This window comes from Diabrotica virgifera, chromosome 5 (genome assembly GCF_917563875.1).
Source record: "Diabrotica virgifera virgifera chromosome 5, PGI_DIABVI_V3a".
Taxonomy (NCBI): domain Eukaryota; kingdom Metazoa; phylum Arthropoda; class Insecta; order Coleoptera; family Chrysomelidae; genus Diabrotica; species Diabrotica virgifera.
The window spans coordinates 6,092,554-6,236,732 of NC_065447.1; the positions used below are offsets into that span (position 1 = coordinate 6,092,554).

Genomic DNA, 144,179 nt, shown 5'->3' on the forward strand with positions numbered 1-144,179 from the left:
TTCGCCCGAGAAAATCACGTGACCTGGCGATATCCATGCTGTTGTGCCTCGAAACGTTAGAGTAATTATTATATGTATATATCATAGTTTTTTTAAGTAATTTTTCTTAATTAAAGGAAAATAATAGGTACTATACAATAGATTTTGCAAATATGATAGAAAAAGACCAATTAATTATTATAAATATATAGGTAGAAAATATAAAACTATAAACTAAACTAATTCGGTGTCCGAATCTTGTACTTCTTCTTCACACTCCTCATCTGAGCTTAAATGTTCATTCTGTTCTTCTTCGTCAGACTCCTCTCGAGACTCGGATTCCTCTTCTACATGATCTGTAAATAGTTGTAATATGGATTTAGAATTAATTAAAAATTAATCAGTGATTAATTAATTGAGTTGCTACGTATTCTCTGTCATTTTATACAGGGTCGAAGCCTGGACAATCACGGGCGCATCTGAAGAAAGACTTACTATTGTTGAGATGTGGTGTTATCGAATAATGTAAAAAATATCATGGACACAACACTTAACAAACACGGAAACATTAAGAAAGCTGAAAAAGGCAAAAGAAATACTCAACACTATGAAGGAAAGAAAAATGAGCTAAAATAAATATTCATTCTCTTCTCCTTCGTCAGACTCCCCTCGAGACTCAGATTCTTCTACCTGATCTGTAAATAGTTGTAATATGTATTTAGAATTAATAAAAAATTACCAATGCTTAATACTTTTCCTTATATAACCAATCACATCACGTTTTTTATTTCTTAGTGTAGGTATGACCAAAGTAGCTCATGTTTCTTTCCTTCATAGTGTTGAGTATTTTTTTGCATTTTTCATCTTTATTAATGTTTCCGTGTTTGTTACGTGTGTCCATGACATATTTAACATTATTCGATAACTCCACATCTCAACAACTCTGTCTTTCTTCAGATGCGCTCGTGATTGTCCAGGCTTCGACTCCTTATAAAAGGACGGAGAATACGTAGCAACCCAACTAGTTAATCACTATTTAATTTTTAATTAATTCTAAATACATATTAAAACTATTTACAGATCATGTAGGAGAGGAATCTGAGTCTCGAGGGGAGTCTGACGAGGAAGAAGAGAATGAATATTTAAGCTCAGCTGAGGAGTTTGAAGAAGAATTACAAGATTCGGACACAGAATTAATTTAGTTTATAGTTTTATACTTTTCTACCTCTATATTTATAATAATAAATTTGACTTTTTCTATCATATTTGCAAAATCTATTGTATAGTACGTATTATTTTTCTTTAATTAAGAAAAAGTTACTTAAAAAACTATAATATATTATAATAAATACTCTAACGTTTCGAGGAACAACAACATGGATATCGCCAGGTCACGTGATTTTTCTCGAGGGAACGGACTCGCTCAGCTACAACAGAGGACGCAAACAGCTATCGGTATACGCTCTTTCTCACACTGCTGCTTACCTATAGCGCTTTTCATTTATATGCACTCGTAATTTGTTTGATCACCTGGCAGTTGGAAAATTTCACCAAAAAAACTGTCTTTTTTAGAATGTTTATTTTTAATATTAAAAATACCCTGTCAAAATAACAATTGCACCTCTCTGCCCGGAAGGAATGTACATAGTGTTATGCATGTATAGTTGTGTATTTTATACTCGGTAATAGTATGTACAGATTCAGATGAAATCTTCTGAAGTTCAGATGCATCCCCTGAAAATAATCCTGGGGCGCCCATGCAAGTATCTTGCAGAGTTAAAATCGCCCTCAAATCGCTTGGCCTGTTTATTTTCTTTATATTTGAATATTTAAATTTACTTTAAAGTTACGTCAATGATATTTTTTGTAATATCAATTTTTACCCTTTTGTTTAACTTTGGGAGGGATTTTTCGGGAAAATAACCGCTGCCCTCCAGCCAGACCGGCATTTCTGTATTAGGCTATCATAAAAGAGTCACCTGAAAAATTTTCAGGTTGCCTAAAATACCTACTCAAAAATGTCTCACAGCTCTTGGACCAATACGACTAACTTCACGCGTAACTTCGATACGAGAATTAAAAAAAAATATGCATTGAAATTCAGATCCCGTAATTTTTTGAGCGTTATAAAGTGAGTACAAAGACATATAGTATTTTTACTACAAAAGCAAGATTACGCAGGTCAAAATTTTTTGACGTATGAGCACTGCCAAAACATTAGAATGTGACTTTTCATCATGGCCACGTTTATGTCATTACTTGTCAGAGATATTTTTCTTTGTTTTTGTTTACTATAAAAATAATATCTATAATTATTTATTCTAATTAATGATGTCAATTGGTTTTCATTACTTGCCGAAATATATTAATTAGCAACAATATTATCATAGTGTAGGTATAATTATTATTAAAATAGATTATTTCACAGCTCACAGCATAATTGACCGCAACCAGCAACATGAACTGTCATTTGCGTTTGAATGTATGAGTAGTGTACGAATGTCTAAAATATTTAACTGAAATTATTATTTTTTGGAATATTGAATTTAATAATTGTTTTAGAAAATTTATATTATTGATAATAATAAATGTTTTTGGTTATTTAATTAATATAATTCTAAAATTCTAAATGTAATCGCGATTACGTTTTTCTTATTAATATACCATGTAGACGCTTATTCGCGGTGTGCAAGTACTTGGAAGGGAATTGAGAAACGATCGTGCGCGAATAGCGGATAAACTTTGGATTTATTTTTTTGTTTGAAACGAAAAACTAAAAAATTAAGTTAATATTTGAAAGTTAATCATTAATAATAGCATTTTTTCTTCAATCTCAGCATCTGTTAAAATGTTGATGAACGAGATAGTGAAAATAGTAAATTAAGAAACATTTAGTGTTCACTTAGGGTACAGAAAACTGGCCTCAATATGAAAACTTAACTAAAAAATAAACCACAAAGAAGAAATAAGAGATTTGTTTCGTAAAATAAGATTTCTGAAGAGCTAGAATTGCAAAGACACATTTAACGCAATCCGGTAACACTGGCATGTACAGTTTGTCAAATATAGGAAAAAGTTTTAAAAGTTCTGTTATGCGCAGTAAAGGGCAGTGACTCAAGTCTTCACTTTCGACTTTCACGCAGTAGATGTCGGGTCGCCCACGTTTTTTCAACTGTCATCAATACGACTAACTTCACGCGTAACTTCGATACGAGAATTAAAAAAAAATATGCATTGAAATTCAGATCCCGTAATTTTTTGAGCGTTATAAAGTGAGTACAAAGACATATAGTATTTTTACTACAAAAGCAAGATTACGTAGGTCAAAATTTTTTGACGTATGAGCACTGCCAAAACATTAGAATGTGACTTTTCATCATGGCCACGTTTATGTCATTACTTGTCAGAGATATTTTTCTTTGTTTTTGTTTACTATAAAAATAATATCTATAATTATTTATTCTAATTAATGATGTCAATTGGTTTTCATTACTTGCCGAAATATATTAATTAGCAACAATATTATCATAGTGTAGGTATAATTATTATTAAAATAGATTATTTCACAGCTCACAGCATAATTGACCGCAACCAGCAACATGAACTGTCATTTGCGTTTGAATGTATGAGTAGTGTACGAATGTCTAAAATATTTAACTGAAATTATTATTTTTTGGAATATTGAATTTAATAATTGTTTTAGAAAATTTATATTATTGATAATAATAAATGTTTTTGGTTATTTAATTAATATAATTCTAAAATTCTAAATGTAATCGCGATTACGTTTTTCTTATTAATATACCATGTAGACGCTTATTCGCGGTGTGCAAGTACTTGGAAGGGAATTGAGAAACGATCGTGCGCGAATAGCGGATAAACTTTGGATTTATTTTTTTGTTTGAAACGAAAAACTAAAAAATTAAGTTAATATTTGAAAGTTAATAATTAATAATAGCATTTTTTCTTCAATCTCAGCATCTGTTAAAATGTTGATGAACGAGATAGTGAAAATAGTAAATTAAGAAACATTTAGTGTTCACTTAGGGTACAGAAAACTGGCCTCAATATGAAAACTTAACTAAAAAATAAACCACAAAGAAGAAATAAGAGATTTGTTTCGTAAAATAAGATTTCTGAAGAGCTAGAATTGCAAAGACACATTTAACGCAATCCGGTAACACTGGCATGTACAGTTTGTCAAATATAGGAAAAAGTTTTAAAAGTTCTGTTATGCGCAGTAAAGGGCAGTGACTCAAGTCTTCACTTTCGACTTTCACGCAGTAGATGTCGAATCGCCCACGTTTTTTCAACTGTCATCAATACGACTAACTTCACGCGTAACTTCGATACGAGAATTAAAAAAAATATGCATTGAAATTCAGATCCCGTAATTTTTTGAGCGTTATAAAGTGAGTACAAAGACATATACAAATTTCTTTTTTTGTAATTACACCTTCAATTTACCGAACACTTCTCGTCGACTCTGCCCATAAGGTAGAGTCGTGTTGAGAAAATCTAGCGTGCCCGTAGATGTCATGTACAGCACAGTTGTGGGTAGACGGGTACGGAAAATGGGTAAATCCCCCAACGAGGTAAAACATTACAGAAAAAAATTGTTGCAACCAAAACATGTTAGCTGATATGAAATTTAAACCCCACACAGACAAATTCAACCCAATAAACCCGCTAATTAGGAGAATTATGTGAACATGCATAACATAGAAGCTTGGACGTTAATAGTCAGCTCGTTACGACGTTTGGAGAACTTTGAGATGTGGGTATTTCGTCGCATGTTGAAAATTTCATGGATCGACCGTGTCAGAAATGAAGAAGTTTTAAGGCGTATCAATAGAGAACGTGAACACAGAAATTGTCAAGAAACGTAAAACATCTTATCTTGGACACATATTTAGACACGACAGGTATAACTTCCTTCAATAGAACGCAGACGCGGCCCGGGTAGACGACAAATGACGTGGCTGCGGATCATCAAAGAATGGACAGGATTAGACTTTGAAAGTTTAATAAGAAAAGTCCAAAATAGAGAAGACTTTGCAGAAGTCCTCGCCAACCTTCGCTAAGAAGACTTTCACACTTTAACACCTAAAGCAGAAGAATGCATAATAATAATAATTTATTCGTTTATATAAGTTATTATTTATGTCTTTTAACCTTCCGATGACCAACCTTTTTTTGTTACACGGATGACCAACGGGGGTAAAAAATGAACCCAGGTCAAAAATGACCTGGAATGAATGTTTTCAGCATTTAAATCTTCATCTAACAATACATCCTCGTTTTCTGATACTATTTCATCTTCTATATTCTATATCATCATAAAAATCGCTAGCAGTAACAATTTCCTGTAACTCAGGCTCAGTAAGATATTTGCGGGCCATATCTTATATGTACACAAAATACTAAGAAACTATATTATACGCCAGGAATGTTATGATTCGTACATAACAGGCACCACAGTCTAAAAATAGATTTTGATAACGCGCAGTGTAAAACTACTTGGAATTCCACATAATAGACGGTATTTTACTAAACATCAACTTAAGAATATATTTTTTATTCGTAAAATATAGGGAGTTTTTTTATTTCAAAATATGAGGATATCTAGAACGATAATAAAGTCAAATAGAGTTAAAAATTGAAAATACTTTTGAATTTATTAAAGAAAAACATACGCTGGGGTCCAAATTTACCCCCCTTGGTCATCCGAATTTTAAGTAGTTTTGGTTTATCTTTTTTATGTCTTTTCCGTTGATTTTCAGTTGGAAGTTTCCTCCACTCCAAAGGCAAATGTCTACTACTGGTTTACAGTACGTGTATAAAATAACGAATATATAACGTGTATAATAACATCCTTGTTCCTCCAATTGTCTTGTGCACAGATTGCAAAATCAGCCTTTTCCTAGATTTGACAAACTGTAAGTTGAATTGCGTTCAACAATTATACCCCAGGCTGTGGGTGAAAAAACGTGATATAATTCAGGAATTTTTGAAACCTATCAGATGTTGTAAAGGACGATGCCAGGAATAACTTCTACTAAAATGTAACCAAAAATATTGTGCGCTTTTTTTTTAATTGCGATTTTCATTTGTTAAATTTGCAATTTTTATTGATTTTTAATTTTGTAGCTTAGGATATTGATTTTAGAGAAAAACTTTTTAATAGAAAGTTGTAGTAAATTAAAAAACCTACAATTTGAGCTATGGTAAGTTTAATTTTGTTAATTGGTTATTGCAAAACAGCCTGCGAAAAGTCCAAAATGGCCGTTTTTTACAATTGCATTATTTATTGTACAAATAATTTTTTTTTTATTTTTTAAAGCTTTAAAATGAAGATCTTTCAATTCCAAACATAAAAAATAATTGTAAGGCCAGATTAACGAATTTGTTGCTTAGATATTATCAATTGTTTATCCCAAGAGGTCAAATGTCGAAGGCTATAACTTTTTGAAAAAAAATCGTAGAAAGTTGGTGAAACATCCAATCTCCTTCTAAAGAGTTATATTTTCATATTCTGATGTAAATAAATGCGTAAAACATTTTTAAACCTCTTAATTTTTGGATTTGAAAATAAGGGGGGCAAATTTTGTTATAAACATTTAGAGCTGAAGCGGCCCTGTACATCCTATAAGTTTTTAACTTACATATTATTGTTGCTGAAGATGAAACGAAGATTTATAAAAAAATAAAAAATTTCTACAACCAACTGAAGCCGAGATATTTTTTGGGTTTGAAAATAAGGGGGCAAATTTCGTTTCATCTTTAAATTGCAAATTTAACAAATGAAAATATGAAAATCGCAATTAAAAAAAGCGCACAATATTTTTGGTTACATTTTAGTAGAAGTTATTCCTGGCATCGCCCTTTACAACACCTGATAGGTTTCAAAAATTCCTGAATTATATCCTGAAATCGACCTATTTTTCACCCACAGCCTGGGGTATTAGTTTTTTGTCATGTTAGAACAACAAAAACGGGTGAAAATATGTAGGTACTTCAAAAACGAATCTAGATTGACGATTATGACCAAAAACCTTTGAATTCAGATGAAAACGAATTACAAGAAAAGTAGGGGAGTGCGCAGTGTTTAAATGATAATCTTCAATGTTAGTATCAATGCATGTGGCAAGACCTTAACAAAATATTGGCAATATCACAAAGTGAGTGCAAGGTAGGCCTAAAAATGGTGCCTAATATATCACAACCGGAAACGTCTAACCAATCCCTTCAATACTAAGCAGGAATGATAATAGTCCACAGTACATCATTCTTTTTGGAAGATGATTACAAAAGTCTTAAAAATGGTCTTAACTGCTTCGTTTGAGCGAGTCTACCACCTTCTGAAAAATTTCAGAGTGCAGATTGGACGCGTTTTCGCGTCATTAACCTGTTTACGTTGTCGGACTAACGAAACGCGGCTGTGAATTTGTCGGATAAGAGATCGACAAACTTTATTAATTAATTATAAGTACTTTAAATTGAAAATTAAGAGTTTTGTAATAATAAAATCGTCGAGTCCGATACCCGCAAGATATCACTCTAGCGCGGTAGTTTTGTTATTACAAAACTCTTAATTTTCAATTTAAAGTACCTATATTTAATTAATAAAGATTGTCGATCTCTTCTCCGACAAATTTACAGCCGCGTTTCGTTAGTCCGACAACGTAAATATATTAAAAATCCACGAGGAAAAAGTTTTCCTGTTGTTGGCTGTATAGCATATATTACAAAAACGAATAAAATCCTTTATAAAAGGTATATTTGTTAAAATCCCTAAAAAGGGCTACATCACAGAACTAGTTTTCGATCGGATGACCGATCATCATCAGTGTTTACGTGATTCTAACATGCTAACCACAAAATACAAAAATACAGTCGGAAAAATGAAAGAATAAGGCTTTTCATCGATTGTCATTTGTTTCGAGTTTCTGTCATGTGTCACATAATATTAATACATCTACGTCATACGTCTTTGGTTTGTATCATTGGTTATACCAATAACGTATGACGTAGATATTTTAATATTATGTGACACATGACAGAAGCTCGAAACAAATGACTGTGAATGAAAAGCCCTATACCAATGAACAATCACATCAATCACATAAAAAAAAAGCAAATACAAAATATGTGATTGATGTGATCGTTCATGGGTATTCTTTCATTTTTCCGACTGTATGTAGGTAAAAACCCTTTACAATTGATCCGTCATGGAAACATAGATAAAATATGTGAACTTAAACATGGATGTCTAAAATATCCAATGTATTATGCTCCAGGTACCATTTGAGCTCAAAATTCACATGTTGACTACTTGCTACCATATAGTCAACATGTGAACAAGTCAATTTTGAGCTCAAATGGTACCTGGAGTTGGATATTTTAGACATTCATGTTGAAGTTCACATATTTTGTAATAATAAAAAAAAAATAACAATAAAATATGTTACAAAACAATGTATTTCATAATAGTCAACATGCATATCTAAAGGGCAAAGGGACACATACAGCAATATATCAATTCACTCAAAATGTCTTACAATCACTAGAACAGAATGAGGTTGTACTAGGGTTATTTCTAGATTTAACAAAAGCATATGATTGTGTGAATCACGAATTATTACTGAAAAAACTAAACTTATATGGTGTAAAAGGGGTAGCTCATAATTGGTTTAAATCGTTCTTATCAGGAAGATCACAAAGAGTAATTTTAACAAAAGATAATAAGAATGTTAAATCCGAAATTAGACCTATACAATTAGGCATTCCTCAGGGAAACATAATTGGACCGATAATTTTCATTTTGTATATAAATGATATGTCGCATTGTATTACTAGTAACAACTGTAGTCTAATTAATTATGCTGACGATACGAATGTTCTGGTAACGGGAGATCATTTGGAAATTCTACTAAATGAATCTGTTGATATTTATGAAGAAATGTCTAAGTGGTTCTCCAGTGAGGGATTAATTATTAATAAACAAAAAACGAATTGTTTAATTTTTAGAACAACTAGATCAAATGTGGAATGTCCAAATAATTTTCTGTTAGATAATACAAACGTTGAATTTGGCACTAAAACTACATTTTTAGGCATGACAATTGATATAACATTGTCATGGGAAAGTCACATACAGCAACTTAATAAAAGGTTGAATTTAGTATGCTATACTTTTAGAGTATTATCGCAATATTTAAGTGAAGATGACCTAAAAACAATTTATTTTTCAAATTTTGAATCTTTAGTCCGTTATGGAGCAATTTTTTATGGTGGAAGCAATGAACTTGATAAAATATTTATTTGTCAGAAACGAGTGCTAAGAATTATTAAAAAAATGAGATTCGGAGCGTCTTGCAGAGGAGTTTTCAAATCTAATAATATTTTAACAGTACCTGCAATATATATCGAGGAATGTCTACTATTCCTCTTTAGAAATAAATATCTGTTTGAAATGAATCTACCTACACATTGTTACAATAGGGAGATTAAATATATTTATCCTATTCACAGATTAACTGTGACAGAGAAGGGGGCCAAATATTCTTGCATGAGATTATTTAATAAATTGCCCCACGACATTAGAAAAATAACACAATTAACTCAATATAAAAAAGCTGTGCGTAAATTACTATTGCAGATTGAACCATATCAGGTAATAGATTTTATGAATTCTAATATTTAACAGCATTTCTGTAATTTTAATTTTGTTTTTTTATGTTGACGAATATTTCGCTCTGCGTATATGTATGTGTCTCTGTATATATGTATGTACAATTTTCGAAATAAATATTATTATTATTATTATTATTTTATCTATGTTTCCATGACGGATCAATTGCAAAGGGTTTTTACCCACATATTTTTGTATTTTGGTGATTAGCATGTTAGAATCAGGTAAGCACTGATGATGATCGGTCATCAGATCGAAAACTAGTTCTGTGATGTAGTCCTTTTTAGGGATTTTAACAAATATACCTTTTATAAAGGATTTTATTCGTTTTTGTAAATATGTTAATAACGCGGGACGCGTAAACGCGTCCAAACTGCACTTTAAAATTGTTCAGAAAGTGGTAGACTCGCTCAAACGAAGCAGTTAAGACTTTTGTAATCATCTTCCAAAAGGACGATTTACTGTGGACTATAATACTCTGGGCTAATTAACAAAATACAAGGAAAAGTTATTTACTAGCTATTTTATTGGTGGAATCGAATCTTATGATTGTATATATTAATAATAGAGGTATGCAAAGTCCGCAGATAGTGTGCTACTTTTTTTATAAACAAAATGGCGCCCGAAAATCGTGTTTTTTTCAATTTTTGCTCTATAACTCCAAAGATTTTAACTTTACACCAAAAACACCCAAATAAAAATTCACCGTAATTAAATTCTGCATAGAGACGTATTTTTCCCGATTTACTTCGATGAAAATTTTCCCCGGAAAATGCGGGGTTTCCCAACAAAATCTTTAATTTTCAACTAAAATTTTAGATAAGTCAATTTTTAATTAACAATTCAATTGTTGCTAAACTGTTCATTCAATTTTCATCGGCTTCTGGAATTATAATCTATACGAAAAAAACTTTATATTACCAAGTTATTTAATTATTGATAAACAATTACTTATCTAAAATTTTAGTTGAAAATTAAAGATTTTGTTGGAAAAACCCGCATTTTCCGGGGAAAATTTTCGTCGAAGTAAATCGGAAAAAACACGTCTCTATGCAGAATTTAGTTTCGGTGAATTTTTATTTGGGTGTTTTTGCTGTAAAGTTAAAAGTTTTGGAGTTATAGAGCAAAAATTGAAAAAAAAACACGATTTTTGGGCGCCATTTTATTTATAAAAAAGTAGCACACCATCTGCGGACTTTACATACCTATATTATTAATATATACAATATACAATCATAAGATTCGATTCCAGCAATGAAATTGCTGGTAAATAACTTTTCTCAAAAATGGCCTATTCTCCGATAATCTGCCCAGACTATAAGGGAATTTTTGAGTTCCATTCTCCATGACGTCTATGCTACAATAAAATTTCGATAAAACTTAAAAGTCTATAAAAACGGTATCTGTACCGAGTTCTGGTTAACATAAAAACAAAAAACATAATCAAACCGTCGGCCTTTTATGTCTCAAGACCGGATCATAAATCTTCTTGATAATCCATTTGATATGAAACAGATCATTGTGCTCTACCTGCTTGGTCAAGTAACCAATGATCGTCTCGTTCAAATACGTCCTAAATTCATCTATAAAATTTGTATTTATTTCGTAGCGCTCTAAAAATTTAACAGTCGACTTTAAAGCACATATCACAGACACTTTGGTTTTGTACAACATCATCGGAGACGAATGCTTCACCAGCGCATCGAGAAGCATCGTGGTGACGAGCAGAGTATGCTCCTCGATAAATATGGATTTGTCTTCGTAGCTCAATCCGTCTTCGAGGGTCCATAGGAGCTTGTGCAGAACTTCCGCGCACAGATCCATGAATGGAATGTTTTCGGCGTAAGAATTTAGTTCACCCCGTTCAAATACCTTAAAAAAAGAGATTTAAGTATTATTGTATAGTGCCCTACTAAACGTTGTACATAAATTACTTGCAGTACATATAAAAGACAAGATAACACAAAAGATAGATAATGACATAGGAGAATATCAATGTGGATTTAGAAGAGAACGCAGCACGGTGGATCAAATTTTCCTGCTGCGTGAGATACAAGCGGAAAGCTACGAATACGGGAAATCTACAATGGCCCTATTCATCGACTTGAAACAAGCTTTTGACAGAGTTGAACGGAAAGAAATATACAAAGCACTATGTGAAATTGGAATTAGTGAAAAATTAATAAAGATGGTAAAAGTTACACTCAGAGAAACAGAGAACAGAGTTAAAATAAATGGAAAGGAAACAGATAAGTTTAAGGTCGGTGAAGGGGTACGACAAGGAGACCCACTGTCATCATTGTTGTTCAGTATCCTTCTTGAAATGGTCATCAGAGAAGCCGAAATTAACAGGACAGGACTTGTATACCAACGAAAACACCAATGCTTGGCATTCGCTGATAACAAAGTACTGATAGCCAGAAGAAAACAAGAATTAAAAGAAATACTAAAAAGACTAGAGGCGATAGGAAGAAAGAAAGGGATATACATAAACGAAGAAAAGACTAAATATATGGAATGGATAGAACGAGAATACACACAAGGACAATATCTGACAACAAACACAGAGGCAAAAATATATCAATTCGAAGAATTAGAGAGATTCCAATATCTAGGAGCGACATTCACTAGGAGACCAAATATAAAAGAAGAAATCCAAGCGAGAATTATGGCTGATAATCGTTGTATCTTTGCTCTAAACAACTTATTAAGAAATAAGAACATATCTAGAGAGACTAAGATAAGAATATACAAGACCGCGATAAGACCTATAGTATTGTATGCCAGTGAAACATGGACGATGAACAAATCCGAGCAAGTTATGCTTAAAGTGTGGGAAAGAAAAGTCCTAAGAAAGATATTTGGCGGAAAGATACGGAATGGAATGTGGATAAGAAGACCAAATGTAGAACTGGAGAGGATGTATGGTGAACCAAACATAGTATTGTTCTGAAGCTATTTTCTTGTGGCATCTTTATAATCAAGTATATTCAAATGGGAAATAAGCCACAATTTTACCTAAAAATGATTTTATTAACGTTTCGACGTAGTAAATTTATTTTAAAAATATTTCGAAAACCAAACATAGTAGGGATCATAAAATCACAAACACTGAGATGGTTGGGACATATCCAAAGGATGCCAAACACGAGACTTCCCAAAAGAATACTAATGGGAGGAATAGAAGCAAAGAAGAAGAAAGGTAGACCGAAAACCAGATGGAAGAAAGATGTTGAAAAAGCCATAGAAGAACTGAAAATCATAAATTGGCAAAATAAAGCAGCAAATAGGAGAGATTGGAAAGGAATAGTAAACCAAGCCATGGGCCTTCTAGGAATGGAGAGCTAAACTAGAGAGCTTACCTTAGTACAAATGTGCACATAAAAAAAGTTACAGCCCTTTGAAGTTAGAAAATGAAAATCGATTTTTTCCAATATATCGAAAACTATTAGATTTTTTATTGAAAATAGACATGTGGCATTTCTAAGGCAGTAGTATCTTAAGAAAAAATTATAGTGAAATTTGGACACCCCATAAAAATTTTATGGGGGTTTTGTTCCTTTAAACCTTCCCAAACTTTTGTGTACGTTCCAATTTAATTATTTTTGTAGCATCATTAGTTAAACACGGTATTTTAAAAACTTTTTGCCTCTTAGTGCTTTTTCGAAAAGTCAGTTTTTATCGAGATATTTTGAATATTGTACCGCAGTAATAGTTTAATTGGAACGTACACAAACATTTGGGGGGTTTAAAGGAACAAAACCCCCATAAAATTTTTATGTAAGCATATTAAAAATGAAGCCGATAAAAATTGCCTTATCGAAAAAATACTAAGAGGCAAAAAACTTTTAAAAATATTTAATTGAACCAATGGTACCACAATAACAATTTAATTGGAGCGTACACAAAAATTTGGGGGGTTTAAGGGAACAAAACCCCATAAAAATTTTATGGGGTGCACAAATTTTTCTATAATTTTCTTTAAGATTTTCTTGCCAAAAGAATGCCACACGTCCATTTTCAATAAAAAATCTCTAATAGTTTTCGATATATTGGAAAAAATCGATTTTCATTTTGTGACTTCAAAGGGCTGTAACTTTTTTTATGTGCATATTCGTACTAAGGTAAGTTAGGTTCATTCGAACTATTTTTGGTACAACTAAATACTTGTACTGTACTCTGTGCTTGTATCTTTATTCTTCTAAATGCAATTTGATCAATAAAACAAATAATTTTTGTAAAAAAAATTAAAAATTGGCATAAAAATGCTGAAAGTAAGAAACAACACTAGAAGTAAACTTAACTATAATAGTTATAGACTATTAATATCTATCATAGACTATTTATATTAATAGTCATCTTCGCTTTCGAAGCAGTTGTCTGGTTTGTCGGGATCTTCCTAAATATTATCCAGAGTGCCTTAATATGTGATTTGTTGTCTTTCCCGTTGTTGGTAAGACACATTTTTGTAGAAGTTAAGCCACTGCATGGTTCATATTCCCGGTACAGTACCTTTATGTCGAATCGGCCGAAGTGTATCTAAATTAACAAAACCCTGGTCTTTCATCCTAACAACCATAAATTTTGAACTGGTCTTCATCTCTACCCTGTGTTCTGGTACAAACATTTCTCTTTCAGTTTTTCTTTCTTTTTCCAAGTACACTTGGATCGTGTCAACTCGCATTAACTAAAATATGATGAAATGATTCGCGACATTCTTAAAATTCTATATTACGTCAAAATTAATGACGCACTGAAAGAAGGGTTTGGTATGAACTTTAACACTAATTTGACACTTTGCACAGTGGTTCCAAACGCCGAAAACGTGGTCATGAACATTTAAAAGCGTATATTGTTTATATATTTTGGAATTACTTTCGTTCTTAAGGGTTTTTGGCATCGCTGATTACGAATCTGGCATTATTTTTTTCTGAAAAACAAAATGGCGGCTTCAACAGGGCGGAAAGAAATTGAAAATATCAATCAAAAAGGAAATTTTTTGCCAAATTTGGTAGGTTAAAGTCGCTGATTACAAATCTAATTTTACTTTTTTTTTAAACAAAATGGCGGATCCAATATGGACGAAAGAAATTCGAATATTTTATTTTAGCCGCATTTTTGTTTAAAATTTTATATTATAAGGGACTTTTGAAACTGCTGATTACCAATACATACTCAACAATCGCCAGAACTATGTAATATGCGTCATTTCCCACTTTTGTATTCAAACAACTGCCAGCAATGCATAGGCAGTTATAGGCAGTTAAACAAAAGTGATTCTGTATCTCCGTACTATATACTTTAAGATTAATAAACATTAGTCGCAGATAATTGATGGATTCGACCGTTACATTATGCAGAATTTTGTACTTTTTGAATGCATCTTTACAAAATTTTAATTATTTGAAGTATATTTTCACTATTTATGCATTAACAAATTTAAGGCATTTATTGTTAATAAATGTTGATTTAAGTTACATCTTACATTACTACATACTTAAAAAAGAAGAATTTGATTCACAACGATAAAATTGATAAACCACAAAACGTTTTACAGCGTTTTCAATAAAGCGTTTTTTTCACTTTCTCTGCCGACCAAAATAACCCCGGACATGACCCACTTGTTCCTGAGTTGTGAACCAGAATACATCTAGTCTAATCGTCATACCTGCATATTAGGACTCTACGATAGTATGAGAAAACAACTGTAAACATGAAAATCCCTAAATAGGGACTCCTTTTTTTGCCTCATGACCACATTTTCAGCATTTGGAACCACTCTGTGCTTTGGTATGATGGTATGGTATGTTAAACAATAAATGGTTTAGTTCAATTAGTTACCACTATAAACAGCCCGGATTAACCGATAATAGTATAAAAGGCCCGGTTTCAGGTAAAATTTATTTTAGGCTTTATTATGGGAGTACCGTCTAGTCAGTGTTAATTGCAAAAGACCAACTCTGTCTACCTCGGTGGCTTATCGCTCCGGGTGGGTCTTAACAATGGGCCAGGTCAGATAAATTTAATAATATTTACGACCGCACTAATTGAACTCAAACCATTTACTGTTGAACAAACCATACCACTAATCTAACAAGTATTAACGAGTTGGCTGCCAAACGATATAACTATTACTCGTTTGGAGACCAAGGTATATAAGCGTACTTATACTCAATGGCTGCCAAATGATAAACAAACTATTTTCAGGAGTTAAGTGAAATGCCCATATATGTCACTATTGGTTATAAATTAGCTTGTGTCCTTTAGCCACAACATTAAAATGGGTATTAACTATCTATTACTGTACTTAACTCCAACTTGAACGGAGTGGCCATGAGAGCCAGAGTGGCCTAACTGATTTTAACATTACTTTACATAATCAAAGAAAATGAACAGAAGCAAACAATGCCCGATTGTTTCAGTAGTTTTATGTTGACCAAGAATCATTATTGGTCAACATAAAACTACTAAAACAATTGGACATTGTTAGCTTCTGATCATTTTCTTTGATTATGTAAAGTAATGTTAAAATCAGTTAGGCCACTCTGGCTCTCATGGTCTCAATTATTACATTGACAGTACATATTATTATCAATGATATTACATGTCGATGTTCATTTCACCTAATGTTTTGATTTAACTTGTTTGCATATGAATCATGACGTTTGTGCAAAGATATAATGAAACAACTATACTACAGTAGATTATTTAAAAAGAATAGGAAACAATCAAAAGGAACTCACGAATGCCAGATGCTTGTACTTATAAATTCTGTGGCAGTTTACCGATTGTTTCTTTTTCTGTGTAAAAATCATCAATATGTTCATTTTTGACTGCATGATAAAAACTTAACTCATCTAAAAAAAAGTAAAGAAATTTACCTCGGAGACGTCATTACTGGATGAATCCGGAAAATGGCGACAGCACCACGAAAATAAAAAGCAAATGGCACCATCTTTCGGAAGAATTATGGAACTCAAGTTTAATAGATCCTCTCTGGCTTTTTCTGCTATCACTGGCCATTTCTTTCCGGATCTACAACAAAATATGTAGTTTAATATTGGGAGGTAATGCCTGTTTAAAAATCGGTTTTATAAATTTATACACTCAGTTCTACGTTTTTACAATTTGATGCTATAGAAATAGTAAAACTAGTATATAATCCTTACAAATTATCTTATCTTTCTAAACTTTTAGTCAAATTTTCATAATGTTCATCAAAAAGTCTCCTTCTAACCTGATACACTGATTAGAACGCAGTTCTAGCGATCAGATGCATTTTTTGAATATAGTTCTCGAAGAACGATTTGTTTTTGGTTGCAAAGTATCTATCAGATTCTGCCATAATCATAACTTCTTCATTTGAACTAAACCTCTCCCTTTTTCGGCCTGCAAATATTCAGTAGTCACTGGGGATCAAATCTGAAGAATAAGGCGGATGTGGAAGCAATTCCGAGGTAAAAATTCACGTTCTTTCATCATCATTAGATCATCTGGTTACTCGGTGTATTGTCTTGGTTGATGAGTCTTTTCTTCTTCATCAATTGTGCCAATTCTGTCCTCCAAATGCATCCATACTACTTTTGATGGATTTTTATTTCATAAGTTTATCAATGAACAAAATGACAATTTTGACATTATAAATAAGGTTCTTTCCTGCTAACTGTATGCTAATCCTATCCTGCTAACTGTAAAAATGAGCAAGCTCGTGGCCAGTATTTTCTTGATAAATATACAAAATAAACACTTACATGGTTTGTTGTTTATTGGCGCAACTTCCCAGGAATACTTTCACTTTCAGAACCGTCGCAAACTCACTCATAGCGTTCCTCACTATCAACTCGTCATCTTCTAACAAAACCAGTATTATATGTAATACCATATGGAGATCATGTGCTACAAAATAATTTACTTCAGTTAGCTACACTGCGCGTCAGAGAAAACGGGCCACCCACAAAATGGGTCATTTTTGATGTCTCGAATTTCCTAAACCAGTTGTCTGATTTAAGTGATTTTTTTTCGAATATGTTGTAGCCTTATTCTTTAACAATATCGCTGTAATAACATTGTTGCTAGACAGGTAAATTGTCATTGTATACCGCGTGTACCAATCAAACTGTGTTTTTTCTCAAAGTTCACCACACACTGTGGAATATTCTAGCATTTATAAAACACTGAAATTAAAACCTAACTATGAACTCATGTTTTCTTAAGGGCATAGGCGCAAAATGTCGCCTGTCAAAATGTTCAATGTGTTTTAAATGTATTCATAAAACCCAACTATAGCCTCAGGTTTTCTTATAGCCTCTGTTTTTTGATTCGTTCGCTTATGTTGGATAATCAAAAAGTTAGGTAGGTACCTACTTTAACAACTATCCATGTACTTCATCAATACAGGGTGTTTCTAAATACGTGCGAAGGGAGTGTTACATTCTTTCTTACAAACTGACGACTTATTTATTGCTCTAAAACCCCGTATCTAGGAAATGAAGCATTTACGAACATATGTTCATAAAGCAAACGGTCATTATTTTTTCATTACCCCTTAAAGTTTCTCGAACTCATTTAGAAACACACTGTATTGATGAAGAACATAGTTAGTTGTTAAAGTACCTAACTTTTTGATTATCCAACATAAGCGAATGAATCAAAAAACAGAATGTTAAGAAAATCTGAGGCTATAGTTGGGTTTTAATTTCAGTATTTTATAAATGCTAGAATATTCCACAGGGTGTGGTGAACATTGAGAAAAAAAAAACAGATTGATTGGTACACCCGGTATACAATGACAATTTACCTGTCTAGAAACGATATTGTTAAAGAATAAGGCTATAACATATTAAAAAAATCACTTACATTGGAAAACAGGTTTAGGAAATTCGAGACATCAAAAATGGCCCATTTTGTAGGTGGCCCGTTTTCCCTGACGCACAGTGTATCAATCAGTACATGGACAGAAAATATACAAATATTAAATATAAACTGCTTCACCAAGCTTACTTCTATTCACCAACTTTCATACAGTTAATATACTTGCACCTTTGGAGATAAAAAGTGTGAAAATACTGTGAAAAAAACTGTGAAAATACCAGCAGATTTTACTTCATTTTTTTAATTAACGAAAAATATAAAAATTGGAGAAGAAAATCTAGGCACAAATTAGCTGTGAGAAGTATTGAAGGAAAATATTTTCTATATACGTCTAAAGCTAGTTTATATTAATAAATTCCCGTAAAAAATAATATTTTCGCACAATTAGAGATGATGACCCGCGGGAGGAAGATGAAATGCTACAAAAAAATTGGATAGTAACGTACGCTGTAGAGAAAACGAACCGCATTACCACAGAGATACATGGATTAAGGAAATATTTAAAGAAGGCAACAATAATCAGAAAATAGTACTATCAAAAATAACACATAAAGGCAAAACAAACAAACCAGAATACATTGTTCATTTCATGTTCGTTTATCATTGGTAAGTTGACCACATAACAATAAGGTATACCCTATTCCACGAACATACGACTGTTGTGGATTATCTCGACAACGAATATTTTATTGTGCAAATTATGAAGAACGAAAGTAAATTGCAAAATATATTGTTGTTTATTTAAAAAATTTTAGAGCCATTTACTTTCGCACTTATGTTGCACACTAAAATATTCGTTGTCGCGATAATTTAAGACAGTCGTATATTCGTGGAATAGCCCATAGCAGAATATGGGTGGCTGTATATGGAATTTTTTTCAGATTGTGGGAAAAGCGGCATCCTTTGATGATGGCCGCCAGCAGTGGCATGTCTGCAGGTGAGTTTTAAGCCACGCCCTCTTCCAAGATGGCCGCCGCTTTCCTATGGGTCAATTTATGTCATGTTGCCAATCCAACATGAAGGCTGGCAGCTGTCAATACGTGGCCAATCTAACATGGTGGCTGTCAGGTGTCAACGCAGGGTCAATCCAATATGACGGCTATAAATCATCTTTTTTTCGTCTGTTACATCGCCTGAAGAACATTTTGACGTAACGGATAACCGTTGTAGGTAAACTAATAGGTTTGTTCTAGCATCAGTTTTAAAAGGTTTGAAACCATCAGCGAATAGTGGACCAGCGCGAGTGGAGGGGATAGCACTGGTGACTGTATTAATTTTTCTCACTGACCAACTGTTTGCTGACGGTTTTTGACTAGTTTGACTGTTTGATAGAACAAACCTATTATCAACCAGTCATCCAACAATTTTATAATATCAAAAGATGTTTTTACAAGAAAAAATTATTCATATAAACAGAGTATAGATTCATAAGTTATATTATGTAATGTAAAAATGCACTTACTAATTAAAATACTGTCTTCATTACAATATAAAATATAATTTTTAGCCAAAAAATCACAAACTGCCAGTCTCCTAAAATCACTTGCTGCCGGCGAAGCGCTATCCGCCAGTACTGCCACCAAAACCTCGTACTTCAGCACGTTGTAGTCCAGGTGCAGCAAAAACGTGCTGATACAACTAATCACAGCACTGATCACGTCTTCGGTATTATCACAACTACACAATTCGAGCAACATGTCCAACGTTTCTTGTTTGTTCGTGTTCAAACACTTAATGGCGCACGGATAATAGTTCAGCAGCAAGAACAACAAGACTTGATCCTCCTCCCTTACGTATTGATGGTGTTTGATTTCTTCTACTAGGAACTTTTTGAGATATTGGTGGGTGCTGGTGAGGATTTTTGCGATTGACTTTCTGTCGAAGGTGTTACCCAAGAATCTGACTTCTGGTGGTATTTGGATTTCTTCGGTTTGGTATAAACTGTGCTTGTATCCTAAAACATCAAATACAACAATAAACTAAGACGTATCAAGTTACAGAAAAAAAAATACACAAAACAGTCGCTGGCCAAAGGCTATATCTTGGCAACTACAAGTTGAGAATTTTATAAACTTGACATGCTGCCTTAAGTTTTTTCAAAAAATTTAATGAAAAATCCTTTATAAAAGGTATAAAATTTATTAGAATCCCTTTAAAGGCTATATCACAAAACGTTTTCGATATTTAAAATATCATCATCAGTGTTTAGAACCTAATAGTAAGTATAACCGTTTCAAATGGAGAAATTATAAAGGACCCCGCAGAAACCTCATGGGAAATGGCTCTCTGTCAAATGCTCTGAAACTTTGGGTTATGGTAGTCCTTGATGTGTAGAACAAAAGACTCAATGGGCGCGTAGCTACAAAAAATCATGGTTTCAAGCTTTCAAGATATAAGCCTCTGAAGTTATAGGTACAGTGAAGACGTTTGAGTTGGAATAAATTCATTTTCTCGAGAATGGGCGACTCTGGAGATAAATTACGAATCAGGTCGATTTTCATTTTTAAATTATAATTTTTTGGCATATATATCAAACTAGTGACGTCATCCATCTGGGCGTGATGACGCAATCGATGATTTTTTTAAATAAGGATAGGGGTCGTGTGACAGCTCATTTGAAAGGTTATTGAATTCTCTATTCACTGTTATAAATATTAACATAATTATTTATACAGGGTGCCCAGAAATTTTTTTGAATGAAATTAGTCGAGACAAAAAGAAGAATGTATATAAATTATTTCATTCGAAATACATTTTACTGCTGTTAGAAAACAGAAAAAAATGTTGATTTGAAAAATAAACATTGCTTTTCGCTTAAATTAAATGTTCAAACTGCTAAGAGGCAGGTGGGTGGCAGCTTTAATATTGAATTTAAGCGAAAAACAATATTTATTTATAAAATAAACATTTTTCCTGTTTTCGGACAACAGTAAAATGTATTTCGAATTAAATAAATCATATACATTCTTCTTTTTGTCTCAATTAATTTAATTTAAAAAATTGTTTGGGCACCCTGTATAAATAAATATGTTAGAGTTTATATTAATGAATAGAGAGTTGAATAACCTTTCAAATGAACTATCACACGACCCCTATTCATATTTAAAAAAATCATCGATTGCGTCATCACGCCCGATGGGTGACGTCACTAGTATGATATACAGTCCGTCTAATTTACTTACTGTTGCATGTCATTATCTACGTTAGAGATATAAGTTGACATTGTTGCCCAATTACAAAAAATTCTTGAATTCATTTTAAAACAAATACATCACACAATTTTTGCGGAAGTGGATTATACAGCAAAACAAATTAATATTTAATGTAAATAAATAAAAACTTTAGAAATAGAAAACAAGAATTAAGTTATAATCTTACGTTAAAGTACATAATAAAAATAGTAAATTATTATTTATTCTAGAATATATAATCTATTATAGAATATATAATGAAACAAATAATTATAGTCAAGAATATAAACAAATATGAAGTGTCATCACCGCAACTGTCAAATAAATGTTACCAATTTATGCCAAAATATCACCTTCGTTCATGATAGTTACAGTGTATTCCGAACAAATGTGCTTCATAAAAACGTTTTAATCCATTTATACAAATTAAATGAAACATATTATTGTGTATTTCTTTAAGTTAACATTAATAGAAATCTTTAAATATTATTTCTACGCGTATATAATAAAATATGTCTAGTGGCTGTAATGCCAGTGTCAGTGTACTCGGCAAAGTGATTCTAAAAAAGAACACACCTACCGCCTAAATATTTCGGGTTGGTATCATGTGACGTCACGGGCTATGACGCAAATGACGTGCAACGGTAAGTAAATTAGATGGAGTATATATGCCAAAAAATTATAATTTAAAAATAAAAATCGACCTGATTCGTAATTTATCTCCAGAGTCACCCGTTCTCGAGAAAATGAATTTATTCCAACTCAAACGTCCTCACTGTACCTATAACTTCAGAGGGTTATATCTTAAAACCATGATTTTTTGGAGCAACGCGCCCATTGAGTCTTTTGTTCTACACATCAAGGACTACCAGAACCCAAAGTTTCAGAGCATTTGACAGAGAGCCATTTCCCATAAGGTTTCTGCGGGGTCCTTTATATCAAGGGATGAAAATGAGAAAAAGAGCTATCAAAGAAAACCTGTACACTACAAAAGCAACCATAGAAGGATTGTGATTGTGAACCATAGAAGCAATGTGGATTCAGAAGAGAATGCAGCGCAGTAGATCAAATTTTCCTGCTGCGCTAAACACTAGCAGGTGATCGTATTCATCGACTTTAAACAAGCTTTTGACAGACTACGGAACGGAATGAAATATACAAGGTACTACGTGAAATGGGAATTAATGAAAAATTAGTAAGAATGATAAAAATGACAGTAATATATTAAAAAACACTTACCTGTATGCACCTGATTCAAATATATTAGCAAATTAAGACAAAACTTCCTCATCTCGAGATCATGTCCGTAGAGTTGACATATAATTTGATTCGTCACCGTCGAATACGTCAAATCTGTTTCTTCGAATTTGTTTATTACTATATAAAAAAGTAACGAGAGTCGAACTTGGCAATATTTACTTAACGAAGTTACTGGCTCTATGTTGGAAGTTATTTGTCTCGATAGAATTTTTACGAGGTTTCTCAGCATGTCTAAGTCTTGATAATTTGGATATCTAAAAAGACGATGAAATAAAATTAAAAAAAAAAAATGGTAGTAGCTGGTACTCTAGACTAACGCGAAGCTTCGTGCTATGCTTGCCGTATTTTCAAAATTTAAATATGTAATATTTTTAGAATTGAATAAAGTAATTTTATTATTTATTTATTATTTGTGCTTTAACAAATTATACAGCTACATTATTCCATATATTTTACGTGTCGCTATAGGTTGTCTCGATTATTCTACGGTTTTACTATAGAGAAACATTAATACAACATCACTATAAAAGCTTCGCTTCAAAAAGACTCAAGTCATAAATAAAAATTTACTCAAGATCAGACTTTGTTAACATCTTAAAGCGGCTATTTTTATGACTGTTTATCGAGTAAGGTTCGTAAGCATATTAAACAAAAAAATATGTTATAATAAATAAATGACTTACTTGGTAAGTATGAGCATAACCAATTGCAGGTAAAGGGACGCTGTCATGTGACTAAACTTTTTGCCAGCGAATTGTAATATCTTAACAGTCTTTTCAAGGTAATCACTAATTGGAATCTCAGGCACAGTAGAATTTGATCTTATAATATATAACACCTAAAATAGAGACAAAATTTTTATTATTCTGGAATTTAAAATTTTGGTTAGACCTATCTCCTTCCGCGACGGAGGTCGGCAATCATCATAGCTATTCGGACTTAGAGACGGATGCTCTGAAAAGTTCATTTGATGTACATTCATACCATTCTCTCAAGATTGCACAGCCATTATATTCTATGTCTACCAATGCTTCTTTTTTTTCCTTGGATCTTTCCCTGCATAATAAGCTGGAACAAGTTGTATCTCTCTCCATGTGTAATATGTCCGAGATATTCCAATTTTCTGGTTTTAATCTTTCGCAGAACCTCTTTGTTTGTACGTGTTCTATCCATGATATTTTAACAATTCTTCTATACACCCACAACTCGAATGATTCCAGTTTTTTCAGTGATGCCGCATTCACGGTCCAATCTTCAATTATTACATTAGACTTATACTCAGTCGTATTATTTCTCGATTTATTATATCGTTAACTGTCGTGTTTAGTATCGTTGGTGGTTGGAAAAATTTGTATACTTTTGCTCGATAGGCACTTCTCTTTCTAGTATATAGACAATTTTATTGCTATATGTCCATACTACGCACTGTCAAATCTCGTCAAATTCGTGGCCAGCCACTCGCGGGAGTGCATTTAGATTTTCACTTCGGAAAAAATCAAACAAGATAAAACTTTTTGTAATTTCATTAAGAAATGTTTAATAAACAACATATCAAAAAGTTCTACTCGAGAAGTGGGTGCTTCATTTTTTATTAAACAAATGAACAGCGAAGTTAGATGTTTTTCTAAATAACTCCGAAAATATAATTTAAAAAAAAACTGACTTGACCATTGAAAAATTCAGAAAATTTTACAAAAAAAAAACCTTATATAAAGATTTTTCTAAAAGTAAATCTCTAGCTTCTGTAATTTTTTATTTATAACGCTAAAGTCACCCTTCTCACACACATTGGCGCACTGTAAACTAGCGTTGGAAGAATTGCACGGTTGAGTTTTTTTAATGTAATTCTTTAACTAATGGATCAAAAGAAATTTTACAAATTGGACATGAAAGAAGATGAAACAAGCTATCTTATGGTTGTAATATAAAGAAATAAAATATATGGACATAAGTACGGTGTGGGCGGAAAGTGAGCCTTACATGAATTTTGTTTAAAAATGATTTAAAAATGTGGAACTAATACAATTTTACTTATAAAACTCTCAAATTTGCACAACTTACCTCACAATCATCTTGCTAAACGATATTTCTTTCAAAAAAATCTCAAAAATTTAATTCGAATAATACGATGTGTCAAAAAATGTAATTTTTGAAAACTTCGTAGTTTTACAGAATTCCCACCACTTTAAGACGGTATTACTCAAGTTTGAATAAATCTAATACAATCTTTTTGCTATTTTTTTAAAGCTTGGGATGTAATCTTTAAAAATCACTTAATTGTTTTAGTTTAAAAATGAAATAAACAGTTTCTTTTTGAGAAAACTAAGAAAAATAACAAAAATGGAATACAAAAACCGAAAATTACCAGCTGAAAAAATGTATATACAGAGTGATCAAAACTTTTTTCTGTAAAACTTACCTAAAATACATTTAATAATAAGCTTCAACAATAATAAATGTTGAACAAAAAAAATTTTTTAGCTCTTATACAGTATGTCTGCGTAACTTGGAACCTATTGATAACTGTTTAATATCAGTTTTACGAAAAAAAGTTATTCTTTATAAAATACTCTGCATCGTATATAACATAAGATGCAATCATCAAATATCAAATTTAATTAATGTTATACGAGGTATGTCAAAAAATATGAATTTCACTCAAGAGTAAAGTACCTTTACATTTCACAATATCGAAAATGTTTATAAAGAAAAGTTGTTTGGAATTAAAAACTATGTTCCAATATGTATTTATATCCTTCTAATCGAAAATTTGTTTTTTTTTTTTAATATTCTTTCTAATACATTTTAATTTTTAATAATATTGTGAAAATTATTTGTTTACCTTTTTTTTTAAGAATAAAATTCCATATTTGTTTGATTGAATTCTACTTGTTTTTCATTTAAATATGCGCCATTTTAGATCCGATATTTTGAAATTTAAATTTTTAATCTTTAATTCAGATTCAACAACCTGTTAAAAATAAAGACAATAAAAAATATTTTAGAAAAATGTTCTTTTATGTTCTTTTTAGAAAATCCGCATTTTGGATCCGCCATTTAGGTCATAAAGTTAGGTTTATCAAAGCTCTCAAAAATAAATATATTATGTAGAAATAAATACATTTTGTAAAGAAATTATGATTTTACAACTATTGTTAGTTGGCGGATAAGTTATCCGCCATTTTGGATCTGCCATTTTATAATTTAAATTATCAAAATTTGATTCAGGTTCAGCAACCTCTCAAAAATATCCACATATATGTAAACAAACACGTTTTATAAAAAAAATTCGAATTTTACAACTACTTTTTAAGGATTTTTAGAAAAAAATCCGCCATTTTGAATCCGCCATTTTGAATTTGCAAATTGTAATGTCAGATTCGGGTTCAGCATAATCAAAACTATAATAAAACATTTTTTATCAAAATAAAATGTTGAATTCACCCATATTCTTAACATTATACAAAATAATTGTTATTGTTTAAACAATTAATAAACAATTAGCGGCGAAATTTGTGAGTAGAACTTTTTACTTTAATATATTTATAAACTAACAAAAAAAGTTTTAGAAAAATATAACCTTGTTTGATATTTTCTGAAACATTGTATCTTTTCGTTCTAATTGCACTCCCCTATTAATGTCATCAGTCCATCTTCTTTAAGGTCTGCCTCTATCTACTTCTTTTGCTTGCACTTGGTCGCCATTCGAGAATTCGCTTTGTCCAACGGTTGTCTTCCATTCTTCCTGTGTGTCCTGCCCAGTTCCATTTTAACATGACAATCTTCTGGATCACATCTGTTACCTTTGATCATCGTCTTCTTATCTCTGTACTGAACTTGCGATCAGTACGTGTTGCCAGTTCTGACATACGGAACTGAAACTTGGACTTTTAATAACAGCGTAGTCAACAAACTTCAAGTGACTCAGAGAGCTATGGAACGGAGAATACTCAACATTAAGCTCAGTGATCGCAAGTCCAATAATTAAAAATGCCTGGGTTTAATTATGTCGTGCATGAAACCATTGCAGTTGCAATCCTTTTTTTAAGTACACCTTAGGAATGTTCATCTTCTTCTTTTGTCCTTTTAATTCGTCCAATTTTGAACATAGGCTTCCCCCAGTTTCCTCCATTCACTTCTGTTTAGTGCTTTCTGTTTCCAGTGCGTTCCTCCTATCTTTCTAATACCATCTCCCCATCTCATCGGGGGGTCGTCATCTTGCTCTCTTTCCTGTTCATGGTCTCCCTTATTGTATCGTGATATTCCACCTATTTTTAAACTCCCTTTTAGCCTGGCTATATGTTGTCCTGCGTCTTTGACTTTGGTTTTATTTCTTATCCAGTTGTTTTGCTTTTTGTCTTTTAATTTTACTCCTAACATTGCTCTCCATGGCTCTTTGTGTCTTCATTATTTTATCCGTTTGCTTTGGTGAAGGTCCATGTTTGGCATGCGTATGTGAGAATTGGGAGTATACACTGGTCAAACACTCTTAAGTATTGTATTTTTTTATTTTTCAAGACCCATTTTAATTTCCCAAACCCTGCACAGGCTAATCTGACTCCTCTTTTTACCTCCGCTGTTTGGTTTTCCTTATTTATTTTTATTATCTGTCCCAAATATATAGTGATGGTACACGACAACCATCACGGAATTTTCCTAATTTCTTTGTTATAAAAATTAGGTCATAATATTATAATTGCAATTTGTATAATTTATTACGACAGTAGCAAAGTTCAAAGTATTGAACTCATTTGAAAAACTGCAAAGAAAGCACACGTCATTCTTACTACATTTATAGTACCTCACCATATATGGTAATACATATTGGCACTGTTGTTACACTCTCACGCGCGTAATCAGGGGATCTAGTTACCAGGGCAATGGGTTATCCCCGACCTATCTCAATTGCTACGTAATTTAATTGTACATTTAATTATTTAAAAATAAAGTTTCTGGAAAAAGTTTAAGTTTGTTTGCTCGGGGGTCTTGCAACCCACAACGTCACAATATTATAGAATCATTAACCGCTTCTATTGTGGTTTCGATTAGTGTTATGTTTCTATTATCTTGTGTGTTTGTAATTGTTTTTGTTTTGGTAAAATTCATTTTTCGTCCTATTTGTTCGGATTCCTTTGCTAGTTCGGTTAGCATGGTTTATAGTTCTTCAAAACTGGATGCCATTATTACTACATCGTCTGCAGGAATGTTCATATTGCTCTTCTATTACTAATCAGTCTAGCTAAAGCTATAAAGAATATGGGCCATTCCACGAACATACGCCTGTTTTGGATTACTTCGACAACGAATATTTTACTGTGCAACATAAGATGTACGAGAGTAAGTGGCGCTAATAATTATTCCAATAAACAACAATGTAATTTGCAATTTACTTTCGTTCTTCTTATTTTGCACAGTAAAATATTCGTTGTCGAAGTAATCCAAAACAGGCGTATGTTCGTGGAATAGGGTATACGCATTTGGTGTCCAATGTGGACACTTGTTGATGAATCTTATAAATTATTTTAGTTTTATCACATTGACGTATCATATTTAAAAAAAATATAATTTCGGATGTAAGTACCCTTTCAGACTAAGACACTGGTGTCTGACACCGGTGTACGCCATCGGCAGCAAAGCACTGTTTTAAATAAACGACTACAGCCTAGCCACTTTGAGTGTCTGGCTGATTTTAGTGGTTCAACAATGCTTTGCTGCAATTGAACACCGGTGGCGGACATCGGTGTCAGACACCAGTGTCTTAGTCTGAATGGGTACTAAATTAGTTATTTATATTTACCTACCAGTAGTAAACAGCCATGTGTTTCGTTATCTTTAACATCCGATTGACTTAATCTATCAAATATACTATTTAAATGACTAGAAATTTGATCGCTGCGAATAAAAGGAACTGTGGCCCAGGCGGCTAAATCTCTCGTCCTATATACGGAATTAGACAGACAAGTCGTCAAGTGTGGCACGTATTTATCCATCTGAAAGCAAACAGTTAACTTTTTATATGATAATATAATAAAGAAGGCTTTTTTGGTTATCGTTGACAATTAAAGTTGATATAACGAAGTCAGACCTGTTAGCGGCATCCAGAGAAGACGACCATACGTCATCGAACACTTGCGATACGTCACCACTTCAATCAAAGTGATCTAGAACGTCTTATGTGAAACTATAACCCAGTTGTAGGAATGATGTCTTCTCTGGTAGACGCTACAGGTCCAGATTGATATAAGATATAAATATATACTACTACTATCGATTTACAGCGCAGCGTTGTCTGACGCCTTCCGAGTCCTAACCGCCAGTTTTCTCTGTTTAACCATAGACCTGGAGAGATTTCTCTTTCCTCTAGTTCTTTTTCAATTCTCTCCCTCCAGTTTCTTCTCGGCCTTCCTCTTTTCCTTCTCCCTTGTGGTGTCCATGCCAAACCCTGTTAAGGGATCCTGTCATCTGCCATTTTCTGTACATGGCTGTACCATACTAGTTGTTTTGTTTTATGTTATCAATTATTGTATGTGTGACTTCCATCATTTCTCGTATTCTCTCATTTGGTATCCGATCTCTTCTTGATTTGCCTGCTGCTCTTCTCCAGAAGTCCATTTCTGTTACTACTAACATTTTCTCTATTCTTTGTTTCAGTGGCCAAACTTCACTGCTTTTTGTGATTATACTTTGTGATTATACTTTTAAGAATGGTATTGTATATGAACTGTTTGTTCTCTTTAGATATTGTTTGGTCTCACAGAATGCCGTTCATCATGGATATGGCTTTTCTACCCTGTATTTTTCTGTCTTTTATAACAGCATCGAGTGTTCCATCTTGAGTTATCTTCATGCCCAGGTACTTGTATTCATCACAGTGTTTAATTTCTACCCCATCGTTTAATATGAACTGGTTTGTCCCTCCAATACAAATGGCTTTAATTTTCTTGATATTGAAAATCCACAAGGAAAAGAAAATTTTTCCTGTAGTTGGCTGTATACCATCAATCACAAAAATTGGAAAAAATCCTTTGTAAAAGGTATACAATTTTATTAAAATCCCTTTAAAGGGCTACATGACAACAAAACGTTTTCGATTTTATAAAAAAAATTATCATCAGTGTTGGACCTAAAAGTAAGTACAGTAAAACCTCGAGATAACGGACCTCTATATAACGGACTTCGGATATAACGGACGAAAAATCCGGTCAAATGTAAAAAAATTAAAAACGTCCTGTTGATATGATACATGCTTAACCTGTCACATACCAAGATACATTGAATACCAACGGGTCCCCGTGGACCCCAAATTCTACACCTACCTAGAAACTTTAGTTGTATGTTTTTGCCAAAAATACAACATCGCATATTCAACCCATGGATCAGGGAATAATTTTGGAAACCAAACGAATATCTAGTAAAAAAAATTGTCTGTTGGCCAAGATGCAGACATAAGATCAGAAGGGTTGGAAATTCCTGACTTCTGTAAGACAATACATATCTAATAATGCCGGAGAAGAAGTAGGTAGCTGAGATGTTTTATTTTACAATGGCTAGAAGTAGATGAAGGTGTCCCTGGGTATAATATCACGACTGAAAGTGAAATAGCAGATGAACTTATGAACCTAAAACACGAGGATGGAAGGGAAGATAGGAAAGAAGGCAAAATAACACTGCAAAAAATGAAGTTCTCAGAGGTAAGATCGCATCTTAACGATCTAATAACATTTATTGATTATTCAGACAACGAAGTTCAACTGTATTATAAAAAATTTCGTAATTTTAGAGAGTTGAAAAAACAGCAAACTTCAAAAGTGCAAACGAAACTTGATTCCTTTTTCAAAGCAGGATTACCGAAAGCAAGCGTGTCGATATCAAACAACGTCACTTCACGACGAATTTCTGAAGATAAATAGAATTTTGTTTGTGTTTTTTATTTATATTTAAATACAGTGTACATATTTTCAAAAAAGAAGTTTTTTTTATTTATTTTAAACCTATTTTTATATAACGGACTTTCGGCTTTAATGGACACCCCACCCCGTCCCCCCAATTAGTCCGTTATATCGAGGTTTTACTGTATAACCGATTTAATGAATGTAAAGTTGATATTTAAATTTCGACTAAGGTTAGAGCAAGTTGGTTATACTTACAGATTAGATGCTAGCTGAGCCACCAAAGAAAAATATTCGGGTAAAAACCCTTTAAATATAACATGGATGGATTACATGTGCATACTTAAATAAAATGCCTTATGATGGATACATGGCAACAAGGATAATGCCCTTAGGTAATGTATTGAATTTCCCAACACGTGGGATGCCAATTGAGTTGTTTACATTCCAATGATTTAATGGCAACTAAATGCAAAATGATTAGATGTTTCTGAAAGGTGTCAAAAATCAAACAGGATAACTTCTACGTCACATTGTCGGTTTGATTTTTGACACCTTTCAGAAACATCACTCATTTTGCATTTAGTTGCCGTTAAGTCATTGGAATGTAAACAACTCAATTTGCATCCCACGTGTTGGGAAATTCAATACATTATCTAAGGGCATTATCCTTGTTGCTATGTATCCATCATAAGGCATTTTACTTAAGTATGCACCTTTAATGCATCCATGTTACATTTAAAGGGTTTTTATCTGAATATTTTTCTTTGGTGGCTCAGCTAGCATCCAATCTGTAAGTATAACCAACTTGGCCTAACATTAGTCAAAATTTAAATATTAACTTTACATTCATTAAATCGGTTATACTTACTTTTAGGTCTAACACTGATGATGATTTTTTATAAAATCGAAAACGTTTTGTTGTGATGTATCCCTTTAAAGGGATTTTAATAAAATTTTATAACTTTTACAAAGGATTTTTTCCAATTTTTATTGATGTTGACTTCGAAACCCCATTTGCTACATTCTTCTATTAGCTTCCGCGTCATGTAACTCAAGTCGTCATGATCCTGCGCAATCAGAATTTGGTCATCATTTGGTCAAATAAAGTGTATTGTGTATAGTGTTGTCTCGTCATTCCCATGCCACTACATTTTCTTTTCCACAGCTTGAGTACTTTTGATATAAATATATAAAGATATAAATAGATATACAGTCGGAAAAATGAAAGAATACCCATGAACGATCACTTCAATCACTGATTTTGTATTTGCTGTCTTTTTCTATAACAAACGTTTGTTATTTATAGAAAAGGACAGCAAATACAAAATAAGTGAGTGATGTGATCGTTCATGGGTATTCTTTCCCTTTCATTTGTCCGACTGTATATTGACTTCAATCAGTATAAAAGTTGACTGTATTAAAACAACACAAGTGATTTATATTTGCAGGAGATATCATCTCGAAATTAGACGAATTCACTCTTAAATAACTCTACGTAAACTACATCGTACTATGTATCAAATGATCACTTACCTGTGTATTATACTCTTCAAAATGCGATGGATACAACCTAGCTAAAATCATTAATACTGGATGTAATAGAAGACTATCGCTTTTACTACTCTCATTCGTCAACGTTTCTAACAAAAACTGAAACAATTCGGGATATCTCAAAAAGAATACTCGAACTGTTAGCCTATTTTTTAGAGACAGATCGTCAGAGTCTTGCGTTCTTTGTACACCGAACATCCTCGTTATCAGTGCGGCATACAACAGAGTAGCTGAGTTCCTAACCTGAAAACAAAATATATGGTTATTAGAAAAAAAATTGTCCATTATGTGTATGTGGCAATGAGAGCAGTAGGAAAGCTTCATTTTGAGGTTGTCACGTTAGAGAATTAATGACATAATTCTTTTGGGTTGGATGAAGGCTGCCAGACGTGGTTGCCTAGGGTTCTAAAGCCCATCAAGCCTATTATGTGTGTGACAGCTTCACTCTCCCTTATCTTTCGTAACCTACGTTTTGGTCTCCTGTTTTTAATTCATTCTATGTTGCAGTATGCCTTTTTAAAAGTTCTCCCTGTTTTTCCGGATACATTTTTGGATAGTTTCCTTAATCTTGTGTTAAAATTCCGATACATTACATCTTGTCCAAATTTCACTATTTCATTATTTTTAAATCACCCCCGTACATCATTTTAAATTTCAGTAAACATCTGCACTTATCGCCTAATCAGGTTCATCTACATTTATCCATAATAAAAACGTCTTCAAAAATACCGCCTACTGTAAAAATATTCTTTTATTATCCATTGGAGGTTCTACCATTCTACCACATTCTAAACGGTCTATGTTTATAATTGTATTGTGAATCCCTCTGTACAACAATCGTTAGATATGGTAAGCTTTTTAAACCCTGTTATAGATCATCCTTAGTGAGTGCGCAGACTGCAGACTTTTTAGTCGGCTTCTTAATCAGTACAGAGAGATATGCATCGGTGAATCGGTGTAATGTGCGCATCTGCAAACCTCTCTGTACTGATTAAGAAGCCGACTAAAAAGTCTGCATTCTGCGCACTCACTAAGTGAGTGCGCAGACTGCAGACTAGTTCCGTCTAATTTTTTACCACACACCAAAGTAACGGTTTCCTTCTAAATATTTTTCTATAAAAAGGCATATCTTTTGAATTTAAATTCAACAGTGAAAGTTCTCCTCTTACGTCTTCAAGATTCCTGACAGTCCTGACAAAGGGTATAAGCTATTTTTTTTATACCTTTCGTATTTCCTTATATGTTTTTCTTTTGTTATTCCACCTATTTGACATTGTTATTTCCAAGTTATTTCATTAGGAATCCATTTTTTTGGGAGTTCAGGTCTTTCCGTATCTAAATATGAAGCCCTAAGTGTGTTCAGGAGTTGTCTACATGGAGGTTGACGTTCAGTTAATCTGCTTTCCAGTTCAAGAGTATCAGTTCTCTTTCTTTATAGGCATTCGTCAGCCGATTCAAGTGGTGCAACTTTCAATTTAGAAAGTTCCACAAAATACGAAGGAGTGGATAAATACATTTTTTTCAACTGCCTGTAATATGTGTTGATAGTTACATAATAATTTTTTATTACATATTTAATTTTAATTAATCGAAATAGATTAACGAATCAGTCATTTTTGATAATTTTTACGTATCTACCATTTAATAGTATGTCTTGTTTTATTTGTACAGTTAATCAATTGCAAAGAGGACGTAGTTAGTCCTCACGCTTCATAATAAATTTATTGATATGTGTTATAATTGAATATTTCATTTGATTATTTATTTTGTTTCATTTATTTGGAAATGTATTCCTAATACATTTCCAGTGAAAAAAATAACTCTTTGATAAGTGTTGGCGATACAATTGTTTTTATATGCGTGTCCGCGAAGATGATAACTCCCAAAATATTTATAACGAAAAGATTTAGTTCATAATAGATGCCGACGAAAACAATTATTTCCCTTTCTGTTTCTGTTTCTGCCGACGAAAACAATTATTTCTGAGAACTTTTTAGTAATTATAATTTTCGTGGACCCATAAACAGAAATGATGTTTTTTGTTGATTCTCCTCAAAAAATAAATTTTTTCGCTAACACTTTATTAGGGATTATAATGTTCACAATCATATAATCGAAAATAATATTTTTCGCGGCGTTCATTGAAAGTTCTACTCTTAACGGCATTTTTCGGAGTTATACTTTTCGTAGGCGGCGGCGAATTAACTACTTCATTTTCGATTCATTTTCTATGATAATATCTACTCTTCTTGGTATATTTGATATGATATTTGATTATTATATCTGAATATTTGATTATTTTGTCATATGTATAATATAGGGCTTTTCATCGATTGTCATTTGTTTCGAGCTTCTGTCATGTGTCACATAATATTAATATATCTACGTCATACGTCTCTGGTTTGTACCATTGTTATATACCAATAACGTATGACGTAGAAATATTAATATTATGTGACACATGACAGAAGCTCGAAACAAGTGACTGTGAATGAAAAGCCCTATGTGCGTGTGTTTTTGAATATAGTTTGAATATAGTGTGTTTCCGTTTCTTGTTGTTTTTTATTCATTATTTCTTGATTCTCCCCTTTATAAACGACCCCGGCCATAATCTACCAGTACTGGGGTCGTATTTTCGAATTCAATCGGTTTTTTTCGCATACGAGTTAACTTGAATGAAAAATTTCGTATACGAATCTGAATGTGTTTTTGAACGTCCTTCGAAATACGTATACGAGAATACATATATGTATACGATATGTATGATATGAGATATGATATGAGATATGTATACGATATGAGAATATGTATACGAGAATAAATAGGTATACGTATATTGAACGTATACGAGAAGAATTTGCACCGGCAACAAATTCGAACAACATTGGACTTAACCTTGACTGAAGAGTCACAGTGTTGCCATACTTTTTTGTTTATTTCATGTATAATTTCAATCAATGGTATAATCACAGTATTAAAAACAAATAGCTAAAATATTATCTGTAATCGATTTTTAAGCTTGCATAATATTAGTAATATCGGTTTGCAAAATCCACTATTTTGTTTATTATTATTTTTGTATCCAGTATTTACACTAATATTTTACTACTTTTTTGGTGTTTCAAAACGATTTTTTAAATGCACGTTTATGTAGGTAATGTGAAAGTATGAAAAAATTGAGGATATGGCAACGGTGTCATATATCAAGCTTAGAGCTTAGACCCAATGCTAAAATACGCACATAAGGTTAGGTTAGGTTATATTGAACGCATTATCGTACAGTATGTCCTTTCTTTCTATTAAAAAATTATTTTAAACCAGCCATTGAAAAGAAAGTTCAAGGTAAAAATATTGTATACAACAACGATTACAACTATCAATGACAACTGAAATGGCAACAATTCGTATACGAGCATCTAAATTCGAATGGTTCATACCCATTCGAGTCATCGTATACGAAAAAATTCGTACACGAAGTATTCGAAAATACAAGAAACTGAATTTCGAGCGAAATTCTTCTAATTTCGTATGCGAAATATGCTCGAATGAATTCGAAAATAGGACCCCTGAGCAACGGTGCCTTCAAGTCTATTGTGTACAGCTCCCGGACCGAACCATGGCCGGCGAGAGAAACTCTGTCTGTGTAGAGATTAGGTGGGTGTACTACCGAGTTCATGATGTAGATGTAGATCATTAGGTATGGCACAATCTAACCTATTGACACAGCTTTGTGAAGATTCGTTAGTTTTTGAAGTTATACTTATTTAGGCGCGATTGAGATTGAGGGTGAATTTATATTGATCTGCGCGCATGCGTACACCGACAGTTCGGTATTAGTCTTTATACGGGCTCTGATTGGGTGTTGAAATGATCTGTCAATAATTGTTCAATATGGAGGTTATCGGTAAACAAAAATGTTGTATAATATATTAGTTTTTATTGTTGTGAGGACAGAAATAAAATCAAATTTATAATTATAGTGACTTTTTAAATAGTTTTGAAAAGCCACAGGTACGTAATTCTAAATGTTTCAGTTGTATTTCAATAAAAAATTATCTTCATACCTATTTGGAAAATGTAAAAAAAATAATGTACTTACCTAGTACTTGCTATGCTATACCCCTAGTAGGCAATGCTTTAATTTACATAATCTGATTACGAACAAACTTTCTACAAATTTTCATCTAATGTATCGTTTTCTTACTCTATATATTGTTGTATTTTAATTCGACAAAAATCAAACTAATAAAAATTCATATAAACAAAATGTCAAAAAGTTGTTCAGTTTGTGTATATTCCCACATGACGTATACGCGAAGGTGGTGCAGTTTGAAATAGCTTCGACTCTCGTACGGCGGGATACACGGGAAGTAGGTTCAAGCCCAATGCAAGTTATATCATTTTTTTATTTTTTTTATAGATTTTATGATTGTAAGTATATTATTATATAATTTTTTTCAGAAAATACGTATTTAATTAAAATTTTTGGCAACAATTATTGTTCAGAAATCATTTGTGGCATTTTTCAATGTGTTTGTGTGTGTTTTGTTCTTTTATTTTTTTAATTTTTGGAAATAAAAATTTTTGGAAAGTAGTAGAGAAACTGTTTACCTAAAGTATATTGATTTCGTTGAAATCATATAATAGAAGTATAACTTCTTACGTGCGTACAAAGTACACACATTCTTTTTTTTAGCTATGTTTCATTTCTTTAAGAGGCAATTCAAATCGTGATTTTGATAACAAAAAATGTGATGAATATAGTTTAAAAGTAAAATAATTAAAGACACTCAAGAGAAATCAACTGAACTTACCCCCCAAGTTTCGCTTTGAAATCCAGTAATGGCCACGATGACTCCCTGTGCGATATAGGCCGTGACCATTTCTCCCAGTCGACTGTGACGGAACATCGCACGCAGAACATTCATGCAATGCATCCTATGTTCGTCATTTTCTGTTTCGACGTTCTTACAGGCATCCAGAAGTAACGTTATGGAGAAGTGGAATCTGCTTTTGTCGAAAACTGGTTCGGAACTGATGATAGACTAAAAATGGAAATATTGGTTATAGTTCGTTCGCCTAAAGCCTGTCGCGCAATTTGGTATGAAATTAAAATAGTCAATGTTTTTTTATTCATTTTTTTCGCGTATGCGTGTTTCTAGGGTACATGAAGTTTTGTAGACTGAATTCGCTCTATCGAGATTCACTTTGACACTGACGTTAGTAATTTCTTTTTTGGGAAGTTTAGTTGTCAGAAGTGACTGGAAATTACTACACAACCAACGCACCTGCTCATAGCCAATATTATTAATAGTAAACAGACATAAAAATAACACAAACCTTACGCCAATCAATAATTATTTATTTACACCATTATAATGTATTGATAACAAATGAGAAAATTATTTATTGTACAAAATAAAAATATTTTGTAGAAATAAACTCCACAAAATTTTATGAGATTAGTAGACACTCCCACTATTTCTAATAATTGTTCTTTTTTTAATGAAAGATTAAGTTGATTTGAGCAATAAATAGTGTGAGGTAGGAATTTGTGTGTTGTATGTTTCCTATTCCGAATGTGTCAAAGTAAATCTCGGTAGAGCGAATTCAGATACCAAGTATAACGTATTTAAATAATTGTAAAACAAAACTTACGAGTATTAAAAAAGGAAGTCCGGCACTTCTCCTTGTTGCACACAATTTATCGGACTGTTTGGCTCCAGTACATAACATCAAGGCGTCCTCGAGCCAAATAGGAGGAAGGCAGTTCAAAAGTTGATTAGACGATCTTAAAAAATAAGTTAATCATAATATGTTATTAAGACTAATTAAAAAATCTCAAAATTCAATCAGATAATAATTATTACATTTAATGGTACAAAATTAGTGCATGTCAATTTCATCTATAAAAGAGAGCGATATCAGCCGATTATGTAAAATAAATTCAGAGTCAAAAATGCTTAAAAGTTAATGACAAAAAAGTTATGCGATAAAATGACCGTTGCCCTACCCAAAACGGACGCCTATGACCGGTACTAGAAATTCGCTATAGATGGAATCGATTTATTTCTGGAAGATAAATATGTGTACCAATTTTTGTTTTTCTAGCTAGAAGCGTTCTGGAGGTATTTAAGAAAAACTAATCACAAGACGCCATCTTTAAAGAGCTCTAGCTCCCTTAGGAAGCATTTTCGGACTAGGTGAATTGGGCTAAATTGTCTTAAAATTATCTGAGGAATCTCTGTCTTCGTTTATCGGTAGAGTTTCTGGACACCCTGTATAAGTCAAAACGGCAGCAGGTGTATGTTTTCAAAAACTGATTGTGTGTAAAACATTTATTAAAAATCAGCTGCAGTCGGAAAAATGAAAGAATACCTATGAACGATCATATCAATCACTTATTTTGTATTTGCTGTCTTTTTCTATAACAAACGTTTGTTATTTATAGAAAAAGACAGCAAATACAAAATAAGTGATTGATGTGATCGTTCATGGGTATTCTTTCATTTTTCCCACTGTAAGTATTTTCAGCATATCAAAATGTCATCATCAAAGCTTCCTATAAAAACATTAAGTTAAGAGATTTATTCATAAAAAATACAAAGATAGAAAAAACTTACACCTTATAGGTATAAAACACCTCATAGAAGAGCAATTGTTGATAAACAACATATTAAATTTAAAATTGATTCAAGGCAAGATCTCTGATCGTGAGTAAAAAACCCTTAAAAATATATAATATCACATTGTGATATTATATATTTTTAAGGGCTTTTTACTCATGATCAGAAGGGTAGCCCTGAATCAATTTTAAATTTAATATGTTGTTTGTCAACAATTGCTCTTCTATGGGGTATTTATACCTATCAGACGTAAGTTTTTTCTATCTTTGAATTTTTTATGAACAAGTCTCTTGACTTAATGTTTTTATAGGAAGCTCTGATGATGGCATTTTGATTTGCTGAAAGTACTTAGCTGATTTTTAATAAATGTTTTACACACTATCAGTTTTTGAAAACATACACCTGTTGCCGTTTTCACTTGTATAAATAAAAAAACTGGAAGGAGGAATAGGTGATAGTCAGTTTGGGGTCAGAAAATGACTAGGAACCAGCGAGTCGTTATTTGTTTTTAATGTCAAAGTTTCGACTGCTCAAAGATGCATGGATATGAATGTGGATGTGCATGTTTGTTACACTGATTTTGAAAAAGGATACAACAGTTTTTTAATGCCGTTATTATATATTTAATATCACTTACCTCCAAAACGAATCACATATCACACAAAAACCAACATAAGCTTGCTCAAAGACTCCCTTATGTTTGCTAGTTATAAAAACATCCCAAAAGAACTCCCCAATTTTGATCATGACACTCAGTGGCAACGTTACGCATTCCTTCTCCAATTTGATGGTTTGTCTGATGAGTTCGGCCAACAGTAGTGTCATTTCTTTCATCGATCTCCACGCGTACACCAGAACCATCTGCGCTTTGGTAGATTCGTCTGATTCGTTGATTATTTCGAAGGAATCTGGTAGATAGCCTTCCGGAGATGGATTGCACACTATCGGCATTATGTGGTCTTTGAGTTTAAGGCACAAAGAGGTGAGATGATAGAAGAGGCCTGCGTATTCCTTGTTGTTTTTCCTAGAAGTTAATAAAGCGCTTGTGAGTGAAAAACAGACTGTAAGATGAAAATCATGTTTAAATTAAATATCGTGTAGCTATGTAATGAGGCAAGGGAAAACTTAGAGTTAACTAATACAAACAGTCATGACAGAAGCGGCAGACCTTAGCATTGGAAAAGCAGAAAAAGAAAAGGGAGAACACTGGTTTGATGAAGACTGCAAAAGAATCCTAGCGCAGAGGCGCAGAGGAACAACGCAAAAATGGAAAATAGAAGTAATACAGAAAAAAGTAAAGAGCATAAAGCTAAACGATTATGAAGGCAAAAGAAGAGAATATTACTGAAAAATCAATTAGAAATAATAGAAGAAAACTATGTCCAAAAAGAAGTTAGAAATTTATATCAAGGAGTAAAAAAGACACGAGTGACAAAACATAGAAGCACAATGTTTTGCAGAAATAAAAATTTGTGTTATTATGAGACAGAAAAATTAAACAGATGGGCAGAGTATTTCGATGAATTATTAAACGATAACGGCCAAACAGAAACAGAAATACAACAACGAACACAAGAAAAGCAATATCAATAAACACAAGAACCGGCAGAAAAGAAGGTAATAGAAGTAATAAGAGATTTAAAAAATAATAAAAGTGCGGGAGAAAGCGGAGTGTCAGCAGAAATAAAATTGGACGAGATATACTGCAGCACAAGATAGCTCAACATATGAAAATATGGTAAAACGCGAAAATGCCAGAGCAATGAAACACAGCATTAATTTGCTCAATTCACAAGAAAGGTGATAAAACTACCTGTGAAAATTACAGAGGAATCGCACTTACATAATAAATATGGTACTAGCAAAAATTATATGTAGAATAAAAGCTTACCAAACAGAAATAGGGGAATACCAGGCTAGTTTCAGACAGGGAAGAAAAACAACCGGTAAAATTTGTATGCTAAAATTATTAGAAAAGAACAGTTATGAACAAAATCTAGGTTTGCAATTACTCTATACAGTGCTAGTCAAAAGTCCGTACCCCCCCTCTTATCTTTTGAACGGTTATACCTATAATAGTGAAATTTGGAGGGAGGAAATAAACGGACATAAGCTTCTTAACTATTCATGACAGGTGACGTAATAGTGATAGATGGCGTTACAGAGCCACTGTGACCGATAATTTTAAATGGAACCTTATGGCAAGTGATACCTCGTTTCATGCCCCGAGAACTCTAATAAAAAACATGTAATCGTATTTATTTTCCTTCCATTTTGCCAAAGGCGCTGATGTCGGCATTGTGATTGGTGGAACATGACTTTTGACAAATCCTGCGCTATCTGTGAATCTGTGTTCGTGTTCGTTGTCGTTCAGTTATTTTCATGTTATTTTATATGGTCGGTTATGTGTTGTGTTTGTGTCACCATAAAAAGCTGATATTCATGCAGTCGTGTTTTTTGATATTTTTGTTATTTTGTAATCGTGTATCTTTTTAAAGGTAAGTTTTTCTGATTGTAGGTACTGTTTATCCAACAGTTTTAAAATACACACTTTATTTCGCGTTTTGTTGTTAGGTCTAATGGCTCCGTTCAGCTGTTGTGTGCAGACGGTGGAAAAGTTCAACAAGTAAACATTTATTTAATCCAAATTAATACTCATATTTCTATGTAAAATGTCACATTATTTTATAAGTAAATAAGTAAGAAACAAAAGTTGTTTGTGTTTTACCTTTATTCTCCAATTGAATAAAATATTAAATATTGGAAGTACCGTATGGAGGCTATCTATATACCTAGCATGGAGGCTAGATTATGGCACCCTTTCTATCCAATCAACAACAAGAGCGTGTAAAATTTCACACCTATCATGTCGAAGCTACAGACCACTTATGTGGAGGCCAGATTTGTAGTATCCTTCCATTTAACCAGGTGCTGAGATGGCGCTGAAATACGTGACATGTTTTTTAAAGAGTAAGATCGCATTCTACCAAATCACACAACACTTTTTTCTATGCCTCGTTTGAAAGGTACTCAAAATACCTATTCAGTCATACTAATTTTTTTGGGTTTAAGGGGATTTTGATTTTGGTGAATAAATTAAATAAATATAATATTGTAGATTCGCATTTAATTAATAAAAATTCAAATGTCCGCCTATGGTTTTTTTTGTCAAAAAAGTTGACGTTTTTCAATTCTCTAGTAGTTTTACGACAACATCAACCTTTTTGACAAGTAATCATAGGCGGAATTTAGAATTTTTATTAATTAAATGCGAAAGTACAATTTTATATTTATTTCATTTATTCATCAAAATTTGCTTAAACTCAAACAAAATTAGTATGTCTGAATAGGCATTTTCAATACCTTTCAAACGATGTATCACTTGTCATAAGGTCTCATTTAAAATTATCTGTCAGAGTGGCGCTGTAAAGTCATCTGTCACTATTACGTCACCTGTCATGACTAGTTAAGAAGCTTACGTCCGTTTATTTCTTCCCTCCAAATTTCACTACTATAGGTATAACCGTTCAAAAGATACGAGGGGGGGTACGGACTTTTGACTAGCACTGTATATTGATTTTAAACAGGCCTACCACTCCATCTCACGAAACGGACTATACAAAGCAATGAGTCGCTAGGAATACCAGAGAAACTGATAGGTCTGGATCCCGCGTATGAAAAAAAAGTTGATTAATAGCAAGCTGAAAATTTGTTAATAGCTTAAGGGTGTCTAGTCGAATAAACTTTGATATGTGTGAACACTGGAACAGGGGTAGTTTTAATTGTGGAACAGGTTAAAAATTTGGAATGGTCACAGCACGAAAACGGCACATGTATTTTGTCCGACAGAAAAGACTTAAACATTCCGAACAGAGATTAAACTCTCATGAAAAAATCAGACTGCTATTTATTACCTGTCATAATTCCTGTCATTTGACATATTCTACATGTTCCACTCATTAAAACGCCCATTTGGTGATAAATAGCAGTCTGATTTTTGCATGAGAGTTTAATCTCTGTTCGAAGAGTTTAAGTCTGTTCTGTCGGACAAAATAAATGTGCCGTTTTCGTGCTGTGACCATTCCAAATTTTTAACCTGTTCCACAATTAAAACTACCCCTGTTCCAGTGTTCACACATATCAAAGTTTATTCGACTAGACACCCTTAAGCTATTAACAAATTTTCAGCTTGCTATTAATCAACTTTTTTTTCATACGCGGGATCCAGACCTACGATTAGTTAAAATGACGCTAACTAATACAGCCAATAAAATCAGGGAGGCCCCTTGTCAACAGACTTATTTAACCTAGTACTACAAAAGAAAATTAGAGGAGCCAAGATCCAGACAAACGGGATGATTCTGAACCAAAGACAACAGTGAATAGGTTTCCCAAATGACTTGGTGTTTCTGACATGTTCAAGAATAAAACTTCGAAAAATGTTGTTAACAAAATTTGGAAATCAAAAGAGAAAATACAGAAGAAAATAAATGGATCACTCTAAGGACGAATGAAAGAAAGGGTATAATTTTGAGAAGGCCATAGAATTTGAGTACCTTGGAGTATCAGTTACAAATGGAGAAAGCGAAAAGAGGAAATAGATAAACGGTTGTTGAAAGGTAGCAAAACGGTAGGATCATCATTAAACGCTCCGTTGAAGGCAAAAAACGTGTCCATGGCAGCCAAGATTCGAACTTATTAAAAAATAGTGGGACCAACGGTGTTATTTATGCATGTGAAACTTTGACAATGAATCAGAAAGAAGAAAAAAGCTGGAGATTTGGGAGAAGAAAATCTTGAGAAACGTTTTTGATGGTATAAAAGAAGCTAACGGGGAATGGCGCAGAAGAACAAACTAGGAGCTAATGGAGATGTATAAAAGACCTGTAAAAGATGTATAAGAAAATCGGGGCACAGAGAGTTAGATGGTTGGGACATGTTTTACAAATGCTGCAAGAAAGAAACGTCCTAACAGCTTGTCAAAAGAAAGAAAGGCTTAACAAGGGACTGGAGAGAAGAAGTAATGAGGAACTTAATGACCTATAGTGTACCTAGTAGGCCTTTAAATTGCTTTAAATTGTTTTATGAAAAAATCAAACATTGGACAATTATTACTTTTACAAAAACTTCATTCTAACGAACTTACCTTATATCTCTGCTCTGCAAAATATGTCTGATGCTTAAAAACAAGCCATAACAACAGACTTTTTTATTAACGACGTCTTGTTCGATGTTCGTTTGAGTGATTAGCTTCCCCGTTAACACAACCAGCATATCCAAAGTGGGATCGTGATCTTGTTCCCGAGTTTCCTTATCGTACTGTACGACGTCGTAGAAAAACGGCGACTTTGCGCACACTTGGAGCAAATACGCTGCAGAGACAGTCTTCACCGGTTTGATATCCAAGGCGAGGTTCAAACATCGCTGCATGTATTTGAAAGTGAATTCTACATTCTAAAAATGACATTACAACCATTATACAAGGTTGTTCTGAAGCTATTTTCTTGTGGCATTTTTACAATTTTAACTATTTAGAATGGGAAATAAGCCACAATATTATTAAAAAATGATTTTTATTAAAGTTTCGACGCCCAAATCGGGTGCCGTTGTCAAAATACAAAATACTATTAATATAAAAAAAATGTTGTTGCTTAGTAAAAAAAATTCTTCTAATAACTTATTTAATTTGACTCATTTATATCGTCAATTCAGATACATATGATACATTTTAAAGTAGAAGACTTTAAAATGATATTGCCAATATTTATGAGTTGCGTTCCTGGGACGACTTTACTGAAAGATAGTTCATTCGATTACATGAAATCAACCCCAACTCAAGAATATCCGTCACAAAAAAATCATAGCATGTGATCTGTCTTTAAAAAGACAACCACATGCAACGGTGACATTAAAATTCTCGCGTTAGAGATCTCATAGTAAATCACGAGGGAAAACCAGGAAAAACCTCGTGATACTATCCCGACATCGTAAGTATTTGGTCTTACATTTAATTTACTCTCAAAATTAATACCAAATTCTGACTTTACTATAATTTTGTTTAAATTATAAATAATATCAATAATACATGGGTATATAAGTAATACTAAAATATAAAATATGTACTAACTCGACTATTGACTTACTAATTGTGGTATTTTCTTTCTATTGACTTCCTCTTTCAGTATGGGTATCCACATTCTACTGCATTCCACCGAGGAATTTGCGACACAATTGGTTTCGTTTAGCATAATTAGAGCCGCTTCTTTGATTTTTCTCTTTTTACTATCTGTTTCTTTCAGGACTATACTTGAATCTCTCCACTGAACTCTATGTTCATTATCCCATGCGTGTTGACATATTTGAGATCTATCAAATTCTCTATTTTTAATATAAGATTGATGTTCACTTATTCTAACGTTTAATGGTCTTGATGTTTCACCTATATAAAACTGTTCGCATTCACAAGGTATTTTATAAATACAATTCTTTGTCCTTTCTTGTTCATTGTTAGGTTTAGTTTTAGATAGAATAGATCTCAATGTGTTGGTTGTTTTGAATGTTGTTGAAATGTTGAATTTATTTCCTATTATTTTAAGTTTCTCGGATAGTCCTTTTATGTATGGTATTGATATTTTCCTCGTATTATTTCTTGTGAATGTTGTAGGATCCCGTTCTATGTTGTTCTGTTCCATTCGATCCAATCTTGACAATTCCTTATTTATAAACGATAAAGGATAATCATTTTTTAATAAAACAGATGTTAAGAATTGTTTTTCTTCTAAAAAGGAATTTTCGTTAGAACAAGTAATTTTGGCTCTATCATATAAGGATTTTATGATTCCCTTTTTAACGTTGATGTTGTGATTTGATTTGTAATTGAGATATCTGTTGGTATGTGTTGGTTTTCTATACACTTGAGTCTCATATCCAGTATCCTTCTTTAAGACTAAAACATCGAGGAAAGGCAGGGTGTTATTATATTCCTTTTCCATTGTAAATTTTATTGTCTCTTCTTGATCGTTTATAATATTCAGGAATGTATCCAACAATTCTGATCTATGAGGCTTAGATATAAATGAGTCAAATTAAATAAATTATTAGAAGAATTTTTTTTACTAAGCAACAACATTTTTGTTTATATTAATAGTATTTTGTATTTTGACAACGGCACCCGATTTGGGCGTCGAAACGTTAATAAAAATCATTTTTTAATAATATTGTGGCTTATTTCCCATTCTAAATAGTTAAAATTATACAAGGTGTTCTATTAATCAGAATTTGAATAATGAAATTCTAATATTTGGCGACTAAACAACATGACCTTTTTACTGCAAACAACAATTACGTCATTGATACATTGAAGTCATTGAGTAATTGACGTCATTAGACATTATGAACCAGAAGAAAGAAAAGAAAGTAGAGATATGGGAAAGAAAGGTGCTCAGAAAACGTTTTGAGGAATACTGCCGGCAGACAATTTTTGGAGACGACGAATAAATAAATAATGAGCATGTATGAAAAAAAAAATTACGGTAAAAATACGAGCCAGCTAGATGGCTTGGATATATTCTTCTTCTTCATCTTCCTTTTTGTATGTAGGCTTTAAAGCTTGTTTTTTCTTCAATATTAGCCTTCTAAATTGTTTAAGTTATCGCACCATCTTTTTCTTGGTCTGCCAATACTTCTTTGTCCATTTGGTGACTTACCTCGTGCTATTCGTACTACCCTATCCTCTGCCATTCTACTAATGTGTTCGTTCCACTCCTGTTTCCCTTTTGTCACTATCCATTTATGTCTTCTACATTGCCTTCTTATGTTTTCGCTTCTCTCCCTATCCAAGACTTTTCCCCGATATTCGTCGGAGTATTTTCATCTCTGTTGTTTCTAGTAGTCGTCTCGTTTTAGATGTGTCAGGTCTTGTCTTCGCCATGTATGTCAATATAAGACTAGTTGCTGCTTTTTATAGATTCTTGCTTTTGTGTCTTGTCTTAGGTGTTTATTCTTCCAGGTGTCATTAAGAGATCCCGCCGCTTTACTTGCTTTTAAGCTTTGTTGTCGTACTTCCTCTTCAACATCTCCGTAACTGGTTATATCTATTCCCAGATATCTAAACCTTGTTTCTTGCTTTATTATTTTCCCATCAATTTCGATTTTACATCGTAGTGGGTATTTAGATGTCATACGTTTGTTTTTTTCTGCTGATATTATCATATTGTATTTCTTGGCTGTTGTATTGAAGATGTGTGTTCTTTGGAGATCGTCTTCTGTCTCGGCGATTATTGCGGCGTCGTCTGCATAACATAATATTTGGAATTCTTTGTTCCCCATTCTGTAACCATGACCTTTACGTACGGCTTCTATTATTTCGTCCATTATTATATTAAAGAGCAATGGGCTTACTGAGTCACCTTGTCTGACTCCGCTTTGTACTGGTATAAACTGCGTTAGTTTTCCATTTATCTTTGAATGCATTCGATTATGAAAGTAGATGTTTTCGATGGTTTGTATAATATTGATTGGTATATGTTTCTTCAATACAGTAAATGTAAGACGTCTTCGACTTGGATGCGATCGAAAGCCTTTGTCAGGTCTATAAAGTACATATATGCTGGTTTATTGTACTCAATGGCCTTTTCTGTGATTTGTCTCAGTGCAAATACGGCGTCTACGCAGCATCTTCCGGATCTGAATCCTTGTTGTTCATCTGATAAAGTTGTTAGTTTATTTTGTTGGTTAGGACTTTTGTGGTTAGCTTAAGTGCGGTGTTCAGTAGATTTATACCTCTATAATTGTTGGGGTCTTCTTTGTCTCCTTTCTTGAACATTGGTATCATTATGCTGTTTCTCCATGCCTCTGGTATCTTGCAGTGCAATATTAGTTTTTGTATAAGTTTTATCATCTCTAGGGTTATACTTTCTCCTGCGTATTTTAGAAGCTCGTTGGTTATTCCTGGTCCTGGCTTGGACATATTAAGTATACGAATTCCAGAGAACAGAAATTTTAAAACAATACTGAAGGAGGGAGAAATGGGATAAAAAGAAGAGGACGTCTAAAGAAGATATACAGTATATGTCCCTGTAAGTTGTATCCATATGGAAAACTTTTTTATTATTAATTTTACGAAAAAAAGTTATTCTTTATAAAAAGCTCTGCATGATCCAAAACCTGAGATTTAACCATCAAATATCAAATTTTTTGAATATTATACGAGGTATGTCAAAAAGTTTGAATTTCACTCAAGAGTAAAGTAGCTTTATTTTTCACAATATTGAAAATTGCTATTATGAAAAGTTGTTTGGAATTACTGTAAAACTGTATTATAGTATGCAATTACATCCTTCTAATTGAAAAATTTTTTGTTGAAAAATTATGGATAACTGACATTATTTTCAGTTATTTTAATTCAAATAACTCTTTTATTAATAATTTTACGAAAAAAAGTGATTCTTAATAAAAAATTCTGCATGGTCTAAAATCTAAAATACAACCATCTTTTGTCAAATAAACTTTATCAATTTTATACGAGGTATGTCAAAAAATATGAATTTCGCTCAAGAGTAAAATACGTTTATTTTTCACAATATCGAAAATTGTTATTATGAAAAGTTATTTAGAAATTCTAGTGAATTAGTGATGGGATAATTCGAATGAAAAATAATCGATCATTCGATTATTGAAATAACTCGAGATATCTCGAGAACTTGAACAAGATCACTCGAATTATTAGATCACTCGAACTACTCGAACATTGTATTCAGAAAATCAGTTTATTCGAATATCCGATTTGACTTTTGAATGGGAAGAGAGGGAGATGCCAGAGGAGTGATGAGTAATTCATTCGAATGAAAATAAAACATTCGAATATTTGTATTCACATGTTCTGCATGTTCATCATGTAACGATGACCTTGAGTTCTCAAGTTTCGAGTTCAGAAAATGACCGTCAGATATTAATAGTATACTAGTGATGCATAATTCGAATGATAACTCGATTATTAGAATCACTCGAGTAGCCGTCTTTCGATTATTAGATTAATTCGATTATTCCCATCACTATTTAGAATTAAAATCTATGTTTCAGTATGTAATTACATCCTTCTAATTGAAATATTCTGAACTATAAAGGTACTTTACTTTTGATCTTTTTTTGATACTTTGAAAAAGAATTTACTTTTTGAATTTATCTTTTTTTACATACCTCGTATAAAATTGATAAAATTTGATATAAGATGGTTGTATTTTAAGTTTTAGACCATCCAGAACTTTTTGTTAAGAATCAGTTTTTTTCGTAAAATTAATAATAAAAGAGTTATCAGAATTGAAATAACTGAAAAAATAATGAGTTATCCATAATTTCTCAAAAATTTTTTTTCAATTAGAAGGATGTAATTGCATATTAGAATATAGTTTTTAATTCCAAACAACTTTTCATAATAGCAATTTCCAATATTACGAAAAATAAAGCTACTTTACTCTTGAGTGAAATTCATATTTTTTGACATACCTCGTATAAAATTCATAAAGTTTATTTGACAAAAGATGGTTGTATTTTAGATTTTAGACCATGCAGAATTTTTTATTAAGAATCACTTTTTTCGTAAAATTATTAATAAAAGAGTTATTTGAATTAAAATAACTGAAAATAATGTCAGTTATCCATAATTTTTCAATTAGAAGGATGTAATTGCATACTATAATACAGTTTTACAGTAATTCCAAACAACTTTTCATAATAGCAATTTTCAATATTGTGAAAAATAAAGCTACTTTACTCTTGAGTGAAATTCAAACTTTTTGACATACCTCGTATAATATTCAAAAAATTTGATATTTGATGGTTAAATCTCAGGTTTTGGATCATGCAGAGCTTTTTATAAAGAATAACTTTTTTTCGTAAAATTAATAATAAAAAAGTTTTCCATATGGATACAACTTACAGGGACATATACTGTATATGGTTGGAAGAAGTGAAGATCTGTCAGAAATAGGCGTGAGAGATCGGAGAGAAAAGCAAGGAAACGGAAAAAATGATGGACAGAAATAATCAAGTTTTTGGAATCTAAAATTGGACTATTTTGGTATAACTGATAATAAAAATATGATAAAACGACTAATAAATAAACCATGTGTACTTACCGTGAATCCAATATGGCTGAAAGGTAAATTATGCAACAGGATAGCCGCCATTTTCTTATTCGATTCGTACGTGTCGAACAAAATGCTGTGGCAGTTCTTAACATCGTCCTCGGTCCAAAACTTCTGCCATTGTTCTACACTTACAAAACAATGGATAAACAATAACAACTCTAAACTGATCGACCTCCTCGGAAAGTTCGAATCGAACGTTAGATTCCCGATGAGATACTTCGTGAAATGTTGCAGAAACTTGGTGTAGGACTCGCCGAGTTCTTGGTAGACTGTCAGCGCGTTGAGCGTCTCTTGGAATGTGTCACCCGCCTCGACTTTTCTTTTCAACAAACCTATATTTCTTGTGATAACTTGGGAACCGGCGTTGAACCTGAACAGGGCTTTTTTGTAGTACGACGATATTTGTTTCCTGACGTGCGGAATTTGCGAAGTGATGTTGTAACACAAATATTTCAGCAGGTATTTTAATTCCCAGTTTAGGAAAATTTCGGTTGTTTTTTGGCTTTCTACCAGCGCTGCCAATACAAAAACTCGTATCTACGAAACAAAATGATTAATTAGGTTTTGCTTTACATTGAAAATAAAACTGCCAATGAACGTCAAAATGAGCCAAAATAAAAAGCATTAGAATCAAGAAACTTGTGAAATTCTCAAAAGTTTTAACATATTATTTATTTGAAGCAACGGACCCCGCGATACTCCTTAAGGAAAAGTGAAAAATGATACTTCTCAGTGCGTAGATTAAAAAAGTCCATGGGACCTAAGGAACAACCACAACAAGTGCTGCTAGAGCGACACAAGACATCTCTCGTTTTCACGCATGCAGAATTGAGTGCGTCTAAAAACATTAAATATGTCGACGAAGCAGTAGTTTTTGCAAATACCTTAGATCAGTGGTTCCCAACCTTTTATGTCTGGCGACCCACCTTCTGATGTTTTTTCATATTCGCGACCCATTTCTCACCCATGACGATACGCCATTATGTACGCCACTCAGCTACTGTAAGAGCCACACCGCGACCCACCTGAAATCTGCCTGCGACCCACTAGTGGGTCGCGACCCACCGGTTGGGAAACGCTGCCTTAGATGGTTTGCAAGGAAAGGAATAATGTCCCGCATATCTGATAAGTAGAGTACATGGACTTGATCTGAATACGAAAAAAAAAACGAAGTACATGGTAGTCAGTAATAGCAACAATTTGTTAGTACAATAGTCGATCGTGTTGAAACATCTTTATAAATGTAATAAATGTATAAATCTTTATATTTGTAATAAATATGCGTGATGTTAATGCCTTCTAGGTCCAAATTAATTAAAACTCTCTTTGTTGGTTCAGATACATTATAATTTACAATCAACTCCATCAATAACTAACCATTACAATGTGTTTATATATGACAGTAAGGACCTACCTTACATTAATTAAATACTGAGTACAATAACAATATCTATATCATGGGACATTCACTTTTATATAGAATAAATTATTTCAACATCACGCACGGCCTCGGTCATGGGCGATCGATTATCTTATTTACTTTGGTTATTAACTTTCAATAAAAACATCTTTTTGTACAGGGTGATATTATAATACTACAATTAGATCGAATCTAGTTGTGCCATAGGCCATAGCTCCTTGTATTTGATGATTTTTTGACATAATAAGCAGAATTTCTATGCAATAACATGATATTTTAGGTCGTGTCGATGTAAGTGCCAGTGCCGCGGTTCTTCATTTCTTTACATAATGATTCAGCGTTTTTTTGAAAATCAAATGGAGCTGTTGTTAAGTTGAGATCAGGTTTATATTCTGCATGCGTGAAAACCTAAGATGTCTTGTGCTGCTCTAGCAGCACTTGTGGTTGTACAGTTTTCTCAGCGGCGGAACATTTGCCTTGGGGGGAGGCTTTGAATAAAACACCAATCAAAAGACAAAAATAGATAAACTCAAACTACATAAGAGATATATAATAATATGCAATAAGTTTCCTTAATTTTCCTAACTATCGAGTTTATAGGGTTGAATTTTTCTGTCTGTAGTTTAAGTTTCATGTCAGCTAATGAGTTTTTTATTTTTCAACAATTTTTTCTTTAACATTGGACAGGTGTTATGGGGGGAAGTCCACCCGTAAATCCGCCACTGCTCATCAGTTTTCTAAGGATAGGCAGAACTGCTGTTATGCTGGTATTGGATATGTGTGAAGCATTCATGAAAAACAGATAATTCTTATGTCGCTGTAGCAACACATTTTCTATCGCACTTCTTCAGTTTTCTGAGTACTTTTAGGTTTTCTGAAGACTAAAGGAACTTTTCTCACCAGGAATTAATGTGCAACACGCAAATAATCATGAATAAAATGACACTCTCTTCTTTCAATAAAAAATATTTTCGTTCATTGACCGTGAATTAGTGCACTTACGAAAACCGAGCGTCTGAATCCAATAACTTCAGAAGAATATAGCTTTAAGACTAATAGTTTGTCAGAGCTAGGTCCCATGGACTTTTTTAATCCACGCACTGAGAACCATCATTTACCGAACTTTCGTTAAATTTGACGAGGCCACATTTCCATAACGAGTGTTCGGGGTCCTTTGACTGTGAAACAGGTAAGAAATAAAAAAAATCGAAAAACCTTTGAAATTAGATTGATCTGACAACGTCGCGTAACCAGAGTTTTCGATCGGTCTGATTTTGGCAATTTCAGATATTTCTGTCAACTGATACATAAAGTGTCAAATGAAATTCATAGATATAAACACAACTTACCTCTTCTTTTTGATGGATCATAAAATTTTCGAGTTTTTCTTTGTCTATCAATCCGCGCCAGTACAGAGAGGTGTTTTCTTTATTGTCCATCGTTAGCTCCATGCCATTTTGGCGCGCGTATTGTAAACATTTTAATAGAACACCACATTCCTGTATGTTACCTATGTAATCATTGGGAAAACTAAAACGAATCGACGATGAAAATATTTGAAAATTACCAAGTACAAATTAATGGGAATAAATCACAATTTTAATTGATAATATGTACACCATATCAATAACATATTGTATTGACTATACAATAAACTACATGAACACACTGGTCAAACTCAATTTGGTTTTAGGAATGGCTTTGGAACAAGGGAAGCACTTTTTTCAATATGTGTGCTAATTGAAAGATATACGTGTGCTAGTTGAAAGATGTAGAGAAGTCGATTGTGATGTATACTTGTGTTTTATAGATTTTCAGAGTTTGATCTGGTGAAACATGATAAACTAATAGCAGAATAAAAAGCGAAACATCTGGAAAAATCAATATCGAGAAGGAAGTAAGACAGGGATGTGTCCTGTCACCTTTGCTGTTCAACGGTTACTCTGAGAAGATATTTAAGAAAGCTTTAGAAGGCACCTCGGACGGTATAATTATTATAAACGGGCAATGTATAAATAACCTGCGATACACTGATGCCACGGTCATTCTGGCAGATAATGCTGAAGCACTGCAGCGCCTAATGGACCAATAACGACAGCCTGTAGAGAATTTGGAGTGAAATTGAATACAAAGAAGACAAAAACGATTTTCATCATTAAGCACCAAACAGAAGGGTGAAGGTCAATGTCGACGGAACAGATCTGGAAAGAGATGCTCCAACCAGTATGGTCCTATGGTTTACAGTTATGGGGCTGTACTAGTGATGCTTGCCTTCAAAGAGTCCAAGACTGAATACTAAGAAACATAGTCAACGCTCCATGGTATATCAGCAACAAAGACCTACATCGGGAACTTCGTATAGCAACAATCAAAGAAGAAATAAAGAAGATTGCCAAGGGTCACGAAAAACGACTCCACAACCATACAAACAGAGAAGTGTTAGAACTTATTGATAATCAAGACCTAGTCCGCAGGCTCAAACGCACCAAACCTTTTGAACTTTTGTGTGATAAATCTATAAATGTCAGTGTCAGTTTAAATTCAGGCAGTGAACCTAGCCACAACAGTGATGTGTGCAACAATAATTATTAAATTCTAAGGTGAACCGTTGGGAATACCTAGAACAGTACAATAGTAGATTAAGTTAAATGTAAAATGCTGGTTAGTCTTAGGATTAGGTGCATTGTTAATTTAATAAATAAATTTAAAAAACCTTGCTCTATGGTGTTGAAGCCTGGACAATGACAGAAGCAACACAAAAGAGAATCCAATCATTCTAACTCTGCTGTTACCGTAAAATGCTCAGAATATCCTACATGAGCCATACGACAAATGCGGAAGTCTTGGACAAGGAAAGAGAGCTAATGCTTATAATAGAGAGATTTTGCACCTCTTAAAATAGCCGCTGATTTTGGCTCCGCTATGGTTAACTTTATTAAGCATAACGATTACGGCAACGTTAAAAAGCAGAGTTTTTGCAGCCTGTCAAGTAGGTTTTTCGTGTCATCGTTATCGTTATTTAAACATAACCTCACTTCACAACGTTATTGTAATTTTAAGCATATACTTGAACAGTTTTTGATATTTTAATTTATAGGTCATCAAAATCTATGTAAATGTAATTTTACTGATTTTTTTTACATTCTGGCAACAAAGTAATTTAACCATTACTATAACGATTACGATAAGCACTACTTTAAACCTCCGTAAATTACGGAATCCCTTATGTTTAATAACGTTAACGGATCATATATTCGCTACTGCGCAGACGTAGTATAACGATAAACATAACGGAATTGCAAAATAAGAGGTGCAAAATCTCTCTAATAAAGGAACAAGAAAACACAATATTTTGATAACATCGTAAGAAATCAAAAGTATGAACTGCTCCAATTTATAATCGAAGGTACAATCAATAGCAAAAGGGACCAGGAAGAAGGCGCAATTTTTGGCTTAAAAACCTACGACAATGGAGAAATAAGAACTATTCAGGGCGGCTGCAAATAACATTAAATGGGCAAACGTAATGGCCAACGTCCTTAAGGATAAGGCAACGTAAGAAGAAGATTAACAACATAATAAATTGTATACTTACACGATTCGTAAAACTGCAGGATGTAACTGGAAGGCCCTCGTAATAATCTTCTGACACAACGGAGTACAATGCGAGCATATGGTTAACAGCCTCGTAGGTGGAGTTATCCACGTGCTTATCCAGGTCTCCGCGTCGATTTCTTGGAAATGTTTTTCCATCATAGCCATGTACGTTTTACAAACCTAACAAAATGATTTTGTTTAATACCTACCTACATGAATTGTTTAAGTTGTACCTCCTCTGAGATGGTGGGCTCCGAGATTACTTTCAGAAGATCTTCTACGAGATTTTTAAACTGCTCCAAGAGATATTCACAGCCGATGTGGGAGGAGATGAGCTCTAATGCGACGAATTTGAATTTTTGTTTAGTACCGGCGAGTTTTATGTTTTCTATTAGATTGTTCAATAGTTGAGGACAACCTAGAATCATTTCAACATCAACTGATAATGCTAGATAGCATAAAATCATGGTATAAATGTGAACTCTGTACGAGGGTGGATTGATATAAAACTAGCCTTTGATAGAAAAAACAAATTTTTTGGTCTAACAATAAAACACTAAAAACGTTTGTTTTCTATACTTCCACAAAATTTATTACAACTATGTGACTACAGCGGTTTCGGCAGAGTACCTTTCTCAAGTGATTTAGTTTACAATGGTTTGCTTATTTAAAGTCTTTAACTGAAGAGGTTGAGGAGTAGGGAGCTGTTTGTCCCGAGTTGGTCATTCAGAATTATATCTGTATTTTTCAATTTATTAATTTCCATAGATTCTAATAAAGATAGCTTAAGGCCTTTATTTTGAATATGCAGAATTTGAAACTGTTCATTAAAAGAATGATTATGATCTAGAAGGTGAAGTGCGTATGTAGAAGTATCTGTTTTTCTATTGTTGAAAGCCCTTTTGTGTTCTGCTATCAGTTTGTCAAAAGTTCTGCCAGTTTGACCGATGTAAGTTTTCGGACAGTCACCACAAGTTAGTTTGTAAACACCACTCTGTAGTTGTTTTCTCTTTCGGCTCTTATTGTTCTTAATATATTTGTTTAAGTTGTTGTTAGTTCTGAAAGCTGGTGTTATTCCTTTCTTTTTTATGTATCTGGCTATTTTTGTTGTTATCTTGCCAGTATATGTGATAGAGCAGAAGGTACTGGGTTCTTTCTGTGGTGGTGGATGGACTAATTTCAGGGCTTTTTTATGGAGTTTTTGGTTTAAAATTTTGTTAATTGTTTGTTCGTTATAGCCATTGTTTACTACTATTTGTTTAATGATGTTCAGTTCTATCTCGAAGTTACTTTTTGACATGGGAATTTCTGTCAGTCTATGTATCATACTACGGTAGGCTGCTAGTTTGTGTTGTGTGTTGTCATCATCCCATCCTACACAACACAAACTGGCAGCCTACCATAGCATGATACATAGACTGACAGAAATTCCCATGTCAAAAAGTAAATTCGAGATAGAACTGAACATCATTAAACAAATAGCAGTAAACAATGGCTATAACGAACAAACAATTAACAAAATTTTAAACCAAAAACTCCATAAGAAAGCCCTGAAATTAGTCTATCCACCACCACAGAAATAACCTAGTACCTTCTGCTCTATCACATACACTGGCAAGATAACAACAAAAATAGCCAGATACATAAAAAAGAAAGGAATAACACCAGCTTTCAGAACTAACAACAACTTAAGCAAATATATTAAGAACAATAAGAGCCGAAAGAGAAAACAACTACAGAGTGGTGTTTACAAACTAACTTGTGGTGACTGTCCGAAAACTTACATCAGTCAAACTGGCAGAACTTTTGACAAACGGATAGCAGAACACAAAAGGGCTTTCAACAATAGAAAAACAGACACTTCTACATACGCACTTCACCTTCTAGATCATAATCATTCTTTTAATGAACAGTTTCAAATTCTGCATATTCAAAATAAAGGCCTTAAGCTATCTTTATTAGAATCTATGGAAATTAATAAATTGAAAAATACAGATACAATTCTGAATGACCAACTCGAGACAAACAGCTCCCCACTCCTCAACCTCTTCAGTTAAAGACTTTAAATAGGCAAACCATTGTAAACTAAATCACTTGAGAAAGGCACTCTGCCGAAACAGCTGTAGTCACATAGTTGTAATAAATTTTGTGGAAGTATAGAAAACAAACGTTTTCAGTGTTTTATTGTTAGATAAAATGACGGATAAAATCAAGTAACGGTCGAATCCATCAAGTTTTTTGGTATTAAATCGATTTATTTCTCAACACAGCTCGATACACTTAGTAAGACGATGTTCCATTTTTTTATCCCATCCGAATAGTACTAGTACTTTTGCTCGAGCTCTTCAAAATAGGCCGAAGTTTCAGCGACGACTTCATCGTTTGTTGCGAAACGGCTGCCTCCGAGCCGTTTTTATGTTTGAAAACAGGAAAAAGTCACTGGCGGCAAGATCTGGGGAATACGGTGGGTGTTCAATCAATTCATAGCCCAATCCGTGTAATTTTGCCATGGCGACGGCCGATCGGTGAGCCGGTGCGTTGTCTTGGTGAAAGAGCACTTTTTATCGTGTCAAACCGGGACGTTTTCGACGCAATTCGGCATCGAATCGATCCAATAATGCTGCGTAGTACTCGCTATTGATTGTTTTTCCTTTTTATGACCTTTCGTATGACCACGAACAAATTCAGCTTTCCAAAAATTTAATGTTGCTAACGAAGGTGAAGCCTCACCATATACTTCGTCCAGGTCGGCTTTGGTTTGCACATTCGTTTTGCCCTTTTTGTGGAGGAACTTATCTAATCACCGAACGATACTCGATTTTTTCCATTTTTCAGAAAACACAAAAGTTTTTTGCTTCTGAAGGCTGTAAAAACCAAACTAATAGTTTTTTGGCTTAAAATTTTGATAGACGTCATGTCATGAATGGCAAATGTCAAAACCGAGAGCAAGTCAGTTTCAAGTAACGCCATCTATCAAAGGCTAGTTTTATATCAATCTATATTACGTGTTTCTGCATATATTACAATATATGGCCTGTACATTAAAAAAAAAATTAACGAAAGATTATAAATAATCTTACCATTATTGTTATGAATAGCTGCAATGACCACAAGCTCCGCGAAAAACTGCCTGGTATAGTTCCGAACACTGTCTACGAAGTGTTCAATGTGGGACCACACAAACGAGATCCCTTGAACGAAGAGAGGTTCTATATGCTCCGCAGGTACGTTTTTCATATGTTTACTAATGATAGAGAGAGTCCTACTGATTTCGACTATAAGATGAGAAATACTGGTCGATCTAGAACCATATGTAAGGGTTATTAATTTTTTTATACTCCATTTGAAAATTATTGTTATTATACATAATCTGCATATTTTCTTAATTCTGCTTTAACAACTATGTTGTCATGTATATCAATCAAGTATAGTTTGAGTATTGCAAATTTACAATCTTTATTTATTATTTTTATATATAAATAAATTAATATATTTATTAACAAATTTACAATAGTGTTGAAAAAATTCAACACCCCGTATCTCAAAAACGAAGCATTTGGGGACATATGTTTATAAAGCAAGCAGTCATTATTTTTTCATTCAGAATTGCCCCTTAAAGTTTGTCGCACTTATTTAGAAACACCCTGTATTGATGAAGAACATGCCTAGTTGTTAAAGTACCTAACTTTGTTATTATTCAACATAAGTGAATGAATCACAAAACAGAATGTCAAGAAAACCTGAGGCTATAGTTGGGTTTTAATTTCAGTATTTTATGAATGCTAGAATATTCCACAGGGTGTAGTGAACTTTGTGAAAAAAAAAGCACAGTCTGATCGGTACACCCGGTATACAACGACAATTAACCTGTCCAGCAACCATATTATTACAGCGATACTGTTAAAGGATAAGGCTATAACATGTTAAAAAAATCACTTAAATCGGACAACAGGTTTAGGAAATTCGAGACATCAAAAATTACCCATTTTGTGGATGGATAGTTTTGTCTGACTCGCAGTGTAATACCATCAACACTTAAAAAAACTATTTTTGAATTAAAAATGCTTACTTTTTAGCACATTCGAGAAGACCTTCATATACCAAACACAATAACGTCTTATCACTGATTTTAACTTGACACATCTTTTCTTTTGGCACAACATTCAAAATAGATCCATAAATAATCACTAATTGTTCACATTCTGTAAAAACACTCAATTCGTGGTCTCCTAATAACAGTTTCTTTTCTGGATTATATTCTTCTAACAGTTCTAAGGCGATACAATCTTTATGTTTCTGAAAATAAAATACAAACAATATATATGCCATACCACTAAAAAGATCTCTACTTACCACACTATCTAACAGTTCTTCAGGAACTACTTGGAAGGAATGTGCTAAAATTAGTCCAGCTTTGGTTTTAATATCGAATCCAACTTTCTCACAAACGATAACTTGATGAGACAGTAAAATAAGTTTCGTCCTGAACTTTTCTGATACTGTCTTAATATATGGAACATCCCTAACAAAAATCGATAAAATCTGCTTGAGGACAATATTGATCATTTCCAACAATGATGAGACATTTGTAACATTTGACCTGAAAACAGTTGTTAAAATGTTTGTTAAGTTTCTTCTCAAATAATCTCTTTTTGACAGGATGTTAAATGTTTGTTTAAAACTTATTTAACAATAATAATATATAAAAAATATATTTGTTAGTCCCCAGTTGATTTTCTATGTAGTTACATTATTTGTTGTTTTCATGTTGATTTCTATTTCTAGGTTGGTTTCAAAAGAGAAAGATACTAAGAAAAATAATCAGTGCAATCTATGAGAATGGTATTTGGAGAAGGCATGTTGACCGAGATTCCTCCACTATTTCTTAAATGAGTATCCTGTTCATCAAACCTATGATTCCTCTGCCTATAAACTCTTATTCGAACATTGCTATATGATTGATTATGAATTCGTTATACTTGTTTCCTCTTGTGATCCTCCATCAAAAAAGATTTCCTTGCAACTGCACACTTTATCAATTTATTTGCTTTAATCCTTCTATGTGCAGTTCAAATGCTAGCCTTTCATGCTGTGGCAAAAGAAGCTTACCTCAGATAATCCACTAACACCTCATCTTGTTGCTCTGTGGAGATCTTCTGCTCTCTTGAACCTCTCAATCGTGCCATTGAGTGAAAATAATCCTATGTTTGTTTAATTTTCCATAAGCTAACGTTCAAATCTACAGCAACTTGCCTTAGTGACCAACGTTCTTCTAGTTTATGGCAATTCTTTTTTTAGCATCAAACACATTCTAGGCATTTTGGATGCATTTAATAGCTTTTTATTTTACTTTTCAATACTCAATACATACGCAATATTTGACAAGCACTTTGACATTGAGCAAATTCTTAGACAACTCGTCACCCTAATTAGCAAAACTCGTAACTACAAAACAACAAATTGTTAAGGAGACACAAAAAAAAGTTGATAGACGGAGTTACAAGGTTTTCTTTTTCGCTTATATTTAGTTTCTACATTTAGGTGGAGTTACAGGATTTGGTTAAAAGACTTAACTACTTAATTTGGCTAAAAAAGAAATAATTTACAAACATATGACGCATATATTCACAAATTGAGTAAAAATGAAGTTACAAGGTTTGCTAATTAGGGTGACGAACTGCAATTTTACAGTATTAACATGTAAAAATGAAAGTGTAAACTATTCAGTAACAGCAGCTGTACTTAAAGCACTATTTTTTACATTTGCATTTGTTGTTAAATTATTAAATTTACTTTAACACATTAATTTTTTTTTGTTTTTGCCTTCAGGCTCCACGTTCAGAATCTCAATGTTAGGAGGCCACATTAGCGCGTCATCAATATTACTTCGGGAGATAGTAGCACACCCTTTTTCGAAAGTTCTGCGAAACTTTGGCAACAGTGCGTTGACATTATTTGACATTAACTAAAATGGAGGCTCAATATTGTGACAATATACTCATAGGTGCGCTAAATGAAAGTAAACAATGTTATTATTAGTAAATAAATATTTATAAAAATAAATCAAAATAGGTGAAAATTTTATTAAAAGCGTGTATTTTGGTTTCTTTATTTAAATTTATAATTTAAATTTTAAACTATTTATGATATTTCTATAATAAAAAAAGAATGTGTGTGTACTTTGTACTCACGTAAGAAGCTATACTTCTATTATATGATTTAAACGAAATTAATATACTTTTTATTTATATTTTATTTAAATATTAAACTAATTTATACTTACTACTTCTCAAACATTTTTATAACAGTGCCAAAAATTAACATAATAAAAGAATAAAACACACACAAACACATTAAAAATGCCACAAATGAATTCTGAACATTAATTGTCGGAAATTTTTTTAACTAAATACGTATTTTCTGAAAATAAAATTATATAATAAATATACTTACAATCATAAAATGTATAAAAAAAAGTTTTTATTGGGATTCGAACCAGCTATCAGCGCGGTTGGTATATTGGGGTTCATTCGCCTTAAACGCTTCGCCACGGAGGCAATGTGTCATTATGTGCAAAGATCGACTAACTAAACGGATTAAGCTTTTGACATTTTTGAATTAAATTAAATTATTTTGATTTTGAATTGAAATTATTTAGAACTGAAAAAATACAACAAAACATAGAGTAAGAAAACAATATATTAGGTGAACATTGATAGAAATTTTGATGGTAATCAAATTATGTAAATAAAAGTATTACATACTATGTATTTTGGTAGGTTCAAATAGGTAGGTACCTATGATACATTTACAATTATTACGTACCTGTTGCTTTTAAAAACTATTTAAATGTCACTACAATTATAAACTTTTTTGTTTCTGTCCTCACAACAATAAAACTAATATATTATACATTTGTTTACCTTCATATTGAACAATTATTTATTATTGACGGATTATTTCAACACCCAATCAGAGCCCGTATAACGACTAATACCATACTATCGGTGTGCACATGCGCGCAGATCAATATAAATTCACCCTCAATCTCAATCGCACCTAAAGAAGTATAACTTCAAAAATTATCCAAAAACTTTATATACTTACATTAGAATTCGAAATATTTTTACGTAAAATATACTTACTTACAAAACTCACAATTAATAATAATCTATTTTTCAAATAGTCTGACAACTTAGTCCTATTACACAAAAATATAATAAAGTAATTATAAACAAACCATACTTCTCTATGGATCAGCACTAATGAATTCCAATATCTTAGAAAATACACTACTGCACTGAGCATATATCGATATAAATAACAGAACAGAAAAGAGACTCAGAAAATCAACACAGGTTTGTCAGAATCACAGTGACTATTTCTCTATGTTGCCTAATTAGTTATATTGTCGATTTCTAGTTATAGATAATCAATTTTTGTAGTTCCAATGTGACACAAAATCTAGGCATGGGATAAAAAAGTTTATTTGAAGAAAGTGCATTTTTTTGTTCTTAATGGCGGTACAGGCTTGTTTTCATAATATTTTATTTAATTATAGAGTAATTTCCACATACTAACATATTTTTCAAATTGGGCTCTGTACCATCATTCTTTACTAAATTACGAATATGTGTGCCAAATATCTCAACAAAATATATTTAAAATTAAAGCTACAATATTGAAACGTGTTTTACGTTTTGATGAGGCACTAATGTAGCCTCTTAATGTGAATTATATTTAACTCACAGAACGCCTCACCCAAACAGGGTGTGAGTTAAATACAACTCACGTGGCAATTAATGTGTTAAAAAGAAATTTTATACAAATATACTTATTTCTAAACGTGAAAATATTTATCAAACTTACTTCAGTTGATGCACGAACCCATCATAAAGAGCAACATATAATGGAAACAAATATTTATTTAGATCATTATTGAATGTGGTCGAATTTTGAATGATATATATGAAATTTAAGAAGTCTGTGACCAGTTTGATGTTGCATATTTTGTGTACTTGAATTGCGGAGAAAATATGGGAAACAGTATGTATAATAACAACATCTGTTAATTCATTTTTTGTAATAATGTCCAGGAGATATTTCTTTAAAACCTTTTTTGAACTGTACTTAATGAGAAGATCCATGATGGACCAGATTAATTCCGAATTAATATTATCCTTATTGTTGCAAAAATCCAGCTAAAAAAGATAATAAACTCATTTAAAAATTAACTCTTTAAACCACAAATAATTTTTTAACAATGAGGCTATGTGAACTTGAAAATACCTGTTTCGAGAAAACTACAAGTTTAAAGTTGTTGAATGAGGGCAAACTCAACAAATTTGAGTATTTAATTCAATAACTGAAATATGATTATGAATTAATGAGCCAATGTGTGATGTGAAAGGACAAATATGGTAAAAATTCGCTCAAAGTTGAGTTCCCCCTTGTTGCACTCATTTATGCCATATCAACATTATATCCAAACTATAGGATTCTTCTATGGTATAGGATATCGGTATGTATTGCCAGTTTTGATATTTATATGGAACTTAAACATGGGCTTTTAACAACAACATAGTCCACAAACTCAGAGAGCTATGGAACGCAGAATACTTACCATTATGCTCAGCGATAGCAAATGAAGAAATAAGAAAACAATCAAAAGTAACAGATGTAATCCAAAAGATTGCCATGTTAAAATGGAAGTGCATAAGGCACATAGGAAGAATCGAAAACAACAGTTGGACGAAGTTAATTTTTGAACAGAGACCAAGATTTTCCAGCCAAGTATCTGGCTGGTCACAAAAGGATGCAAAAAACAATTAACAGAAAGAATGGGCACACCTAAAGGAGTCTTATATTCGATGATGGATGGAATAGCTGTTGAAAATGATGATAAGATATCAAATCAAGATTAGTAGAAATTTGGTAAACAAAAACATGCATAAATGGTTTTAAGAAGCTTGAACGATTACAAATACATTATAAGACTGAAAAAAATTATTGAAAAGGGTAAAAAGACTAGAAATGTTCAAAGATGGGAATATGTATTTATAAGCAAGTTATAAACAATAACTTAAACAATCAGAAATACCAAAAAAATTAATAAAAGCAGTTCAGAGAAAGAAATAATTAGAAATTCGTAAAAATTTCTGTGATTTCCAGAAAAAAACTACAATGATTGTATGAATTATTTATCTAAAATGATAGAAATCTTTCTGAGTGTCCTCAAAACTCATTGTAGTAACTTTGACAGTCTTCCTAGATATGCCAAGCTTCCATAACTACATATTATGCATTTTAAATAAAATTAGAGAGATCTACACTCTACAATTTACAACTTCCAAAAATGTTAATACAAGATATTTTGAAACCCTTAGACAAAAATGTTAAATCGTTGTTACATTCTGCTAGCTCTATACACTTACAATTTCTTTCATAAACTCTTTCTGTTCATGTTCTTTAGTATTATTCTCTAGTTGTAATAAAACACTTTTGAGCCGCTCATCTTGGATAACCTCAAAGGGCAAAACGACGAATTGTAAACCCTCCACCGTCACATCATCCCACAAAAACGGCATTTTGTAATATTTTATTAAAGAAATCTAGAAGCAACATGTACATTCCACAAAAACTAAATAATTTCCATGCGGTACCATGCTATCGCATCAATAAAAACGTGAAAATGAAAAACCTTGGAATTGGAAATGTCAAAAAGCGTCTGTCAATGGCACATTTGAACTACTGGGCGTTACAACTACTGACACATCTTATATATTATTTAAAAATCACCTTTATTTAAAAACGGTATTAAATTTGTATTATGTTATAGATCTGTTATAGATCACACCTAATTAAATATCTATATACCTATGTAAAATGTAGATCAATATGTAAAAGAGAATTTTGACAATTTATCCTATTAGTAAGAGGCCGAACCAAAAATTTTGACAAATTTGAGATGAAAACATGATGAGAATAAACATACTTAAATTATTAAAAATATTTCAAATGGTTTTAAATCAATAGATATGTGTTTATAATTTTCACATATAGATATGGATCCTGAGGAATTAAATTTATATCAACAACAGGTTTGTTTGTTCCTTTGGGTTAATCATATCATTTACATTATTTATCTTTTTAGTTGGTTCAGATAAATAACGCATTATGTTCTTGCTCAGAAGGACCAGAAAAGCAAGAACTACTGACGTTAAAAGCCAGCATTGAAGAATTGTTAGAACTGACTAGGGAGGATAGCAGTGAAAAATTAAAGGCTGGTGGTACCAACAGCATTGATGATGAATTCGCAGCGTTTATGGAGGAAATGGAAAAAGAAGGGGCAGTGGAGACTAAAAATATTAAGGACTCAAGCGAATGTAATAAGGAAATTAATTTAGAAGAGATCGAAGGAAAGAAATGTAGAGCTCCACATCACCATCATTGGGGCAATGTTACTTACCATAATGCTATGATTTGTTCAGTGGTTTCTAACGAAAACGAAGAACTTAAGGTATTTTACTTAACTTTCATGTAACACTTTTACTTCAGAATAATTTCGAGGGGTTCAAGCGAAAACTTGATAATACTAAAATTATGAAATCCAGTATTTTTAGTTCTGCTGTGTTAAAAACACGTCTCCTACCACTGATAAATGTTATTATTTGATATTAACATTTTTAAGCACAATAACTAATAAAAACCAAACATGGTAAAAACCGTTAACTCCTATTTTTAAATAACAGCAAACCGATAAATAATTTTACTAATAAAATACTTTGTTTTAAACATATTTATATGAGATTCCGGTAGAATCATTTTTTTTCTTTTTCCTGTGTACAGTTACTAATTTTATTAGAAATATTTCTAGAGTTAAAAACTGATAATTAATTTTATCGGAGATGAAAAATATATTCATGCGAAAATCCAATAAATAATTTTAAACTATGATAGTTTATTAAATTTCAGCACACTTTCTTCCTGCGAAAACCCAATAAAAGATGGCGTAAATTGGAAATTAAATATGTATTACGAAAAAAAAAAAAAACGGTTAGAATGGGGCCCATATTTATAATGAAAAACAAAGTCAGAGCTTCCAAGGTACCACAGCGTAGTAAATTTAAATGTAAGTGTACTGAAAAGTTGTCTTAAATCTATAGAAACAAACTCTGGAGTCCAGCAGTAGTAGTCTAGTCTAGAAAAATTGTTATTTTGTACAATATAACTGTCAAACTAATTAACACTAGACTTGTTCTTAAAACTTCTCAAAGAAAGGAATGAACATTTAGTAAGAAATGTTGCTTTTCACTAGCTTACCCTAAATGAATTCCAGTGTGCCAAAAGTTTTTTACAAAAACGCTGTGTATATTCTTAGATGATATAATGAATTTTGTAGATAACAGTGATTCTACTGGATGATATTCTAAAGAAGACAATCGCGGAAAGCGGTAACCAGTTAATAAAAATATCAGAAGATATTGTTTTAAATTAAAAACAAACTCCTACTCTACTCCCTAAATGGCCAAAACAAGTTTCATCCCAAAAAGCAGCCATATACTTACGAACTCCAGGCAGTATACCAAAGTTATATAAAAGTACCCTTCCAATAAGTGAAGCAAAGAAAACGGATTTGCTAAAGATGTGCAAAGAAAATATTTTTCTAGAAGAGGTGCATGCTTGGATAACAAATTTAAAAACGGGTATTAATATCATTGATTGAATTCCAGATGTAACGATGGAAGAAGAAGACATTTTACCTTTTAATTTTCTAAAAAGAAAGTAGATTATTTGTTTTGTTGGGATAATATACAGTTAAATTTTATTTTATAATTAAAAAAATTAGAAATAAAAACCAATAAAATCAAATGTTATATTCATTCAAGGAGGATTCTAATAAATATCACGTTTTATTTTTTTTGTAAATACGTTTTTATAAATTAAAATTAAAATAAATTATTCTAACTAAATATTAAATTCTCTACTATTTGGGTATAACAAAAAATGTTTGATAAAACTTCCTGTGATGATTTTAAATTTTCTTCAAATTTCCTAAAATCTTTAATCGTGATTATCTCTAAACAATGGTTTTGTTAGTTATCGGGTTTTTGCTCGAACCCCTCGATTTATATAGTACTTTTAAACTATAGAGGTACTGTATTATAAAGTTATTTTCTTAGATGTTGTCATTTTCTCAACATTTAGCCTACATTAGTGTATCCGTTCTTCTATAACACCACTCTATGTATATGCATTATCAATTGTTTTTGGACTTTGATATAAGACCTAAACTATTAGACTTACAGGTATTTCATAATTTAGAATTTCTACTGAAGAGTCAATTGAACTCTTTTTCTTTGCATTTTTAGGATAAAGATCTTTGTCTTGGGCAACCTTGTTTTAAATGTTTACAATACGATTAATTTTCTGGGAAACTGGTTGTTTTAATTTTCTTGGGAATGGTACCTTATATCCTCTTTTTTACTCTGTACACATACTGACTATATGGGCTCTCCGACCTCATGATCATAGTGGCCATTTTGTATGCTTTGCTCTGCATATGCTCTCCTAGTTTTGCTAAGCATGTAAGGGATTTATTCATTTATGTGGTTACCTTTGCACTTGACCACTCTATCCTTTTTTGTGTGTCTTTATTCTACCAATGTGGCACTGAATATCTTATACACTACTCCAAGAAATGAACGCACCTCCTTAAAAATTGATCATTTTTAATGTCTCAAATTACCTAAGCCTGCTGTTTGAGTTAAGTGATTTTTTTTAACATGTTATAGCCTTATTCGTTAACAATGTTGCTGGAATAATATTGTTGCCAGACAGGTAAATTGTCATTGTATACGGGGTGTACCAATCAAACTGATTTTTTCTCAAATTCGCGTCACCCTGTGGAATATTCTAGCATATATCAAATACTGAAATTAAAACTCAACAATAGCCTCATGTTTTCTTATCATTCTGTTTTCTGATTCATTCACTTATGATGGATAATAAAAAAGTTAGGTCCTTTAACAACTAGCCTTGTTTTTTGTCAATGCAGGGTGTTTTTAAATAAGTTTTGCAAACTTTAAGGGGTAATTCTGCATGAAAAATAATGACAGTTTGCTTTATAAACGTATGTTGGCAAATGTTTCATTTTCCAAGATATGGGGTGTTGAAATATTTATTACAAACTGATGATTTATTTATTGCTCTAAAACCGGTTGAGATATTCAAATGAAATTTGGTGGGTTTTAAGACGTAGTTATTGCGCATTTTTGACATACAATTAAACAATTTTTGTTGACCATTGGCGCACATAAGAGTCATATTACCTGTATGCGCGTCAATGGTGAATATTAAATTCCTAACTAAATTCTCTTAAAACCCACCAAATTTCATTTGCATATCTCAACCGGTTTTAGAGCAATAAATAAATCGTCAGTTTGTAAGAAATTATTTCAACACCCCGTATCTCGGAAACATAGCAATTGCGGACATACATTTAAAAAGCAAACTGTCAATATGTTTTCATGCAGAATTACTCCTTAAAGTTTTTCACACTTATTTAGAAACACCCTGTACTGATGAAGAACATGGCTAGTTGTTAAAGTACCTAACTTTTTTGTTATCCAACATGAGCGAATGAATAAAAAAAACAGAATGGTAAGAAAACCTGAGGCTATAGTTGGGTTTTAACTTTGAGAAAAAAACATTTTGATTGTTCTACCCGGTATACAATGAAAATTTACCTGTTTAGTAACAATATTATTACAGTGATTGTTAAAGAATAAGGCTATAACATATTAAAAAATCACTTAAATCTGACAATAGGTTTAGGAAATTCGAGACATCAAAAATTACCCATTTTTAAGGTGGTGCATTAATATCTTGGAGAAATGTATATCTTCTTGTGTAGCTGCTTGTTTATGCATCAATGATTTTTTTTTTCTGAAATTGTTTAGTAAAACCATTTTACTTTCTAGGTAAGGGTCCTTTTTATAAACCCCACCCACCAAGAAATGCTACCATGTCCTTTCTATTACAACTCAGATTGTAAATTCTCAGAGGAGCAATGTAAATTTTCTCACGGAGAAATAGTACCCTATTCAAGTCTTCAAGACTATGTAGAACCAAATTTTGACCAGCTGGAAGTAGGTAATTCAGTATTGGCAAAACGAAATAACAACTTATGGTATAGAGCCCGTATTAAGAGTATACATGGAGATAAATGTTTAGTCCAATTTGACAGTAATCGAAAGGAACAAGAAGTGGTTTTAGAACATATTTGTCCGTTGGATAACTGTAATGGAAGTAGTGATGATGATAATGATGAAGATGATACTGAAAATTTAGAAGATGAAAGTATTCAGGAAGATATTATCAATATGAGCCTGACTGTCAAACCAATGGATCAGCGAATGGGTGATTGGGAAAAACACACAAAGGTAAGTCATATTAAACTATTCAGTTACTAATAAAAAATCACATGTTCTTATGCTATTTCCGTGAGACATCTCAGCTTCTAGTAGGTAATGGTCTAATTATACAGGGTGTCCCGAAAAGATTGGTCATGAATTATACCACAGATTCTGGGGTTAAAAATATGTTGATTGAACCGCACTTACCTATATACAATAGTGCACACAAAAAAGTTACAGCCCTTAAGTTACAAACTGAAAATCAATTTTTTTTTCACATATCGAAAACTCTTAGAGATTTTTTATTGAAAATGGACATATGCCATTCTTATAGTAGCAACATCTTAAAAAAAAAATTAAAGTGAAATTTGTGCACCCCATAAAAATTTTATGGGGGTTTTGTTCCCTTAAACCCCCCAAACTTTTGTGTACGTTCCAATTAAATTATTATTGTGGCGCCATTAGTTAAACACAATGTTTTTAAAACTTTTTTGCCTCTTAGTACTTTTTCGATAAGCCAGTGTTTATCGAGATTTTTTGAATATTTTTCGAATCCACCACATATTTGTATTATGGTTAAGTACGATTATAGACACCTGTTAATAATCTGAAAATGTATTTATAATTTTACATTTTTATGTGTATTTTGTAAAATAAACCACATCTCGATAAAAGGTGACTTATCAAAAACAGACTAAGAGGCAAAAAAGTTTTAGAAACATTGTGTTTAACTAATCGTACCACAATAATAGTTTAATTGGAACGTACACATACATTGGGGGGGGGGGTTTAAAGGAACAAAACTCCCATAAAATTTTTATGTAAATATATTAAAAAAGAAGCCGCATCTTGATAAAAACTGGCCGTATCGAAAAAATACTAAGAGGCAAAAAAGTTTTAAAAACGTAGTGTTTAACTAATGGTACCACAATAATGAATTAATTGGAACATATACAAAAGTTTGGGGGGGGGGGGGAGGGGGTTTAAAGGAACAAAACCCCCATACAATTTTTATGGGGTGGACAAATTTCATTATAATTTTGTTTTAAGATGTTCCTGCCATAATAATGATACAATGTCCATTTTCATTAAAAAATCTCTAATAGTTCTCAATATATTGAAAAAAATCGATTTTCATTTTGTAACTTCAAAGGGCTGTAACTTTTTTTCTGTGCATATTTGTACTAAGGTAAGTTAGGTGCAATCGAACTATTTTTGACCCCAGAATGTGCGGTATAATTTATGACCAATCTTTTCGGGACACCCTGTATATTTAACAATTTTATCATAACTACCTTTATTCTACTTACCTTCATTAATATTTTTCAAGTTCAGCAGCTAGGCTGATGGTTGTGGAGTGTGCAGAGTGGCTGTATTTTTCTCTACAGTTTTTGTTTTGCAGGGCATGGGGTCAAAACTAATGATGAAAATGGGATACATCGTAGGAACTGGTTTAGGAAAACGTGCAGAAGGTATAATCAATCCTGTTAATGCTGTTATATTTCCAGCAGGAAAATCTATAGGTAAGTATATTATTGTAATAGAACAGCAATTCATCGTCATCAATCTTCAAATAAATTTGCCCACTGTTGGATATATGCCTCCTTTGAATGCTTTCATGTCTCTCTATCTTTTGCACATTTCATCTAGTTTTTATCTGCACCATAAATTATTGCTGGTCCATTTTCTTGGAAAACGTCCCTTATTACTACCTCGCCAAACTGTGGATCAGACAAACAGGTTTTTGTGTTGATCTCGGCACTTTTGTATAGTATCTGAAGGCCAAATAGTGCTTCTCTCATACCAAGCTCCATACCAAATCCAAATTTATTTTTCCTGATGTTTTTTTCATATTTATTGTATAATCTGAATAGGATGTTAAGAATCTGTCCCGTCAGCCTGATCAGCCTAAACTATAAGTATCTATTCGCTTTATTTTCATGTAAAAAGTAGATCCAAACCAGTCTTCTGGGAAGGTTCTCATATACGCCAGGGAAATAAGACAAAATTATACCATGTTCGGGACACTTGAGGACTTGAGCAGCCAAGTTGCAAATAGGTTTTTTTTTGGGTACTATATACCTAATGCATTATAAATACAAAAATGCCCGTCACAGTTCGGACGAGAATTTTAGTTATTAAGAAATAAGTGTCAAAAATGGCTTTTTTCGTTTAAATCGCCACAGGTAAAAATAGGGTAATTAAATATCTTATTTATAGTATCCTTCTTTTAGTAGATGAGCAAAGGTTCAAAATGGCAGTTTTTGAATTTTAAGATCATTTGTTGCTTCGGAAATTTCAAAATAAAACTAAAATTTCGAAAATAAAAAAATTTGCTATAACTTTTGCGAAAATGAACTTAAGACTTTGATATTGCATGAAACGTTGAGATAACCAGTACATATCATGCACAAAAAAGTTTAAGACGATTCGTCAATTAGTTTAAATTTTATTCAATTTGTTTATCCCAAAGAGCTTTTTTGCAATGTTATTGTTCAGAAAATAAGAATGATATAGCAGTTTTGTGGAATACACGTGAAAGAAGAATAGAAAAATCAGTAAAGTCATTTTTATCATTCCGAAAACATTTTACTAAAGTAGAGTCATTTTTGGCTTATAAATAATTTAAATAACTTTGTTAATATTGACTCTAGATTAAAACTACTTTGGGATTTGTAAAGCTGGTATTTTTACACGAATTTTCAAAAAAAAACTTTTTGCCTAAGTTAATTACGGTAAAAGTTAGCTACTTTTTTTTTATTTAATTCACAGCTACTTTGTTTTTAACAATTAAGCAACCTAACTAGCGCCATTTTGAAGCTCAAGGTATATAGTTTATGTGTAAAAGTTTGAGGAAACTTTTAACTTAAAAAAGTGGTTAATAAAGCTTTAAAAATTACGTTCTAACGAAATCGATCCGTGGTCGGTGGAGGGGAATTATTAAAATCCGTGCACTCAAAAATTGAAATTGATTCTTCAAACATATGCTGCGATTAATATCTCCGGAGCTTGTTGATGGATTTTGATCATAAGTTTTTCAATTTGTATGTACTCGTAGTCTTGTAGAGTACGTTATGTACACATATCCCCACCTAACATTACAAAATGTCACCAAATGAACCCTCATTATCACTCAGGGATATGAAAAATAGATTACGACCGATTCTAAGACCTACCAAATATTCATATATAATTTCATAAAAATCGGTCAAGCGGTCTCAGAGGAGTATGCCAACTAACACTGTGACAGGAAAATTTTATAGATGTAAATATATACTTCGTCTAATTTACTTACCGTCATCCGCGTAATAGCCTGTTATAAATTTAGGCGGTAGGTGTGTTCTTTTTAGAATCATTTTGCCTAGTACACTGGAATTACAGCAACTAGACATATTTTATTATATACGCGTAGAAATAATATTTGAAAATTTCTATTAATGTTAACCTAAAGAAATACACAATAATATGTTTTATTTAATTTGTATAAATGGATTACAAAACGTTTTTATGAAACACATTTGCTCGGAACCCACTGTAACTGTAATAGAACGAAGGTGACATTTTAGAATAAATTGGTAACATTTATTTGACAGTTGCGGTGATGACACTTCATATTTGTTTATATTCTTTACTGTAATTATTAGTTTTATTATATTTACTGTTTTTATTATTTACTTTAACGTAAGATTATAACGTAATTCTTGTTTTCTATTTCTAAAGTTTTTATTTATTTACATTGAATATTAATTTGTTCTGTTGTATAATCCGTGTTTACAATAATTATGTGATCTATTTGATGCAAAATGGATTCAGGATTTTTTTTATACTTTGGCAACTATGTCGATATAGGTATGTGGTAGATAGTGACATGCAACGGTAAGTAAATTAGACGGACTGTAGATCGCTATTAAAAAATGGGGGTTGGTGATAGAAGAGTGAAAATTAAGGGTTGTATGTATTTTTTAATTCTACACCATATAAAATTAAGGTAGACAATTTTTCCAAAAAATAAAAAATGTCAGGGGCCTTATAATTTATGGGTATGAAAAACCTATTCTCAGTCCTACAGGATATACGTGTAAAATTGCATAAAAATTGGTCTAGCCGTTTCGGAGGAGTATGATAACAAATACTGTTACAGGAGAATTTTATGTATAGAAGTAACTGTGAATTAAATAATAAAAGTGGCTAACTTTCACCGCATTTAACCTAGCCGAAAAGTTTTTTTTTTAAATTCGTGTAAAATACCAGCTTTTGAAATCCCAAAGTAGATTTACTCTACAGTCAATATTAACAAATCTATTCAAATTGATTTTAAGCCAAAAATGACTGCACTTTAGTAAAAGGTTTTCGGAATGATCAAAATGACTTTTGATTTTTTTAAAATTCTTTGAAAAACTAAGTATTCTTTTTTCATGTAGTTTCCACAGAATTGCTGTATTATTATTATTTTCTGAACAATAGCACTGCAAAAAAAGCTCTCTGGGATAAACAAATTGAATAAAATTTAAACTAATTGACTAATCGTCTTGAAATTTTTTGTGCATTGTGCTTTTCTTGCAGTATGAAAGTCTCAATTAAATTCCAACCTGGCTGTTCAAGTGTCCCGACAAAAACCTTATTTCTCTGGACTAATAGTATCTATTTTTGTTCCATCCCATTTACAACTTTATATTTTTTCCTTTTCAGATTATTGCATGAACCTCAGGGAACGATCAGGTGGAGATAAAGATCTCTTCAGCGTCGAACGAAAAATGAAACGTATCCAACGAAAACAAGAAAATCAAAGCAGAAAAGCATACGAGAGAGATCAGAAAAAAGAAGACCTTTTCACATTTATCAACAAAACCGTTCAGGCAACCAGTAGCCAGAACAACAGATTAGAAACCAGACAAGACATAAAGAAAGAATCATCTAGAGACTTAAATATTAAGAGTATGACTATACAGGAGGATATACGAAGAGCTGAAAGAGAACTGGACCAATTACAAAGCTCTTTAGCACGACATACGGACCAAACATCTGATATAAACAAGAAAATAAGAGAAAAAATCACTCGGTTACAGACAGAACTTACGAATTTACAAAAACAGGCACAAATGATTAAAAACGAACAGGGTTTAAGAGAAAACAAGAAGAAACTGACAGTATTTTAAATTTTAGAGGGGGATTTGAGTAAGTATACATAAAAATGGTTTTTAAGAGTTTATTACAACAGAAAACAAATCCGTTTTTTATAAGTTAAAGAGTATACATTAAAATGTAATAAATTATTATTTATAACTATGAACATTTTTTGTCTTTTAAAAGCCTTTCTTTGTTCTTAATGGCAGAATTGAGTCTTTCGCGTAGTTGAATGCTGTTAGCAAACCAAACTTCTTTTTTCTTTTGGAGAAGTAATTCGATACAACGTCCGTATCTAAAAAAAATGAATTATAATAAAAATTAATATGCAAAAGCGTTCATAAATACGCACCACCTTAAAAATTAGTCATTTTTAATGTTCCAAATTTCCTAAACCTGTTGTCCGATTTAAAAGTGATTTTTTTAACATATAGCCTTACTCTTCAACAATATTGCTGTAATAATATTGTTGCTAGACAGGCAAATTGTCATTGTATACCGGTTGTAGCAATCAAACTGTTTTTTTTTTCTCAAAGTTCGCGTCACCCTGTGAAATATTCTAGCATTTATAAAATACTGAAAGTAAAACCTAACTATAGCCTCATATTTTCTTAACATTCTGTTTTTGATTCATTCGCTTATGTTGGATAATAAAAAAGTTAGGTGCCGTAACAACTAGCCTTTTTTTTTTCATCGATACAGAGTGTTTTTAAATAAGTATGGAAAACTTTAAGGGGTGTGTTTGAAAAAATAATGATAATAATATTCACCATTGGCGCGCATACAAGTAATATGACCCGTATGCGCGCCAATGCTGATGATAAAATTCTTAATTGTATGCCAAAAAATGCGCAATAACTACGTCTTAAAACCCTACAAATTTTATTTGCATATCTCAACCGGTTTTAGAGCAATAAATAAATCGTTAGTTTGTAAGAAAAATTTCGACACCCCCTATCTTGGAAACGAAGCATTTACGGACATACGTTTATAAAGCAAACTCATTATTTATTCATGCAGAATTACCCCTTAAAGTTTACCATACTTATTTACAAACACTATATTGATCAAAAACATGAAACGTTTTTAAAGTATGGTCCAACATAAGCGAATGAATAAAAAACAGAATAATGAGAAAACATGAGGCTATAGTTGGGTTTTAATTTCAGTATTTTATAAACGCTAGAATATATCACAGGGCGATGCGAAATTTGAGAAAAAAATTCGTACACCCGGTATACAAAGAAAATTTACCTGTTTAGCTACAATATTATTACAGCGGTATTGTTAAAGAATAATGCTATATATAACATATTAAACAAGCTGAAAATGCGAGCATTATCATAACGAAAACTTTGTTTATTTACGTATTTTAGTTCATAATATGGAAAATTGCTATTATGAAAAGTTGTTTAGAGTTAAAAATTATGTTTTAATGTGCAATTATATCATTCTAATTTAAATGTTGTGAACTATAAAGGTACTTTACTCTTGATCGAAATTCATATTTTTTATATACCTCGTATAAAATTAATAAAATTTGATATATGATGGTTGCATCATAAATCTTAGATCATGAAGAGCTTTTTATGAAGAATAACTTTTCTTCGTCAAATTAAAAATAAAAGAGTTATAAATGAAAATCTTCAAATATTTTTTCCATTAGAAGGATGTAATTGCACGTCCCAGACCATAATTTTTTATTCCAAACAACATTTCATATATGTAGTCGGTTCGCTAAACTCAGACACAACTGGCTAGTGATTTTAGTGAGTAATTTTACCAAATTGGCAAAAAAAATAATTACTAAATAATTAGTAATTTTGGCAAAATTGGCAAAAAAATTACCTACTAAAATCACTAGCCAGTTTTGTCTGAGTTTAGCGAACCGACTATACCTACTAACAATTCTCATTTCATAACAAATGGAACAGTCCATTTATCATTACTCCCATTAAAGGGGAGGCCGTATACTCGTATAAACCTTTTTACAATTGTTAATAAATTATTGCTTTCAAAATATACTCAAATTGTATTTTTGAACATCGTATTTATTTTATATAATAATTAAATTCACTATCAAATGTCATTGATATTTTATTAACACTTTATTTAAAATTTAGTTTGACATTCACGAAGTGTCAAACTCAAATAATGTAAATAACCTATGCTTTGCTTAACAAATTCAGATTAAAAAACTAGTCTACTTACTAGCAACGATTTCAGCTGACGTTTAGTGTGTCGGCAGAAAATAAACGGATTGTGATGTCATATTTTAGACTTTGAGATCGATTATCTCTATTCAGATTTGGATTCAGAAGACAAAACTACATAAGTATCCATCGATAAATCTGCTCTAAGTATTGCAGGAGCGGCAACGCAATAACACACAGACTTTACGAATTTATAAACGAAAAGTTTTCGTTGAAAATCACTTAAATCGGACCATAGGTTTAGGAAATTTAGAGAGATCAAAAATGACTCATTTTAAGTTGGGAGGTTAATTTCACCGGTGAGTTTATTCATTAATATTAACGCTCGGTTTCATAATCAGTTAAAGTGGACTTTAAATTTTAAGTTGGTACCTTTATCAATGCAATTCATATGGGTAAATGTCAACTTTAAAGTGAACTTTACTTAATGTTATAATGTTATAAGTTGATTATGAAACCGGGCGTTAGAACTAGTAATTTTGCCTGTCGCCATGGTAATGGGGATCCAATCAATAGGGCTTTTCAACGATTCTCATTTGTTTCGAGCTTCTGTCATGTGTCACATAATATTACTATATCTACGCCATACGTCTTTGGTTTGTATCATTGGTATATACCATTTATACCAATAATGTAGATATAGTAATATTATGTGACACATGAACATGACAGAAGCTCGAAACAAATGACTGTGAATGAAAAGCCCTATTGCCATCTACAGTTATTCCACTCATTTTTTCTGTTTCCTGTAATTTTTTCCTGACAGCCTCCTATTTTATCGTATTTTCCTCTAAGTCATTTTTCCCCCCCTAATTTTTCTTTACTCCTTGTAACTTCTGACTCCTCCTATTTTATCGTGTCTTCTCCTCTAATTTTTCCTTTACTCCCTCCTATTTTCTGATGTCTCCCTCTAATGTTTCCGGCCCATAGATATATTAACAATAGATCAGGCTAGTTATAGATCGCTCAATGCATCGAGGTGTAACGCCAATATCAAGAACAGTGGTCTAGCTATCTTTGTCTGTCGGACGAGTGTGAGCGTATCTACCAAGAGGTGGGAGTAATGGAACGACACAGACAGCGGCAATCATATGCTAGAGAGAGAAAGCTAAGCGCCGGTAGAGAGAGATAGATAGACCACCGACCCGAACTGCTCCGCGTTGCGCTATTTTTCGAACCTTGCCTAATCTACGTATTATTATATCTATGTTCCGGACTCCCTCCTATTTTATTGTGTCTCCCTCTGCTGTGCTGACGTAAAAAACTGCACATATTAATGACACAAGTGTCTCACAGTCTCACACACTGTGTTTATATGCGATGGTACCCAACGAACAAAAAGTATGTGTTTATTTTTTGTCAAGAATACTGAAACAAACTATATATATTTACCTGTTCCTTCTGATATACTTGTAGGTAACACATTGTCATTAGCTGATAGCGATACAAACAAAGCAAACGGTACTAACCACAAAAACAATGTGAAATATGCTAGTACCTAAAAAAAAAGTTCAAACATTTTCATCAAAAGGATTTTGTTTTTCATTTTCTTACCTCTGAAAACGTATGGTATACTGTAGCGAAATAGCTGAACGCCAAATAGTGATTAAGAATAATAAATAGAACTGTAACGATAAATTCCAGGGATAGGAATACTACATACGGAAAATTTCTTAATATCACAAAATGGTTTAGCTGAGCAAGTAGTCCGCAGACCACAAGGGATGTTGGAAAACTTTCAAATATCCATAACAGAGTATATAATCCTAAAGTAATCTGGAAAAGAAAATATAAATGAAAATATGAAACGTAAAAAAATATATTCCTAATTCCTAATATTTAAAAAAAAATCCTTGTTTTCCCCAAATTTCCAAAAAGATAATACTGGCATCATTGATCATCAAAAATATGTTGCAACATTGGACATGTCAATACAAAAAATCATGTCAATTGTCATTACGAAAAAAGAAGATTGAGTTCAGGAATTTAACCTCAATAAAAATAATATACACACTATTTTATAGATTTTTGGAAGTTTTTCCAAATATTCTAATTAACAATGCAGGCAATTAGGCCTGCTCTATGCCCGAGTACGTACAAAGCATGTGTATTATGTTTTTTAGCAGAAAAATCGTTTTGAATTCTTTGAATTAAGTAACAATGCCCATAATACAAATCTCCTTCCTGTTTCAGATCTTTTACTACCAAAAAGGAACTTCACCACATCCAATACAGTAAATCTAATACAAAAATGGAGAAAGGAACGAGGCTTACCAATGAATCCTACTAAAAGTGGTGTTTTAACTGATTCACCAGATTACACTTTCCTAGATGGTAGAATTACACCTTACGGACAGGGCCAAAGACAGAGGATCTTAGAACAACATCAAGTAAAGATGGATATCATAAATCTTACAAAAGAAATAGATTTTGCTGTAGATAGGCACAATAAAATGCTAGCAGAGGCTGAGAATAAGAAAAAAGCAATATTGGATAGAAAATTAAAACCGAAAGGACTACAGTTGTTAAAAAAGGTTAAGACTAGTGATAAATAGTTTTTTTGTATTAGAAAGTATTTGAAAACTGCAGGTTTTTGTTTTATTTAAATGTATAGATGTAATTAGAAAATTGTTATAATTTTTAATACAGTAAGTTTTTAGAAACAAACTGTGTCTTATTTCTCATGTCTACATGTTATTATTTTAATTTACTATTTTTGCTGGGAACAAGCCACAATTTGACTTTCAAAGTAGTGATGTTGCTTATAGTTACTTTCGAGTATTCGTTACAAATCGTTACTTTTGTATTAAGTAATCATTTACAGTATTCGTTACTTTGATTACTATGATTACTTTTGTTGCTTTTGCATTTGAGTACCGGTAATCATATTGAGAATCGTGCTGTCACTGAGCTGTTTAAGGGATAAAAATGATTTGATTACTTTTGTTACTTTTGCATATGAGTACTGGTAATCATATCGAGAATCGTATAAGTAGATATTTTGTATAGGTATTCTGATATAATAACGACCTTCACGAAGTAATCAGAGTAATCAAAGTAGATACAATAGTCATTACTCGCTCTGTTACGATTGGTACGAAGTAATCAGAGTAATCAAAGTAGATATAATAGTTGTTACTCGCTCTGATATGGTTGGTACGAAGTAATCAGAGTAATCAAAGTAGATACAATATTTGTTACTCGCTCTAATACAATTGGTATGAAGTAACGAAGTAATCAGAGTAATCAAAGTAGATACAATAGTCGTTACTAGCTCTGATATGATTGATACGAAGTAATCAGAGTGATCAAAGTAACAAGTACTTGTCGATGTGTCGATTTCCACTTTGGAAATCGTTCTGAAAATACAGAAATAAAAAAAGTTATTTTGAGAATGTTTCCAAAGTAAAAAAAGAATGTGTGTGTGTACTTTGTACGCACGTAAGAAGTTATACTTCTATTATATGATTTAAACAAAATTAATATACTTTTTATTTATATTTTATTTAAATATTAAACTAATTTATACTTACTACTTCTCAAACATTTTTATTAAAACAGTGCCAAAAATTAAAATATTAAAAGAATAAAACACATTAAAAATGCCACAAATGATTTCTGAACATTAATTGTCGGAAAATTTTATAACTAAATATATACGTATTTTCTGAAAATAAAATTATATAATAAATATACTTACAATCATAAAATGTATAAAAAAATAAAAGTTTCTATTGGAGTTTGAACGGTTGGTATTGGGGTTCATTCGCCTTAAACGCTTCGCCACGGAGACAATGTGTCATTATGTGCGAATATCGACTAACTAAACGGATTAAACTTTTAACATTTTTGAATTAAATCAAATTATTTTGATTTTGAATTGAAATGATTTAGATTTGACAAAATACAACAAAACATAGAGTAAGAAAACAATATATTAGGTGAACATTGATAGAAATTTTGATGGTAATCAAATTATGTAAATAAAAGTATTACATACTATGTATTTTGGTAGGTTCAAATAGGTAGGTACCTATGATACATTTACAATTATTACGTACCTGTTGCTTTTAAAAACTATTTAAATGTCACTACAATTATAAACTTTTTTGTTTCTGTTCTCACAACAATAAAACTAATATATTATAGATTTGTTTACCTTCATATTGAACAATTATTGATTATTGACAGATCATTTCAACACCCAATCAGAGCCCGTATAACGACTAATACCATACTGTCAGTGTGCGCATGCGCGCAGATCAATATAAATTCACCCTCAATCTCAATCGCGCCTAAAGAAGTATAACTTCAAAAATTAAATGTCAAATAAATTTAATTTTAAAGCAAAATTGTGGCTTATTTCCAACAAAAGTAGTAAATTGCATGAATATGCCACAAGAAAATAGCTACAGAACATTATTATTTCAACTTTCATTGAATTTGGGAGTAAATATACCAACTATATAGTAGTTGAAGTGAGGAATCCAAAGAAAAGAGGTTACAGAATTGGGAGAAAAAATATATGACTGATTATTTCATTCATAGGAGATTCTGACCAATAGAAAGCTACAGAAATCAAAATTAAACTGATAATTTCCCGTCGTAAATTAATGACAATTAATGTTTTAAAAATTATAAAAGTGATGATTTTTAACCGTCAAATATCTATAACACCTGTGTGTTTAATTGTACTAATTTGTACTTACATAAATAAATTACAATAAAATTTTGGTTTTGAACAGTTTTATTCATGAAATAATCGCAACACATTGCACTCAATCTCTAAAATTACTATAGAATTTTTGCCCTCGTGACACTTTAACATAATTTCACTCACCTTCGGCTCGTAACCTTTATCCAACTCTAATAATTTTAAATTAATAGACTAGGTTTTATATAGGCATTCAGAAAAATGGATTATGGCTTAGGCACTATAACATTGAGCTTTACTGCCTTTATTCGAGGTGTGCAAGTACTTGGAGGGGATACGAGAAATATTGAAACTTTCTTAAATAATTCATATTGTCAATTGAAATTGTCAAATTGACATATATTTTATACCTGCTGTCATTGAAGAAAAATTATATATTGCTACACAATATTGATATGATACGCAATTATTTTATAAAGGTAAATTTATTTAATTGTATTTTGCTTGCAGTACTGCATTTTAATAACTAATTTTATTTACTACATACAATTGTTTACGTTTTAATAACATAACCTGAATCTGACTTTTTCTTCTTATTATTTTTTTGGACTATGGCCTTGACAATTATCCAGTAACCAGGACTAATATAATTGGCCAATATAATTAAGTGTGAATAATGTTGCTGAGCGTAGAAACAAGGTGTCGCTTTGCCGACCTTGCACAGTCCCAATAGTGAACTTAGGTAGGTGGTAGGTCCATCAAAATAAATAGGCTGCAGTGGCTAGGCCACCTAGAGGAAATAAATAAGGTGGAGCCGTCAAAACACATTTATAGCCAAAGACCAGATGGAGTGAGAAAAGGCAGGTCAGGTCAGAGCATGATTTAAGGACTAGGTATAAGATAACTTATGAGTGTTAATGAGAATTAAATAATAAATGCTGATACTAAAACAAACTAAAAGACCTACTATAGTAGAGCTGATGATGATGATGACTGTCTTTTCTAATACTTTGTTCTCTTTATAATATAACTCATCTACTCTTTTGTCTTCCTTTTCTTGAAATTCTATACCTAAAGATCTTCCATTTGATTTTTACCAGGAGTTTTTTCTTTAACATTGTTCCCCGATTACAAAATTTTCTTCCTTTGTATCATGTATCCTTCCCAGTTTATTCTTCTCTTCTAATTTCACTTGTATTTGTGTAAATTGTATAAAATCTTGCTTTAACTTTAAATCAGATTATAAAATGTTATTACTAGAATTTTGCATTCCGTGTTTCCAGTTTTATAAATTGTTGAATTGTATTAAATTGTAATAAAGAATTGCAGTACCTAATACACTCCTGATCAAAAAAATCGGGACACCTTAAAAATGGGTCATTTTTGATTTCTCGAATCTCCTAAACCTGTTGTCTGATTTTAGTGATTTTTTTAATATGTCATAGCCTTATTTTCTAAGAATATTGATGTAGTAATAGTGTTGCTGAACAGGTAAATGCCATTATATACCGGGTGAAACAATAATACTGTGTTTTTTCCTGAAAGTTTGTAACACCCTGTGGAATATTCTAGCATTTAAAAAATATTGAAATTAAAACTTAATTGTAGCCTTAACCTTTCTTAACATTTTGCTTTTTGACTCATTCACTTATGTTGGATAATGAAAAAGTTAAGTACTTTGACAACTAGCCATGTTCTTTATCAATACAGGGTGTTTCTAAATAAGTGCAATAAACTTTCAAGGGATAATACTGCATGAAAAAATAATGACAGTTTGCTTTATAAACATATGTCCCCAAAGGTTTTGTTTCCGAGATACGGGATGTTGAATTTTTTCTTACACACTGACGATTTATTTATTGCTCTAAAACCGGTTGAGATATGCAAATGAAATTTGGTAGGTTTTACAACTAAAAATTTTATATTCACCATTGGCGTGCATACAGGTAATATGACAGGGTAATATGACCCGTTTGCATGCCAATGGTGAATATAAAATACATAATTGTATGTCAAAAAATGCGCAATAACTGCCTCTTAAAACCCACCTAATTTAATTTGCATATCTCAACCGGTTTTAGAGCAATAAATAAATCGTCAGTGTGTATGAAAAAATTCAAGATTCCGTATCTCGGAAACAAAACATTTGCGGACATATGTTTATAAAGCAAACTGTCATTATTTTTTCATGCAGAATTAACCCTTAAAGATTGTTGCACTTATTTAGAAACACCCTTTATTGATGAAGAACATGGCTAGTTGTCAAAGTACCTAACTTTTTCATTAACCAACATAAGAGAATGAGTCAAAAAGCAGAATGTTAAGAAAGGTTAAGGCTACAATTGAGTTTTAATTTCAATATTTTTTAAATACTAGAATATTCCACAGGGTGTTACAAACTTTCAGGAAAAAACACAGTATTATTGTTAAACCCGCTATATATTGACATTTACCTGTTCAGCAACACTATTACTACATCCATATTCTTAGAAAATAAGGCTATAACATATTAAAAAAAATCACTAAAATCCGACAATAGGTTTAGGGGATCCGAGACATCAAAAATGACCTATTTTTAAGGTGTCCCCATTTTTTTGGCCAGGAGTGTATAATCTAGATATGAATATTTGACACATTAAAACCAAGATATGATTATTCAACAGCAACTTGAAGACTGTGCTACTATACTGAGCAGAAACTTGGAACACATCAAAAAAATGTAAATGAAAATCAGACAGATGTAGGTGTTCATAAATAAATGCCTAAGGAAGATTCTTAACATTTACTGGCCAAATCGCATATCAAACTAAGAGTTATGGACAAGGATTAACCAGGAACCTATACCTATAATATGCAAAAGGAAATAGAGTTGAATGGGGCACACACTAAGGAGATCTGACACAAACATAGCGAAGCAGGCCCTCGAATACACACCACATAAAAAGAGAAGACCAGGTAGACCCGTAAAAACGTGGAAAAGAAGTGTCGAGAAAGAAATTAATACTATTGGGAAAACCTAGGCAGAAATAAAGATCAGTGCAAAGGATAGGACAGAATGGAGACAGATAGTTGACGCCCTATGCTCCGCATGGACCGAAGAAGAATAAGTAAGTGATGTAATCTGCAAGTCATTGCCAGTGCGAAAAAATTCATAAATTGAAAAATATATTCCTTACTTACAGAATAAAGGGTGATGTGTATTGGAGTTGTCAACAGTATTATTTAGTATGTATTCACCACAATTTTTTAAATCACAATAACTTAAAAAAAAAGTATTATCCCATCACATTAAAAAAACCTTATAAGGGAATCTATTAATTTTAATTTTCTTACCGAGTTTAGCCACCAAATAATTTTCTTGGCTACTGTGGTATATTCCTCTACTAATTCTGCCAAATAATACAACCCAGCAGCTGAAAAATATTATATTTTTATTTAAGAAAAGATTCCATGACTACTCTTACTAACCTATAGAAATGGTAACAAAAATAACCTGCACTATTATCGCCACATATGTTATGAACGTTAGAAACCACATATTTATGCAAATTTTATACCATTTTTGAATATTATCATAGTATTATTATTTATTTGTGGATTTTAAAATCATAAGTATTTATGATGCAGTATCTCTTCTACAGTGTTTACTTTTTGATCGAGTGACGTTTATCACTGTGAAGTTAGCAGTTAGCCACATTTTTATAATAATCCACGCAGGAACTATTTGAATATCCCTGAAACTATTGAAATTGAAGATCCTGAAATTATCTTAAAATTAAAATATTTACTATTATAATTAGTTTGAATTATATTGCAGTCTTTCAATTTTAAACATCAGTTCACAATGGTATTTGTTTTTAAATTCTGCCATCTACAGGAGGTTGACCAAACTAGGTAGTACCAATTGGTAAAGTAAGCAGTAACGGTTGCATAATTAGTAGGACTAGATTCTTAGCCCAATGCAATTTAAATGCGAATGTTTTTCAAATCATGTGAAAAAGGATTAGTATTTTTGAAAAATTTAAACGCAGAATAAAAGATTACATTATTACCGAGGGCCGAAAGCCGCTGAAATGAAAACTTCTATATTTTAATAAGTCACAGGGGTGAAAAAAAAAAGAGAAAGTTAGTGTGATTTTTAATTTAAAATATTTCATTCAAAACAATTTTTTTGTTTATTGTAAGGGACTTTCGACCCTCCGCAATAATGTAATCTGTTATTCTGGGTTTAAATTTTTCAAAAATATTTATTAGTTTTCACATAATTCGAAAAAATGAATGCATCTAAATAGCATTGGACCAAGATTTTGCGCCTACCCCCTTAAGAAATAAAAATTAAAAAACATTACCATACAATTTAATGTATCGTTTGTTAATTTTGTAGCATTTTGTAATTGAATTAGATAATAATAATAATTCGGCTCTTATTGGAGATGCATACAGTAATGCTGTGGTCTCCAATACACGCTGTACGTAGCCTACGGCGTCTATTCGCGGTGTGCAAGTACTTGGAGTGGATACGAGAAACGATCGTGCGCGAATAGCGGAGAAATCGAGAAATCTTGCAACTTTCTTACATAATTCATATTGTCAATTGAAATTAACGCGTTCCAAGATTGCGGCTGTAATTTTTAATATTTTTTCGAGATATTTGGCACACGTATTCGTAATATAATGAAGAATGGCGGTACAGAGCCCAATTTGAAAAATATATTAATATGTGGAAATTACTCTGTAATTAAATACAATATTAAAAAAACGAGCCTGTACCGCCATTAAGAAGAACAAAAAAATACACATTCTTCAAATAAACTTTTTTATCCGATGCCTAGATTTTGTGTCATTTTGGAACTACTAATGAAATAAAAAATTTTAGTAGTTCCAAAATGACACAAAATCTAGGCATCGGATAAAAAAGTTTATTTGAAGAAAGTGTATTTTTTTGTTCTTCTTAATGGCGGTACAGGCTCTTTTTTATATTGTATTTAATTATAGAGTAATTTCCACATATTAATATATTTTTCAAATTGGGATCTGTACCGCCATTCTTTATTATATTACGAATACGTGTGCCAAATATCTCGAAAAAATGTTCAAAATTACAGCCGCAATTTTGGAACGCGTTTTCGCTACCTGTTGATCGCTACTGTTTCCTCTTAATACGTAGTATGTACCTACCTAATTCAGTAAATAGCCAACTAGACGCACGAAAATATTGGCGAGATTACATGTGAATATGTACATTTGAATCCGTTGCACGTTATTATACTCAGTTACCACTTCTAGTTCTGGTAACGAAAGATGATGATTCTCGCTATCGCTCGGGACTGAAAATTTTGAAGGAATGACGGCTTCAGAGACGACGCGGGCACCGGGCACGCTGTGTAAATCAGTATTGTATGACCATTTTACAATGTGGTAACGTTAGTTTAGTAGTTATTCGTGCATTTGAACATGGAAGAATGTTGCTGCGTAATCGATCAACTACTTGAAAAGTCATTATCCTTGTATATTTTTTTTATATAAAATTTTGAAGAAAAAAATTAAATTATTGAAAATAGAAGATTTAAAATATAAACACTAGTTTTCAAAATATGTTCTGTTTCCTACTTGTTTATTTTCGATGTTAATCTTATTGTAGAATAATCTGTTTAGTTTGTTTATTATTTATTATTATACCTATTACATGCATATAATTTGGGAATAGTAATTTGTTTAATTTTATCCCACAGGATTGAAAACAAAAACTTATATATTTGGGAGGTTCAAAATAATTTTTATCTACTTTGTCATATTATGTATAAGTTTTTAGTTTGTGAAAACTGTCATTATAGATAGCAGTGCGTGAAGGGTTTAAAGTGTGCGTGAAATAACAATGTATTTTAAATGGGACTTACTTTTTCGCACACTTTCAATGGGTTTTTTGGCACACTTTCATATATAGTATTTTTACTACAAAAGCGATATTACGTAGGTCAAAATTTTTGACGTAAGAGAACTGTCAAAACATTAGAATGTGACTTTTCATTATTGCCATGTTCATAATAAACATGACAATAATAAAAAGTCACATTCTAATGTTTTGGCAGTTCTCTTACGTCAAAAATTTTGACCTACGTAATATCGCTTTTGTAGTAAAGTAAAAATACTATAATCAAGTATCCTTAACTTTCGCGTTGTCATGGTGATGACAATATGAGCAATTACTTACATTACAACAAAATTTTTGACAGTTTTGTGGTTTAAAAGTAGTTAGGATTTTTAAATGTCAAAGTTCTAAAAATTGTAGAATAGAAATGAATTCCAGTGACGAAGAGTTTCAGTTTTTTTATTTGTTTATCGTAGATAAAATATTGTATGAAACTATGCGTGAATTACTGTTTGCGAACTTACGCGATGTATAGCAACTCACAAAAAGCATACTTCACGAACTGTTTCATAAATAACTATTTTTCAATAAGATTTTTTTACATCTAGTTTTGGTAACACTTTAGAAAAAGTCACGCTTCGCCACTGGGATAGTCCATGGATCAAAATCTATATGATGCCGAGAGGCGCTTTTACCATGGGGGTGGTTGCCACCTCATCTCAGGGGTGGAATTTTTTTTTATTATATTTTGACCGCCAAAGTTAATAAAAACGTTCATACTAAGCGAAAAATGTTCTATACATTTTTTTGATAAAATTAATAGTTTTTGATTTATTCGCTATCGAAAGTGTTAGTTTTATATCTAAAAAATCAATGTTTTTCGATGGTATACTCATTTACGATTCACTCAATTTTTGCCGTAGAACAAATTTTATGAAACCAAATTCTTGGGAATTAAATTACCTACAATTTCATATTTAAACATTTTTTCGTATCTCTGATGCTAATTTTTCTATTCTGAAGAAAATGGCATTTACCAAATTGTAAACATTTGTTATTCGCTTTAAACTTCAGTTAAAACTTATCATTCTAAGCTAGTCAAACTTATAGAATCTATTAATAATATGTACTTACATAAATAAAGAAGAATAAAAATAAATCCAATGACTAAAAACACCGCTAACTTACATTATTATGCTTCCAATTAGATTTCTCTTTTTTATTTTTTATCTTAGAAAGTCCGTTAAAAAAGAATTTTGTAGGTTTTTACAAGATCTATAAGGCCATTAATATTAAATCCTTTTAAAATTCTTAGTCACAAAAAGAGGTGGCATTGAAAGGGTTGGTAAAGGTGGTTTTTGCAAGATATTACAAGTTTTAATTGTCGATAGCTCACTCAATTTTTACCGTAAAAAAATTTGCAAACTCAGTTCTTGGGAATTAAATAAGCTACAATTTCATATTTAAATATTTTTTCGTATCTCTTATGCTAATCTTTCTATTCTGAAGAAAAGGGCATTTTTTACCAAACTACAAAAACTCGTTATTCGCTTTTAACTCCATTTTTTTTAAAACTAATCACTCTAAATCTTCCGCCGATCAAACTTCTAAAACCTATTAACAATACATAAATCAAGAAGACCATATCAGGTTAATGACAAATTTTAATTAAAGTGGTGATTAGGGGGTTGTTTACGATCAGTTTTTTGCTGAAAAAAATAGGGACTGACATTCTTTTCGATATAAGTCACTTAATTTTTTTAGCTAGAGATTTTTTTTTATTTCTGGAGATACATATTTTTAAATGCTTTAAATTAGTTTCAACAAGTTATCCTCGAAAAGTGCATAGTTTTCCCGTCCTTTGACTTTGAAACTACAATATTTAGCATTTGACGAAGAAGAGCCAACATATAATAAAGTATAGCTCGATTACTATTGGTCTTAAAGAAAATAAAAAAAAAACAGGTTTGTTTATTTTTTCAAAAGGTACATTTTTGTTAAGTAAAGTTGTTTTGGATAAAACGAAAACTTTTTGAGTTATTAGCAGAAAACTGATTAAAAACATTGATTTTGTCGATATAAAACTAACACTTTCGATAGCGAATAAATCAAAAACTATTAATTTTATCAAAAAAATGTATAGAACTTTTTTGCTTATAATGAATGTTTTTACCAACTCTTGTGGTCAAAATATAATAAAAATTTCCACCCCAGAGATGGGGTGGCAACCACCCCCATGGTAAAAGTGCCTTTTGGCATGATATAGATTTTGATCCTTGGACTATCCACTACTTATTCTCAATTTTTCAAGCAAATCGATCCATTCTGTAAAAGTTGCGAGGTTTTGTCCTATTTTAAGCTTCATTACTTGGACTTTCTCATTTTGGATGCTTTTTTAGTTCTTACTTTTTAATTATCTCATCCATGATCAGGTTGAACAACAGAGGACTCAGGGAATCCGCTTGTCTTATCCCACTACGATATTTAATTGACCCAGTTAGTTCTTCTTCTACTTTTACTCTTATCGTGTTGTTCTGGTAGATATTTTCGATCGTTTCGAGCGTACAATAAATGGACAACGTCCTTTAATTTAAGGCTGTCAAATGTCTTCTAATGGCCCACGAAATATAAATATGCCGGTTTGTTGTATTCTAATGATTCATAGGCGTAACCAGGGGGGTTTGGGGGTTATAACCCCCCCCATTGGGATGAACTTTAAGCTCTATACGCTTAGTACCATACCCCTAGAGACTCTTCAGTAGTTGTAACCCCCCCCCCCTTAGGATCATCCTGGTTACGCCGTTGTAATGACTTCTCTTGAACCTGCCTCATTATAAATATAGTGTCGGTGTATGATCTTCTTGACCTAAAACCTTACTGTTCTTCTGCTATTGTTATAATTTCATTCAGTTTGTTTGCTATCACTTTGGTTGTTAATTAATTCTCCGGGCCCGATTTATCTCCCTTTTTGAAGAGAGGTATGTATTAGAATGTGTGATCTCCATTCTTGCGATATTCTGTTTTGTTCCATTATTTTTTGGATTAGTTCAAATAGTTGTTTGGTCATCTTGTCCTCCGTACTTTAAGAGTTCATTCAATATTCTGTCATTTCCTGATGATGTTCTAGTTTATAATTTTTTAGTTTTTCTAAACTTTCTAGACGTCTTAACAATTTGAACTTAATTAAATAGCTGACTGAGCAAGCCAAATTATAAAAGAATAGTCTGAGAATGATTTTGATCAACATTATCTACACTATGAAAAAATAATGATATTATTGCATATCTGTCAATAGCTGAGATCTTGAATGTCGATTAATATGTAATCATAACAATGCTTTCTAAAAAAATATCTTCGATGATCTTATCTATAAGCAGTCCACATCCCTTCGATTTTGAATGCCTTCGGGCCGAAAAGCCCTTTTTTATATTTCTTATTTGTGTACCTCTGGCCCAAACCCTTATTTCCCGTACTGCTAAAAATCCATCCAGCAGCTGTGTTTATCCGTAAAAGGGTTTAAATCGTAGATAGCGTTACCTTGCATTTTTTAAACCTTTTTTTGCACTCGAAAGGGTGAAACCAAACACATGTAAGGGTGCGTTTTTTCAAATACGGAAAAGGGTAAAAAAAAGTGATTTCCGTACATTCGTTGTTTCTTTTTCTTTTTAATTTTTTTACAGATTCTCAGGGTGTCAGATTTGTTAGGATGGCTTAAGGGTGTGAGTAAAGGGTTTTATGGGAATTTCATGGGAAACTTGAAAAATGCGGTGGTATCTGAGTACAATAACTATTTAAAGATTTAATGTCATCGTACGAAGCGGAAGGGTAAAGGAAGCACCTTTTAAATGAATCTACATTCATCTCTCTTAAAAATGATGTATACCTACAAAACCGTAACAAAAAACGTTAGAATGCCTCACATGCAGAGAATAAAATAAAGTCCACTAAGTTGCTTAAAAGTAATATTTTTGAAAATCTAGAAAGTTTTACATATGTAATATTTATACAGTGAGCACGTAAAGGTTGGAATAAATTCATTTTCTCGAGAATGGACGATTTTGGAAAAAAATCCTGAAACAGGTCAATTTTTATTTTTAAATTGAAACTTTTTGGTATATATGTATATCATACTAATGACGTCACCCATCTGGGCGTGATGACGTCATCGATGATTTTTTTTAAATAGGAATAAGGGTTATGTGATAGCTCATTTGAAAGGTAATTTAATTCTCTATTCAGTAATATAAACATTTACATAATTCAAAAGACTAAGTTTTCACTCTAATGGAATATAAAACAACATAATGCTATTCCACATCCTACCAGAATGAAAACAATGGGAACCTTCTCTGGTTACACCTCCGAGGCTTCTACAATTTGCAAGCCATACGGATGCTGAGACTAAGGAAGATGAGGAAATTCTACAATTTACAATTCACGTCGCATCTGCTCAGCACGGTAAAGTTCCAACGAGAATGGTTCCCTTCATACTCCACACAGAGTAAATGTAAATCAAAAATGAATAACCATTTTCAATTTCGTTGCAAAACGAAAATACAGCCGAACCATATTCCGGTCCAATCAGAGAGTGCTGCAAGCACCTCTACCGGTTTCGAAACTTATTAGTCTCTCATCAGGAGGCACATATGCTGCTCTCCCTGATTCAACCAAAACAAACCCCAGCGTGCAGTCCCGGATTGCAACGAACGAAATGGTATAGATGCCCTAGCGGCAACTGCTAGCAGAAGACTAAGTTTTCACTCTAATGGAATATAAAACAACATAATGCTATTCCACATCCCACCAGAATGAAAACAATGGGAACCTTCTCTGATTACACCTCCGAGGCTTCTACAATTTGCAAGCCATACGGATGCTGAGACTAAGGAATTCTACAATTTACAATTCACGTCCCATCTGCTCAGCACGGTAAAGTTCCAACGAGAATGGTTCCCTTCATACTCCACACAGAGTAAATGTAAATCAAAAATGAATAACCATTTTCAATTTCGTTGCAAAACGAAAATACAGCCGTGAATTGTAAATTGTAGAATTCCCTCATCTTCCTTAGTCTCAGCATCCGTATGGCTTGCAAATTGTAGAAGCCTCGGAGGTGTAACCAGAGAAGGTTCCCATTGTTTTCATTCTGGTGGGATGTGGAATAGCATTATGTTGTTTTATATTCCATTAGAGTGAAAACTTAGTCTTCTGCTAGCAGTTGCCGCTAGGGCATCTATGCCGTTTCGTTCGTTGCAATCCGGGACTGCACGCTGGGGTTTGTTTTGGTTGGATCAGGGAGAGCAGCATATGTGCCTCCTGATGAGAGACTAATAAGTTTCGAAACCGGTAGAGGTGCTTGCAGCACTCTCTGATTGGACCGGAATATGGTTCGGCTGTATTTTCGTTTTGCAACGAAATTGAAAATGGTTATTCATTTTTGATTTACATAATTATTTATACAGGGTGTCTAAATTTTTTTTTAATTAAATTAATTGAGATAAAAAGAAGAATGCATGTGATGTATTTAGTCCAAAATACATTTTACTGCTCTCAGAAAACAGAAAAAAATGTGTATTTGAAAAATAATCACTGCTTTTCGCTTAAATTAAATGTTCAATTTGTCAAGAGGAAGGTGGGTGGCGGCTTTAATATTGAATTTAAGCAAAAAACGATATTCATTTGTCAAATAAACATCATTTCCTGTTTTCTGATAGCAGTAAAATGTATTTTGAGTTAAATAAATTAAGAAGATCCTGGTTAAAGAACCTCAGAACTTGCTTCAACAGATCTGTGCAGCTCTTCCGCGCTGCTGCAGACAAGATAAACATTGCCATGATGATCTCCAATCAATGCCCAATGTTCGTCACGGATAGGCCCACCAAGAAGATGCACTTTTAAGATCAGTTAATTCTCATATTACTGCTTTACAAAGAAAATTATGTCTATTTTTGATCTGATTTGCAGAAATGCTAGACTTGAGTCTAAGTTCCAAGTCTATATTTTTATTATAGGAATATTTACCTCCTTCGTCTATATTCACCGTTTATAGAAGTGCCACAAGTAGTATTTTATGTTAAAATTATAAATGGCTGTTGTTTATTTCACATTATAAGACGAGACATAGTATATGAGGTTAATAAAATGATAATTTTTGAAGAAATTACCATAATGTAGGTACAAAATTAGCTCCACTTTTAGTAAGGTATTAACTGGTCGTAAACAATGCCATAAAACCGTGTAAAAACCATAAATTATTATCTAGAAATTATTATTATTTGCTAATAATTGTAAAATATTTAACAACTTCTTTTGATGTGATATCTTCGTAGCAGATTTTGATAAATTAGGGAAATAATTTGATCGATAAATTGATAAATAAATTGATCGAAGCTCTAAAAGACATTGGCTTGGAAGGCAGAGAGGTTCGAATAATTGCAAATTTATATTGGAATCAAACAACATCAGTTTTAGTAGATGGCGTGGAATCACAGGAGTCACCCCTGCTTTTCAACGTTTACTCCGAAATAATTTTCAGAAAAGCATTTTCTAAAAAACAAGAAGGAATTCTTGTGAACGATGAAGTCATCAATAATTTGCGATATGCGGACGATACAGTACTCCTAGCTTCTAGTCAAGAAGATCTGCAAACACTACTTGATAGTGTCGTTGAGAGTTGTAGGGAGGCAGGTCTGCATCTGAACATACTGAAAACCAAAATACTCGTAATAAATAAACAACATCATATAAAACCGTCTATATATGTAAATAATACCAAACTTGAGCAAGTTGAGTAAAATTGGCATTGAGGATCCGCCTACTTCGCTGCTACGTGTTCTCGGTCTTACTTTATGGTGTCGAGTCCTGGACTGTGAATAAAATCGATCTAAATCGCCTTGAGGCTTTCGAGATGTGGTGCTATAGAAGAATTTTAAAAGTTTCCTGTGTGGAGAAGATTCGAAACTCCATAATACTCGAACGTCTCAGCTACAAAAGGTTGCTACAAAATATCATGCAAGGAAAAATAGCAGGCAAACGCAGTCCAGGACGAAGAAGAACCTCATGGTTGAAAAACTTGCGAGGTTGGTATGGTGTTGATACAAGCATGCTATTTAGGGTGGCAGTGAATAAAATTAAGATAGCTATGATGGTAACCAACGTTACCATCATGTCTGAAAGGACATGGTACATGAAGAAGAAGAAGGGAAATAACTGTAGTTCATGGGAATATTATTTGCAAAATTGTATATGTATTTTTATGCTGTTCTTTTTCCTTATTTTTTCGATTACATAATCGACTTCTGGTTTGTTCGTGTTTCCTGTAGCGCAGACTCATCATTCAATCTTCGCTTATTCACTACTAGACCTAGATCTCCCTCATAATTTTCCATCTATTTCGATCTTGTGCCTCTTGCATCCAATTCCTATGACAACTTTTTAGATCATCAGTCCAACGTGTTGGTGGACGACCTCTTCTTCGGTAGGCACCATTCTTTGGTCTCCATTCCAGTATGTGCTTTGTCCATTTATTATCTGTCATTCAAGCCACGTGACCAGCCCAGTTCCATTTCAGTGTTGCTACTCTCTCTACTGCATCAGCCACTATTGTTATTTGTCGTAGCTGGTGGTTTGGGATCTTGCGGTAGTAGATGTAGTGTCATAGGTGCCCATACCCAGGCGCGGATCTAGAAATTCATAATAGGGGGTCAGACGTACCGCAAATATTTTATTGTCCAGATTTAGCCATACGACTCACGCTTACTCTAAGGATAAAATTCAGTCATCTCAGATACCTACGGTATCAAAAGAATTGAGCTCTGGTTGAGAGAGAAAAAATAATAAATAATAAAAAAATAAACTGTCGAAACCCAAAAGACTCCATCTTTAAACAAATAAATGTTGAAAAATAATAAAATCTTTGGATTTCTTGGTTCGGAAGCAGATTCTCTCTTATACCTATTCCCCATCCTTCTAAAAATTGCAAGGAAAAGGGTGATGAATGTAGAGACATGGGAAGTCTACATAGTTGCACTCCACAACATATCAATTCACCGAGGTAAAGATCAACAAATCTGTTTCCTAGTACTCGATACGTGAGTAAAACCGTGGGTAGATAAAAGGCATTATATTTAATTTCGATTCAGAGATCATTACCATCTTTCTATGGACCATTTCGAACTCTTTTGTTCTCATCAGGAAAGCAACTGTAACGATGCTCTGTAGGAGAGCATCATTGCATATGCTTTCCTGACGAGAACAAGAGTTCGAAATGGTCCATAGAAAGATGGTAATGATCCCTGAATCGAAATGAAATATAATGCCTTTTATCTAATAAAAAAATACTTATAAAACTAAATACAACAGAGGGGTCCATGGACCCGTTGACCCCCCTCTGTATCCGCGCCTGCCCATACCCATGGGGAGGGGAGGCCGTGCCCCACCCTAGCTTTTCGGGTACTTTAACTTTAAACTATATATTGTTTTCCATAGTGTACAAAATGTAATGTGCAAAATCTTCACGTCTGCCCCCCCCCCCCGAAAGGGATTGATTTCATGTAATCGAATGAACTATCTTTTAGTAAAGTCGTCCCAGGAACGCACCTCATAAATATTGGCGATATCATTTTAAAGTCTTCTACTTTCAAATGTATAATATACGTTTGAGTTGCCAATATAAATGAGACAGATTAAATAAATTTTTAGAAGAATTTTTATTACTTAGCAACAACATTTTTGTTTAATTTAGTAGTATTTTGTATTTTGGCAACGGCACCCGATTTGAGCGTCGAAACGTTAATAAAATTATTTTTTCAATTTAATTGTGGCTTATTTCCCATCTAAATAGTTAATCATAAGATAAAGCAATTCTAAAAGTTGAAGGATTTTTTTGTTAAAAATAAAAATTTATACCATTTTTATTCAGTTGCAATTAAAATGCGAAGGCAAAACAATCTTATTTTTCACTTAAAATACTTTTTTTATATATTATTATTACTCCTATAGAGTAACTAGGTCCATTTTCCGTTGGAACTTTACCAAGCTGGAGACGGGGGTTGTGAATTGCATAGTGTAGAATTCCTTCCCTTTTGTCTTCACTGCAGCATCCATCTGGCTTGCATATTGCAGAAGCCTTGGAGGTGTCTCCAGGGAAATGGACCAATAAGTTTTTAATTTAAATATCTTTTAGTAATATTATTAATATTTTTCAATATTACTAATGTCGCTATTAGGATTGAAACTTTGCCTTTTGATTTTTTCGTTATTTGACCATTCATTATTAACAGTAACTTGACCGGAGTATTATACATAATTTTCCTATGTAAAAATATATATTTCAGAAAATAAAAAAAAATACAGAAAGAAACCGAAACGGCTAGACTAGACTGACCCGAGAAGAATTTGCTGCTTAATCATCTCCATTAATTAAAATACATAGTAACCCAATATTGGAGATACCCCTTTTAAAAAGCTTTTAAACATTTCATCCCAGCGGGTAAATGAGAATCGAGAATAAAAAACAGAAATCTTCATTAAAACCGACGTTTCGAATTTACATTTTAAAATTTTGTGCTTTGTCATCACGTTCGTTAACATTTTACTAATTATCCGAGAAATATTTTTAAAAGATTCGAGTGCTTTCTGAAGATGTGGAAACGATTAAGATTTTTAGAGGTACGTGGAAGACCCTTGTCAGAAATTAGTGGACGTAGGATGCATCTTATTATGGAATTGACGATTACGATGCAAACTTTTGAATAAAAAATGAAACGAGCCTTCATAAAAATCAGTTGGGTATCTATAATAATGTAATTATTTTTATTGGACTACTTTTACGTTTAATTAGGGTTTCACGTTACATATTTTTTACTGCTATTGATATTTCATGACATACGGGGGCTAGGTTGAAAATAAGCCTAAAAAATAGATGCTCTGTTTGAAATGTAGTAATTGTTATCTTGCCACTGCCATATGTCTGTTTATTTATTTATGGGCAACCCTAGGCGCGGATACAGGGGGGGTCAACGGGTCCATGGACCCCTCTATTGTATTTAGTCTATAAGTATTTTTTATTATTTATTTTTTTTTTCTGTTCTCTAACTCTAAACTTTAAGCCATCAGTACAACACTAAATTACACGACAACCGCTTCCAAAGAACTGAAAGAAGCCATAAAATCTAATTAAACACCCTTCTCTGAAAAATAATCTGCAGGCGCATTTGTTTGGGTACCGGTGGAACCATAAACAACGGCAATATTTTTCTCAATTCAAAGAATAACAAAAATGATATTTTAAAATGCAAATACATTACACTGGGTATAAACTTTATCTCATGGAAAGTCACGTTTCAAATTCGCGATACAATAAAGATATAAAAATTTGTATTATACTAGATAATCCATGCGTACCTACCCATTGATGGTAGAAAGGTTAATCTTTATGGTAAAGAACGACCAGTGAGATTAATAGTCGTGAATTGTCTATCAATCCTTTTGATACCGTAGGTATCTGGGATTATATAGTCTATTTTATCCTTAGAGTAAGTGTGAGTCGTATGGCTAAATCTAAAAAATATAATATTTTTGAGGTAAGTCTGGGCCAAGTGACAATTTTTAAAATTTTTAACCAATGCTATCTTGTAGGAAATTTAATTACGCAACTTTTATGTTAGTACAATTTTTCTCGGATTGAATACTTTTAAAGTTTAAATCCCCATTCTTGAGAAAATAAATTTATTCCAACCTAATCCAAATGTATAATTACAATATGATTATAATAAAAACTACTGACCAAATTAGAATGAGTCCTTGTCCAAAGTAGTCCAAAAGTCCAAAAATATATATGAAAACTATTTAAAAAGGCAGTATAACTATTAACTAACTTTTGTTTGTTGTTTCTTTTCACACAAATTTCAAAACGCAACAACCATAAATAATCAAACCACAGCTTTGCCACAGCCGACATATTGAATAATTTTTGACATGTCATTTGAACATCCAATCAGAACAAAGTTATAATGCGCATGCGCCGGGATCGTAGGTTTTAACATATAAAAATTCACCCTCATATCGAGCGTAAAGAAGTATAACTTCAAAAATCGAATTTTTCCTTCATTTTTTGACATTTTGATTATTTAATTAATGTTCCAGACCTTTTTGACTGGGAGGATAACTCATAACTCAATTATTATTATATGAGTTATTTTCAAGTAATTTCTGGAAAAAATATGAGTCACCTCTCAACATCCAAATGTACTAATATTTTTACAGATGCGCCCTGGACTACCACGTTTGATGGGATACTTAAAAGCATTAAGCTGCAAATATTTCCTAAAATCCATTTCGTTTCTATTCCCACCGTACTTTAGTAATTTGTAAAAATCCCTCGGAAACAAACAAAAAAACAAAACAAACAAACAGAACAGAAAAAGGGCCTGCTCTCCACGCATTTTAAGAAACATTTTCAAGGCTGTCAGACGCCGAAATGATTAATCTTGTTTAAGAATTTTTAACCGGCCTTTTTACATTTTCTCTCTAACTTTTTTAACGAAATGATAAATGATTACGAATAATAAAATATTCTCCATTGACGTACAACAATTCATTTATTAGATATATTTCTTACGCACACGAACGGAGGCGGAGAAATTTTTGCGAAAAGGATGTGATTTTTCAAAAAAAAAAAATAATGCGATAGAAAGGTGGCAAATATCTTCCTCTTCTTTTTGTGTCTTAACAGAGGTAGTCTAATTAATTTCTTTGATAAAACTGAAACTGCTCAAAATTTATCAGTCTCCTTATGTCCTAACACTAGTTGTTACTCCCTCGTACATGTCTCTCACAATTTGTTTACATTCACCGGGGACTCCTTTCTTATTGGGTGTACACCACAGAATATGTCGAGGAACTTTACCATATGCTTTCTCAAGATCAATGAATATCATATGAGTATTTGTCTCTTTGCTGCTGTATTTTTTCATCAATTCCCTTACAATGAAAATTGCATCTGTTGATCTGCCTTGCATATAGCCAAACTGATTATCGGATATTTTTGTTTCCTCACGTATCCGTCTATCAATTACTCTCACTCTCACCCATATTTTCGTGATGTAACTAAGTAGTTTTATAGTTCTGTAGTTTGTACAAAAACAAGGGTTCAATTTTATTTCTTTCGATATCTGAAGATCTAGCTGTGAAAGTAATATAGAGATGGAAGCACCAAAGAAATAGAACAAGAGGAAGGCCCCGTAAAAGATGGATAGACGACGTAGAGGGGGGTATTAAAACCATGAACATCAGGCAGTGGCGAAGGAAAGTATCCGACAGTGCAGAATGGAACTTAACATACCCCTAACATACTCATTTCTAATTTTATCCTTTTTTGTCACTCCACCCATCCATCTAAGCAATCTCATTTCCTCCACATGCATTCGTTGTTCCTCTTTTTTTTTCATTGCCCAAAATTCAGTTCCGTACATCATAGCCGGTCTTATATATGTTATGTTTTATAGAATTTTCCCTTTAGCTTCAATGGAATTTTTCTGCCACACAACACACCACTCGCTTCTTTCCACATCATCCATCCAGCCATAATTCTACTGCATGCATTTCCATCTATTTCTCCATTACTTTGTAATATCGATCCTAGGAACTTAAAACTATTGCTTTTTACAATCATTTCACCATCCAAAGGTACCATTTTATTTGTAGGAACTCAATCTTTAACTGAACATTCCAAATACTCTGTTTTTGTCCTACTAAGTTTTAAATCTTTTTCCTCCAGAGCTTGTCTCCACTGTTCCAGTTTTTGTTCTAAGTCTCTTTCACTATTTCCTATTAACACTACATCATCAGCATACATTCAGCACTATGGAATGTTACCCTGTAGTTTCGCTGTTATCTGGTCCAAAACTAATGAGAATAAATAATGACTAAGCACCGAGCCTTGGTGCAATCTTACTTTCACATGAAATTTATCAGTCTCTCCCACATCTGTCCTAACACTAGTCGTTACTCCCTCATACATATTTCTCACAGACGAAGCAAGTTTTCAATCCTAATAGCAAATGAATAATATTGAAAAATATTAAAAATCACTAAAAGATTTTTATATTGAAAACTTATTGGTACATTTTCATGGTAACACCTCCAAGACTTCTATAATTTGCAAGTCATATGGATGCTGCAGTGAAGACGAGAGGGAAGGAATTCTACACTTTGCAATTCACATCCCCCGTCTGCAGCCGGCCAAATTCCAACTGAAAGATGCACCTGGTTACTCTACGGAGTAATACGAAAATAAAATAAAAATGTGTACCATTTTTATTCGGTTGCGATGCGAAGGCAAACCAATCCTACTTTTTAATTAGATTACGGAGTGCAGTCCAGTTCCTTTAACCTAGATTTTCTGCTCTTATTGGAGCTTCATCAGAAGAAACGTAGGCACTGTTCTCCATAATCCAACTAAATTGCATCGAGAAGTTTTCCCACACATCGCAACCAAATGGATGATAATAGGTGGCTAGCGCCATCTGACAATTGAAAGACGAAGCAAGTTTTCAATCCTAATAGCAAATGAATAATATTGAAAAATATTAAAAATCACTAAAAGATTTTTATATTGAAAACTTATTGGTACATTTTCATGGTAACACCTCCAAGACTTCTATAATTTGCAAGTCATATGGATGCTGCAGTGAAGACGAGAGGGAAGGAATTCTACACTTTGCAATTCACATCCCCCGTCTGCAGCCGGCCAAATTCCAACTGAAAGATGCACCTGGTTACTCTACGGAGTAATACGAAAATAAAATAAAAATGTGTACCATTTTTATTCGGTTGCGATGCGAAGGCAAACCAATCCTACTTTTTAATTAGATTACGGAGTGCAGTCCAGTTCCTTTAACCTAGATTTTCTGCTCTTATTGGAGCTTCATCAGAAGAAACGTAGGCACTGTTCTCCATAATCCAACTAAATTGCATCGAGAAGTTTTCCCACACATCGCAACCAAATGGATGATAATAGGTGGCTAGCGCCATCTGGCAATTGAAAGAAAATCTAGGTTAAAGGAACTGGACTGCACTCCGTAATCTAATTAAAAAGTAGGATTGGTTTGCCTTCGCATCGCAACCGAATAAAAATGGTACACATTTTTATTTTATATTTCTCACAATCTTTACATATTCACCAGGGACTCTTTTCTTATTGAGTGCCCACCACAGAATTTCTCAGGAAATCTATCATATGCTTTCTCAAGATCAATGAATACCATATGAGTATGAGAATACCCGTCGTCCATATGTCTTCTACGAAAGAAATTAATATTGATATATTCCGTAATAGTTTTTAATTTTCTTCTTCTTCATTCATCTTACCAGGCAAATATTCTATGGATTTTTGTGGTATAATAAAAATAATGTATGTATTTGATCTTCCAGATATAAATTCTTGATGTTATTCTGTTAATATTGCGAAAGTATTTATTTCGTATATCGCACCTACGCTCAAACAGTGTCATAAGTCAAAAAAGCAAAGTTTCGAGAAAACGACGTTTTGGTAAAATTGGCAAAAAAATAATTACTAAATAGTTAATAATAGTTAGTAATTTTGCCAATTTTGGCAAAATTGGCAAAAAGCAAAAAATTAGCTATTAAAATCACTAGCCAGTTGTGTCGGAGTTTAGCGAACCGACTATACTTTTAACCGAATTTATTTTTATCCGAAACGACCTCCCCCAATTATTTCGGTTAACGGAGGTTTTACTGTATAAAAACGTAACACTTTTTGAGATAAAATTTCCTAGTTTTATTAAACTGTTGGTGCAATAAAACTGTTTTTATTTTTTTTTGAGTTGTGACACTATTTGAGCGGAGGTGCGATATGTTTATAAGATTTATGGTTAAGTTTTTTTTTGTGAATACAATTATCACTAAAATCGCTATCAACCCCCTTCTAAATCTCCGTTCATGTCGCATTGATTCATTTATTATTTCTTGTATTCCCGTTTCTTTTTAGTTTACCATTTTAAGTGGAAAAATGTAACCGTATTCGTTTTAGATAGAGGCTCAATTATTTTTATTAATGATTCGACCGTATCCAAGTACACGAAAAAGGTTTTCGAAAAAAAGGGTTGAGCCGGGTTGGCACTAATGGTTCAAAAAATTAGACACACTCGGGTCATTTGAATATCCAGAAGGGAAGTTGTGATTGTGTGTTCCCGTGTTCGTATTTTCTATTCAATTATGATAAATCATCGATTGACGTATCGATATAATGGGGGTATATACCTGAAGGATTAAAAATGCTGATTACTTTTACACTGTGAGCTTGCTGTGACTGTTAGTATGATGATTTTAAATCCATTTATAGCAATCAATGTGTGAGAAAATGCTTTTTTCTATGCTTTATCCTCAAATTTCCTTATAGGGTAATTCAGGGTGATATGGTGAATCGGGTGAAATGGTGAAATGCTCTGTTTCTTTTCCCGGTATACAGATGTCTCTGTAAATCTACATGCCGGCAGTTTATTATCTTTAAGCTCTCTCTTTACTATCTTTAAGATCTATTAGCACTCTCTGAAAACCACCCCCATTTTAAACACCGTAAGTAATTTGTTCAAAACTGTTTCCGGTGCTCAATAATTTTTATACAATGTATGGCATTTGTAGACGTTGCTTCAGGTAACTTAATCCACGAAGTATTTTTCGATATATTCTGCCTTCTTACACTGTAAATATACAACATAAACTATAAATCGTTGCCTCTAACATTGTAAACTTCTTGTCGTGTTATTCACGATTTCACCCACGGCAAATGGGAGAAAGGGTGAACTCGGGCAAGGGCAATATGGTGAAGGCCTTTTCCAACATGTATACCTATTTCTAGAGCCGCTGTTTCAAATTCGACCAAGTCCAATTTTTGAAGTTATACTTCTTTAGGCGCGATATGAGGGTGAATTTTAATATGATTAAAACCTTCAATCTGGGCGCAGTCGCATTATAACTTTGTTCTGATTGGATGTTCAAATGACATGTCAAAAATTATTCAATATGGCGGCTGTGGCACAGCTGTGGTTTGATTACTTATGGTTATTGCGTTTTGAAATTTGTGGGAAAAGAAACAACAAACAAAAGTTAGTTAATAGTTATACTGCCTTTTTAAATAGTTTTCATATATATTTTTGGACTTTTGGACTATTTTGGACAAGTAAAACTCATTCTAATTTGGTAAGTAGTTTTTATTATAATCATATTGTAATTATACATTTGGATTAGGTTGGAATAAATTTATTTTCTCAAGAATGGGGATTTTAGAGAGAAATCCGAAATTAGGTCCGATTTTTATTTTTAAATTATGATTTTTTGGCGTAGATTTATTTATCTAGTAGGTATGTAATGCTTTGATTTACATACTTCATCTACCAATCTTCATCTAATATATTGTTTTCTTACTGTTTTGTTATATTTTAATATTTTCTTCCACAAAAATCAAACTACATAATTTGATTAAATTCAGAACAACTGTCAAACAGTAAAACGTTCAGTTGCCCTATTTTTCCACATGACAAATAATGTGTAATTGGATGAGTGAGTCTAGGCTTCGATTACGAATCAAAGCACCCCCAAATTCGCGGGTTCGAATCCCGATGCAAGTTTTTATTTTTTTTTATTTTTTTTGCATTTTATGATTGTAAGTATATTTGTTATATAATTTTTTTTTCAGAAAATGCGTATTTAAAACTTTTGCCAACAATTATTATCGTTCAGAAATCATTTTTTCTTTGTGGCATTTTTCAATGTGTTTGTTTTTTTTTCCCATAATCATCACTACGATGATGATTATTACAATTACAATCTGGTCATACTTGACCAATGAGCAATTTTAATCTAACCTAAATTATTACTGTTCCTTAAAATTAAGAGCTTGCCCCGTAGCGTCTCTTATCTAACCTAACAAGATAGTGCACTATTCTAGCATACACACTAACGCGCACAAGCACTATGCTCTGCTTTTCACTATCACCTATCACTTAAACTAGTTCATAAGGTTTTGTCCTCTTCAGTCTTCTAACTTGCCCAGTAGTATCGAGGAGCTGGATTGCCTCAATATTCTCGTGCATGTGAAGTCGTTGCTCGTGACTTCCTGCCATCTTCTTGATGATTATATCCACAGTTTCCATTCCTAGGTCCTTATGGAGATCACTGTTTGTAACATACCAAGGAGCATCTACAATATTTCTTAGTATTTTGTTCTGGAATCTTTGTATTACTGTTATATTACTTGGTCTAGTACACCCCCATAGTGGGCATCCATAAGTCCATACAGGTCTCAATATTTGTTTGTAAATTAGTAACTTATTATGCATCGACAGTGTGGAGTTTCTTCCAATTAGCCAATACATTTTTTTATATCTTATATTTAGTTCTTCCCTTTTTTTCTTAACGTGCACCTTCCAGCGTAGTTTTGCATCTAATGTTATACCCAATGTGTTTGTGTGCGTTTTATTCTTTTATTTTTTTAAAATTTTTGGTATTGTCTTAATAAAAATTTTTGGAAAGTAGTAAGTATTAAAATTAGTTTAATATTTAAATAAAATATAAATAAACTGTTTAAAGTACATTATATCAATTTCGTTAAAATCACATAATATGTAATAGAAGTATAACTTCTTGCGTGCGTACAAAGTTCACACACATTCTTTTTGAAGTTATACTTCTTTACCGGCGATAGAGCGTGATTTTTTTATATGTTAAAACCTATCAGCCCGGCGCATGCGCATTATAACTTTGTTCTGATTGGATGTTCAAATGACATGTCAAAAATTATCCGATATGGCAGCTGTGGTTTGGAGGTAAAGGTAAAGGCAAACAAATGTATAATATATTAGTTTTATTGTTGTGAGGACAGAAACAAAAAAGTTTATAATATTGTAGTGACTTTTAAATAGTTTTTAAAAGCAACAGGTACGTAATAATTGTTAATGTATCATGAGTATAAACCTACCTATTTGATCTGCCAAAATACATAGTATGTAATACTTTTATTTATATAATTTGATTACCATCAAAATTTCTATCAATATTCACCTAATATATTGTTTTTTTACTCTATGTTTTGTTGTATTTTTTCAATTCTAAATCATTTCAATTAAAAATTAAAATAATTTGATCAATTTTCAAAATATCAAAATATCACAAGTTTAATCGGTTTAGTTAGTCGATCTTCGTAAATAATGACACATAGTGTCCGTGGCTAAGCGGAGAAGGCGAATGAATTCCAATACCAACCGCTCTTATCAGCGCTGGTTCGAGTCCCAATAGAAACTTTCTTTTTTGTTTTTTTTAATACATTTTATGATTGTAAGTATATTTATTATACAGGGTGTCCCGAAAAGAATGGTCATAAATCATACCACACATTCTGGGGTCAAAAATAGTTCGGTTGAACTTAACTTACCTTAGTACAAATGTGCTCATAAAAAAAGTTACAGCCCTTTGAAGTTACAAAATGAAAATCGATTTTTTTCAATATGTCGAAAACTCTCAAAGATTTTTTATTGAAAACGGGCATGTATCATTCTTATGACAGGCCCACCTTAAAACCAAATTATAGTGAAATTTTTCCACCCCATAAAAAATTTATGGGGATTTTGTTCCCTTGAACCCCCCCAAACTTTTGTGTACGTTCCAATTAATTCATTATTGTGGTACAATTAGTTGAACACAACGTTTTGAAAACTTTTTTGCCTCTTAGTATTTTTTCGATAAGCCAGTTTTTATCGAGATGCGGCTACTTTTTTACTATATTTACATAAAAAATTTATGGGGGTTTTGTTCCTTTAAACCCCCCAAAAGTTTGTGTACGTTCCAATTAACCTATTATTGTGGTACCATTAGTTAAACACAGTGTTTTTAAAACTTTTTTGTCTCTTAGTCTTTTTTTGATAAGTCAACTTTTATCGAGATGTGGCTTCTTTTTCAAAATATACCAAAAAATTTAAGTTATAAATAAATTTTCAGATTATTAACAAGTGTCTATAATCATACTTAACCATATACAAATAGGTGGTGGATTCGACAAATATTCAAAATATCTCGATAAACACTGCCTTATGAAAAAAGTACTAAGAGGCAAAAAAGTTTTAAAAATATTGTGTTTAACTAATGGTGCCACAATAATAATTTAAATGGAACGTACATAAAAGTTTGGGGGGTTTAAGGGAACAAAACCCCCATAAAATTTTTATGGGGTATACAAATTTCACTATAATTTTTTTTTAAGATGCTGCTACCATAAAGATTCCTCATGTCCATTTTCAATAAAAAACCTCTAGAAGTTTTCGATATATTAAAAAAAATCGATTTTCATTTTGTAACTTTAAAGGGCTGTAACTTTTTTTGTGTGCACTATTGTATATAGGTAAGTGAGGTTTAATCAACCTATTTTTGACCCCAGAATCTGTGGTATAATTTATGACCAATCTTTTCGGGACACCCTGTATAATTGTATTTTCAGAAAATACGTATTTAGTTAAAAAAATTTTCGACAATTAATGTTCAGACATCATTTGTGGCTTGTTTAATGTGTTTGTGTGTGTTTTATTCTTTTATTATTTTAATTTTTGGCACTGTTCTAATAAAAATGTTTGAGAAGTAGTAAGTATAAATTAGTTTAATATTTAAACAAAATATAAATAAAAATTATATTAATTTCGTTTAAATCATATAATAGAAGTATAACTTCTTACGTGCGTACAAAGTACACACACATTCTTTTTTTTTATTGGTTTAGTTCGATTTGATTTGGTTTTACAGTGATTAAAAAAACATATTGTACTTGCAAGACGATGATGACGATGATGTGGACGATAAAAAATATCGTTGTTGTGTAGGGTGTGGTGAACTGTACACTGTTACACTAAAACGGACGTGGATTGGATCAAATGCTGCCAACTTTGGCTGCGCGAAGACTGTTCAAAATATGAATCCATGTGTGATATACAATAATATACATAATATGTAGTAAAAAGCAGGAGAAGAAAGTTCACAGTTACACCCCAAGTACCTTTAGTCCATTCTTTCACGGTTTTTGCTCTAAATTTTAAAGATCCGCTTGGATTGACAGAAATTTGGCATACGTGTAGCTTACATGTCAAAGAAAAAAAGTGATATTGTGCCGATGTGTGCTTTTGCCCTGGGGGTGACTTTCAACCCCTCTTGGGGATGAAAAAATATATATCCAAACTAAGTCCGGAAATGGGTAAACTGACTAATTTTAAGTAACTTTTGTTCTATAGAGCTTTTTCGCCAAGTCAACACTTTTCAAGTTATTTGCAAGTGAATATGTTCATTTTTCAACAAAATAACCACATTTTTAAACGGTTTTTCGCAAATAACTCAAAAAGTAAGTATTTTGTCGAAAAAAACGTTCTTAGCAAAAATATAGCCTATAAAAAAGTAAAAAAAATGGTGTCCGCGGTAGGTCTCTGGATCTCGCAGAACCAGAGTTATAGCCAATGAAAAATAGATTCATATTCACCAAATTTCAAATAGAATATTTCGACGTGAAATATCCAAAAAATTAAGCACTTTTTGGGGAAAACCTATTTTAAATTTTTTAAAGTGTTTAAAAAAAGCTTTATTTCTGTTTTTAGAAAAAGTTTCTAGCATTAAATTTAAGCAAGTTACGCTCAAAATAAAGTTGGTCCCTTTTGTTTTTGCAAAAAAAAATCGGGAAGACCACCCCCAAATTAGCAACTTAAATTAAATTAATCGTTACCGCTCCATAAATTATTTCTCTTATGTTGTGTTTATATGACTTGTAAGTTTCATCGACTCAAAGTGCTTATTTTTGAAAAAATTTGGTTTCAAAATAAAATTTTTAAAAATTTAAATTTTGAAAAATATGCTTTTTTTCAAAATAACTTAAAAATTGTTAGAGATACCAAAAATCTCGAAAAACAAAAAAAGTCAGATTTGCTTTTCTGAATATCATGTATTTTTTTGTTTTTCTGTTAGACAAAAATTGATTAAGATTTGGTGTTTCTAAATTTGCATACATTCGTGATCAGTGACTCGTTCAACCCCTTTTAACCACAGCCCTTTCAATAATGAGGACTTTGAACCGATGAAACTTACAGTTCATATTAACAATATATACACGAGTCAAGAAACTTGTGAAGTCGTAACGATTAAGTTCATTTAAGATACTAATTAGGGGGTGATTTTCTCGATTTTTTTACCAAAACCAAAAGGGACTAACTTTATTTTGAGCTTAACTTGTTTAATTTTGATGCTAGAATTTTTTTTTATAAAACAAAAATGAAGCTTTTTTTAAACAATTTAAATAAGTTGTAATGAGTTTTCCCCGAAATGTGCTTCATTTTTGATTATTTCACGTTAAAGTATTCCATTTGAAATTTGACGAATATGAACCTATTTTTCATTAGCTATAACTCTGCTTCTACTAGGTGTAGAGACGTGATATATACACCATTTTTAAAAATTTTTTACTGGCTATATTTTTGCTAAGAATATTTTTTCGACAAAATACCTACTATTTGAGTTATTTGCGAGAAACCGTCTAAAAGCCTGGTTATTTTGTTGAAAAAATGAACATATTCACTGCCAAATAACTCGAAAAGTATTGACTTAGTGAAAAAGCTCTATAGAACAAAAGTTACTTAAAATTAGCCAGTTTATCTATTTCCTGGCTTTCTTTGGACGAACATTTTTTCACCCCCAAGAGGGGGTGAAAACCACCCCCAGGGCAAAAGCACATATCGGCACGATATCACTTTTTTTCTTTGACTTGTTAGCTATGTGTATGCCAAATTCCATGTCAATCCAAGCGGTTCTTTAAAATTTAGAGGTTTTGCAATATTTTACCGTTAAAGAACGGACTACTTCGTCATTTCACCCTTATGCATGGGTATGCATAAGAGTGTCTCAATACAAAAATTGTTCCTAATATAATAAAAAAAGAATGTGTGTGTACTTTGTACGCACGTAAGAAGTTATACTTCTATTATATGATTTAAACGAAATTAATATACTTTTTATTTATATTTTGTTTAAATATTAAACTAATTTATACTTACTACTTCTCAAACATTTTTATTAGAACAGTGCCAAAAATTAAAATAATAAAAGAATAAAACACACACAAATACATTAAACAAGCTACAAATGATGTCTGAACATTAATTGTCGAAAATTTTTTTAACTAAATACGTATTTTCTGAAAATACAATTATATAATAAATATACTTACAATCATAAAATGTATTAAAAAAAACAAAAAAGAAAGTTTCTATTGGGACTCGAACCAGCGCTGATAAGAGCGGTTGGTATTGGAATTCATTCGCCTTCTCCGCTTAGCCACGGACACTATGTGTCATTATTTACGAAGATCGACTAACTAAACGGATTAAACTTGTGATATTTTGATATTTTGAAAATTGATCAAATTATTTTAATTTTGAATTGAAATGATTTAGAATTGAAAAAATACAACAAAACATAGAGTAAAAAAACAATATATTAGGTGAATATTGATAGAAATTTTGATGGTAATCAAATTATATAAATAAAAGTATTACATACTATGTATTTTGGCAGATCAAATAGGTAGGTTTATACCCATGATACATTAACAATTATTACGTACCTGTTGCTTTTAAAAACTATTTAAAAGTCACTAAAATATTATATACTTTTTTGTTTCTGTCCTCACAACAATAAAACTAATATATTAGATATACATTTGTTTACCTTTACCTTTACCTCCAAACCACAGCTGCCATATCGGATAATTTTTGACATGTCATTTGAACATCCAATCAGAACAAAGTTATAATGCGCATGCGCCGGGCTGATAGGTTTTAACATATAAAAAAATCACCCTCTATCGCCGGTAAAGAAGTATAACTTCAAAAATGCTACAAGTAAAAAAATTACATTATTGAACTTTGGCCATTGTTTATCAAAAAATGGCAACTTTGTTTATTAACTGAAGTAGGTACCTCGATACGTATTTTTTATAAACTATGTCCCCCTATGACTAAAACAATCAGACAGCTGTAAACAATTTTTATTTTCAATGACAAATCATGAATCCTCACAAAGACGAGCAGTATTCAGTGTAAAAATAATTTCCTAACAAGAAATTCTTTACCCACTTTACCGTTGTTGTCCCTACTTATCTCAATATTAATGATCCAAAAGTCCAACAAAAAATTTGTCAAATGATTTTCGGAAAGACCGATTTTTAAAATCATTAAAATTTATTTAGCTTCGTCTCGATAGGAAGTGAGAGATTTGAAATAATAGGGAAGCTTTGTAGCTAAAAGAAAGATAAATGAACGCAGTACAGGCACACAGACACTGACGCACAGTGATATGTGCGAACTGTTTGAAATATGGAATTTCAACAGGAACATGTGTTTTAAATGAAATATTTCGTTTTTTTATTTTTATGCAACTTCCCACAAAGTGAACGTTGAGTTTCGGCAGTGGGAAATTGTTTTATTTGAATAAAAATACGAGGTGTATCTGAATGAATGTCAAGATGAGTTGGGAAATATTCATCGTAAAAAACTCAATAATTAATATGTACAGGATGACATCAGTTGTCCTCTTCATTGGACTAGGCCTCGTCATCTGAATTGTCTGCTAGATCTATAACTAGTGTTTTCCTTTCCAATAATTTACTATTGTCATCGAAACTGTTGCAGTAATCTCGATCATTTCTTCTTCTTCTTCTTCTAATGGCGCTACAACCCTTTGCGAATCTTGACCTGCTTAATAATGTTCTTCCATTCTACTTGTCGGATTCCTCCCTTCGCCACTGCTTGATGTTCATAGTTTTAAGATCTTCCTCTACGTCTTCTATCCATCTTTTACTGGGTCTTGCTCTTGTTCTATTTAATTTGGGCTTCCATCTCTTGATTACTTTTACAGCTCGATTATCTGGCATTCTTTCTAAGTCACCAGTTTAGTCTTTGTGACTTTACAAATCTAACAATATCTGCGCTCTGCATTAGTTCATCCAGCTCGTAGTTCATCCATCGCTGCAATGGGTTGGTCCAAACATTTTCCTTAGTACTTTGCAATCAAATAATATTCTCAGTTGATTTTCATCAGTGGTTGAGAGGGTTTACGTTTCTCTTTCATATATAGCACTTATATTATATTTTCATAGTATTAATGCAGCCATTCATATTAAATTTTCTAACATCTTTCAAAGTTAGAATAAAAAGTGTTGTTAATAAGACATCACCTTGCCTAACTCCATTTTCAATATCAAATGCCTTTGTTATAACTGCATTTATTCTCACCATGGCTTTGGAACCCTCCAAGGTTACTCGTGTAAGTTTAACTAACTTACTGGGCTGGGTATCCCTAACATAGATAGTTGATTTAACATCTTTTTTGCACGATTGATCATTTTTGACTGTTTACCATGACAGATTTTACGTCAGTAGGTGACATTTACTAGCAACTCGACGGTAAGTAATCCAACTCGACGGTAAGTACTCCAACTCGACGGTAAGTAATTCACTTACCGTCGAGTTAAAAAATCTCTTAATTTTAATTTATTTTTTGAAAGAATAAAGAAAACTAACGAATTATTTATTAATATTGAAACTTAAGGTACAATTTGTTAAATTATTTTGCAGAATTTCTAAATATGGAATTTTATCGTCTGGTTTATTAACGACTGTAAAAGTACGCTGGATGTTCATTTTTGTATTGGGTACTTTTACAATCATTAAACCATCGGTTTGTTGGATGTCATTCATAGTAATATTATATAATTCTTCTCTTCTACAGGCACTAGATATTCCCAATATCATTGCGACCTACAAATTATGAAAAAATCTTCATTAGAGTATTTCTTTTACCTAAACTAGCTTATATTACCTTGTGAACTAGAAATTCTTCATCCGGTGCTTCCATCAGAAATTTTTCAAATTGCTCCCGTGTAAAAATGCTCGCTTTCTTAGGCCTATAGCCAACATTTCTGAAGTTATACTTCTTTACCGGCGATATGAGGGTGAATTTTTATATGTTAAAACCTATGATCCCGGCGCATGCGCATTATAACTTTGTTCTGATTGGATGTTCAAATGACATGTCAAAAATTATTCAATATGGCGGCTGTGGTACAGATGTAGTTTGATTATTTATGGTTGTTGCGTTTTAAAATTTGTGTAAAAAGAAACAACAAACAAAAGTTAGTTAATAGTTATACTGCCTTTTTAAATAGTTTTCATATACCTATATTTTTGGACTTTTGGACTATTTTGGACAAGGAAAACTCATTCTAATTTGGTAAGTAGTTTTTATTATAATCATATTGTAATTATACATTTGGATTAGGTTGAAATACAGTAGAGCGTCGATTATCCGAACTAATTGGGGGACATAGGTGTTCGGAAAACCGATTTGTTCGGATAATCGAACTACAATATATTGATACTTACATATTTATAGTCATACATATTTATCCACAAGTGAATAAAAGCCATATTTATATACCTACATACATATTTATTTATATCTTGATAATGACAACTAGCAACTAAACAAAAAAGTGCAGTCTTTGCAACAACATAATTATTTTTGGATACAATATTGAAGAAAATTGAAGATATTTTAAGCGTCAAATACTAACGCTTGCTCGGTATTCGAGTGCGGGACGTGGGAGTTGATAGTTCGAATAAGCGGTCGTTCGGTTGATCGACGTTCGGATAATCGACGCTCTACTGTACAGTTATTTTCTCAAGAATGGGGATTTTAGAAAGAAATCCCAAATTAGGTCCGATTTTTATTTTTAAATTATGATTTTTTGGCGTAGATTTATTTATCTAGTAGGTATGTAATGCTTTGATTTACATACTTAATTTCATTACCAACAAAAGTTCTACCAATCTTCATCTAATATATTGTTTTCTTACTGTTTTGTTATATTTTAATATTTTCTTCCACAAAATTTAAACTACATAATTTAATTATATTCAAAACAACTGTCAAACAGTAAAACGTTCAGCTACCCTATTTTTCCACATCACAAATAATGTGGAATTGGACGAGTGAGTCTAGGCTTCGATTACGAATCAAAGCGCCCCGAAAGTCATGGGTTCGATTCCCGATGCAAGTTTTTATTTTTTTATTTTTTTATGCATTTTATGAATGTAAGTATATTTGTTATATAATTTTTTTTTTCAGAAAATGCGTATTTAAAATTTTTGCCAACAATTATTATCGTTCAGAAATCATTTTTTCTTTGTGGCATTTTTCAATGTGTTTGTGTGCGTTTTCTTCTTTAATTTTTTTAAATTTTTGGTATTGCCTTAAAAATCACATAATATGTAGTAGAAGTATAACTTCTTACGTGCGTACAAAGTACACACATTCTTTTTTCTCTTCAAATACGTGATCAAAGTTGAAAACTTGGAAATATCAATGCCATCATAAAGAAAAACGGTGGATTTAATCATTGAATATTCTGCCCAGAGGCTTCCAGGAGCTTTCAACTGCATATGTCTTTGAACGAAATATGCCAATAGAGTCTTTTCTTCGATTCTTAAATTCTTGCCTTCGCACCATTTTTTAAAACTTTGGTAGGTATTTTGATAACGGATTTTGGATTTTCGGGAATAATTGCGGAACACCCTTCTTCCCAAGCCCTTTCAATTTCTTCAAATTCACTTTCGCTCATATTTTAATTTATAATAATCAAAATTGTACTTAAAATTATTAACAACTAAATAAAAACTCAATTCTCCATTGTTGTTATGCACCCTAGTTACTACCTAACAACCAAAGTATCTATCTTGATAAAATGAATGAAACTAGTCAATATGACGAAAATGTTTAATTTTATAATTTATAATGGTATCAATCGTGCAAAAAACGTTATAAGCATGTCGAACGTTAAGGGTAACCGATCTCAGACAATAATTGGAGTCGTCGCTCCGCTCCTCCTGCAAACAATTGTCTTCGATCGGTATAAAACCCTTACCGTTCTCCATACTTAATATACTATTGTCTATCTACTCCATCAAACGCCTGTTTGAAATCGATATACAAGTTGTAAATTGGTATGTTAATTATGTTATATTCAACACGTTTTTCATGTATACCTCTTAAATATGTATTTGGTCTATAGTTGACCTTTTTGATCTGAAACCACATTGGTATTCACAAATTATTTCTTCCGAAAACGATTCCAGGCTGTAGACAACATTTAAAACTGTTATGCCCCTATAATTTTCTCAGAGTCGTTTGTCTCTGTCCCCCTTGTACATAGGACGTATGATTCCTACTTTTTAATCGTCTGGGATGACTTCTAGTGTACATATGCGGTAGATTAGTTTATGCAGTTTTGCAGTTATTCCATCTATGCCAGGTGCTTTGTTATTTTTTAGACGTTTTATGACGTTTATAGTTTCTTCCAATCTTAGTTGCTCCACTAGTTGTTCTGCTGTGTGGTGAATTATTTCTTCATCTTGGTTTTGTTAATTTTCTGGGTTTAAGAACTCTTGAAAATGCTCGTTCCACCTTTTCATTAGTTCCTCTTTCTTGCTGATAATTGCCCCATTTTTGTCCTTGCAAACTGTTGTTCTTGTCATTGTATCCTTGTATGTATTGCTTAGTTTCCTTGTAACATTTTCTACTCTCTCTCCTATTATTATAATCTGTAATTTGTTGTATTTTTCTATTCACCATTTCTCTCTTTTTCCTTCTACATATTTTCTTTGCACCTTTTCTAAGTTCTTCTTATCTCGATCAGTTAGTTTGGTAAAATTTTATTAAGAAATATTCACAATTCAGTCTCAATAATTATATTATAAAATTATCTGATAAAAGCTCTTCAAACTGATTTTATACAACGATTTTTATCTTTATGTTTATTTCCTTCTGAACTTTAATTTTATTGTTAGGCTTTGACTTTATTAAATTTGAATATATTTGGAAACGGATACCTTCTAATAGGTAATAAAGGTTACAAATTGATCTAGCATATATAAATATGTAAATTTATTATAGTGTTGGGCTTTGGAACACGCTATCGTTTTATTATAATGCTACTACCATAAATATACGAGGACTACATTTTAAATTGTTAGAAAACGCACTAATATTGCACTGCAAGATACCAGACGCATGGATAAACAGCGTAGTAATACCAATGTTCAAGAAAGGAGACAAAGAAGACCCCAACAATTATAGAGGTATAAATCTACTGAACACCGCACTTAAGCTAACCACAAAAGTCCTAATCAACAAAATCAATAAACTAATAACTTTATCAGATGAACAACAAGGATTCAGATACGGAAAATTCTGCGTAGACGCCGTATTTGTACTGAGACAAATCACAGAAAAGGCCATCGAGTACAATAAACCAGCATACCTATTTATGTTTTACAGACCTGACAAAGGCTTTCGATCGCATCCAAGTCGAAGACGTCTTACACTTACTGTATAGAAGAAACATTATACAAACTAAGAAATTGATGGGAAAATAATAAAGCGGGAAGCAAGGTTTAGATATCTGGGAATAAATATAGCCAGTTGCGGAGATGTTGAAGAGGAAGTACGACAACAAAGCTTAAAAGCAAGTAAAGCAGCGGGATCTCTTAATGAGACAATCTGGAAGAACAAACACCTAAAACAAGATACAAAAGCAAGAATCTATAAAGCAGCAATTAGACCTATTAGACTTATTAACATATACGGCTGAGATAACACCTGGCACATCTAAAACGAGACGACTACTAGAAACAACAGAGATGAAAATACTCCGACGAATATCAGGAAAAAATCTGTTGGATAGGGAGAGAAGCGAAAACATAAGATCATGCAATGTAGAAGACATAAAGGGATGGGTGACAAAACGAAAACAGGAGTGAAACGAACACATTAGTAGAATGGCAGAGGATAGGATAGTACGAATACCACGAGATAAGTCACCAAATGGATGAAGAAGTATTGGCAAACCAAGAAAAAGATGGTGCGATAATTTAAACAATTTAGGAGGCTAACATTGAAGAAAAAGAGACTTTAAAGCCTACATACAAGAAGGAAGAAGAAGAAGAAAGAAAACGCATCAAAGGAACTTAACAGTCCATGTAACAAAAGACACAGAAGGGTTGAAATGTTATAACAAACTATTATCAGAAGAATGAGAAAAATATAAGATGACGTGGGGAACACATTAACATTGAAGTGGAAGAAAACATCGTAAGAAAAAAATTGTTATGTCGATAAAAAACCTGGGAACTGCTTACAGGCCTTGTAGGCTCTTAGGTGTAAATTGTATTCCTCTCTCTCCTATCTTTAATCTTGTCCAAATTATAATGTCATCATCATCAGTGGCGTTACAGCTCTTTATGAGCCAATGCCTTCTTCACAACAATCCTCCATTCGCCCCTGTCTGTGGCAACTCTTCTCTATGCTCTAATTCCAATAGATTTTAAATCATGTTCTAGGTTGTCTTGGTACCGTCTCGGTCTTCCTCTTGCTCTTGGTCCTATCGGCCCTCTTCGGTCAAAAACTTTTCTGACTATGGCATCTTCCTCTCGCCTGATTAGATGACCTATCCATCTGGGTCTACTACTATTCGGCGCCGCCGGTTCGGCGCGGCCGGTTCGGCGCCGCCGATTCGGCTTCGGCCGGTTCGGCGCCGGCCGATTCGGCGTCGGCTGTTTTGGCGCCAGATTATACCTACGTTACTTTTTTAGAAATTTAAGAGGCTCTTGATTTATATCTATACCACACTAAAATAATATATTAAATGTTATTTTTTCCAACTTTATGGATTTCTTTATGGATTTAAGGTTTAAAAAAAACAAATTTTCAAGTTTATTGAGACTCTTTATTCAAAACAAGAATGTGTGTGTACTTTGTACGCACGTAAGAAGTTATACTTCTACTACATATTATGTGATTTTTAAGACAATACCAAAAATTTTAAAAAATAAAAGAATAAAACGCACACAAACACATTGAAAAATGCCACAAAGAAAAAATGATTTCTGAACGATAATAATTGTTGGCAAAAATTTTAAATACGCATTTTCTGAAAAAAAAAATTATATAACAAATATACTTACAATCATAACATGCATAAAAAAATAAAACTTGCATCGGGAATTGAACCCTTGAATTTCGTGCCGCTTTGACTCGTAATCGAAGCGTAGACTCACTCGTCCAATCCCACAATATTTATCATATGGAAAAATACGGTAACTAAACGTTTTACTGTTTGACAGTTGTTTTGAAAATTAAATTTAGTTTAAATTTTGTGGAAGAAAATATAAAAATATAACAAAACAGTAAGAAAACAATATATTAGATGAAGATTGGTAGAACTTTTGTTGGTAATCAAATTAAGTATGTAAATCAAAGCATTACATACATACTAGATAAATAAATCTACGCCAAAAAATCATAATTTAAAAATAAAAATCGAACCTAATTTGGGATTTCTCTCTAAAATCCGCATTCTTGAGAAAATAAATGTATGTATTTCAACCTAATCCAAATGTATAATTACAATATGATTATAATAAAAACTACTTACCAAATTAGAATGAGTTTTCCTTGTCCAAAAGTCCAAAAATATAGGTATATGAAAACTATTTAAAAAGGCAGTATAACTATTAACTAACTTTTGTTTGTTGTTTCTTTTCACACAAATTTTAAAACGCAACTACCATAAATAATCTAACTACAGCTGTGCCACAGCCGCCATATTGAATAATTTTTGACATGTCATTTGAACATCCAATCAGAACAAAGTTATAATGCGCATGCGCCAGGTCGCTAGGTTTTCCCATATAAAACTTTACCCTCTATCGCCGGTAAAGAAGTATAACTTCAAAAATATATCTATATACAATATGTACAAGTTTTAAAAACTACTTAATTTTGCCGCATTTCAAAATTATAGGCGATACCCCTCAAAAAATCATTTAGGTTTCTATTTTCGTAGTCTAACACTAGACTTTCAATTCGTTGGTCTGCCTGAATATATTTCTTTAACTTGCTTGGAGGTTCGTTTCCAGCAATCAGCAAAATTTCAGACGATCATACATTAACAACTATTTTTTTTCTCTCTCACTTTGCCAAAGTATCTGTCGCCGAATCAGCCGGCGCCGAATCAGCGGGCGCCGAATCGGCGGGCGCCGAACCGGCAGGCGCCGAACCGGCAGGCGCCGAAACGCCGACGCCGAATCGCCGGCGCCGAATCGCCGGCGCCAACTCGCCGGCGCCGAAACGGGCCATCCCCTATCCATCTAAGGCGAGCTACGTAAAGGGGAAAGGCGCTAAATGGCGCCTGTCAAAATGTTCAAACTGTTTTAAATGTATTAATTTTTTTCGAATCCTAAGAAAACTAATAAGTATTTTTGAAAAATTTAAACGCAGAAAGAAAGATTACATTATTACTAAGGGCAGAAAGTCCCTGAAAACATCTATAATGTTTATTTTAATAAGTTACAGGGGTGGAAATAAAAGAGAAAATATTGTGTGATTTTTAATTGCAAATACTTCATTCAAAAGAAACTTTTCATTTATTCTAAGGGACTTTCGGGCCTCGTTAATAACGTAATCTTTCATTCTGCGTTTAAATGGATGGGACACGTGATGAGAATGAAAAGGGGGAGGATGCCACAGATGATCCTAAAACGGGGTCCAATCACAAAAAAAAAGAAAGGACGACCCAGACAAAAATGGTTTGATAGTGTACAGGAAGATTTCAGAAATGAGGGAATTATTGGTTGAGAAGAAAGGGGACCAAACAGGGATGAAGGCCTGTTGAACTGTTGAGCTTTGTAAATAAATATCTATAGTTGCGTAGAGTCTCCGGACTATAAACGCACTGTCTACAAGATTAACCTCGTTTTTGTATTAAAATTTGGTATTAAAATATTTTGGAATGGAAGTGGCTTATCAGCCACCAAAACTGAAAAGTTGAATTAATATGAGCATAAATTATCGAAGATGGCGTGGGTGAACTACATTGTTTCTCTAGTGACAAATGTCCGCGTGCGTCAAATTAAAAAACTATCTTTCACTATATCTCGAAAATATTAATCAGGATGATGGATACGATTTTTAGTAGGAAGTTTAGGCATGTTTAAAATTTTAATAAATTTGAATATTTACAAGAGTATTAAATTATGACGTGAAAGGAACGTGGTCTTAGTGGACAGTTAATTGCTTTTTTGAAGAAATAATTATCTCTATAGCATTTTTAAATACTTACACATCTTGATATAATAGTAGTTTAGTACTATAATAATATGATGTATCATGAATAGGGTGTCCCGAAAAACCAAAGTTTAAAAATATTGATCTCCCCGACTATTTTCTGGTGATGGTAGCCTATAAACACTTAATTTCAAATTTCAGATCAAAATGTTAACCATAATCCTTGTCCCAAACCACCCAAAAAAAATTTTTTTGGGGTTTTTCAAAATTTTTTAATTATTTTTAATTTCTAACCTTTTGTAAGAAAACAAACAAGTAACTCAGTTTTAAATTTTATTTTATATAAACATGTTCAGAAAAAAAATCATAAGCCATGTTAACAAGTTTATTATGGGGATTAAAATATAATAAATATTACTCATTTTCACGTTTATTGGTATTTCTCAAGATATCTTGAATACCCTTCTTCTTCTTCTTCTTCTTCTTCTTCTTCTTTTTATATAGACATTACTCTGTCTGTTTTTTAATGTGCCTCCAGTAAGTTGTCATTCCATCTTTTTCGTGGTCTTCCCACTGATCGTCTTCCTATTGGGGAACCGTCTCTCGCCGTCCTTACTACTCTATTTGTTGTCATTCGGCTTATGTGGTCGTTCCATTCTACTCTTCTGCTTTTCACCCAGTTATTAATGTTGTCCACCTTGCATCTTCTTCGTATATCTGCACTTCTAGCTCTGTCCCACAGCCCACAGCGTCTCACCATATATTTTTCGCAAATGTTTTCATCTCTGCTGTTTCTAGCATTCTTTTCGTCCTGTCTGTGTCAGGTCGTGTTTCTGCCGCGTATGCCATTATTGGTCTGATGACTGTTTTGTAAATTCTGCCTTTCACTTCTTTTCCGATGTTTTTATTTCTCCATATTGTTTCATTCAGACAACCTGCGGCTCTGTTTGCTTTATTCACCTGATCTTCCACTTCTGTTTCGAGCTTTCCGTACCTGCATAGTGTGATGCATAGATATTTAAACTCCATGACTTGTTCTATTATTTGACCCTCCAGCTCTAATTTACACCTTATTAGATCTGCTGTTATAACCATGCATTTAGTCTTTTTTGGGGAAATTAACATGTCAAATTTTCTAGCGGTTATATTAAATTCGTGTAGCATACGTTGTAAATTATCTGCACTTTGAGAGATTAGTATTGCGTCGTCTGCATAGCAGATTATTTTAAGTTGTTTTTCTCCCATTTGGTATCCTTTTTTTGTTCTTACTTTTTTTATTATTTCGTCCATGATCAGGTTGAACAACAGAGGACTCAGGGAATCTCCCTGTCTTATCCCTATCTTGAATACCCAACTATTAAAATTATTCTCGTTAAAAAAGACAACACATTTTTCTAAGTAATAGGTAGGTATAGTTCGTCCGCTATAACTTTTCCCATGCGTCACAATTCATTTTCAATCAAATTAAGTCAAAACAGAAAATGAAACGTACTCCGATGTGTGTAGTATACGCTGTGAGCTCGTACGTAAAGAGGATATTTAAAAATTCGCGAGCGCCAGTAGTGACAAGTCTGTAAACGTTTACTGGAAATTTGACATAAATGTCAAAGTGATTAATTTAAAATTAAAAATAAAAACATTAATTATAAAAAATATTAGTTGGTAAAAGCTGTGGTATATATTTTTACCTTAAATATACTTACGTTTTAAATACTGAATTTAAGTTTTTTTAATGTTCCGTAATATGTAATTATAAATTAATCTATTAATCTTAGCGCCATCTACACGATAATTGTGAAAGTATCCGAAGTAAGAAATTAATATTTCATCAATAGAACGTCAAAATGATTAGCAAAATCTTAAAAAAATCGATTACAATTTTATTACTTTTTTACGTTGTAAATATTAAGCGATAACAATTAAATAATACATTTAAAAATTACCTGTGAAAGTTGCATTACTAATCCGCTAGGAGCGACACCAGCGAAGCTCAGAGCGTATACAGTGATGAGAGCGCTCAAACCGGCAAAATAGCGCAAAGGATGGAAAACATAATACATTGCGAAACAAAAAGAGATGAAACTAGTGGAGATGGAAATGACCGTTATAAACGTATAAATTAACATTAAATTACATAGTTTCCCACCTTTAGACGTATCAGAGGAGTATGACAATTGTCACTGTGACAGTAGAATTTTATAAAATATCCCTGTCACAGACGTCTAAAGGTGGGAAACTATGTAATGTAATGTTAATTTGTACGTTTACAACGATCATTTCCACCTTCACTAGTTTTATCTCTTTTTGTTTCGCAATGTATTAGGTTTTCCATCTTTTGCACTATTTTGCCGGTTATTAGCGCGCTCATCACTGTATAGTATACAGTATACAAAATGTATACTGTACACATCGACGTTCGTTTCAATTTATGTTTTGACTTAATTTGATTGAAAATAAATCGTACCGCATGGGAAAAGTTATAGCGGACGGACTATACATCAAAATATGAAGGAATGTACAAAGCTGTTACAAATAATTAATTTAAATAAAGAATAGTAATCACATCAGTAAAATTTTTTTAAAAGTTAATAAAAGTTGCCTTTCTGAAATCGGTAAACACTTTCTGTGATTTTCAACTACTTGTAACACACTTTTTTTTCTTTTTTTTTTCCATAGTCATTTTCACTATTTAATATGTTACTTGGTGGGCCCATCTTTTTCATTAGTTCATAAAATATACATCTGCTGTCCATTTAGCCTGTCCTGGGCTTTCTTAAGGCCATGGGTACATAATTCGCAAATATTTTACGGCTATTCCTACTTTTTCTGTCTTTACACGGCAAATTACGTGTAGTAAAATTCACACTGGTATGGATATGTAAACATGAATGTTATTCTACTTGAAAATGTCATCATTAACTTAAAGAGATGGCTTTTGAATGTTCTTGGATAACTGCTATTTGTATAATTGCAAATTATTAATTCAGTTAATAAATGTGATAATTTTTTCACCAAATATGCATTCAGTGATTGTAATAATTTATAAGTAAAACAAAAACTATTACTCAATCGAGAAAAGAGGAAAAGTGTTAAAGTGATTTTTTAATAATATATTGTTACTATGGAACGTTTACAATTTTCAACATCTTTAACAACAAAATACTTGGATCACAGAATATTACTATCCTGATGTATTCTCTGCTTGGATCTTCCACAAATAATACATAATAAATAACTTTCTATTAATTTCACCTCTTAAATCAATTATTTATCAAATACACTATAAATCAATATTATTTAATCAACAACTCAAAATATTCCCGATGCCATGTAAAATATTTAAAACTGTCACCAAGTATCACTGACAATATGCTGACAATATTCTATTCGGCTGAGTGAGTTGTAAGACAAAGATAGATTTGGAAAATATCACCACGGACATTGTGTTCATTTTTTTCGAATCCTGAAAAAACCAGTTAATATTTTTGAAAAATTTAAACGCAGAATAAAAGACTAAATTATGACCGAGGGTCAAAAGTCCCTTAGAATAAATAAAAAGTTTATTTTGAATGAGATATTTGAAATTAAATATCACACTAAATTTTCTCTAGTTTTAACCCCTGTAACTTATTAAAATAAACATTATGGAAGTTCTCAGGAACTTTCGGCCCTCGCTAATAACGTAATCTTTCATTCTGCGTTTAAATTTTTCAAAAATACTTATTATTTTTCTGAGGATTCGAAAAAATGAATCCCCATTTGAATAGCATTGCAGCCGAAAATACGTACCCATCCTCTTAATTAATTAAACTGTAAATTTTCATAAAACGCCCAAAATTTTACATACTGATTTAAAAAAAATCGAATTAGAGTTCTGCATGTCCTGAGAAAATTCACCATTGTAATGTATGTTTATTTTTTTTGCACCATCAGAAAGTATCAACTTCAGCGGACAAAAAGCGCACTGACTCTTTTAAAAAGCAGATATTTTTTTTATTCAACTTAATGGCTGTGATAAAGACCAATTGGCCAGACAATTTTTTTATTTAAATATGATATTTTTTTAATGAAATTAATGTGTGTGCAATTTTTCTTTTGTTTTCTAAAATGGAACAACACAGTTGCTGAATTGCTAACAAAGATATGGTTAGTAATTTGCAATTTCACTTTGCAGCTTATGATAGCAGATATTTTGACGTGGGAATTTTTGATTGAAAATTAGGGTGCTCTTTCGATATTAAATATTAGGTACATCAAAATAAGGGAAAAATAAATATTTAAATTAAAAAAATTAATGTAATGTAAAATGGAATTGATCTACAATCAAATAATTAAAATCACATTGTAGACAGCACGGCATTCAAGCTATCGCGACAAATATAGCAAGTATACTCTCTCATCCGTCCGATATAATTTATAACGCTTTACTGTTGATAAAAATACTCATAAAATGTGTTATTTCTCATTACTCGAAAACGTTGTTTCTTAATTCGAAAAGAGTCTGTTCGGTTTCCGGTTTTGTATAACCCTTTAACTTCAGCCTCTCTCTCGCTTTTACTTCCATCTGCAGACCTACCAACACAAAAACTTATCGAAAAAAATTATATAAAATATGCCATATGCTCTCCTCTTCACTGCTTTTTTAAGTTCTAGTGCTTCGGTTTTAATATGGGGGGAAATGCACTCGATTAAAAATAAAAACGTTTATTTTTAACGTTTAACAGTCATGTTTAGAAGAAAATTATGGCCCTGCGTATATGGGAATCTACATTTGAGATTTTATTATGACTTAATACTTATTGTAATACGTCCTCAATACTTATTGTAATACGTCAATATTGTTAAAAATATATTTTTATAGAAATATTAAATTTATAGAGACAGTAACATCACTGGTCATCAAAATAACAAACGAGGAAATTGCTCAAGTACTTCACAAAATTAAGAAAAGTAAGGCAGTTCTCTTCTTCTTCTGTACATCTGTATTGGGATACACTGCATCTCTTAGTAATCATCTTATTAAGTACAAGACAAATTCTTTTAATAGTTAAATGTTAAATACGTTTGTTTATAGTAAACATGATTGACCCATATTACCACACCTGTATCGGCTTTCGATACAAGGTCAGTTTGCAATAACAAATAGTATCCTTTATTTATAATCAAGTCGACACAGCATTTTTAATAAAAACACTCTCACTTTTATTTATACCAAAACAGTAAACAGGGAAATACACATTCTTAGTTCTAATTTCATTGCGAAAAGATTAGTCATTGGTATTTGAGATCCCAACGGGTAAACATCACAGCTACTAAATATTATACCACCAGCTCTTTACCGTAGTTACTTCAACGTACCAATAAATGAATTTACAGTGAGTATTGTTACTTCATCAACCCTTATGGTAGGGGGTAACCACCCCTCAATTATCTGAGATGGTTCAGATAAACAGGAACCACCATACATCTCCGCGACGAAGGTTGGCAATCATCATTGATATTCTAAATTTTGACACTCCAGTCCGAAAGAGTTCAGTTGAACTGCACTCTATACTGCGCCTTCATTGAATCTGAACCTGCATTATTAATTTTAGGAGTTGATATCTGTCACCACGTGTTATATAACGTAGTTTTCTTATTTTGATGGGATGCAGTATCTCCCTGCTATTCTCTGTTCTTCTTAATACTTCTTCATTGGTTATTTTGTCTGTCCAGGAGATTCTCAGCATTCTTCGATATGTCCACATTTCAAATGCTTCCAATCTATTGAGACATTGTTTATTAAGAGTCCATGTCTCCACACTATTCAAACGAACAGAAAATACATAACACTTTAGTACTCTTTCCTAGAATTTAGGGTGAGGTGTCTATTACATAATAGAGAGTTATATTGCCACCGGCAACTAAAGGATCCTTTATTAGAGGATACTTTAATAAAGGACAAATACAGGACGGGTCTAAAAGAGTGTTATTGCAAACGCAGTTAAGGAATCTTTTATTTTGACAAATGACATGAAATATTTTTGTAAATATAAAAATAACCTATAAAATTCCATTTTTTGATATAAATTAAAATAAGATAATTGAAAAGAGTAAAACGTTAAATTTAATTATTTTGTCATTTAAAGATGTTTACAGAACAACATAAATATATCCCATAATATTCATCGTTCAATAATATGGAAGTGCAATTGGAAATACTATTTTAGGAGTTTTTAAATACTTTTTTCTTCAAACGTCAAATAATGATGACATTACTTATCTAACTTGATCCTGTCAAAGTTTGATGTCTCCGCCGGCAGCAGTTTTTTTTTCCCATTTCTTTACGGCGGAGGGAAAAATGTTGTCATGGCAATAATATGAAAATGTCACAAAGCAACAATACAAATGTCATTAACAACAATTAAACATCATTTTTATTTATAGTAATATAAAAAGTACAATTAGTTAATGAGGCATTTTCAAAATTGAAACCGTGCAAAAATGTTCCCGACTCTTGATACGCATTGGTAATTGTTGATGATACTGATGGTCGAGCACAACTTTCAGCAATCATTCCCGATGTTGGCGAATCATGAGGGTTTAAAATTTTTTGAGCATTATCGTTCTTATTTCTTATTGAATCCTCTATATATTCCTTCGGCAACCGTGCTTGATTTCCAGCCCCCATGTCGTTTGAGGCATTCTAGATTTTGCTACGTTTGAAGAAAAAATAGTATACTTTATTCGGCAAAGAAGCGACTTTTCTTGAAAAACTGAAAACGTTTGTTTTCTATACTTCCACAAAATTTATTATATCTAAGTGACTACAGCTGTTTCGGCGGAGTGCCTTTCTCAAGTAATATAGTTTACAATGTGTTTGCCTTTTTAATCTTCACATTGTAAACTATATTACTTGAGAAAGGCACTCCGCCGAAACAGCTGTAGTCACTTAGATATAATAAATTTTGTGGAAGTATAGAAAACAAACGTTTTCAGTTTTTTATTGTTAGATAAAATGAACTTCCATCAAGTAACGGTCGAATCCATCAATGACTTTTCTTGACTTGTCCTCTATTACGCGCCTCACTTCGTTCGGCGCGTAATATCGGGCGCGTCAAGAAAAGTCATGCTTCTCCGCCTCATAAAGTAATATACTATTGCATTATGGGTATATCATATGAGGAATTTCTGGAGAATATATTATTTGGGAATAGTGGATATCCAGTCCTTAACTACAACTACCTAATGACACCATTGCAGAATTTTCAGACAGAAGTTGTGTTTTATAATCAATCACAAATCCCTTCAAGAATTGTTATTGAAAGATCATTTGGTATTTTGAAGAGATTTCCCATTTAACATATGTAATGAGATGCAAGTTACCTTTTATTCAAAGAATAATATCAGCTTGTTCAGTTTTACATAATATTGCAGCAGATAATAGAGAAAACGTAGAAATACTGGCAAATGAGTGTGATGTTAATATTGATATAGAATAGAAGCTGTGGCAGTACATTTTCAACCAGGAGCTAATCTAATGCAACTAAATTTTGTGTGTGTTTGTTTAAAAATATTGTTCTACATTTAAAGCTAGCTTAAACCAATTTTATTTTTATTGCACTGCAGTTTGTTAATAAATTTATAAATAAATATATGTAAATATTATATTGGTGACTGATTTTAAGTACTTTATGATCATTAGCAGGTTTTAGATAATAAATTTATAAATATATACATGCTATTGGTGTTTGATCTTTTATCGTTTAAAATATGTTCATTACGATCCATTATGGCCTTCTCTTTTCACCTCTGGATAACTAGTTATCAGGAAGTTTATCTGACAGATTAGGTACTAATAGATGTCTTAACAGAGAAAAACTTCCCGTTAACTAGTTATCCGGAGCTGAAAAGACAGATACTAAGGATACTGTTATATAAACTTCCCAATAATTAGTTATCAGGAAATGAAGACCTCTAATATCTAAATAAACTTCCGGATAGATAAAAATATAATAGAAGAATTAAGCTTTATGGTGGTTTTTTGTTAATTTTTTTGGCAGTGTTTAAATAAACAAATACTGATGGCATGAAATGGATCACGAACAAGGAGGTTCTAGGAGGAATGAAGAAAGAATTGGAGATTGTGTTTACCATTAAACGCATAAAACTGCAGTATCTGGGACACATATGATAAATCAGCACCGTTACTCCCTGCTGCAGTACATATTGCAAGGTGCAGTCAAAGGTAAGCGAAGACCAGGTAGAGAGAGAATATCAATGGAACTGTTTCGAATCGCAGCTAGCAACGTTATTATTGCTAATATGATTTCCAACATTCGAAACGGATAGGAACCAAAAGAAGAAGATGGCATGAAAATAAAAGTGTATTAATACTTTTGATTAAAAACTTCATAGATTCTAATCTATAAAAGATTACATTTTCAAAAATAAATACTTGAACCTTTGTTTTATTTTGTTAACCTGTTGTTATATTATAATGTCTGTTGAATTGAACTCTATTTTGAATCTAGAATTTTAACAAATCCTAATAAAATTTATTGAAATTACCTCTTAAATCTATAATAAATATTTATTTCTATACAAAAATGTAAAATATATTGAGTTTAATAAATGAGTTAATGATATTCTATGTCTGATCATTGTAATTAGTAACACTTTAAAATTATTTACATAATATTCCTTTTTACAATTTTTTGTAATCACTCAAGCTTCAATAAAATGTTCTTTTTTATATTCCTTTGGGTCAAAACATTAATAATCCATATCTAAGAATATTACTTAGAGTTCTTTTTAATAAATAAAACCCAACATACAACTTTAATGATGAAAGTTTAATCAAATATCAATCCCACAATACATAAATTATCAATCCAAAGAAGCCACAAGATAAACTCAAAATACAAGTGGAGTTAGACTTTTCTTCACATTTTTGACACGTTATGTCAAAATAAAGGAACTTTTATTAAAAGAACGGTGTCCTCTAATTTTTCTTAAATACAGGCGGTCTTTATTTTATTAAAGGACAAAAATAAAAGACGCAATACTGCGCATGCTTATATGTCAAAATAAAGGATCTTTTATTACAGGCCGACTTAAAAGACGTTGGCAATAACTCTCTAATATTTTATGCATATTATTGAATGCACTTCTATCCTTTTCTATTATAACTCTGATTTCTTTGGTATACCTAATCGTTTGTTTCATTAATGTTTGTCCCTAAATAGTTATAATTTTGAACTCGTTCTATCGTCTTATTATTTACGTGTAGATTGATGTTTCTAATATTTTTCTTTGATAAAACCATGAATTTTGTTTTCTTTATGTTTAGTGACAGACTAAATTCTTCACTCGTTGCAACAACCTTATCTAAAATTCTTTGTTGATCTGTAATATTTTCTGCTATTAGTTCTAATTTGTCTCAAATTAGAATATGTTTGCTCTGGCTTCATGATATACCATTTGGACACATTCACCAAAAAGGTAGTGCCAGATTGTTTTCTTTCAGTGCCATTTCTATGATGTCAATGATTTTATAATGGTGATAATGGATAAAAACCAGATCATTATAAATGACGAGAAAGGGATTACAAAGGTATGGATAAAATACAAATAAAGATCCTAAGATATCAAGTCATGTTTAAAAAGGTTTGAAACAAGCGGAAATTTCACTTGGTAACTTCCAATATCGTCAAAGTCTTAGATATGTTATAAGGTAAAATCTACTAAGAACCTTATCTTTATCACTATCCTAGCCCTTATAAAATAAACGACAATCAGAAAACTACATATTAGAAGGGCTCAAACGCCATATGAGTAAAAGAGAAACAAGAAAACTCTATCACCAAATAAATACACTAATCACGAAAAGTATCGCATAATTTTTGAAACAGAAAAAGAGTTTAAAAATAATTTTTAATTTTTAGTAGAATGTTATACATAATACTCATCTATCGTCTCATTTAGGTATCTACAAACCCATAACATTTCAAGTTTTTGTCGAAAAAAAAAGAACAGTAAAAAAACGTTTTTAAAAGAGAATATTTATTTTGGAGTGCCATACGGTGTGCCCTCGTTAACAGTGAAGCAGTGGCAGGCGTTCTGGCTCTGATTCCAAATTCCCTTAATCTGTTTCTAACCGAATTGGCACTTATTCGAACATTACGGGCTGTGGAAAAATTATTTCGCAGTTGTCTAGCTGTAACGTGATGTGTACGAAAAGTCTGCAGATGCAAATAACGTGCATCTGCGTTTGCATCTGCGGCGTTCGTGCACCTGGGACATCCTGAAACAGGTCTTCTTGTGTATCTTACACTTTCTCTATACCTTCTTAAATCTCTTGAAACGCTGGATTGGTGGATTCCCATAACACTTGCAAGATTTTGCTGCTATCGTCCATTTCTAATTAAAGCTACTATTTGGGCTGCTTGTTCTGACGTTATATTACTCATTTTTTGTAAGAACTCACCTCCTCATTGAAAACTCAAGCAGACAGTGCACAGATCAAATTTTCGAACACAAATATAGAGCAAAAATTGAACAAAACACGATTTTCGGGCGCCATTTTGTTTATAAAAAAATAGCACACTATCTGCGGACTTTGCATACACTCATAAGATTCGATTCCAGCAATAAAATTGCTGGTAAATAACTTTTCCTTGTATTTTGCTAATTAGCCCAGAGTAAGTGTAATACTGGACTGAACGAGGTAAAATAACAAAAGGTGGAATATATGTATTATAAAAGAAAACATACGAAATATCTGAAAGAAGCTGAAAGATAAAAAAGGAGGAAAATTTATGAGAAACAAAACTTAGGAAACTGCATTAGTGCGAAAATGATTTATATTTATTAAGTATCATTGTTTTAGTTCAAAATTCCAAATGTAATGAATTTTATACAGAAAAATAAAAATAACACTAAAAACTTACCACCCACGCATAAATCTCACTTCTCTACGGTCGGAATTTTCACACATAAATCTTCGCGTGTTTCTTATTTCGTTCAGATTTAACAGCAATTTGGAATTCCCCTTTTATGTCAAACATCTAAAACCGTGCAATGTTTTAAAAAATACACCGTAAAAAAATCAGAGAAACAAAAAAACTCAGTTTAAAAAACAACGTGAGAAAATGAAAAGGGTGCGTTCATTGCCCTAAGAAATTGGAATGGGAGGGAACACCCTACAGGATCTGAAAGGAGAGTTGTCCATAAATTTCTGAAAACTAAAATTAAAATATGCGCGCATATGAAAAGTATAAGGTTGATATCGCGTCACAGTGGCGTATCAGTTGCTTGTGTTAGTTTGGGATGTCTTAATGTTGCCAAGTTTCATCCATTTATGATACAAAATCCTGTATCGCCTATTTGTTCTTAATTTTACTCCTAGCTGATTCATTCAACCGATATCATAGTTAAAGAAATTAGCACCTAAAGGACCTATGTAAGGTTAGCAAAATTTAAAAGAAAATTACGTAATTTTTTATTTAGCACGTTTTGTATTTTAGGCATACATATTTCAGATGCTGACGACGCGACGTGGACAAATGATAAATTCTTATTACTGGACTTAAAAAACTAGTAACAGTAAGATGAATCGTCATGCAACTTTTTGCATTCGATTCGAGAGAGTGTCAGGCAATTTTGTGAACTAAATTAATCTCCGGCAAAAATTTTTGTGCATAAGAAAATCCATCTTCAAAGTGCATCTAGAAGAGATGGAAAATGAAATATTTAGAACTCAGGAAATATTGACGGAAATAAGTTTAATTTTTATACTTGGGGGTTTTGGAGGTCACTGAACACGAATTTCATGACGGCGATGGTCTCGGAGGTACCTGGTATCTGTTCAACTATAAATTATGGTATTCTTATTAGTGTTAAAATGGACATATGCAGTCTAAGTGGGCGGGCTGATTCCCCGAACCTTTTAGGTCGAAAGCTCTTACATAGGATTACATGAAAGTATCGTGTTACAAGACATTTGGATGTGAGAGCGATTTTAGTAGTTTTGTGTTTGATACTTTTACAGTAGTCTCGAAGTATACGTTGTAGAAGACACATCTTAATTTCTTTGTTTGTATATTATTATAATACGGTTCGGTTAAAATAAATAGTTTGTTTAGTATTATTTGTACCTTTTATTATCTGCTATTTCTAATAGTGTCCAGGGTGGAACGCGTCGCCTGGGACAATCTAATAATTCGCGGGACGATCGAATCATTCGCGAAAGGAAGATTGGAACGAAAAATTGAAAAACAACTGTTCAATATTTTTCAAAAATCTATCGAATGACACTTAACATTATCCCCCACTCCATCCCCTGGAGGTGGGGTGGGGGTAACTTTAATATCTTAAATAGAAACCCCCATTTATTATTGCAGATTTGGATTGTTTACGTAAAAATAAGTAACTTTTATTCGAGACATTCTTTCGCATTGTGGATAGATAATGCTATAATCGGAAAAAACGATTTATTGTGATACCATAGGTAAATTATAGAAACGATCTAATATCTTGAGAAAGACACTTCTAAATAAAAAACCAAAAAATATGTTTTTAATATTTTTCAAGAACCTATAAAATAATATCAAACACGACTCTTTACTCCACCCCCTGGAGGTGGGGTAAGGGGTAACTTAAAAATCTTAAATAGGAGACCCCATTTTTTATTGCAGATTTGGATTGTTTACGTAAAAATAAGTAACTTTTATTCGAGACGTTTCTTCGAATTATGGATAGATGGCGCTATAATCGAAAAACAGTATTTATTAGCGCCATCTATCAACAATTCTAAAAAATGTTTCGAATAAATGTTACTTACTTTTACGTAAGGAATCCAAATCTGTAATAAAAAATGGGGGCTCCTATTTAAGATGTTAAAGTTACCTCCCACCCCACCTCCAGGGGGTGAAGTGGAGGGTCGTGTTTGATGTTATTCGATGGTTGTTAAAAAATATTAAAAACGTATTTTTTTGGTTTTTTTATTTGGAAGTTAATTTCTCGAGATATTAGAGCTTTTGTATAATTTACCTATGGTATCACGATAAATCGTTTTTTCCGAGTATAGCGCCATCTATCCAGAATTCGAAAAAGTATCTCGAATAAAAGTTGCTTATTTTTACGTAGACAATCCAAATCTGCAATAAAAAATGGGGATTTTTATTTAAGATTTTAAAGTTACCCCAACCCCACCTCCAGGGGGTGGAGTGGGGGGTCGTGTTTAGTGTCATTCGATAGATTTTTGAAAAATATTAAACACGTATTTTTCAGTTTTTCGCTCCAATCTTTATTTCGCGAATTATTATATCGTCCCGCGAATTATTAGATTGTCCCATGCGACGAGTTCCACCCTGGGCTTCAGGTACCTCGAAGACCATCGCCGTCATGAAATTCGTGTTCAGTGACCTCCAAACCCCCAAGTATAAAAATTGAACTCATTTCCGTCAATATTTCCTGAGTTCTAAATTTTTCATTTTCCATCTCTTCGAGATGCACTTTGAAAATGCATTTTCTTGTGCACAAAAATTTTTACCGGAGATCACAAATTTGCCTGCCACTCTCTCGAATCGAATGCAAAAAGTTGCATGACGATTTATCTTACTGCACAAAATTCCTAGGTTTTGGGCTTTTTAGTGCTTCCTTGCTTCGTCTATTATTGAATAACACTCGTATAAAGGATACAATCCTAGAGCCTCCATATTTCAACAATTCCGTTTTGATGTTACTTGGTCCTGGTGCTTTGTTATTTTTGGCTTGCTTTAGTTATATCTTCCTTTGTAATTTCGGCTTCTTCCATCACTATAGAGTCTTATGAGATATACTCTGGTCTATTCTCCTCCAAAAATTTTGTGCAATTATTTGTCCACTCCTTTTATGTAATTATCTGTAAGATATTGTTACTTCGTTTATTACTTTTGATGTTTTTTTATTTTTTTCCATGCTATCGTTTATCTATTACACCCTATCGTATTGTCTATGTCTCTGCATATTCTCTTTCCCAGTATTTGTTCTTCTCGAGTTTTATTCTTTGCTTGACTTGTGCTGCTGATGAGCTTGTGTCCGATGCTAACATATTATGCTTCTTGTGTTCTGAGGTTCTGTCGTTTAGCCATTTATGAAAAAAATGGAGTCAACTGAAGATAAAAAATAATTGTTCATTAATCGTGCTCATAAACACATAAATCACAGAAACACAGAAATAAATTCCAAAATGTCTGATTTTTAAATACATTTCCAAGAAAACACCACCGATAAAATAAAGAGCATCCTACGCCCTTGCAAAACAGCACTACACATAATTAATAAAAAAGCAGGGAGAGAGTAAGAGCCCTTTTTTACGAATTGGCTTAAGTATTTCATCTTTGTGCGGCGGTAAAATATAGTTCCGTATTTTTTTAAAGGGTTGCGAGAGTTAAACGACCTGATCTTTCCGTTATGAGACGAAGAAAGAGGGTGGAGAAATTTTAAAAATAAAAATGTCTAATGCTTTTGAAATGAAAATATTTAAGCCATATTGAAGATATTAATGTGTCGTAATGGATGTTAGTTTTGGTTAACGGTAGGTAAATATAATAAAAATTTGTTTTTGTAATTTATGCAGGAAATTTTACGTAATGGGAGAAATAAGTTTTCAATGATCTTTTTATTTATGAGGTAAAGAAAGAGATCATTGAAGCAAATGAAAAATAACTAAATGGACCATTTTGTTCAAATATGTTTCATTCAAGATGACATGCATGCACAGTTTCTAAAAAAAAAAACGAGAAGACATCATCAGCAATACACTTCTTAATCCTCTTCTTCTTCTTTTACTTCAGTAAGCAGTCGTTCGATTCCATCATTTTCGTGGTCTTCTAACTGATCGTCTTCCTATTGGGGAACCATCTCTCGCTCTCCTTACTACTCTATTTTTTGTTAGAATTAGTCCGAATTAGAAGTTAAAACGTCAAACCAAATGTAGAATGTAATTCTCATTACAATCAATTATGGTTTAATCTCCCACAAAATACTATTTAAAGCAATGGGTACATAATTCGCAAATATTTTACGGCTATCCCTACTTTTTCTGTCTTTACACGGCAAATTACGTGTAGTAAAATTCACACTGGTATGGATATGTAAACATTACTAGAATGTAATTCTACTTGACCATTAACTTTAAAGAGATGGCTTTTGAATGTTCTTAGATAACTTATTTGTATAATTGCAAATTATTAATTCAGTTAATAAATGTGTTTATTTCATTCATAGGAGATTCTGCTGACCAATAGAAAGCTACAGAAATAAAAATTAAAGTGATTATTTTTTGATGATTTTAACTTCCAATCGTATAGTAAGATATTTGATCACGTGAAAACCATCCCTAGGGGGTATCGCAAAGAATATGTGCCTGGATGGACTGAAACATGTGAAGACTTATACACGAAGTTTCTCGAAAGTGGTGACCGAGAAATAGCCGATGAGTTTTTACACAACATCGATACAGCTAGACGCCAAAAATGGATAAAGATTGTCGAAAACCTTGACTTCAAAAAATCAAGCCGGCAGCCATGGTCCTTGTTGCGGAAAATTGGAGGAGCTAACCAGCTGGAATCCAGAGAGTCTAAAATGTCTCCTAACAAGGTTGCCTCCCATATAGTATCTCTATCCAGAGCTCCACGAGATCGAACACATACTACCAACATGAAAAGAGACTTAAGGGCATTAAAACAAATGAACAGAACGAACTCCGAATATTCAGCAAGAATACTTATTTCTGAAATCACACATGCGCTGAAAGAAATGAAATCAGGTAAAGCACCTGGCTTTGATGGTATCCATCCAGAGTTCTTGATACACAGTGGTGCATACACGAAACAGTGGCTTGCAATGTTCTTTAATGATATACTTCAGTCAGGTAACATTCCTTTCTCACTTGAGCGAACAAAGATAATTGCAATTCCGAAACCGAGCAAATCAAACGATAAGCCAGAAAACTACCGCCCCATAGCTCTACACAGCATGGTATATAAACTATTAGAAAAGCTTCTCCTCAACAGAATTAGTCACAGGATACTAGAAAATGTCCCCATTGAACAAGCTGGCTTCCGCCCTCATCGAAGCTGTACGGACCAAGTGCTGTCATTAACAACTTTTATAGAAGCTAGTTTTCAAAAGAAACAAAAGACAGCAACAGTATTTATAGATCTAACAGCAGCATATGATACTGTTTGGAGACAGGGATTAATATATAAACTGGCCCGCATTATCCCCTGCAGAAAGATAATTAACCTCATTGACAACATGCTGACCAACAGAGCCTTCCAGGTTATAATGGGAAAGGAGACGAGTAGACAGATGAAACTTAACAATGGTCTTCCACAGGGTTCTGTCCTTGCCCCTTTACTTTTCAGCATCTATATTGCTGACATGCCTGAAACCGCATCTCGGAAGTTTGGATATGCTGACGACTGGACCCTTGCAACAAGCCACCAATCTTTAGAAACTACAGAAATCACTCTCACGAATGACTTATCCATCCTCAGCGAATACTTTAAGAAATGGAGACTACAGCCAAGTACTACAAAAACTGAAGTATCAGCTTTTCATCTAAACAACAAGTTGGCAAACAGAGAATTGCGAGTGTATTTTAATAACAAGCTGTTAAAACACAATAAATACCCGAAATACCTTGGGGTTACTCTAGACAGAACGCTCACATTCAGAGAACACCTGACGAAAACAGCAGCAAAATTGAAAACACGCAACAATATAATACAGAAACTCTGCGGCACTACATGGGGGTCCACAGCATCAACATTAAGATCCTCTGCTCTTGGCCTGATATATCCGGTGGCAGAATACTGTGCTCCAGTGTGGCTAAATAGCAGGCATACCCACCTGGTCGACACCCAACTAAACCGTACTATGCGTATGATAACAGGCACAATTAAGCCCACCCCTACAATGTGGCTACCTACCCTTAGTAATATAGCACCACCCAACCTACGCCGCGAACAGGCATTGGTTAAAGAATATAACAAAATAATGGACAGTCGCCAGCTTCTAGTCCACAACGACATCCCCGATATTCTTGGAAACCGTCTCCGATCCAGGTTACCCCCTCTACAATCTGCTCAAGCGCTGCAGCAATCCAACTTTGATTAAATACCCGATGGAGAGAAGATTGGGAAAGTAGGACAGATCCGCATTACCATAGTCTACCGGACATCATAGGGAAACCTGGCGAATTTGAACGTCCCCGTAAGATTTGGGCAGCCCTTAATCGAATTCGAACAAACTGTGGAAGATGCGCCGACTCCCTCCACAGATGGGGTAAACTCCCCTCGCCTTCTTGTGACTGCGGCGCTGCAAGACAGACGATCAGTCACATTGTTCAGGACTGCCCACGCAGAGCATACACAGGCGACCCTATAGACTTTGTAATGGCAACCGAAGGGTCAATCGAATATATAAAAAAATTGGACATCTGTTTGTGATGCATTGTATAATGCATAAATCTAAATATATTCTGTGATATACTTAAGCCATACGCTAAATAAAAAAAATAAATGATCACGTGTTTAATTCTGTCCAATCAGATTAAAATTATACTGAGAATTATCTACTGTAGAAAATTACCGATAGAATTTTTTTAAGTAGATTGTTTCTGTTTAATGGCAACCAGTTTCCTAGTTTTGACAACTGTCACATTTAAGAAAATATCCATAATATACGTATTAAAAAATAATCTTACGAATATCACACGACAGTAAGAATAAATAAGAAAATAATGCTTCATTTTTACTCAAATTTGTTGTCATTGGGCAATAGCCACTCGAGCCCTGCGGGCTCTCGTGTCTATTGCCAGACAACAAATTTTCGAAAAACTGTCACATTATTTTCAATTTATTCTCACTCTCTTGTGATATTATACCCGACTATTTCACTAGACTGTTTTTAACTGATAAAACGTCATAGCAACGCATCGTTTCCTACTGACAAAACTACTTAGCGACGTGCAGTGGCGGCTCGTGGTAATTTAAGGAGGGTGTTCAATTAAAGAATGTAATTATACGAACGGTGAATACGCGCCGCAGGCGAAAAATTTTTGGGGCCTCGCCAAAAGATGTTCTGTAAAATGAAACCTATCTTTGACCCGATTAGTCAGGATGTCACACACTACACACTTTTTTTGTTTTGTGCAGAATATGATACCTACTGAATGATGGCGCTTCTTCGGTGGTGAAGGTGGAGGCAGAAGTTACGAATAATGAAATGGCTTTGTCAAAACTGTTTAAAAATCCGTTTATTTTAACGGCATCCAAAGACCGAGATTGAAATTATAGTTTTATTCTTTGAAAATACTAAACATGGAAAACAAAATAAAGAATGTAGTTTATCACACCCACATAATCACTAAGTTTTTCTATATTGTTCAACTTTAAAACAATGTTTAAACTTTTTGTTTCTATTGCACATTCCTGTACCAAGTTTATGTCCTGCCAAGTTAGTCCATTCTTTTTATAAGAAGTCGATTTTCAAAACTATTTGCATTTTCTTTTATAAACTTTACTGAATAAGGCTCCACCATCCTAAAAAAACTACCTACCAATATTGTATTTAATAAAATCCCACAACAGAAAATGCCAAACTGTGAATCGAAACGCTTCGGCCCCGGCCCGGTCTCTGTGTGCAGTGCACAAATGGTCAATGTTTTAAGATAGGAGAATCCCTGGTTCACGGATTTAAGAGCTCTCGTTCTTCTATAGGGTTACTGTATAGTCGTTGGGTTCAATTTGAATTCTGCACTTACCACGTGCATCTAGCGTAGCGGTGTTGTGCAAACAAATTATGTGATTAATAAATACAGTTATATTTTAATGATACTATGATATTTATGAGATTTAAGAAAAAATATTTTAATGATATTTATGAGATTTTTAAAAATATGTATTTTAATGAAATTTGGTTGGGTGTTCACTGCACAAATGAACCAATGGAGAAACCGCCCCTGGCGACGTGATTTCTCAGCGACAAAATGATGACAGATCCGTCACGAAAGTGTCTGGTAATAACAAATAAATAAAGATTATATTATTTCGTTGATATGGTCCATTAATTGTCTCGTGAAATAGTCTTGTCGAATATCATTCGAGAGAAAATTATTTACCGGCAAAATTTTCTCCTTATTTCATTCAAGTTTGTTGCCTTTTGGTAATTTTCGCTTATGAAATTTTGACAAAATCACTCGACTGACGTTTTGTGATTTACCAGTCGAAAATATTGCCGGCAAAATTTTCTCTCTTGTGATATTATATACGATTATTTCATTCATACGAGATTCTGACCAATAGAAAGCTACAGAAATGCAAATTAAGGTGATAATTTTTGATAATATCCCGTCGTTAAGTATATTACGTCAGATGTCCTTCGTTGCTACGAAAAAATACATTCAGTGACATTAATGACAATTAATGTTTTAAAAATTATAAAAGTGATGACTTTCAATCGTGAAATATTTATAAAAACTGTGTTAATTTGTACTTACATAAATAAATTACAATAAAATTTTGGTTTTGAACAGTTTTATTCATGAAATAATCGCAACAAATTGCACTCGATCTCTGAAATTAATATAGAATTTTTGCTCTCGTGACACTTTGACATAATTTCACTCGCCTTCGGCTCGTGAAATTAAAACTGTCAAAGTGTCACTCGGGAAAAATTCAATAATTTCAGAGCTCTTGTGCAATTACTACTGATAATTTTTGATAATATCCCGTCGTCAAGTATATTACGTCAGATGCCCTTCGTTGCTACGACTAAATACATTCAGTGACATTAATGACAATTAATGTTTTAAAAGTTATAAAGGTGATGACTTTCAACCGTCAAATATTTATAACAACTGTGTGTTTAATTGTACTAATTTGTACTTACATAAATAAATTACAATAAAATTTTAGTTTTGAACAGTTTTATTCATGAAATAATCGCAGCAAATTGCACTCGATCTCTAAAATTATTATCGAATTTTTGTCCTCGTGACACTTTTGATATAATTTCACTCCCCTTCGGGTCGTGAAATTAAAACTGTCAAAGTGTCACTCGGGAAAATTCGATAATTTTAGAGCTCTTGTGCAATTACCACTGATATTTTTTCACTAACTATGTATTCAGTGATTGCAATAATTTATATGTACAAAAAAAGCTAATACTCAATCGAGAAAAGAGGAAAAGTGATAAAGGGATTTTTTAATAATATATTGTTACTATGGAACGCTTACAATTTTGAACATCTTTAACAACAAAATACTTGGATCACAGAATATATTATCCTGATGTATTCTCTGCTTGGATCTTCCACAAATAATATACAATAGATACCTTTTTATTAAGTTCACGTCTTAAATCAATTATTTATCAAATACACTATATATCAATATTTAATCAACAACTCAAAATATTCCCGATGCCATGTCAAATATTTAAAATTGTCACTGATTGTCACTGTCTGACTGACAATATGCTAACAATATTCTATTCGAATGAGTGCGTTGTAAGACAAAGATAGATTTGGAAAATATTACCACGGACATGGTGTCTATTTTTTTCGAATTCTGAAAAAACTAATAAATAATTTTAAAAAATTTAAACGTAGAATGAAAGACTAAATTATTACCGAGGGCCAAAAGTCCCTTAGAATAAATAAAAAGTTTATTTTGAATGAGATATTTGAAATTAAATATCACACTAAAATTTCTCTTAGTTTTTCACTTCTGTAACTTATTTTAAATTTTTCAAAAGTACTTATTAGTTTTCTCAGGATTTGAAAAAAATGAATCCCCATTTGAATAGCATTGACCCATCCCCATAAACATGCAAAACAGTTTCAGAACCTCTACAAAACTTTTCTAAAATGTTTCTTTTGTACCATTTTTTTTTTTCAAACATTAAATGGTACCACGTGAATCTAACAACTTAATCTCCTCTAAAAATAATCTCATACTGAAAGTAAAATAAAAAAATCTATCCTCATACACATCCATATTGCCTTAAAACGTCTTAAACGTTTAGATATCTCCACCTATACCTAATGCCTACATTTAATATAGAAATTTGTTCAGTGATGAAATAATTACGGAACGTAAAAAAATTAATTTACATTTTCTAAATCGCCGATGTTATCTTTGAAATAAATCTGAAAATTAATTTAAGGATAATTGGGTGGGTTTTTAAAATATGCTAATTTGGAGAAACAGATTTTACGCAATGTCTAGTTATTCTTGAACACATGTATTAGTTTATATCACTAAGAAGAATCTTTTGGATTTTGACAGGGACACGAAATGCGTACAGGCGTACATGTTTTGCTCCTTCAGATAAAGATACGTGTTTTTCTCTAACTGTTTTCTAGTAACGCTCAGGTTAGATTAAATATAGAGTTGGAAATTAACTAAAATTATAAAATAAACGCTTTATGATAAGGGAGCCCAAGCGGGGATTTTTGCAGGTACTCGAGCGCGTCAGATTATCACATGGGGAGAAAGCTTGTACCCTGTAAATGTACCTCTACCACATATTGGATCTTAATATAGGGGAGTTCGTTAAGGAGGTCCGACAAAAAATCTATCCTTAGAAAAACTCGAAATCGTCAGATTAAGATAAGTATTTACATGCAAAGTGCATATTTAAAAAATCTGACGATTTGAGCGGGGCGTAAGGAAATGAGCGAGTTTCAAAAATTTCACAAAAAAGAGAATATTTCGCGAAATGAACGTCAGATAAAAAAAAGTGTTCAATATTTTTTTAAAATCTATCGAATCATACCAAACACGATTCCCCGCGGAGAGGGGTGGGGGGTAAATTTAAAATTTTAAATACGAACTCCGCGATATCTCGTGAAATGAACATCAGATCGAAAAACTGAAAAATAAACGTATTCAATATTTTTGAAAAATCTGTCGAATGCCTCCAAACAACGACCTCCCCAGTGGTGGGGTGGGGGGTTACTTTAAAATCTTAAATAAGCCCTAATTTTATAAATAGCCCCTAAATGAGCCTCCATTTTTTATTGCAGATTTAGATATTGCAGATATTGCAGGAGAGCAGAATGGTAGAGTCACTAAACTCAATACTGAAAGCAAAAAATGTATCAAGAACAACGAATCTACGAGTTTACGAGGCAGTAACAAGACACACAGTGATGCATGTCAGTACATATAACGTGGATTATTGATGGATTCGACCGTTACTTGATGGAAGTTCATTTTATCTCACAATAACACACTGAAAATTTTGTTTTCTATACTTCCACAAAATTTATTATTTACAACTATGTGACTACAGCTGTTTCGGCAGAGTGCCTTTCTCAAGTGATATAATTTACAATGTGTTTGCCTTTTTAAGTCTCTAACTGAAGAGGTTGAGGTGTGGGGAGCTGTTTGTCTCGAGTTGGTCATTCAGAATTACCCTACCATAGCATGAGACATATACTGACAGAAATTCCCATGACAAAAAATAACTTCGAGATAGAACTAAACATCATTAAACAAATAGCAGTAAACAACGGCTATAACGAACAAACAGTTAACAAAATTTTACATCAAAAACTCCATAAGAAAGCCCTGAAATTAGTGTATCGACCACCACAGAAAGAACCCAGTACCTTCTGCTCTATCACATATACTGGCAAGATAACAACAAAAATAGCCAGATACATAAAAAAGAAAGGAATAATACCAGCTTTCAGAACTAACAACAACTTAGGCAAATATATTAAGAACAATAAAAGCCGAAAGAGAAAGCAACTACAGAGTGGTGTGTACAAACTAACTTGTGGTGACTCTCCGAAAACGTACATCGGTCAAACTGGCAGAACTATTGACAAACGGATAGCAGAACACAAAAGGGCATTCAACAATAGAAAAACAGACACTTCTACATACGCACTTCACCTTCTAGATCATAATCATTCTTTCAATGAAGAGTTTCAAATTCTTTATATCCAAAATAAAGGCCTTAAGCTATCTTTTTTAGAATCTATGGAAATTAATAAACTGAAAAATACAGATATAATTCTGAATGACCAACTCGAGACAAACAGCTCCCCACTCCTCAACCTCTTCAGTTAGAGACTTAAAAAGGCAAACACATTGTAAATTATATCACTTGAGAAAGGCACTCTGCCGAAACAGCTGTAGTCACATAGTTGTAAATAATAAATTTTGTGGAAGTATAGAAAACAAAAGTTTTCAGTGTTTTATTGTGAGATAACGTGGATTATGTAACAACTAAAAGAAAAAAAAATTAGAGACCTGGGAAAGAAAGTTGCTTAGAAATATTTTCGGGGCAGCAGAGAGCATTTGGAGAAGACGAACAAATAAAGAAATAATGAGCATGTAGGGAAAACCAATAATTATATCAAAAATTCGAGACTTAGAAGTAGATGGCTTGATCACATGGAAAGGTTAGAGACAGGGGCGTAACAGAAGCCCCCGCAGCGTGAAGCTTGCGGGGGGGGGGGCCCCAATCGCTTAGGGGCCCCATCTTGTCATCTGATATTATGTAAAAATCTGTTATTGTTATATTATTTTACGTTGTGTGTATAAAATTATCTCATAATATCTAGAAACTTAATCCCTTCCGGCATACCGAAATTTTATGGTAACGACAATAAACTATAATGCTTTGTACGTGACTATTGAAAGATTTGAGAATTTCAATTTGCCGAAATGGGTTATCTCTTTAATCTTTACCTACGTTTAGTATTTCGATACAATTATCCAGAGGCGTAACATATGCCCCCGCAGCATGAAACCCCAATATGTCAAGGGCACCATCTTGTTGTCTAATATATGTAAAAATTTATTTTTATATTATTTGCATACATACTTTTTTAAGCAGTGCAGTATTGAAAATGAAATTGTCCATCCCAATTAATAAAATTGTAGATATATTCGCTGATAGTAGATAGTCCACCAAGAAGTTCATCTCATAGAATAATACTAATGTAATCATTTAGCAATTTTTGTTCTATTTTATTTTATACCAATAAAGATGAAAAATGTAATTCGTCATAAACAATGCATCGACAATTTGGATTTAGGTTCTAGTTACAATCCACTTCAAAGTTGGACTTATGCCGTTGGTGAAAAACATTTATGCTCCTTGGGGTGAAAAACATACGTTTAAAATAAGTCCGGAAATGTATAAATTGACTAATTATAATCAACTTTTGTTCTTCTATAGAGTTTCTTTATCTATTCTAATACTTTTCAAGTCATTTGCGAGTGAAAATGTTTATTAAAAAAAAATAACGTTTTCAGACGGGTTTTTCGCAAATAACTCAAAAATAAGTATTTATCGAATTAAATATTAGATATCGAAAAAATATTTGTAGAAAAAATGTAGGTTATAAGATTCAGAAAATGGTGTACTTATTCATGAAGTCTATCGACACAGTAAAAGC

The 144,179-nt window shown here is 32.5% G+C and overlaps 3 protein-coding genes across 4 annotated transcripts; 1 reads left to right on the plus strand and 2 right to left on the minus strand.

Moving 5' to 3' along the window:
* Positions 1-7,586: 7,586 nt before the first annotated feature.
* Positions 7,587-64,918, minus strand: LOC114331641 (thyroid adenoma-associated protein homolog). 2 transcript variants are annotated; one of them, XM_050652249.1, is made up of 21 exons: positions 64,663-64,918; positions 63,098-63,429; positions 59,582-59,828; positions 59,298-59,524; positions 58,309-58,529; positions 55,462-55,646; positions 55,227-55,408; positions 52,981-53,161; positions 50,200-50,748; positions 44,211-44,518; positions 39,702-40,088; positions 38,097-38,229; positions 37,253-37,483; positions 32,421-32,681; positions 28,797-28,985; positions 23,679-23,833; positions 22,975-23,249; positions 20,007-20,498; positions 17,425-17,569; positions 16,555-16,708; positions 7,587-11,545 (listed from the first exon to the last, which is right to left on the minus strand). In XM_050652249.1, exons 1-21 carry the CDS (start codon positions 64,813-64,815, stop codon positions 11,117-11,119), a joined length of 5,436 nt encoding a protein of 1,811 aa, XP_050508206.1. In that variant the 5' UTR covers positions 64,816-64,918; the 3' UTR covers positions 7,587-11,116. The 2 variants fall into 2 exon arrangements, with proteins under 2 accessions (XP_050508206.1, XP_050508207.1); XM_050652250.1 differs by lacking the exon at positions 7,587-11,545 and adding an exon at positions 14,056-14,360.
* Positions 64,919-65,159: 241 nt separating this feature from the next.
* On the plus strand, positions 65,160-79,465 carry LOC114341162 (zinc finger CCCH-type with G patch domain-containing protein). Its single transcript, XM_028291973.2, has 6 exons — positions 65,160-65,328; positions 65,382-65,747; positions 69,211-69,672; positions 71,048-71,168; positions 74,335-74,820; positions 79,176-79,465. Exons 1-5 carry the CDS (start codon positions 65,293-65,295, stop codon positions 74,799-74,801), a joined length of 1,452 nt encoding a protein of 483 aa, XP_028147774.1. The 5' UTR covers positions 65,160-65,292; the 3' UTR covers positions 74,802-74,820; positions 79,176-79,465.
* LOC114341245 (protein TEX261) lies at positions 74,838-85,306 on the minus strand. The gene is made up of 5 exons (XM_028292080.2): positions 85,105-85,306; positions 84,970-85,049; positions 78,537-78,758; positions 78,375-78,480; positions 74,838-75,064 (listed from the first exon to the last, which is right to left on the minus strand). Exons 1-5 carry the CDS (start codon positions 85,172-85,174, stop codon positions 74,949-74,951), a joined length of 594 nt encoding a protein of 197 aa, XP_028147881.1. The 5' UTR covers positions 85,175-85,306; the 3' UTR covers positions 74,838-74,948.
* Between the last annotated feature and the right edge of the window lie 58,873 nt (positions 85,307-144,179).

Bases quoted from the DNA above. Each gene is read 5' to 3' on its own strand.
- LOC114331641 (XM_050652249.1), bottom strand. From the start codon at position 64,815: ATGCCGTTTTTGTGGGATGATGTGACGGTGGAGGGTTTACAATTCGTC. The intron at 53,162-55,226 runs GTAAGTATACAA...GATTCGTTTTAG, and splicing joins CCTGCAGTTTTACGAATCGT to TTTTCCCAATGATTACATAG. The intron at 28,986-32,420 runs GTAAGTGATCAT...GTTTGCTTTCAG, and splicing joins TTGAAGAGTATAATACACAG to ATGGATAAATACGTGCCACA.
- LOC114341162 (XM_028291973.2), top strand. From the start codon at position 65,293: ATGGATCCTGAGGAATTAAATTTATATCAACAACAG. The intron at 65,329-65,381 runs GTTTGTTTGTTC...TTATCTTTTTAG, and splicing joins TAAATTTATATCAACAACAG to TTGGTTCAGATAAATAACGC. The intron at 71,169-74,334 runs GTAAGTATATTA...TTTCCTTTTCAG, and splicing joins TCCAGCAGGAAAATCTATAG to ATTATTGCATGAACCTCAGG.
- LOC114341245 (XM_028292080.2), bottom strand. From the start codon at position 85,174: ATGTGGTTTCTAACGTTCATAACATATGTGGCGATAATAGTGCAGGTT. The intron at 78,759-84,969 runs GTAAGAAAATTA...TTTCTTTTCCAG, and splicing joins TTATTTGGTGGCTAAACTCG to ATTACTTTAGGATTATATAC. The intron at 78,481-78,536 runs GTAAGAAAATGA...CTTTTTTTTTAG, and splicing joins TATACCATACGTTTTCAGAG to GTACTAGCATATTTCACATT.